At 44.5% G+C, this 144,179-nt stretch overlaps 2 protein-coding genes across 7 annotated transcripts in view; both read left to right on the forward strand.

Moving 5' to 3' along the window:
- PYGM (glycogen phosphorylase, muscle associated) overlaps positions 1-20,831 on the forward strand; it is a 35,128-nt gene extending 14,297 nt beyond the window's left edge. Inside the window, exons 8-19 of the mRNA XM_058160176.1 lie at positions 381-473; positions 1,747-1,893; positions 3,471-3,634; positions 6,384-6,498; positions 9,617-9,718; positions 10,361-10,508; positions 11,898-11,956; positions 13,063-13,204; positions 14,579-14,786; positions 16,511-16,645; positions 18,791-18,857; positions 20,240-20,831. Of these exons, the coding sequence (XP_058016159.1) occupies positions 381-473; positions 1,747-1,893; positions 3,471-3,634; positions 6,384-6,498; positions 9,617-9,718; positions 10,361-10,508; positions 11,898-11,956; positions 13,063-13,204; positions 14,579-14,786; positions 16,511-16,645; positions 18,791-18,857; positions 20,240-20,392 (1,533 nt within the window). The 3' untranslated portion in view covers positions 20,393-20,831. The remainder of the gene's footprint in view (positions 1-380; positions 474-1,746; positions 1,894-3,470; positions 3,635-6,383; positions 6,499-9,616; positions 9,719-10,360; positions 10,509-11,897; positions 11,957-13,062; positions 13,205-14,578; positions 14,787-16,510; positions 16,646-18,790; positions 18,858-20,239) is intronic.
- Positions 20,832-27,646: 6,815 nt separating this feature from the next.
- RASGRP2 (RAS guanyl releasing protein 2) lies at positions 27,647-110,002 on the forward strand. 6 transcript variants are annotated; one of them, XM_058160188.1, is made up of 17 exons: positions 27,647-27,668; positions 68,582-68,725; positions 70,236-70,338; positions 72,559-72,621; positions 73,923-74,054; positions 78,083-78,233; positions 79,993-80,166; positions 85,267-85,383; positions 87,186-87,467; positions 89,079-89,156; positions 89,662-89,784; positions 91,683-91,798; positions 98,988-99,129; positions 100,839-100,875; positions 102,421-102,579; positions 109,085-109,185; positions 109,744-110,002. In XM_058160188.1, the coding sequence occupies exons 2-16, from the start codon at positions 68,653-68,655 to the stop codon at positions 109,141-109,143; spliced, it is 1,809 nt and encodes a 602-aa protein (XP_058016171.1). In that variant the 5' UTR covers positions 27,647-27,668; positions 68,582-68,652; the 3' UTR covers positions 109,144-109,185; positions 109,744-110,002. The 6 variants fall into 6 exon arrangements, with proteins under 6 accessions (XP_058016171.1, XP_058016172.1, XP_058016168.1 ...); XM_058160189.1 differs by lacking the exon at positions 27,647-27,668 and adding an exon at positions 42,999-43,210 and having other exon boundaries at positions 109,085-109,191; XM_058160185.1 differs by lacking the exon at positions 27,647-27,668 and adding an exon at positions 42,999-43,210.
- The last annotated feature ends 34,177 nt before the right edge of the window (positions 110,003-144,179 follow it).

Here is a 144,179-nt window from a genome sequence, read left to right on the forward strand (position 1 = left end):
GGTTGGGCGGAGCCTTGCACCGCCTCCACTACTGGTTCTCTGAACAACACGACGACGACGCTACAGGTTCAGCCGAACCGGTCCGAACCGGTAGCAATCCACCCCTGGATCACACCCAGCTGGATGGAGAGATTGGTCTGCTTTGAGTTCTTTTGTTAAGAGGGAGATTGGCGGTAGAAGCTTGAGGAATTAGGATAGATTTATTGGGGAATTTGGGGCTCAATCTTCACAGCTGTCAAGTGGGCCTCAGGACAGCTGAAACAACAGTGCCGCTTGGCACAAGCCGAACTCAGAATACAGAATAACAAGAGTTGGAAGGGACCTTGAAGGTCTTCTAGTCCAACCATTCCCTCCGTTTTGTTGTGTTTTGACAATTGCAGGTCGCCATTCAGCTCAACGACACGCATCCGTCGCTGGCCATCCCAGAGTTGATGAGGATTTTGGTGGATATTGAGAAGCTGGATTGGGATAAGGTAAGAGCCTGTAATTTGGGCAAAAACACCCCCAAAAACTGAAATATGGCTCTTTGGGGAAGGAATGACATGCCAAGCCAAGGAAAAATTAAAATAGATTACTTTGGAAATGAGCATCGAAGAAGCGGCTGAGAAATAGCCGAGACATTATAAATAGAATAGAATAGAATTTTATTGGCCAAGTGTGATTGGACACACAAGGAATTTGTCTTGGTGCATATGCTCTCAGTGTACATAAAAGAAAAGATACGTTCATCAAGGTACAACATTTACAACACAATTGATGGTCAATATATCAATATAAATCATAAGGATTGCCAGCAACAAGTTATAGTCATACAGTCATAAGTGGAAAGAGATTGGTGATGGGAACTATGAAACGATTAATAGTAGTGCAGATTCAGTAAATAAATAAACAGTGCAAAAAAGAAAAAAAGAAGAAACAACACACATTGTCTCTTTTCTACCACACCACAATTGCCATGCGATTCTTTTGGGTTGTTATTGGGTTTTTTGGGGGGGTTTTTTGCACTGTTTCTTTTTTAAAATTTATTTTTATCCTGCCTTTATTATTTTTACAAATAACTCAAGACAGTGAACATATACAACATACCTTCCTTCTCCTAGTTTCTTCACCACAACAACCTGGTGAGATGGGTTGGGAAGAGAGAGGATTGGCCCAAAATCACTCAACATGCCTTTCATGCCTAAGGCGGGACTAGAACTCACCGTCTCCTGGTGATTGGCCCAAAGTCACCCAGCTGCCTTTCTTGCCTAAGGCGGGACTAGAACTCACCGTCTCCTGGTGATTGGCCCATAGTCAATCAACTGGCTTTCATGCCTAAGGCGGGACTAGAACTCACCGTCTCCTGGTGATTGGCCCAAAGTCACCCAGCTGCCTTTCATGCCTAAAGCGGGACTAGAACTCACCGTCTCCCAAGCTCCATTTTCAGCTGCGACAAGCCTCCTGCAACCCAATGCCAGCAAAAATAGAGTCGGGAGGGATGCACTCAGCCCTTGCGAGCTCCGTTTTCGTTTGCAGAGGCACCGTGGGCCGATCCTTCACTGTTTCCAGGGCCGGATCTAAGCACCCTGCGGGCCGGATCCGGCCCCCGGGCCTTGAGTTTAACACCCCAGGTCTAGTCCAACCCCCTGCCTAGAGCTGGCGTTCGCAATTCCAGCATTTGTTTTTTGTAACTTCGAAGAGTCGCTAAACAACTGTTTGTAAACGACATGCCTGTGAAGCAAGCTTTTCTCCCTCCCTGCATTGCAGGCCTGGGACATCACCGTGCGCACCTGTGCCTACACCAACCACACCGTGTTGCCAGAGGCGCTGGAGCGCTGGCCCGTCCACCTCTTCGAGACCCTCCTGCCCCGTCACTTGGAGATCATCTACGAAATCAACCAGCGTTTCCTGGACGTGAGTGCAGCCCCCACCGAAAAGATCTTTTGGGCCAAACTGCCTCATAGTTTGGGCAGTAAGGTGGATCGAGATAGACTGCTCCTGGACAAGGGGTATAGGATCGAGATCACGTGAAGGGCTAGTTCCGCTTTAGGAGGCCTTGCTGAGGCCACGCTTAGAATCGTACGTCCAGTTTTGGTCGCCACGTTATTAAAAAAAAAAAGATGTTGAGACTCTGGAAAGAGTGCAGAGAAGAGCAACCAAGATGATGAGGGGACGGGAGGCTAAAACATATAGCAATAGCACTTAGACTTATATAGCGCTTCACAGTGCTTTTACAGCCCTCTCTAAGCGGTTTACAGAGTCGGCCTCTTGCCCCCAAAAATCTGGGTCCTCATTTTACCCACCAAGGAAGGAAGGAAGGCTGAGTCAACCTTGAGCTGCTCAGGATCGAACTCCTGACTGTGGGGAGAATTAGTGGACAATACTGCATTCTAACCACTGGGAGGGAGAGAGGGAGGAAGGAAGGAAGGAAGGAAGGAAGGAAGGAAGGAAGGAAGGAAGGAAGGAAGGAAGGAAGGAAAATAGCAATAACACTTAGACTTATATAAGGAAGGAAGGAAGGAAGGAAGGAAGGAAGGAAGGAAGGAAGGAAGGAAGGAAGGAAGGAAAATAGCAATAACACTTAGACTTATATAAGGAAGGAAGGAAGGAAGGAAGGAAGGAAAATAGCAATTACACTTAGACTTATATACCGCTTCACAGTGCTTTTACAGCTCTCTCTAAGCGGTTCAGTGAGTCAGCCTCTTGCCCCCAACAATCTGGGTCCTCATTTTACCTGACCTCAGAAAGACGGAAAGATGAGTCAATCTTGAGCCTGGTGAGACTCAAACTGCTGGCAGCCGGCAGTCAGCAGAAGTAACCTGCAGTACTGCATTCTCACCACTGCCACTATGGCTCTTAAAACATACAAAGAATGGTTAGAGGAATTGGGCTTGTCCAGGGGAGATATGATAGCAGCCTTCTAATATTTGAGGGGCTGCCTCAAAGAAGAGGGTGGGTGGGGGGGTCAACCTATTTTCCAAAGCACCAGAAAGCGAGCGAAGAAAAAATGGTTGGAAACTAACGATCGAGAGAAGCAACCTAGAACTAAGGAGAAATTTCAAACAGTGAGAGGAATCAACCTTCAGAACTTGTGGGTGCTCCATCATCAGATATTTGTAAGAAGAGGTTCAGACAGCCATTTGTCTGAAATGTAGGGTCTCCTGCTTGACCAGGGGGTTGGTCTAGAAGACCTCCAAGGTCCCTTCCCACTCTGTGATTCTATATTCTAAGGGCCCAGCCAGCCAACCAAACCCATTGCCCAGCTACTCCATTCCAGCCGGTTCTCTGTTCCCTTCCTTCTCCTTCATCTCTCTGGGTCCCTTGAGGACACCTCATGTTCTCCAGCTGTTTCCAGCGATCAAGGTTGCATTCCCACATGTCTTTAACTCAACCGTTCGTGCAAAGCCTTCCTAGCCAGGGCTGCGTGTGGATCCGGTCGTTTGTGACAAGTGTCCTAACCCACATCTTTGGGGCGTCCGTATCTTCTGCAGAGAGTCTACGCCACCTTCCCGGGAGACCTCGACCGGATGCGCCGCATGTCCATGGTGGAAGAAGGCAGCGTCAAACGGATCAACATGGCGCATCTCTGCATCGTGGGCTCCCACGCGGTCAACGGAGTCGCCTGGATCCACTCCGAGATCCTGAAGGCCACCGTGTAGGTATCTGGAGCAGAGGCGGGATGGACTTATCTTCCCTACCGGTTCGCAAATGTGAGCGCGCACGCAGTAGATGCGCATTACATCTGGGTGGGTGGGCGGAGCCTCATGCAGTCACTGCCACCGGTTTGCGCGATCCGGACAGAACCGGCTGAATCCCACCACTGATCTGGCGTCTCAGAGCTGGTGGGGAGGGGGTGGAATTTCTCACACAATCAGGGACAAATCAGGGAGAGCAGATCGGCCCCTTGTCAAAATCAGGCACAACAGATGCTCTTGTGCAAAAGACGGGATGTGCAGCCCACAAAAATACAACCAAAAGGAGGAACAAAAGGGTTTGGCTATTAGCTCTCTAAAAAGAGTGGCTCAGTGGCTAAGACGCTGAGCTTGTCGATCGAAAGGTCGGCAGCTCAGCGGTTCGAATCCCTAGTGCTGCCGTGTAACGGGATGAACTCCCGTGACTTGTCCCAGCTTCTGCCAACCTAGCAGTTCGAAAGCATGTAAAAAATGCGAGTAGAAAAATAGGGACCACCTTTGGTGGGAAGGGAAGAGCGTTCCGTGCGCCTTTGGCGTTGAGTCACGCCGGCCACATGACCACGGAGACGTCTTCGGACAGCGCTGGGTCTTTGGCTTTGAAACGGAGATGAGCACCGCCCCCTAGAGTCGGGAACCACTAGCATGTATGTGCCAGGGGAACCTTCACCTTTTTATTAGCTCTCTTCTCTTGAAACTGAACAAGTGCTGGAATACACCGGGGTTCTCGACTTAGGACGAACCGAGTTCAAAATTTCCATTGTTAAGCAGGACCGTTGTTCAGCGAGTTTTGCCCTGTTTTACAACATTTGCGGTTAAGTGGATCACTGCAGTTGTTGAGTTAGTAACATGCTCATTAAGTGAATTTGGCTTCCCCATGGACTTTGCTTGTCCGGAGGTCGCAAAAGCGGATCGTATGGGGAACGTCACAAACAGAGGCTTGGTTGCCGAGCATCTAAATTTTGATCCCATGACTGTGCAGCTGCTGTAATAAAGTAGTCCTCAACTTACGACCACAACAGAGCCTAAAATATATGTTGCTAAGCCAGGACATTCGTTCAGTGATTTTTGCCCCGTTTTACAACCTTCCTTGCCACAGTTGTTAAGTGAATCACTGCAGTTGTTAGTAACACCACCGTTAAGTGAATCTGGTTTCTCCGTTGACTTGGCTTGTCAGAAGGTCGCCAAAGGGGACCACGTGACCTCAGGACGCAGCAGCCGTCATAAATATGAGTCGGTTGCCAAGCATCCGAATTTTGATCATGTGACCATAGGGATGGTGCAAAGGTCGTAAGTGTGAAAAATGGTCATAAGTTGTTAGATGGCTAACATTATAGTCAAAGACAAAAATTCTAATTAAGATTTGAATTCATACCATCGGAGGAGGAAATGGACTGTGCTGAGATGGATAATTTAACAAAGGAGATAAAAGAAAAGGAAATACGGAATATTATATAGTAAGGAATAAATCGTATAATTGGATAGAAATTAGAAACGGTAAATGACGAAAAAGGGGAAGGGGTCACATATACACATACAAAAAAGGGTAGTGCGTAAAAGAAAATGGATTGTTATAATGATAGGCAGGATGGAATATATACAGAAATAAGGGATAATGGGACAAAAAATTAAGTATAATTAAAGGAAAGGAGAAGGGAAAAAATGTAAATAATAGAGGAATACTGAAGGAGTATATGTTTTATGTTAGTGTTTGTTATGTCTTGTTGTTGTTTTATTATTAAAAAATTAAAAAAAAGATTTTAAGAAAAAGATTTTAATTAAAACTAAGATCAGGATCCTGGCTAACTCTATAGTTAAGATGAAGATTCTGATTAAAACTTTACATATTTTCATATTTGGTGGACTTGCAAGAAAATTAAGGCCTTTTGGATAAGAATTTGGTGGATTATTCAAAATGTACTGAAGAAGAAGATAAAGTTCCTGCCGCAATTTTTCCTTTTGGGAATTATAACGGATTGTACAGGGATTGAGACTAAATTGATTCTGAATTTAATAACAGCAGCAAGTCTGTTGATTGGACAATACTGGAAGAAAGAAGAGGTACCTACAGTAGAAGAATGGATATTGAAAGTCATTAATTTGGCTGAGATGGCTAAAATCTCAGCTTTTTTAAAAGACAATACGCAGGAAAGATATTTAATTGAATGGAAAAAATGGATTGATTATCTACAAAATAGATATCAGATTAAGAAATATCAGACTGCCTTTGAATAATTAGGAAGTATTATTTTATGTAATGGGGAGGGGGTTGGGAGATGAAAAGATTTGGATGAGGTTAATTGGATTAGAAGGGAAAAATTTTACTCTATGTTTGGTTTATGTATAACAATACCTTGTGATTGACCCGGGAAGCCGGGGGGGGGGGAGGGGGGGGTTTCTGGGAGGGAGGGGGGGAAATGTTTTTTTTTTTTAAAACTTTTTCAATTAAAAAAAAAAAGACTTTACTTAAGGATCAGAGGAAGGTCCTGGACTATAGATGAGACCAAAATTAAGTCAAGTTTGGGAAAACTTGACTTGCATTAAGACACTCGTAGAATCCAAATGCAGCCCCAGTAATGGATAATTCTTTGCCTTCTTCAAAAGGAAAATTTTATTTGTTCTCCTTCTTTCACCTTTGTTTGCCCTTCTGCCGGATGGAAATAGTTTTCCCTGCCCTGCCCTGAACTCTCTTCTTATTGCCACTCTCTTCCCCAGCTTTAAAGATTTCTACGAATTCGAACCGCACAAGTTCCAGAACAAAACCAACGGCATCACGCCCCGTCGGTGGCTGGTTTTATGCAACCCTGGCCTGGCTGAGATCATCGCTGAGGTGAGCCTATTGTAATTGAGACACCATCACTTAGCTCATCCCCAAAATATTCTTCGTAGGTAAATTTATGGAGGTTTTTTAGCCTGGACGTGATGGAGGGTAAAGATGGATGGATCGATAGAAATTGGTTTACGACCTGCCTTAATAGCCATTTGCTGCTCTGGTTTTTAATAGATTTCCTTTTTAAAAAAAAAAAAAAAATCTATGAAAACAGCCACTTCCTTTCCCATTGGCAGTTTACCCTAATATTGATCTGTTCATTTATAGCCTATTCGTGTCTTGAAGATACTGAAGTCTAGGCAGCAGGATGGAGAAAAAGTGATTAGCCCAACATTATCCAGAGCATCATGGGACCAAACAAGGAATTAGTCACTAAACTATTTATCTGCAAAAGATATATCCCAAATATCTGTTCTGGCCATTAATTTCCCATCCTTTTTTTTTCTTTCTTGTTTTACTTTTCTCTAAAGGGCAGGCTCTGAACGGTTAACCGCAATAAGTTTCATTAGGTTAATTTGATTTGGTTTACATCAAAACGAATGGTTAATGAAATGATTTGGTTCAAATCAAAACAAATTGAATGTATAAAATCTGTTTTAAGATGCTGAGGTGCTAAGCCAAGTTGGTTGCATTTGGAGTTAGGGTCTGGTCTGTACCAGCTGATTATAAGACTGTCGATCGTGGTTTATAGTTCAAGCAGCCCATTGTGGTTTATTTGGTGAACAGTGGTTATAAAAGCATGGCTTTGCAGACTCTATGGAGCCGGGAGTTTTCTCCCGTCAGAGAAACAACCCTTGAGTGTTGGGTGTTGAAATTTGCATCAAATAGAATAGAATAGAATAGATTTTTTTATTGGCCGGGTGTGATTGGACACACAAGGAATTTGTCTTGGTGCAGATGCTCTCAGTGTACATAAAAGAAAAGATACGTTCATCAAGGTACAACATTTACAACACAATTGATGGTCAGTATATCAATATAAATCATAAGGATTGCCAGCAACAAGTTATAGTCATACAGTCATAAGTGGAAAGAGATTGGTGATGGGAACTATGAAATGATTAATAGTAGTGCAGATTCAGTAAATAGTCTGACAGTGTTGATGGAATTATTTGTTTAATTAATGGTTCCTGCTTAGCGATTCCCAAATATTTTAACAGTATAGTTAACAGAGTAACGGAAGCAGGGGTGAAATGCTCCCGGTTCGTACCAGATCGGCAGATTTGGTAGCGATGGTGGCAGGTGGTTCGGAGAACTGGTAGCAAAAATCCCTCAAACCCCCCCCCCCGCGCGCCCATGCCCAGCTAAGCCACGCAATCATCAGAGCCTTTTTTTTTCTTTTAAAAACATTTTTTCTACAACCTCTTCAGCCAAAGAGGTTGTAAAAAAAAATGCTTTTAAAAGGCTCTGAAGATCCCAGCTGAGTTGCCTGATCGTCAGAGGCTTTTTTTTTTTTTTTTACTTTTAAAAGCATTTTTTTACTACTTCTTCGGCCGAATAGGTTGTAAAAAAAAAATGCTTTTAAAAGTAAAAAAAAAAAAAGATCGCACAACACAGCTGTTCACCCTCCTGTGCACTGTTCTACTCACCGCATGTGCAGCCAGCGAACCGGTAGTAAACCAGTTCAGGTTTCACCACTGGTTGGAAGGGACCTTGAGGTCTTCTAGTCCAGCCTCCTGTTTGAGCAGGAACCCTTATACCATTCTGTACAAATGGCTGTCCAATCTCTTTAAAAAGCCTCCCGTGATGGAGCACCCACAATTTCTGGATGCAAGCCATTCCACTGGTTTATTGTTTTCACTGAATCGATGCAGTGGGACTCCTGTTTCCTTTGAACCCGGAAGGAGAGTTTTAGTCTTGCGTGGTGGTGGTGGTGGTGGAAAAACACTCTGTCCATGCTTAAAGGCATTTTTAGTTGTTGGGTTTGATTTTTGACTGCCTTAGGTATCCAATCATGTCTGCAGGGAAAGGAATCTTATGCAAAAGCTGAGATATTCCTGCAGGAGCAATGAGGGGATTTTCATTTTTTTAAAAATGCTCATTTGTTTATTTAGGGAATTTATATTACCGCCTATTTGCACGTGGCGACTCAAGGCAGCTTACAGAATAGAAAACCTCGTATAAAAACAATAGAACTAATGAAAGAAGAGGCATGTAATAAATTAATATAATAAAATCACTCCACACCCAACCCCGCCCTGGCGACAGGACTTCACACGAGCCATTTAATCAGCTCCATCCCACTTATTTAAAAATAAGTAGATTTTTTTTTTAGGTAGAACGTGGCTAAAATTGGGGAAATTGAGGGCTGGATCCCTCAATTTTGGGAGCCAGGGACTGGTTCTGTGGAGAGAGGTTTTTCCACGGACCAAAGGGGACGTGGTTTCACGTGCTGCCTGCATCCTGCAAATGGGGCTTCGCTTATTTGAGCGGCCCAGTTTCTGGCATACCGTGGCCCGGTGCTGTTCCATGTGTTGTCGCCCGCCAGCAGAGCTGGCATCAGATTCGGACAGTGAGGAGGTTGGGGAGGAACCTTGGCCAGTCCTGGAGTCTGGGGAAGGCTCTGATGAGGGCTCTGCATCGGAGGCAGAGAGGGGGCCAGGGCCGTCTGACAGTTATCAGCTACCTTCGGAGTCGGACATCAGTGGGGCAGACGAACAGCTGGAGCCTGTTCCCAATACGCAGAGTTGCCAGACGAAGGGAACAGCTAAAGAACGAGGGTCGACTCGGGAGTAAGGCCACAGGTGGACGATGACTGGCCCCTCCCAGTGGGAATAAAAGAGGAGCGAAAGGAAAGTGGAGTTTGCAGGAGACAATTAGTTCGCTTAATTGGTTCGTGACTCTCCGAGACTCCTTGCCAAGTTTTGAAGATATCGGCCTGGCAGCTCTCCAAGCCAGATAAGGTCTGTGACTGTAAATTCTCCCTTGAAAGACTTTGCTGGATGTGAATGAGAGGAATTCACGGTAACTTAATCAAAAGGGTTTTTTGTCGGGACAAGGAGTCTGCTTCGTGCTCTTGGGAACGCCTAGGTCAGAACACCATAGACCGGGGGTTGAAGACCTGGCTGAAATCCCTCGGCCACAGCGCTAACTTTGCTTTCTGTAACTTCCTCTCTAGCGCATTGGAGAAGACTACATTTCCGATCTGGATCAGCTGAGGAAACTTCTCAATTTTGTGGACGACGAAGGTTTTATCCGGGATGTGGCCAAAGTCAAACAGGTGAGGAGGATGGGGAGGTGATTTTGGCCAGAGCTGGCCCCGAATACAGGTAGCCCTTGGCTATACAACCGCAACTGAGCCGAGAAATTTGTTAAGCGAGTTTTTGTTGCGTTTTACGACTTTCCCTGGACACATTTGTGAATCAGTGAATCGCTCCGTGGTTAAATTAGTAACACGGCTGTTAAGTGAATCTGGCTTTCCCATTGATCTTCTGCTTGTCAGAAGATCTCAAAAGGGGATCACGTGACCATGGGACATTGAAGTTGGCAAATGGGCCGTTTTCGGCCTCCGGGGGGAGTGGGGAAGGCCGTTTTCGCCCTCCCCGTGCTCCTAGAAAGGCTCTGGAGCCAGGTGAGAGAGAAAAACGGGCCTACTGGGCCATCGCGTGCCAGGAGCCCGGGGGTGGTGGTGGTGTCGTGTGTGCATGAGTGGCGGTGGGACGCATAGAATTATGGGTGTGGGCATGCGCGTGCATGATCCTCCCCTCCCCCTCCTGGCATGCGATGACAAACAGGTTAGCCATCACTGCACTAGGTCAAAGCTTTAATCAGAGCTCCTGGGGAGGGGGCGTCGGACTGCTTTGCTTTTTCACCTTAACTCTGCTTAATTCTCCCCCGTCCCCGATTCCCGGCTTGGTTTTAGGAGAACAAGTTGAAGTTTTCCGCCTACCTGGAGAAGGAATACAAGGTCAAGATCAACCCCAACTCCCTCTTCGACGTGCAGGTGAAGCGGATCCACGAGTACAAGAGGCAGCTGCTCAATTGCCTGCATGTCATCACCCTTTACAACCGTGAGTGCCGGCGGCCTCCGGCTGCGGCTACAGGGCAGCCAGGCATGGGGAGAATGAAGCCCCTTTTCTCTGGGACTCTGCCTCCCATCTTTGTTTTGGCAGTGGTGGGGTTTTGGCATTCTCCGGGTGAAATTCAGATATTTCCTTCCTTTTGTTTTTTTGCCTTCCTTTCCTCCTGCCTTCCCTCTTTCTCTCCTCCCTCCCTCCCTCCTTCCCTTTCTCTGTTCTCTCCTTCCTTCCTGCCCTTTCTCTTTTCTCTCCTTCCTTCCTTCCCTTTCTCTCCTTCCTTCCTTCCTTCTTTTCTCCTCTTTTCTCATTCCTTCCTTCCTCCTTCCTGCCCTCCCTTTCTCTCTCCTTTCTTCCTTTCTCTTTTCTCTCCATCCTTTCTTCCTTCCTCCTGCTGTCCCTCCTCTCTCTCCCGCCTCCCTCCCTCCTTTTCTTCTTTTCTCCTTTTTTCCTTCCTTCCCTTCCTCTCTCTCCTTCCTTCCTTCTTTCCTTCCTTCCATCCATCCATCATCAAATAACCAAGGGCACATTATAAGCTCAGCTCCTTTTCAGTCTTGCAAATTATTTTGTGCCTAACACATTGGGCCAGCTCAGCTAAGCCTGGTTCGTTGATTATTTATTTATTTATTTATTTATTTATTTATTTATTTATTTATTTATTTATTTATTTATTTATTTATTTATTTTGCATTTATATCCCGCCCTTCTCCAAAGACTCAGGGCGGCTTACACTGTGTCAAGCAATAGTCTTCATTCTATTTGTATATTTATATACAAAGTCAACTTATTGCCCCCAACAATCTGGGTCCTCATTTTACCTACCTTAGAAAGGATGGAAGGCTGAGTCAACCTTGGGCCTAGTGGGGCTTGAACCTGCAGTAATTGCAAGCAGCTGCTGTTAATAACAGACTGTCTTACCAGTCTGAGCCACAGAGACTTTATTATTTCATTATTGTTATTTCATTATTATTTCATTATTGTCAGATTTACATCCCATCTTGACTTTTACTTTGTCCAGTTTCAGCCTCCACCACCACTCTACCCTTCTCTTTTCCCACCACAAAACCGTGATGGAGAGAGACTGGCTTTCATGCCTAAGGGAGGACTAGAACTCACCCTTACCCAGTTTCTAGCCAGCACCCTTCCCCACTGCACCAAACCACTACTTCTCGGAAGCAGTAAAGTCACGAGTTCACGGTTCTGCGTGTTGCACGAAGCCAGAGTGCGGGAGAATGCAGGACCTCTGGCTATGTCGGTTGTGCGAATCCTGCCTTTGAGAGGAATACGCAGGGAGAGACCGGAAACCAAGAGAAGCTGGTTTTTTGTCTCCCGTCTTACCGTGGACTGTTCTTCCACCCCCCTCCTCACTTTCCCCCTCCCCAGGAATCAAGAGAGAACCTAACAAGCACTTCGTGCCACGGACGGTCATGATTGGCGGCAAGGTGAGAACGGACAGCAGGGGGCAAGGTTGGGGAAGATGGGAGTTGGGATACTCGGGGCAGAGGTGTGATGAGAGAGAATCTCTGCTTGGTCTCTTGGCATCTGTTAGCTTTCAGATCGAAGAATCATAGGGCTTGGAGCAGGGGTGGAATTTAAAACATGTTTTCCCCTACCGGTTCTATGGGTGTGGCAGGGGAAGGATATTGCAAAATCTCCATTCCCACCCCACTCCTGAGGGAAGGATACTGCAAATTCCCCATTCCCTCCCCACTCTGGGGCCAGCCAGAGGTGGTATTCGCCGGTTGTCCGAACTACTCAAAATTTCCGCTGCCGGTTCTCTGAACTGCTCAAAATTTCCGCTACCGGTTCTCCGGAACCTGCTGAATTTCACCCCTGGCATGGAGGGACCTTGAGGCCTTCTAGTCCAACCCCCTACTCAAGCAGGAGGCTCCATACCAGTGATGGGTAACCTTTTTGCCGTCACGTGCCAAAAACGGGGGGGGAGCACAGGGGTGGAGCGCGTGCCCGCGTGCCCACACCCATAATTAAAATGCCCCCCACCCCCCTGCCCCCTTTGCATGTGCACGCGACCCCCCACCACCACGCTCCTCCCCCTTTTGGCACGAGACGGCAAAAAGCTTACCGGTGGGCCCGGTAGGCCTGTTTTTCACCCTCCCTGTGCTTCAGAAACTTTCTTGGAGTCTGGGGAGGGCGCACGAGTCCCTCTGGAGGCCGGGAACGGCCTGTTTCCCGACTTCCAGTGGGCCCGTGGGAGGGTGCCAAACATTGATTTAACCCAGGGGTCTCCAACCTTAGCAACTTTTAAGACTTGTGGACTTTTGCTGGCTGAGGAACTCTGGGAGTTGAAGTCCACAAGTCTTAAAGTGGCCAAGGTTGGAGACCCCTGATTTAACCCTGCTGCAGAAGCAGAAAAAAAGAACAAAGTTTTGGCCAGAATGATCTGATCACCTGCTCCTTTTTTTACTGGAGAGGTCCTGGCATTTCCTTGCATATTCTTAGTAGGTAGGACAGGTGCTTCTCTTCCAAGCTGGATCGGGGGGGGGGTCCCCCCCAAAGGGAGGTTAAAGCCCCCTTCTTATCCCCGCAGGCGGCTCCTGGCTACCACATGGCCAAAATGGTCATCAAGCTTGTTACCTCCATCGGAGACATTGTCAACCACGATCCCGTCGTTGGTGACCGGCTGAAGATGATCTTCTTGGAAAACTACCGAGTCTCCCTGGCGGAAAAGGGTATGCTGGACCTGCCTAAACAATTTTTTAGCAAGGAGTTCTCTGCCCGGTTGCTGGGCGGGCGTGGCCATGGTGGGCGTGGCCTAGTCAGCCTCCTGCACCACGGCAGGGGAGGGTGTGTTTTTGCCCTCCCCGGGCTCCGGAGGCTTTCCTCAAGGCTCTGGGAAGGCGAAAATGGCCTCCCCAGGCTCTGGAGGCTGGAAACGGTAGGTCCTTTTTTCCCAAACTTCCGGGAGGCCCTTTTTTCGCCCTCCCCGAGCCTCCGTGCGCGCCCTGCTTTTACCTGCATCTAAAACGGGCTGCATGGGGACTCCTGGGAGGGGCATGGTGGGCGGGGCCAGCCAGGAGTGCCCTGCTCTTACCTGCATCCAAAACGGTTCACGTGGGGAGTCCTGGGAGGGGAGGGGCGGGGGGGAGCAGCCAGGAGTGGGATTTGGGGGGTTCTCCGAACTGCACAGAATCTTAGCTAGAGGTTCTCCCGAACCCCATGCGAACCCCACCCCAGCAGCCTGCCCCTGCTGCCTTTGGCTGGGATCCCCTGGCATGGATTATCAAGGAATGCTTCTTTACCAGTCACCTGGCTGTTAGTTCTGTTTCCGAGAATCATTGAGGCCACTTGGAAGGTTTATCTGTGCCCTCAAGGTCACAGTGCAAACGGGTGCGGAACCTACTGCCGAAAGGTGTTTCAGTGTTTCAGTGTATTCACAACACAATCCTCTCAGCGGTTCCAAGAAGGTTCCACACCCATTTGCATTATTAGGTGACCCTGAGGGCACAGATAAACCTCCACGTGGCCTCAACAACTCTCAGGAAGAGTACTAACGACCAGACGACTGCAAGGAATATAAATCCTTCCATCCTTCACCATTCCGTCGGAACCGAAGAAGCTTCTTGGACGAGAAGCGAAACGTCTTCAAGAAGAAACCAAGTTTGAAAAGAAGGACTAGGGGAGACATGATAGCAGTCTTCCAATATCTCAAAGAAGAGGGAGTCAGGCTGTTCTCCAAAGCACCTGAAGGCAAAACAAGAAGCAATGGGTGGAAACTCATCAAGGAGAGAAGCAACTTAGAACCAAGGAGAAATTTCCTGACAGTTAAAACAATCAGTGGAACAACTTGCCTGCAGAAGTTGTGAATGCTCCAACACTGGAAATTTTTAAGAAAATGTTGGATAGCCATCTGTCTGAAATGGTGTAGCGTTTCCTGTCTGGGCAGGGGGTTGGATTAGAAGACCTCCAAGGTCCCTTCCAACTCTATTATTATGTTGTCTTTCAGAAGAGCATCTTTGGCACGCTCTCCAGTCTAGATGTTCCAGCTAGACTCCCGAGATCGGATTGACACCGGCTCTTCTTCTTCTTCTTCTTTTCTGGCGTAGTGATCCCTGCAGCTGATCTTTCGGAGCAGATCTCGACAGCCGGCACCGAAGCTTCGGGAACTGGAAACATGAAGTTTATGCTGAACGGGGCTCTCACCATTGGAACCATGGATGGCGCCAACGTGGAGATGGCAGAGGAAGCCGGCGAAGGAAACCTGTTCATTTTTGGCATGCGCGTGGAGGATGTAGAAGAGATGGACAAGAAGGGGTACGTGCCAGAGGGGGGCTAGACTCAGCACAGGCTGAGCAGGGGGTTGGGCTAGAAGACCTCTAAGGTCCTCTGCGGCCTTAGGATTTTATGAGTCTTAACTTGCTTGGCACCAGGGTATTTTATTTATTTATTTAGTGTATGGCATCTACAGAAGTCCTGCAGTTACTGATATACAGACACTAATAAACACATTATAAACGATACAAAGGGGACGCTGTGGCTCGATGGCTAAGATGCTGAGCTTGTTGATCGAAAGGTCGGCAGTTCGGCGGTTCGAATCCCTAGTGCTGCCGTGTAATGGAGTAAGCTCCCGTGACTTGTCCCAGCTTCTGCCAGCCTAGCAGTTTTGAAAGCACGTAAAAATGCAAATAGAAAAATAGGGACCACCTTTGGTGGGAAAGGAACAGTGTTCCGTGCGCCTTTGGCGTTGAGTCATGCCGGCCACATGACCACGGAGACGTCTTTGGACAGCGCTGGCTCTTCGGCTTTGAAACGGAGATGAGCAGCGCCCCCTAGAGTCAGGAATGACTAGCACGTATGTGCGAGGGGAACCTTTACCTTTTACCTTTAAAGGATACAAGGAAATTATTAAGGCAAGAATCATAAGACAGTATTAGGACATGGACATAGGACGTACAGGTGGTCCTTGGCTTACGACCGCAATTGAGCCCCGAATTTCTGTCATTGAGCGAGACCGTTAAGTGAATTTTTCCCCGCTTTGTGACCTTTCTTGTCACCGTTGTTAAGTAAATCGCTGCGGTCGTTAAGTTAGTCACACGGTTGTTAAGAGAATCTGGCTTCCCCATTTTGGCTTGGCTTGTTGGAATAGAATAGAATAAGAAGAACAGAGTTGGAAGGGACCTTAGAGGTCTTCTAGCCCAACCCCGCTGCTTAGGGAGGAAACCCTACACCACTTCAGACAAATGGTTATCCAGCGTCTTCTTAAAAATGCACGACTGGCTGGGGAATTCTGGGACTTGAAGTCCACAAGACTTAAAGTTGCCAAGGTCGGAGACCCCCTGCCTGAAAACATGCCCAGCACATTAGCAAAGGCTGAAGGCCATTTATTCAACATTCACACCCAGCTGCCCTCCGAAGGCGAATCAGTTCCAAGAACACGTAGTCAGAATAAAATCCAGAGGCTGTTGTGAAAAAAAAAAAATACAACCAAATCCAGGTTTGCCAGCAAAAGTGATGGATTGCAGCTCCCATCATTCCCAGCAGCCATGCCTGCGAGAGGATGATGGGAGCTGCCATCCGAAACATTGAGAAGCACTGGTGGATCAGATTGGGGTTGTCCCCCACCCCAAAAGAGCTGGGGCCGGGATAGCTCAGGCTGTTAAGAAGCCTGTTATTAGAACACAGCAGCCTGCAATTACTGCAGGTTCAAGCCCGGCCCGAGGTTGACTCAGCCTTCCATCCGTTATAAGGTAGGTAAAATGAGGACCCAGATTGTTGGGGGGGCAATAAGTTGACTTTGTAAATATACAAATAGAATGAGACTATTGCCTTACACACTGTAAGCCGCCCTGAGTCTTCGGAGAAGGGCGGGATATAAATGTAAACAACAACAAAAAAAGCTTGTTTTATTTTTTAAAAAAGTTTTTTTCCCCCTCCAGTTTAATTTGTGAAGGGAGGCTAAGGAGGGGCAGCCTGCCTAAGGCTGCCCAAAAGTGTATGATAACCATTTTGGGCTAAATAAACCCTGTTTTCCCCCACAGCTACTGCGCCAAGGATTATTATGACCACATCCCCGAACTGAAGCAAGCCATGGACCAGCTGAGCAACGGCTTCTTCTCACCCAAGCAGCCGGATCTCTTTAAGGACATCGTTAACATGCTCATGTACCACGACCGGTGAGAGCGAAGCCGTGCATGTTCCTTTTCCCTTATGACTTCAAAGCGGTGTTTCTCAAAAGTTTGTTTTTAATGCATTTGTTACGGCTTTTGAAATAAGAAGCGATTGGGCTAAGCCATTTGGTCTATAGAGTTTCCTGCCTGAGCCAAGGGGTTGGACTAGAAGACCTCCAAGGTCCCTTCCAACTCTGTTGTTCTGTCTGTTTTATTCTGTTCTGTTATTCTGATAAAAAAAAACCAAAAGGAATAAAACACAGTGATCCATGCATTATTAAAAACCACGAATGCTTAAAAAAAATTAACACAAAATACAAAAAGTTAAAATATAGTACAAAAGTTACAACCAAAAAATGGTTGCCATTCTATATAGAAGTAACTAATGCATATATTATGAATATATATGTAATACCCTGTTTCCCCGAAAATAAGTCATCACCTGATAATAAAGCCCAATTGGGCTTTTGAGTGCATGCGCTAAAATAAGCCTTCCCACAAAAATAAGCCCTCCCTGAAAATATTTAAACGCAGAGCTGGAAATCAGGTAAGATGGCAAGAGGAGCCCCGTCTTGCTCCAAGCGCCCCAAAATAGTAAGATCTCCCCGAAAATAAGGCCAAGCGCTTATTTCGGGGTTCAAAAAAATATAAGACAGGGTCTTATTTTCAGGGAAACACGGTATAATAATGTAATTATATAATAAATATCTGTTTTTATATTTTGTAAATAAACATTTATTTACAATATATATATATATTGTTATATTTATATTTTGTAAATAAGTATTTATTAAATGTACAGATTTATGTTTGCATTATAGTTACATAAGTGCATTATAATACGCACACACATACATTATGTAAATATGCTTTTTTTTAACCTACTGTATTTCATATAAATGCTTCCTGCATTTTATTATGCTTATCCATACAAAGTCTACATCTATAGGCAATTTGCTTGTAAATAGCTAGTATAATCAGGCCTTTAATCGATTGAATAAATGGGGCCATATGTTTAGCGTTTCCCAACTTGGCAGCTCCGAGATGGGTGGACTTCAATTCCCAGAATTCCCCAGCCATCTTGCCTTCTGGAAGTTGAAGTCCACAAGTTCTGGCTAAGGCATTCTGGGAGTTGAAGTCCATTTGTCTCATCAGCATCTGTTTGGGGATGCAGTGTTTCGCTCAGCCTCTGTCTCCTGCTGTTGAGCTGGGTGTCCAGCAGGGGGAATCTTAAAGCGAAGTTTAAGAATCCTAACTTTTAAAAATCGTGAGGATTTCCTCCCCCCACCCACCTTTTAAAATTTTGCTGAATCAAAGGCCTTTTTTCCCATCTTCATCTATGCCAGTGGTTCTCAACCTTTATAGTGCTGCGACCCCTTTTATACAATTCCCCACGATGTGGCGACCCCAACCGAAGGGGGGAAAAAGCGTCAAACTGTTTTTTTTAATTTATCGCGCTTGAAGCCATATTGGCTAGCGATCTGAACTGCTTGCGATTGCCTTGAGGACAGAGGCATTAAAGCGGAGACTCCTCCCCTATTAAGTTTATCGCGCCTGAAGCCAGATTAGGCTAGCGATTGGGAGTGATTGCAGCTGGCTTGAGAGAGAGACCTCAGAGCAAAGATTTCTCTCTTTTTTAATTCAACCACTGGAGCGCGATTCTTCGACTCGCAAGTATATTTCCCATATTTCCGATGGTCTTAGGCGACCCCTGGCAAATCGTCATTCGACCCCCAACGGGGTCACGACCCACAGGTTGAGAACCGCTGATCTATGCAGAGGACAAAACAGCAGGCTGAAATTTTTCAGGTGCAGGTTCACCCCAAGAGTTAGAAATAAGAGCAACGAAATTGACACTGAGCAAGCTCAGCGTTTCAAATTCTCACCCGTAAACAAGTGGATTTCAACTCCCAAATTATTGCTGGCTGGGGAATTCTGGGAGTTGAAGTCGACTTTGTCTTCAGCTAAGGGTGAGAAACACTGAGTTAAAGGCTAGACAGCCGTCAGTCCTGGGTGCTTTAATCCGGATCAAGGGGGTGGATTGGATGATCTCAAGAGTCTCACTCCTGCCCCCCACCCCACCCCACCCCCCCCCCAGCATCTTAATGAGAAAACTGGGCTTTCCAGTAATCACCCTTTTTCTTGGTGCAGGTTTAAAGTTTTTGCCGACTACGAAGCTTACATTAAATGTCAGGAGAAGGTCAGCGCCCTTTACAAGGTGAGTTCGCTCCTGAGGAGACCGTATCTTTGCCGAATTGCAGGATTACTATAAGAGACAATAGAATCAGAAAGCTCCCCCACCTCCCACCCTCAAGTCGTATTAGCGACTATCAAGCTAAGCCTGGTAGAGAGAAGCGTCATTGTGTTAAATTCTGCATTGAATTAAAATTAAATTTTTGCATCCCGTTCTGGTCACCACGATACCCCCCCAAAAAAAAAAAAGATGTTGAGAAAAGATTCTGGAAAGAGTGCAGAGAAGAGCAACAAAGACGATTCGAGGGCTGGAGGTTAAAACATTTTGTTAAGAACGGTGGCAGGAACTGGGGATGCCTAACCAAGAGAAGGATCAGGGGTACGGATGCTGAAATATAAGGATAAAAAAATCTTTTTCCCACCATCTTCCTCCGTTTTTCGGTCATCTTAATCATTTTCTTTAAAACGGTGAGACCCTTTTCTAAAGAGACCGCAAGTGCAAATCTGTAATAAGTGCATCTTATTACATTTTATCCACTTTATAAGTGGATAAAGGGGCATATTTTTTAGTAAATTACGTTCTCGTCAGTGGTGATTTTTTTTAATGGTTTTAATAGTTTTGATTGTTTGTGATGTGACTTACGAATGTGATGAAGCCTGCCCATTGAGTCAGAAGTCGCAATGGTACTTATATTTGCTACAATGGAAAATTGAAAATTCCTTTCCTTTCCCTTTCCTTCCTTTTCTCTTTTTTCTCTCCTTCCTTCTCTCATCTTCTTTCTTTCCCTATTTTTTCTTTTTTTTATTCTTTCTTTCTCTCTCCCTTTCTTTTCTTTCATTTGCTTAGCTTCCCTTCCTTCCTTATTTTTTTTCTTTTCTTTCTTTCTTTCTTTCTTTTTCTTTTTCTATCTTTCATTCGTTCTTTCTTTCTTTCTTTCTTTTCTTTTTCCCTTTATTCTCCTTCATTTGCTCAGCTTCCCTTCCTTCCCTCCTTCCTTCCTTCCCCTTTCTTTCTTTCTTTCTTTCTCTCTCCCTTTATTCTCCTTCTTTCGCTCAGCTTCCCTTCCTTCCTTCCTTCCCTATTTTTTTTTTCTTTTCCATTCTTTCTTTTTTCTTTCTTTCTCTCTCTCCCCCCTTTCTTCTCCTTCATTCACCGCGCTGAGCTTCCTTTCTTCCCTCCCTTTTTTTCTTTCTCTCTCCCCCCCCTTTCTTCTCCTTCATTCACCGAGCTGAGCTTCCTTTCTTCCCTCCCTATTTTTCTTTCTTTCTCCCCCCCCCTTAGTTTGTTAGTTTTTATGCTCTTTGTAAAACTTCTAATAAAAATGTATTATTATTTTTTTTTTAAAAAAAAGAGGAAAACGATTTTCCTTCCTTTTCTCAATCCCTCTGTTTGCTGGACTTCCGCAGAACTCCAAGGAGTGGACAAAGAAGGTGATCCGGAACATTGGGACTTCCGGAAAGTTCTCGAGCGACCGCACCATCGCCCAGTACGCCCGAGAGATCTGGGGGGTTGAGCCCACCCGCCAAAAGATCCCTGCCCCCGATGAGCCTCGGGAATGAGCACCCACCTCCCTTTGTCCTCCTACCCTGTGACCCCCAGCAACTGGGGGGCTCGGCTGCAACGCGGTTCTCCATCTCGGCCAAGCCCCCAATGCGTCACCGAGGGGGATGTGTTGGGAAGGACCCCCTCACCTTCCTAGCTCCCCCTCGGTATGTATTTTTTTTAAAAATTCACCATCACCCTTTCCTTCGTATTTCTCCTGTGCTTCCTTCCCTTCCTAGTGTGAGAAAAAAAACCACTTCTTTTGCAGCTTTTGAGGGGGAGGGTCTGCAAAAGAGCCGGGCCCAGTGGGGGAAGGACAGTTGGTTGTTCAGCTCAGCAAAAAAAAAATACACCACCACCACAATCCTTCCGGTCATTGTGAAATGAGGAAAGGGATTGCAAACCGGAAGATAGAAGCAAAAGGAAAATTAAAAGAAATAAAGATTTTAAAACATTCCTGACTGCTGGAACCTCTCTATTTTCCCTGCAAGTTTGTTTTTATTTAAAGCACATCGCTTCAGTTTTGAAGGCGTCTTGCTCTGAAAACAAGGGCAGTTTTGGGGAGCCATGGGGTGGGACGTCAGCTTTAAAAAAAAAAAAAAACTAACTAAAAAGACCTGTTTTGAGTTGCATCCAATTACTCGCCCATTGAGCAGATTGCAAAGTTTGCAGCCGCCTTTAGCTGCGGTTCTGTTGCACCACAGACAGGAAAGTTTGGAGGTTGCAAATCAGGAAACCTTCAGACAAATGGTTGTCCAATCTATTCTCAAAAACCTCCAGTGATGGAGCACCTACAGCTTCCAGAGGCAAGCAGTTCCACTAGTTAATTGTTCTGTCAGGAAATTTCTCCTTAGTTCTAGGTTGCTTCTCTCCTGGATTAGTTTCCTAATTAATAGTTAATTCTTGTCCTGTCTCCAGGTATTTCAGAGAATTGGTTGCCCCACTCCTCTTTATAGGAGCCCCCCCTTCCCTCAAATATTGGACCACTGCTAGCATATCTCCCCTAGTCCTTCTTTTCGCTAGATTAAATCAAATAGAATAGAATAGAATTCTTTATTGGCCAAGTGAGATTGGACACACAAGGAATTTGTCTTAGGTGCATATGCTTTCAGTGCACATAAAAGAAAAAATACTTTCGTCAAGAATCAGAGAAGAGAAGAGAGAAGGAAGGAAGGAAGGAAGAAAAAAAGAAAAAAAAGGAAGGAAGGAAGGAAGGAGAAAAGGAAGGAAGGAGGAAGAAAAAGAAGAAAGTAGACTAGACAAGAAGAGAAGAGAAGAGAGAAGGAAGGAAGGAAGGAAGAAAAAAAGAAAAAAAAGGAAGGAAGGAAGGAAGGAGAAAAGGAAGGAAGGAGGAAGAAAAAGAAGAAAGTAGACTAGACAAGAAGAGAAGAGAAGAGAAGAAGAGAAGAGAAGAGGACCCAGATTGTTGGGGGCAATAAAAGTTGACTTTGTATATAATATACAAATGGATGAAGACTATTGCTTAACACAGTGTAAGCCGCCCTGTGTCTTCGGAGAAGGGCGGGATATAAATTCAAATTAAAAAAAATTTAAAAAAGAGAAGAGAATTCTTTATTGGCCAAGTGTGATTGGACACACAAGGAATTTGTCTTGGTGCATATGCTCTCAATGCACAAGATACATTTGTCAAGAATCATAGCAGAGAAGAGAAGAGAGAAGAAAGGAAGGAAGGAAGAAAGAAAAAAAAAGAAAGAAGAAGGAAGGAAGGAAGGAAAAGAAGAAAGTAGAATAGAATAGAATTTTTTATTGGCCAAGTGTGATTGGACACACAAGGAATTTATCTTTGGTGCATACGCTCTCAGTGTACATAAAAGAAAAGATACCTTCATCAAGGTACAACACTTACAACACTTAATGATAGTCATAGTCAACACTTAATTTAACACTTAATGATGCAACACTTAATGATAGTCATATCAACACTGTCCAAAGAATAATGAGTTGGGGTTTTTCCCCCCCAAGGAAGTCCATTAAAATAGGGAATGCACTTGGCACTACAGCACTGGGCTGGGGATGTTGGGAACTGTAGTCCTGCTTTTTCTGATCTGTGCTTTGTTGTGAGGAAGGTCAAAGAAATGCTTGCTTGCTTGCGTAATATGACTGCAAAATTTTATAAAACCGTGTTTCTTTAAAAACAACTGTATTCTTAAGTGTTAATTACAGATAGTCCTTGACTTACGACCACAGTTGAGCCCCAAATTTCTATTGTTAAATGAGGCATTTGTTAAGTGAGTGTTGCTCCATTTTATGACCTGTTGTTCAGCGAATCACTGCAATTGAGAAGTTAGTAACCCAGTTGTTAAGTGAAACTGGCTACCCAATTGACTTTGCTTGTCAGGAGGTCACAAAAGGGGATCTTGTGACCCTGGGACATTGCAACGGTCATAAATATGAGACAATGGTCAAGCATCCTGATGTAAAACAGGTGACCATGGGGGATGTTGCAACTGTCGTAAGTGTGAAAAACGAGCACAAGTCCATTTTTTCAGTGCCGTTGTAACTTCAGTCACTAAATGAAACTGTCGCAAGTGGAGGACTACCTATATTTCAACAGAGATTTTACTTTTGTTCAGTGCGGGTGATGTCGCCACAATCGACAACAACAAAAAAAGAATCTTTAAACGTCATTTCTGCCTCTAGGGGGCGGTGCTCATCTCCGTTTCAAAGAATAGAATAGAATAGAATAGAATTTTTATTGGCCAAGTGTGATTGGACACACAAGGAATTTGTCTTGGGTGTATATGCTCTCAGTGTACATAAAAGACAAGATACCTTCATCAAGGTGCAACATTTACAACACAAATGATGGTCAATATATCAATATAAATCATAATGATTGCCAGCAACAAGTTATAGTCATACAGTCATAAGTGGAAAGAGATTGGTGATGGGAACGATGAGAAGATTAATAGTAGTGCAGATTCAGTAAATAGTCTGACAGCGTTGAGGGAATTATTTGTTTAGCAGAGTGATGGCCTTCGGGGAAAAACTGTTCTTGTGTCTAGTTGTTCTGGTGTGCAGTGCTCTATAGCGTCGTTTTGAGGGTAGGAGTTGAAACAGTTTATGTCCAGGATTATGTCCGAAGAGCCAGCGCTGTCCGAAGACGACTCTGTGGTCATGTGGCCCTCAGGACTCAATGCCAAAAGCGCATGGAACGCTGTTCCCTTCCCACCAAAGGTGGTCCCTATTTTTCTACTCGCATTTTTTTATACGTGCTTTCGAACTGCTAGGTTGGCAGAAGCTGGGACAAGGAATGGGAGCTCACCCCCATTACGCGGCGCTGGGGATTCAAACCGCTGAACAGTCGACCTTTCAATCGACAAGCTCAGTGTCTAAGCCACTGAGCCACCGCGTTCCTTAAAATCTGTAGGGCTATGCTAAAAATGGCTTTTTCTTCCCCGTGGAGCCCTCATTTGCTCATCAGGCTGTGTTCCCGTTGCTTTTTTAGATTGGTATTTCAATTAGGGTTGAAAATGCGTCTCTTAACTCTCCTTTGGAAATAACGGTGAGCTCGAAGAAGCCCCAGTGCTAAAACTGCACAGAGGAGACGAGACACTAAGGGGGAAAAACAACAACAACTCTCATCGATTTTCCTTTAAATGCATCACTCAAAATTTTCTACCTGTCATTGATCCCCCAAAAAAGCAATTTTAAGTCTTTCCACACTCGAGCCAGGTGGCATTTTGTTAATATTTTCATGAGACGTATAAGCAATATAAACTAATGCTAAAATATTTATGAATATAGCGGTAAAGAGCATTTAAGTGCTAATTAAAAGATGAATTAAAAATAAATGAACTAACGCGCTAAAAAGGGAGCCAGGCTGATGCTCCGACTTTTCCCGTTCTCGAGGAATTTCGGTTTTGTGCAACATGAGCAAACGAAAAGAATGGAAGGATTGGGGCTGGGAGGGGGGCGGGCAGCAGAAGCTGCTATCATCTGGCAGGAAAAAAAATACTGGTCAAGAAACTTGAATACATCATTGGTGGAAATGGAGTCGTACCATCAGCCTCGTGCCTGAGATAAAAATTAAAAAAAAAAAATCAGAAATATGCCCTTCTGACAAGTTAACGGAGAAGCCAGGTTCAACTTTACCAATTAGGTTAACTCATTTATCCACTGCGGTAATTCAGTTAAGGAAATGCGGCAAGAAAGGTTGCGAAACGGGCCAACCTCACTTAACAAGTGTTTCGCTTAGCGACAGCAATGTTGGGCTCAATGGTGGCCGTAAGTCGAGGACTTCCTACATAACATCTGGCTAGGCATGTCCGGATGATTCCCGGGAAGGATCGAAGTGGTCGTTTGGTGCCCCCTGGTGGCCGATGCAACCATCATCCGTTTGGTGAGTTCACAGTGGGCTCAGTGGGACAAAACCCCCACAAACGGGCGTAAGGGATGAACCAGGAGAAGCAAAGGCCAGTTCACACGACACCCTAAAACCCGAGGAAGACTGGATTCCAAAGCTTGCTGGTTTATCAAATTAACCGATTGAATTTGAGCCCGGTGTAAATCCAGCTCAATCTTCTGACAGCGAGAAGCATCAACCCATGGAACAGAAGTTGCCTTCGGAAGTTGTGGGAGCTTCATCACTGGAGGCTTTTCAAGAAGAGACTGGGCTGCCATCGATCAGGAATGGTGTAGGGTCCCCTGCTTGGGAGGGTGGTGGTGGACTAGATAGCAATAGCACCAGAGGTTGGTTTCAGCAGCTTATGACCAGTTTTGGACAACCGGTAGCAGAAATTTTGAGTAGTTCGGAGAACCGGTAGTAAAAATTCTGACTGGCCCCCGTCCACATCTATTCTCTGCCTCCTGAGTCCCAGCTGATCGGGAGCAAATGGGGATTTTGCAGTAACCTTCCCCTGGAGTGGGGCGGGAATGGAGATTTTACAGTACCCTTCCCCTGCCACGGCCACCAAGCCACGGCCACCAAGCCATGCCATGCCCACTAAGCCACGCCCACAGAACCGGTAGTAAAAAAAATTGAAACCCACCACTGAATAGCACGTAGACTTATACCCCTCTTCACGGTGCTTTTACAGCCCTCTCTAAACGGTTTACAGAGTCAGCCTCTTGCCCCCAACAATCTGGGTCCTCGGATTCAGAAGGATGGAAGGATGGAAGGCTTAGTCAATCTTGAGCCGGTCAGGATTGAACTGCTGGCAGTGGGCAGAGTTAGCCTACAATCCTGCATTGTAACTGGAAGGAAGGAAGGAAAGAAGGAAGGAAGGAAGGAAGGAAGGAAGGAAGGAAGGAAGGAAGGAAGGAAGGAAGGAAGGAAGGAAGGAAAATAGCAATAGCACTTACATATTGCTTCACAGTGGTTTTTGGCCCTCTCTAAGCGGTTTACTGCGAGTCCCTTGGACTGCAAGGCGAACAAACAAGTCAGTTCTAGAGGAGATCAACCCTGACTGCTCTTTAGAAGGCCAGATCCTGAAGATGAAACTGAAATACTTTGGCCACCTAATGAGAAGGAAGGACTCCCTGGAGAAGAGCCTCATGCTGGGAACGACGGAGGGCGAAAGAAGAAGAAGGGGACGACAGAGAACGAGGTGGCTAGATGGAGTCACTGAAACAGTTGGCAGGAGCTTAAATGGACTCCAGAGGATGATAGAGGACAGGAAGGCCTGGAGGAATGTTGTCCATGGGGTCGCGATGGGTCGGACACGACTTCGCAACTAACAACAATAAGCGGTTTACAGAGTCAGCCTCTTGCCCCCAACCATCTGGGTCCCCAAATGACCCACAAGGTCCAACTCTTCCAACTCTTTTAATCTGTTCTGTTCTGTTCAGCTGTTATGGTGCCAGAGGGCAATCTCCTCAAAGGCCTGGCCCCACAGGGATACGGGGGTCTCTAAGGAGGCTATTCAAGGTTTTTTGGAGGAGATGGTGGGAGAGACACCTCAGCCTACAGCCTCTCATTTCATGGCCGGTTGTGACTGCCCTGAAAAAAAATGACTTGTTATGATCCTTTTTTCACACGACCCTTGAAGTATCCCCGCGGTCACGTGAACAAAGTTTGGACGCTTGGCCACTGGGATGTATTTATGACGGTTGCCATATCCCAGGGTCACACGGTCTCCTTTTGCAACCGTCTTACCCAGAGGTGGGCTTCAAAAATTTTAGCAAGGGGTTCTCTGCCCGGTTGCAGGGTGGGCGTGGGCGTGGCCTAATCGGCTTCCTGCACCACGGCAAGGGTGGGTGGCTATTTTTGCCCTCCCCGGGCTACGGAGGTTTTACTTGAGCCTCCGGGAGGGCAAAAACGGCCTCCCCCAGGCTCCGGAGGCTCTCTGGAACTTCTTTCCACATTTTTCGCCCTTCCGGAGGTTCCGTGCACACCTTGTATTTATCTGCATTCAAAATGGGCCGTGTGGGGACTCATGGGAGGGGAGTGGGCGGAGTGGGTGTGGCCAGCCAGGAGTGGGGTTTGGGGGTTCTCCGAACTGCACAGAATCTTAGCTAGAGGTTCTCCAGAACCCCTGCGAACCCCCAGCGGCCCACGCAAAGTCAATTCTTGGGAAGCCAGATTCACTTAACATCCCTGTTAATAATAGTTGCAGCGGTTCACTTAACAACTGCGGCAAGGAAGGTTGCAAAAAAAAGGGCGAAGCTCACTTAACAACCGTCAAAAAAAATGTTGGGCTCAATTATGGTCGTAGGTCGAGAACTACCTGCAACAGGCCTCTGGTGGCTCAGTAAGACAGTCTGTTATTAACAGCAGCTGCTTGCAATTACTGCAGGTTCAAGTCCCACCAGGCCCAAGCTTGACTCAGCCTTCCATCCTTTATAAGGTAGGTAAAATGAGGACCCAGATTGTTGGGGGCAATAAAAGTTGACTTTGTATATGATATACAAATGGATGAAGAAGACTATTGCTTGACATAGTGTAAGCCTCCCTGAGTCTTCGGAGAAGGGCGGGATATAAATGCAAATAAAAAAAAACAAAAAACAGAAGTCCCAAAGAGGAACGCAAAATAAACTCTCAGAATAAAATAAACTGGGTGTGTTGTTGTTGTTTTTTTAAAACACCCTCCAGCAAAATTTCTCGCTCTTGAGCTACGGCAAAGAGAGCCCCCCACATCCCCACCTTCTCGGAAAGCCGGTTTGCTCTTTTAATTAGGAACTGGAGATTGCATTCCAGCTGCGAGGGTTTTATTAAAAGCTCAGCAGGTTTTTCAAGTGGAACGGAGCCTCGGGAAGCCGGCGAAGAAGTCAATTGAGCGGATTCCCAAGTTAGCCCTGGATGGGGTGGTGCCGCCTGCGAATAACTGAACGGTGAGGTTTTATTAGCTTGTCCGGGGAGAGTAGGGGTTTTGTGATGGGTGAAATATATGGCCCTTGGGCACGGGTGTGTGAAGGCTTGGCCAGGAATTTTTTTTTTTTGGCAAGGTTCACAAGTCAGAATGCGTTTGCTGAAATTAAAGTGGGAAAGGAAAAAGCCTCCCAATGAAAAAACAAAACAAAACAAAAACCTTGCTTGATGCTTTAATGTTAATGGAGTATTATATTCTGATGTTTCTATTATAAATATAATGCTAAAATTTTACTATAAATACAGCGTTAAAAAACGGTTTTTTTAAAAAAATATTTTAATATTTTATCTTGCTTTTAATTGCATCTAAGCCACCTAGAGTCACGTCTAGGTGAGATGGGAGGATTATGAATTTAATAAATAAATATTTTACTATTCTGCTCAAGTGCATTGAATAGTCATTTATAACATGTAGCTTTAATTAGCAGAATATTACACTCTAATTTCCATGGAATCATGATTTGGCTTATTATCAGGGGATGTCTTATTTTGGGGGAAAGAGGGTACCTACCTACCTACCTACCCAATCTGTATCATCTCTATTATCTATCATTTATGTATCATCTATGTATCTAACATATCAATCTATCGTACGTATCTATTTTATCTTGCTTTTATATTATATCTTGCTTTTAATTGGATCTAAGCCACCTAGAGTCACGTCTAGGTGAGATGGGAGGATTATGAATTTAATAAATAAATATTTTACTATTCTGCTCAAGTGCATTGAATAGTCATTTATAACACGTAGCCTTAATTAGCAGAATATTACACTCTAATGTGCTATGGAATCATGATTTGGGTTCATAATAACTTTTGCAAAACAATACATTTATATAGCTATCCATCTATCTATCTATCTATCTATCTATCTATCTATCTATCTATCTATCTATCTATCTATCTATCTATCTACCTACCTACCTACCTACCTACCTACCGTGTTTTCCCAAAAATAAGACTCTGTCTTATATTTTTTTGAACCCTGAAATAAGTGCTTGGCCTTATTAACATGCGTTCAAAAGCCCGATTGGGCTTATTATCAGGGGATGTCTTATTTTGTGGGAAAGAGGGCACCTACCTACCTACCTACCCAATCTATTATCTGTATCATCTCTATTATCTATCATTTATGTATCATCTATGTATCTATCATATCAATCTATCGTACGTATCTATTCTCTCTATGTATTATCTATGCATCTATCTTCTATATATCTAACTTCTATCTATCTATCTATCTATCTATCTATCTATCTATCTATCTATCTATCTATCTATCTATCTATCTATCTATCTTTCTGTCATCTATCTATCTATCATACGTATCTATTCTCTATTATCTATGCATCTATCTTCTATATAACTGCCTGTCTATCTAACATCTATCTATCTATCTATCTATCTATCTATCTATCTATCTATCTATCTATCTATTTGCATCTCTCTCTCTCTCTCTCTCTCTAATCTTTCTCTCTATATAGAATAGAATAGAATAGAATAGAATTTTTATTGGCCAAGTGTGATTGGACACACAAGGAATTTGTCTTGGTGCATATGCTCTCAGTGTACATAAAAGAAAAGATATGTTCATCAAGGTACAACATTTACAACACAATTGATGGTCAATATATCAATATAAATCATAAGGATTGCCAGCAACAAAGTTAAAGTATCTACAGTATCTATCAGTATCTCTCTCTCTCTCTAATCTATCTATCTATCTATCTATCTATCTATCTATCTATCTATCTATCTATCTATCTATCTATCTATCTATCTATCTATTTGCATCTCTCTCTCTCTCTTCTCTCTCTAATCTTTCTCTATATATCTACAGTATCTACCGGTATCTCTCTCTCTCTCTCTCTTATCTATCTATCTATCTATCTATCTATCTATCTATCTATCTATCTATCTATCTATCTATCTATCTATCTATCTATCTATCTATCTATTATCTATCATCTAATAATAATAATAATAATAATAATAATAATAATAATAATAATAATAATAATAATAATAATAATAATAATAATAATAATTCAGCCTTCCATCCTTTATAAGGATGAAATGCCGGAGAAGACGCCTAGAGAGTTCTTGGAGGTCCAGCCGTTCAGAGGCTGATCGGACACTAGTTAGATCCTATACTAGGACCTACCTAGTGGCACTGAGGGAAGCGAGGCGTTGCTACGCCTCCTCCCTCATTGCGTCGGCAGATAACCGCCCAGCTGCCCTGTTTCGGGTGACCCGCTCCCTCCTTCACCAGGGGGAGCGGGATGACCCGTTGCAGGGACGTGCTGAGGAGTTTAACGGTTATCTATACGATAAAATCGTTCAGCTTCGGGACGGTCTGGACCAAAATTGTGGCGATTCGGACGGGGCGTCTGAGGGCGGTCTTGGTGATATTGTCTGGGATGAGTTTGACCCTGTGGCTCCGAGGACATGGACAGGTTGCTGGGTAGATTGAATGCCACCACGTGTTTACTGGACCCGTGCCTCCTGGCTGGTGCTGGCCACTCAGGAGGTGACACGAGGCTGGCTCCAGGGATTACGAGTGCTTCCTTGTTGGAGGAGTCTTTCCGGCCGCCTTGAAAGAGGCGGTGGTGAGGCCCCTCCTCAAGAAGCCTTCCCTGGACCCGGCTGTTTTGGGTAATTATCGTCCGGTCTCCAACCTTCGCTTCGCGGCGAAGGTTGTAGAGAGTATGGTGGCATATCAGTTTCCCCAGCACCTGGAGGAAACTGTCTATCTAGACCCGTTCCAGTCTGGCGTCCGGCCGGTTACAGCACTGAGACGGCTTTGGTCGCGTTGGTGGATGATCTCGGGGGGGCCAGGGATAGGGGTTGTTCCTCTGCCCTGGTCCTATTAGACCTCTCAGCGGCTTTCGATACCATCGACCATGGTATCCTGCTGCGCCGGTTGGAGGGATTGGGAGTGGGAGGCACCGTGTATCGGTGGTTCTCCTCCTATCTCTCTGACCGGTCGCAGACGGTGTTGACGGGGGGGCAGAGGTCGACTCCGCGGCGCCTCACTTGTGGGGGGCCGCAGGGGTCGGTTCTCTCGCCTTCTGTTCAACATCTATATGAAGCCGCTGGGTGAGATCATCAGTGGCTTCGTGTGAGGTACCAGCTGTACGCTGATGACACCCAGCTGTACTTTTCCACACCGGCCACCCCAATGAAGCTATCAGTGCTGTCCCGGTGCTTGGAAGCCGACGGGTCTGGATGGGGAGAAACAGGCTCAAGCTCAATCCCTCCAAGACGGAGTGGCTGTGGATGCCGGCATCCCGGTACAGCCAGCTGAGTCCACGGCTGACTGTTGGGAGCGAGTCATTGGCCCCGATGGAGAGGGTGCGCAACTTGGGCGTTCTCCTGGATGAACGGCTGTCTTTTGAGGACCACCTGACGGCCGTCTCCAGGAGAGCTTTCCACCAGGTTCGCCTGGTGCGCCAGTTGCGCCCCTTTCTAGACCGGGATGCCTTGTGCACAGTCACTCACGCCCTTGTGACGTCTCGTCTGGATTACTGCAATGCTCTCTACATGGGGCTCCCCTTGAGGGGCATCCGGAGGCTGCAGTTAGTCCAGAATGCAGCTGCGCGGGTGATAGAGGGAGCCCCACGTGGCTCCCGTGTGACACCTATCCTGCGCAGACTGCACTGGCTACCTGTGGCCTTCCGGGTGCGCTTCAAGGTGTTGGTGAACGTCTTCAAAGCGCTCCATGGCATAGGGCCGGGCTATTTACGGGACCGCCTGCTGCTACCGAATACCTCTCACCGACCCGTGCGCTCTCACAGAGAGGGACTCCTCAGGGTGCCGTCGGCGCGACAGTGTCGTCTGGCGACGCCCAGGGGAAGGGCCTTCTCTGTGGGGGCTCCCGCCCTCTGGAACGAACTCCCCCCAGGACTCCGTCAACTTCCGGACCTCCGAACCTTTCGTCGCGAGCTCAAAACTCACTTATTTATCTGCGCTGGACTGGGTTAGTTTTAAATTTATGGGTTTTTAATGGGTTTTTATTCTAAATTTTTAATTTTGGCCAATTTAATAAGTTTTTTAAATTGTATTTTAACTGTATTCATATTGTATCATGGTGTATTTTTACTTGGCTGTAAACCGCCCTGAGTCCTTCGGGAGAAGGGCGCTATAAAAATTTAAATAATAAATAAATAAATAAATAAGGTAGGTAAAATGAGGACCCAGATTGTTGGGGGGGCAATAAGTTGACTTTGTAAATATACAATAACATAACATAACATAACATAACATAACATCAGAGTTGGAAGGGACCTTGGAGGCCTTCTAGTCCAACCCCCTGCCCAGGCAGGAAACCCTACACCATCTCAGTCAGATGGTTATCCAACATTTTCTTAAAAATTTCCAGTGTTGGAGCATTCACAACTTCTGAAGGCAAGTTGTTCCACTTATTAATTGTTCTAACTGTCAGGAAATTTCTCCTTAGTTCTAAGTTGCTTCTTTCCTTGATCAGTTTCCACCCATTGCTTCTTGTTCTACCCTCAGGTGCTCTGGAGAACAGCCCGACTCCCACTTCTCTGTGGCAGCCCCTGAGATATTGGAACACTGCTATCATGTCTCTCCTAGTCCTTCTTTTTGTTAAACTAGACATACCCAGTTCCTGCAACCGTTCTTCATATGTTTTATCCTCCAGTCCCCTAATCATCTTTGTTGCTCTTCTCTGCACTCTTTCTAGAGTCTCAACATCTTTTTTACATCGTGGCGACCAAAACTGGATGCAATATTCCAAGTGTGGCCTTACCAAGGCATTATAAAGTGGTACTAACACTTCACGTGATCTTGATTCTATCCCTCTGTTTATGCAGCCCAGAACTGTGTTGGCTTTTTTAACAGCTGCTGCACACTGCTGGCTCATATCTAAATGGTTATCCACTAGGACTCCAAGATCCCTCTCACAGGTACTACTATTGAGCAAGGTACCACATATACGGTACTGGTGCATTTTGTTTTTTTGGCCTAAATGTAGAACCTTACTTTTTTCACTGTTGAATTTCATTTTGTTAGATAGCGCCCAATGTTCAAGTCTGTCAAGATCTTTCTGTAACTTGTAACTACAATAGAATGAGACTATTGCCTTACACACTGTAAGCCGCCCTGAGTCTTTGGAGAAGGGTGGGATATAAATGTAAACAACAACAACAACAACAACAACAACAACAACAACAATAATAATAATAATAATAATAATAATAATAATAATAATAATGAATAAAATATATTTCTTAATTAATGAAAATATCTTTTTTTAACAAAATCACCTACTCTTGACTCAGGAAACGGATGAGCAGAGACTTATTTGATAGACCTCATATGATTGCTAAGCATCTTCTCCTCATTTGGAAATCGGCAGCTCTCAACAGCAGGCTTTTTTCTGCAAAAACCAAAAAAAAAAAAAAGGCCAAAGAAAATGATTCAGCCTGGAATCATTTCCCCACCCCTCTCTAAAACTCCACTCCTAAAAATCAAAAAGAGTTTGCAAAGGAGGAAATAAATAGTAATTGCTTTGCCCTATTTTGTTTGCTACCATTTTCCGTTGCTGGGAAAGGCTGGATAAATAAACTTCAGTTTTAAAGCACCTTTTTGAAGACTTAAGTGTTCTGGCCCTGATTGGGGAATGCTGAGATTTGGAGTCAAGACACATCTGGACAGGGCCAAATAACAGCGTGGATTCAAGGCGCCCCTGGTCCTTCCCAAGAAAACAGACAGAGCAGGGCGAAGTGGGTCAAACGGGGCCCTTGAAAAGGAAAAAAAAAAATTGGCAGGGAGTGGATAATCTCGCTCTCATTAACCCCCCCTCTCAAGCAAACAGGCCGCAACAGCTGTTCTATTGCATTTGGGAAAAGGAAGCTAAAAATAGCCCCCCCTCCTCGTGAGCGCTCTCACGATTTTCCTTAGCCGATGAAAAGCTAGCCAGGTTTTGCGTTAAGTGGCAGGAGTCGAATGCAGAGGCTGGGCCTGTCCGTCCGTTAGAAGATTAGCATTTCTCAACTTCGGATACTTTTAAGATGGCTGAACTTCAATTCCCAGAATTCCCCAGCTGAGGAATTCTGGGAGTCGAAGCCCACCCGTCTTAAAAGTGGCCAAAATTGAGAAACTTTCTTCTACAAGATGGAAAGACAAGATCTAAATAACAACATGATCCAGTGAATATAGGATAATAAGATATTGTTGTTGTTATTATTGTTGTTGTTGTTGTTGTTGTTGTTGTTGTTGTTGTTATTATTATTATTATTATTATTATTATTATTATTATTATTATTATTATTCTATGCTTGCCAACTTGGGCTTGCAAAGGCAGGTTATGAATTCATGAATAAGGAAACTGAAAATATCTGAATCCTATTAAACACGTACTGAGTATAGCCTACCCAAATATTCGGGGGGGTGGGGGTGAGGAAGAGAGGAGAAGAGGCACCTTGCACATGCTCAGAGGCACCCTCTGCTTCTGATCGTTTCCAGAGTTCCTGTTCCCTAGAGGTCTAACTTGGTTCCAAGAGAAGAGAGACGCTTGTGAGGACAGTAAAATTAGTTGGATTCTCAAATTAGTACCACCGGCCACCCTTCGTGTGCCCTCCCTGGGATTTGGGCACAGTTCCACACTGAGGCTTTTTCGATGGTAATGGGATCTGTAGTTGGCAGGATTTGAAAGAGCTTAATCGGTCGGGGCTGCGGGCAGCTATGGCCACACGTGCTGCCATTTCATTATTTATTTATTTATTTATTTATTTTATTTATTTTATTTATTACATTTGTATACCGCCCTTCTCCCGAAGGACTCAGGGCGGTTCACAGCCAATAAAACCACAATACATATAATACAGATTGAAAAACAGTATAAAAAACTAATTCAACATACGGCCTAAATTTTTTTAAATACAATTAAAAAACCCATTTAAAAGCCCCAATTTAAAACCCCAATTTAAAACTACGTTTAAGCTAGTCCTGCACGTCGAAACAACGACGTCTTCAGCTCGCGGCGGAAGGTCCGGAGGTCGGGGAGTTGACGGAGCCCCCGAGGCAGCTCATTCCAGAGGGCAGGAGCCCCCACAGAGAAGGCCCTCCCCCTGGAGGTCGCCAGCCGACATTATAGGCTAGTATGACTCATAGAGAGACTTGGTTGCAGGTGTCCACCATTAATGCATCCGCTGAAATACACAAATCCTTGCTTTACACACCTTTGTCTTGCCCATCCAAAAGGAGACAACCTCTTGGGTTTTTTTTTATTTGCATTTATATTCCTCCCTTCTCCGAAGACTCAGGGCGGCTTACACTATGTCAAGCAATAGTCTTCATCCGTTTGTATATTATATACAAAGTCAACTTATTGCCCCCCCAACAATCTGGGTCCTCATTTTACCTACCTTATAAAGGATGGAAGGCTGAGTCAACCTTGGTTCACAAACAGCCCCAGCTCAATTTATACAGAATAGCAAACTTGGAAGGGAGACCTTTGGAGGTCTTCTAGTCGAACCCTCTGCTCAAGCAGAAGACCCTATGCCATTTGAGACCAATGGCCATCCAATCTCTTCTTAAAAACCTCCAGTGATGGAGCCCACATAAATTCTGAAGGCAAGTTGTTCCACTGGTTTATTGTTCTCAGTATTAGGAAAAAATTTTCTTAATTCCAGGTTGCTTCTCTCCTTGATTAGTTTCCTTCCATTGTTTCTTGTCTTGCCTTCTGGGGCTTTGGAAAATAGGTTGACACCCCACCCCCATTTCTCTGTGAGAGCCCCTCAACTGTTGGAAAACTGCTATCATGCCTCTCCCAATCCTTATCTTTGTTAGACTAGACATACAGAGTTTCAACTTAACTGCAAAATCATTGTAAGTCATGCATGTGACTTTAGAATAGAATAGAATAGAATAGAATAGAATTTTGTATTGGCTAAGTGTGATTGGACACACAAGGAATTTGTCTTTGGTGCATATGCTCTCAGTGTACATAAAAGAAGGTCTTTCTCTGTGGGGGCTCCCACACTCTGGAACGAGCTTCCCCCAGGTTTACACCAAATACCTGACCTTCGGACCTTCCGCCGCGAACTGAAGACACATCTTTTCATTCGCGCGGGGCTGGCTTAAATTTTATCGATTTTAAATTTTATCGATTTTAAATTTTTTAATATTAATTTTAATGGGGTTTTAGTTTTATATATTTTAAAGTTTTTTAGGCCAATTATAAAATAAGTTTTTTTAATTTGTATTTTAAATTGTATATTGTATTGTCTGTTTTTACTTTTGGCTGTACACCGCCCTGAGTCCTTCGGGAGAAGGGCGGTATAAAAATTGAAATAATAATAATAATAATAATAATAATAATAATAATAATAATAATAATAATAATAATAATAATAATAATAATAATAAAGAAAAGATACCTTCATCAAGGTACAACATTTACAACACAAATGATGGTCAATATATCAATATAAATTATAAGGATTGCCAGCAACAAAGTTACAGTCATACAGTCATAAGTGGAAAGAGATTGGTGATGGGAACGATGAGAAGATTAATAGTAGTGTAGATTTAGTAAATAGTTTGACTGTGTTGAGGGAATTAGTTGTTTAGCGGAGTGATGGCCTTCGGGACAAAACTGTTCTTGTGTCTAGTTGTTCTGGTGTGCAGTGCTCTATAGCATCGTTTTGAGGGTAGGAGTTGAAACAGTTTATGTCCAGGATGTGAGGGATCTGTAAATATTTTCACGGCCCTCTTCTTGATTTGTGCAGTATACAGGTCCTCAATGGAGGGCAGGTAGGTAGCAATTATTTTTTCTGCAGTTCTAATTATTCTCTGAAGTCTGTGTTTTTCTTGTTGGGTTGCAGAACCGAACCAGACAGTTATAGAGGTGCAAATTACAGACTCAATAATTCCTCTGTAGAACTGGATCAGTAGCTCCTTGGGCAGTTTGAGCTTTCTGAATTGGCGCAGAAAGAACATTCTTTTTTGTCCTTTTTGATGATATTTTTGATGTTAGCTGTCCATTTTAGATCTTGCGATGTGATAGAACCTGGAAATTTAAAGGTTTCTACTGTTGATACTGTGTTGTCTAGTATTGTGAGAGGTGGAACTATGGAAGGGTTTCTCCTAAAGTCTACCACCATTTCTATGGTTTTGAGTGTGTTCAGTTCCAGATTGTTTTGGTTGCACCACAAGGCTAGTTGTTCGAAACAGCCTTTAGCTGTTTTGCCGAATGTCTGAAGTGTGGTCACGTGACTGCGCGGGCCCTGACTGTGGGAACTGATCCAGATAACAAATCTTCTTTTTCAGGTAGATTATAAATTGAGGGCTAGCTGTATTAGAGACATCAGAAGAAGAGGGGAGGGGAGGGGAGGAGAGGAGAGGAGAGAAAGAGAGGAGAGGAGGAAAGGGGGGAGGAGACAGGAGGAGAGGAGAGGAGAGGAGAAGAGAGGAGAGGAGGAGAGGAGAAAACAGAATAAACAGAAGAATTGGAAGGGACTTTGGAGGTCTTCTAGTCCAACCCCCTACTTGAGAAGGAGACTCTATACCATTCCACACAAGTGGCTGTCCATTCTCTTCTTAAAAAACTCCAATTTTGGAGCATCCACAACTTCTGAAGGCAAGTCATTCCACTGGGTTTATTGTTCTTACTGTTAGAAAAATCCTCCTTAGTTCTAGGTTGCTTCTGTCCTCGATAAGCTTCTATCAATTGCTTCTTGTCCTGGCTTCTGATGCTTTGGAAAATAAGTTGACCGCCCCACCCCCCACTCTTCTTTGTGGCAGCCCTTCAAATACTGGAAGATTGCTATCATGTCACCCCTAGTCCTTCTTTTCACTAGACTAGTGAATTCCTACATTTCAGTTTCAATTCCTACAACCGTTCTCCATGTTTTAGCCTCCCTAATCATCTCCGTTGCTCTTCTCTGCCTTCTTTCCAAAGCCTCTACACCTTTTTTGCAACCAAAACTGGATGCAGTATTCCAGGCGCGGTCTTAGAACTGGAGAAAATGACACAACAGAAGGACCTGCAAACAGAAGAAGAAGAACTGGGGCAAAAGAAAGATAGTCCCATTAGTAATGGGCATCTTGAATGTAATCTGAAAACATCTGGAGCATCATTTGAACACCATCACCATAGACAAATGCACCATCAGGCAATTGCAAACGGCAGTTATACTTGGAAAACTTCTATCCTGTGATATATATGTGATATATATGTGGATGATAACACCATCCAACAACCACATCTGCCTCTCCCAGGTCCTTGATAGACAAAAATGCTAAATTCAGCCTGAACATCTCTGCTGACTGCGCAACCAAGCATAATAAAAATAAAAAGTATTTGATCCAGCAGGGTTTGCATTACGTTGTATATAAACCCGTTTCTAAAAGTTCCTTTAAGTTTCTTGCCCCCCCCCCCCCCCCAAAACACTTTGTTCTTCTGGCTGTAACATACTAACGCAAAATCAATGTGGGGTTAGCTTTTTTTTATTATTATTTGCTTTTTTAAAAAATAGCCTCTCAGAGGAGATTTTTGGAAGTACATTTCGCTCTTTCGGGCTGCAAATGGCAATAATTATTGAGTCTGTCATCTGCACCTCCAGAACTGTCTGGTTTGGCTCTGCAACCCAACAAGACAGACACAGACTTCAGAAGATCATTAGAACTGCAGAAAAAACAATGGCTACCAACCTGCCTTCCATTGAGGACCTGTATACTGCACGAATCAAGAAGAGGGCCGTGAAAATATCTACAGACCCCTCACATCCTGGACATAAACTGTTTCAACTCCTACCCTCAAAACGACGCTATAGAACACTGCACACCAGAACAACTAAACACAAGGACAGTTTTCCCTGAATGCCATCACTCTGCTAAACAAATAATTCCCTCAACACTGTCAAACTATTTACTAAATCTGCACTACTATTCTATTCTATTCTAGTCTAGTCTAGTCTAAATTCTAATTCTAATTCTAATTCTATTAATCTTCTCATCGTTCCCACCACCCATCTCCTTCCACTTATGACTGCATGACTGTAACTTTGTTGCTTGTATCCCTACGATTTATACTGATATTGTTTCCTGACTGCTTATTTGTACCCTATGACTATCATTTAGTGTTGTATCTTCGAATTCTTGATGAACGTATCTTTTCTTTTATGTACACTGAGAGCATATGCACCAAGACAAATTCCTTGTGTGTCCAATCACACTTGGCCAATAAAAAATTCTATTCTATTCTAGTCTAGTCTAGTCTAAATTCTAATTCTATTCTAAATTCTAATTCTAATTCTATTTCTAATGTGTCCTGGGCAATTTTAATGCTCATCTTTTTTTTTTTTTTTTACATTTATATCTCGCCCTTCTCCGAAGACTCAGGGCGGCTTACAGTGTATAAGGCAATAGTCTCATTCTATTGTATATTTACAAAGTCAACTTATTGCCCCCCCAACAATCTGGGTCCTCATTTTACCTACCTTATAAAGGATGGAAGGCTGAGTCAACCTTGGGTCTGGTGGGATTCGAGCCTGCAGTAATTGCAGGCTGTTGTGTTTTAATAACAGGCTATCTTACCGCCTGAGCCACCACGGCCCTAGGCCAAGAAAGAAGGACAGATGGATTGAGGAAGAAAATCCCAGGATCTGGGGGAAACAGGCTTGATTTGGCGCCCCAAAGATTGGCCAAACCGGAAATACATTGAATTTCATTTTTTATTTTTTTGTAGACCTCGAACGTGGAAGGCAAGGAGGATACAATTAATAAAGTTGGGTAAAAGATTGAAATGAGCTCAGAGCGGAACAATTTGGGCGGGTCCCATAAGACAATTTTATAAGGGGTGTAGCCCGTTTTCTGGAATTGCGTAATACCAGCTGACAAATATGAGAGATAGATTGGCTGACATCATTTTTACAAGGTGTTGAAACTGTTTTGCTTTTAATGCAACCGGATAAGCTTCTGAACGGCAGTCACCCCAGGCAGGCTCTGGTGCTTCCTTCTCCTCCTCCTCCTCTGGTTGTGCGAGGTTGATTTTTTTTTTGGCTTCGGACAGTGAGGAACAGGCACTCTGTATATGCTCAAGGGATCCCAGGGAATAGCCTTGGGGCTGGATGCTGGTTGTTGGAGGAACTAAGTAAATCTGTGCAAGAATTTGTTGGTGGGCAGAGAGTTTGGCGCCGACTCTTCTCCCGTTCAAATCGTTCTTCTATCGTGGCCCAAGATAGATAGATAGAAAAAGCCCTCTGTGGATGCTCAGAGGCAAGCCTGCCATTTAGCCTGGGAACGCCAGCCGTTGACAGAAGGAGGCATAGTGTGACTGGGTTTAAACCACCAAGACAAGCTAGAATTGGGAGTCTTTTGTGATTTAAGGCGATTGTGGGAGGTTTGTGTGTACCACACAAACTTAGTGGAGGTCGTGTACCACACACCTGAGCAAGCCTCAAATATTCGGCAGCTGCATTTTTCACAAGCAGCTGATCTCCGTTAGGGGATAAGCTTTGGTTTGCTGTTTGGCTTGATTTGATGCTTCCTTTGTATTTGGAGCCCAAACTGAGGCTCATCCCAGGTGGTACCAACCTGGGTCTTGTGAAGGAGACCCAAATGCAGAAGGTAAGGCAGAAAGGAGCACCGTCTCTCTCGCACACCTTCACCTGCGTCATGGCACCGTTTGGGGACTGGCAGGAAGGAAGATGCTGATGAATTAGGACCTGGCCCTCTAGACCCCCCCCTCCCCTCCCAGCTCTGAGCCAGTTGCCATGGCAACCAGAGCAGCCTGCAATGCCAAATTGTTAAGGCATGCATGGGGACGGGGGGGATCGGCATTGTGCCGGGTTGCCAACTGGGGAGGGGGCTGCAACATCCCACCAGTTCCATTCATCATACCTGAACCTCTCTTCTCTCTCTCCCCCCCCACCTTAATCTTAATTTCTTTCCTGCCCTCTTCGCCTCCTTGATGAGTTTCTATCTCCCTCTCTGATGTTTCTGTGCCGTGTGTGTGTGTGTATATGCATGCATAATGGTTATCTTGAGAGCTGAATGCAACAAAATTTTATTTTAATGTATGCTGATTAGTGTACATTTAAAGGGACAAAGTTTTTATTCTACTTGTATTGCATTGCATTGCATTCTCTTCTGTTCTATTCTCTAGTCTAGAATGTCTAGATAGATGATGGATAGATGGATTGATAGATGAATGGCTAGAGGGAGAAAGAGAGAGAGAGAGGGAGTGAGAGAAAGAGAGAGGGGGAGAAAGAGAGAGAGAGGGAGAAAGAGAGGGAGAGAGAGGGAGAGAAAGGGAGAAAGAGAGAGGGAGGGAGGAAGAGAGGAAAAGAGAGAAAGAGGGAGAGAGAGAGAGAGGGAGTGAGAGAAAGAGAGAGGGGGAGAAAGAGAGAGGGAGAGAGAGAGGGAGAGAAAGAGAGAAAGAGGGAGAAAGAGAAAGAGAAAGAGAGAGGGAGGGAGGAAGAGAGGGAAAGAGAGAAAGAGGGAGAGAAAGAGAGGGAGAGAGAAAAAGAGAAAGAGAGAGAAAGAGGGGGAGGGAGGGAGTGAGAGAAAGAGAGAGGGGGAGAAAGAGAGAGGGAGAAAGAGAGGGAGAGAAAAAGAGAAAGAGGGAGAAAGAGAAAGAAAAAGAGGGAGGGAGGAAGAGAGGGAAAGAGAAAGAGGGAGAGAAAGAGAGGGAGAGAGGGGGAAAGAGAGGGAGAGAGAGGAGTGAGAGAGAGGGAGAAGAGAGAAAGAGAGAAAGAGGGAGAAAGAGAAAGAGAAAGAGAGAGGGAGGGAGGAAGAGAGGGAAAGAGAGAAAGAGGGAGAGAAAGAGAGGGAGAGAGAAAAAGAGAAAGAGAGAGAAAGAGGGGGAGGGAGAGAAAGTCATCAAAGATGTGCAGAGGGCAGGAAAGAAATTAGAAATTAAGATTAAGTTTTCTGGGCTGAGGAGAGAGATTCAGGTATGATGAATGGAGCCGGTGGGGTGCTGCAGCCCCCTCCCCAGTTGGCAAATACGTATAACGTTTCCCCGGAACAGCAAGGATTCGAGACAGGAGGCAACCTGATTCCCTGAGAATATAAGAGCACCCAGGTGCGCAAACTCCCACCGCGGAAGAAAGGCAAGGAGGGTGCGTTTGCACACCCATTTGCTCCTGGAGAGAAAAGCCGTTGCGCCATCTGCAAAACAAGGGTAACACCACAAGGGAGTTAAGGGTCCCTCCAGCGCAGGCACCTGGTTCTGCTTTTTAAGGAAAGGGTGTGGCTCGTGTTTCCTCTTTCAGCATCAACAGGTAACGCCCAGAGCGGTTTCTAGCTTTCATCCAACGTGGGCTAACCAGGTTAGGTTTAAAACAAAAAACAAAAACTCCTTGCAGCTGCGTTCACACATGCTTGTCTGATGTTAGCTTTTCCTTGGCTATAATAAGGGTGCTTTTTGGAACTAAAGGGGTCAATTCGTCAACTCAAGGTTTCACGGGGTCGTGGGAACGCAACTCTCACGCCTTCAACTTTGGAGGAAGCAGCAGAATTAAGAGCAAGTTTTGCAGGAGGTCGTGTTCTTAGGCAAAACGAAAGTCCGGGTTGGTTTTGTTTGTGGGTTGGACATCACATGGCGTTGTTTTGGCACACCGGTGTGAAGTAGGTCACGCGCTGCCACCGCAACACGGGGACTGGATTCCAATACGTGCCAACGGGCCGGCAGGAGATCATATAATTCCGAGCAGGGGGACTTAACAACCCCATATATACGTGTATATATATGTGTGTGTATATATATGTGTGTATATACACACACACAGCCTCTGTGTTTACACACTGCGTGTGTGTATATGTGTGTATATGTGTGTGTATATACACACACACAGCCTCTGTGTTTACACACTGCGCTAAACTCCGCGCATCTCCTTTTGTAGCCTGGTTGTTGGCTTTCGTGGTGCGCGCCTAACTACCGTTCCTTAACCAGGGTTCAAGGGAATCTCCACGAAGCCCGGTGAGCAACGGCGCACGACTCGAACACGCACCCAGCTTCCCAAACTGCTGCTGGGTGGGATTTCTTCCAACCCTGGTGGGGGCGCGGAGCGGTCCCCTCCCTCTGTCCCTTGTTCTATCGCGGCGGCTGCAGCAGCCTGCTTGCTCCCTTGCGCGGACGAGAGGGAGCGCTCTGCGTACGCCCAGAGGCACTCTCCTTCCGGAGGCAGAAAGGAGGCTTGGGAGCTGGGAAGTGGGGATGGGGGGTGTCTGACGGTGCTGCTTTCCCCCTCCCCCCACCAGCGCCCCCTCCCTTCCTCCGCTAAAGGGGTCCCGCCTCCCTTCCTTGCGCACTGCGCTCCTCTCCTCCGAACCGGCTGGGCGACGGGCGGCGACTCAAGGCCAAGCCGGGGGCGGGCGAGGGAGGCGAGGCGAGGCGGGGACGCGCTTGGGATCGCCCCCTCCTCTCCCTTCCTGCCTCCGCGGGCGAGCCGAGGCTGCGCGTCCCGGGCTTCGCTGCAGCCGGGACGGAAAGGCAGCCGGGCGCTCAGGGCGATCCGCTCCGGAGCCGGTGAGTGAGCCGGCGGCGTTCGCGGAGAAAACGGGAGAAGGGCGCTGGGAGGGAGGGGAGGGCGAGGGTACTTCTGGGCGTGAACAGAGCGCCGCGCGGCGTGGCCGAGGGCGAGACGGACAGGATGGGGAGGGGAGGGGAGGGGATCGGAACCCCTCGCCGCTCCGAAGCGCAGGGGACGGGGGCGGCAAGCGAGAGGGAGTCCCATTCGGGGAAGCGAGCCTCTGAGCATGCACAGAGTGCTGCCCCTTCTTGAGCTCCCGGGTGAGCGAATGCATTGCCTCCCAGCCAAAGCGCAGCTCGCCGGGGCTTTTAGGGGAAGGTCTGGAGCCCCTGCGCTTCTTCGGACCAGCCGATCCGGTCCTTCTCCGGATCGGAGCAAGAAACTTAAGTTCGGCTTTCAGGGTGAACGCCGCGGGCTCCTCGCTTTGCCCCGCGCAACGCCCGGTAAGGATTTCGGTAAGGATCGCGACCTCCGCTTTTTTGCGGCTTTGCCGACCCAGCCCGCTTCCTCAATGGAGAAGCCGCTTTTTCGGTTCCTTCTCCACGGTTGGCCCCGCCTGAACCCGAGTTGACCCGGCTTCCCACGACCTCTGCGCGGTCAGCTAACGGGGAGCCTTTCCAGGATCGGCAGCCGCTGCTGCTGCTGTGCCGGTTGTTGGCCTTTGGCTGACCTGGGTTTGGGTGGGTGGGTGGGTGGGTGGGGGGTTTGTGCGAACGACACACCCGCCGCCGGGGTCTTTTTGCGGGCATCCTCCGCTTTGGAGCTCAAAAATGCCAGAGGCGCAGAAATCCACCCTTGCTAAATAAAAGCCCAGCTGGGCTGAGCCTGTCCTGATGTGCAAATATGGGTTTCAATAAATAAATGAATAATTCTCTTTAACCCCCTTTTTCCTCTCTTTAAACAAAAAAAACAAAATCTCAGCAGCCGCGCGTTTTTTTTTTTTTCTAGCCAGGTGGGTGTGTGAAAGGAAGCAAGGGATTTTCACGGCCTTTTGTTCAAGAGAAAACCGGTGTGTGTTTGTGTGTGTGTGTGTATTTCTTAACCATCTAACCTCCCTCCAACCTGATGGGCATCTGTCAAAAGGACCCAGATGTGCTCCTCTGCCCGAGGTTGCCAAAAAAAAAACCAACTGAAGAAAACCAAACCTGATTTTGGGTGGTTGGGATTGGGAACGTTAAAATGTGTGTGGCTTTGGGGGATGATGTGCCAGGGAGAAAACTGGGTTGCGTGCACAACCGGGGTGCCATCCTTTGGCGGGGTGTGTGCGTGTGTATGGGGAGGGCGGGTGTATGTGTGTGCAGCCAGACCCTGTGCAATGCAGCGTGGAGCCCGGTGTATAAAATGACTGCTTCTCTGCCATGCGCCTGGAGGAAGAATGCGTCTCTAGGGAGCCCCGTGTGCCCCAGTGGGAAGTGGCTCGGAGCAGAACAAACCGAGATTGCTGGTTTCTTTCTTTAAAATAAAAATTGGACAAGGAAGAGAAGAGCGTCTCTGCTGCCCTGTTTGGTGCTGCGTCCAGGCGTCCTCTTGGGGTTTTTTTTTTGGGGGGGGGGCAGGGAGCAGCTGCCTGTGTTGATAATTGTTGATGCCACACAATCTGTCCACAAACACACAACAGAGGTTGTGTGGGGAAGTCCTGCTTTGCAATGTGGCAGCTGATAAAAGGCGGCTCTTTTGCAACCAGGGAGGTCTCCGTGGGAAGGAAAAGAGGGGAGGAAAAAGGTTGACCATCGGTTGCAAGGTGGGTCTGTGCGTGTGTGTGTTTGTGTCCACGTGTGTTTGTGCAAAGGGAGGGTGCTTTTGCAGGACCTGGTGTCGGTTGGAGCAGGAGTCCTGGATGTTATCGGCTTCTCTGCTAGCGGTTGTGAGCCCCCAAAGCGACACACGCAGGCCTAAAAATAGCTCCCTGCTAACCCACCATTTCCCCGAACACAAAGGCCTGTTTTAAAAGATTAATAATAATCTTTCTCCGCCGTACAATTCTTGCGTGGGGCTGGAGTGGGACGGGAGCAAATCAGGGTTGGAACAAACCCACATTTGGCCTGGATCTCTTTCCTGCCCCTTGCCAGGGGCAGGTGGGTGGGTTCTCAGGACACCTGAAACCTTCCGAGCCCTCGGCCGAAGCGAGTGGTGTGGGGGGGTGTCTTGTAGGAGGTAGTTCCAAAGACAGCTGTTTGCTGTTGGGGATGATAAATGAATGGTACATGCGACTCCAAAATGCAAAATAGAGGTAGTCCTCTACTTACGACTAGCGGAAATAACTAGATTAATTTACGACTAACTGGGTTAAGTGAACGATGCTTCTCTCGACCTGCTTGGTCCTCACAACAACCCTGTAGAGTAGGCCAGACAGCGTAGCTCCCTGGGTAAAGGGGAGTAGGAGCTTCACAGCCCTTTCTCTAGGCTGGTGGAGTTGCAGGTTTGGATAGCGATGGTCTTGCAAGTAGTACAGGTAGTCCTCGAGTTACGACCACAGCCTGAGCCCACAATTTCGGCTGCTAAGCGAGACAAGTTATTCCTTCCCTCCCTCTCTCCTTCTTTCCTTCTCTTTTCCCCATCCTTCTTTCCTTCTTTCCTTCCATCTCTCCCTCCTTCCCTCTCCTCTCTCCCACCTTTTTCCTTCCTTCCTTCCTGCCTTCTTTCCATCCCCTTTTCCCCATTTCCTTCCTTCCTTCCCTCTCTCCCTCCTTCCCTCTCCTTCCTCCTTCCCACCTTTCTCCTTCCTTCCTTCTCTCCTTCTTTCCATCCCCTTATCCCCATCCTTCCTTCCCTCTCTCCCTCCTTCCCTCTCCTTCCTCCTTCCCACCTTTCTCCTTCCTTCCTTCTCTCCTTCTTTCCATCCCCTTTTCCCCATCCTTCCTTCCTTCTCTCCCTCCCTCCTTCCTCCTTTAAGACTACCCGTGTTTCCCCGAAAATAAGACCCTGTCTTATATTTTTTTTGAACCTCGAAATAAGCGCTTGGACATATTTTCGGGGAGGTCTTATTATTTTGGGGCCCAGGGAACAAGATGGGGCTCCTCTTGCCGTCTTACCTGATTTCTAGCTCTGTGTTTATATATTTTTTGGGGAGAGCTTATTTTTTTGGGTGGAGGAGGCTTATTTCAGTGCATGCGCTCAAAAGCCCAATTGGGCTTATTATCAGGGGATGTCTTATTTTTGGAGAAGCAAGGTATTTCTAGCTGCTGCTCAGCAAAGCTGCGTGCTAATTTATCAGCTTTTCCTGATAAACGTCTGTTGTTTGGTGAAACTTGGTGAGGATGGCTTGACTGCTTAGCTGGGGCAGAATTAACTGCAACACAGGAAACTTAATTTTGATCTTGGTTTCTCATTTTGTTTGTTACGTAAAATAAATGCAGGGAGTTTGATTCATTTAGAGTTCGGGAGAATTCTGACATTCAGTGAAGCCACTGAGTTGAACCCGGATCTCGTTGTTTGACTTTCGCAACTCGTACATCGGGGTCAGCGGAGGCCCAGATGTCTGGACTGCAACTTCCATAACAGAAGCCCTGCAGGGGATGCTTGAAGATGTAATCCAATGCGTTTGGTGTGATTTAGCAAGCAGAGTGGGCTTTCTAGAAAGACCAGAGTCAAACAAAAATTTCGGTCCAGAAAAATTTTGTAAAGTTTTGGTGGGATTTCTTAGGATTCCCCAACATACTTTTGGTGTCCTTTTTCTTGTTTTAACTTATAGCAGGACCTCTGTGACCTTACTACTACTACTACTGCTGCTGCTGCTGCTGCTAATAATAATAATAATAATAATAATAATAATAATAATAATAATAATAATAATAATAATAATAATAATAATAATAATAACAACAACAATGCAATTCGATTCTCAAATCTTGATATCTGATTGAAAAAGTCACCAGATATCAAGATTTGAGAATCGAATTGCAGAGACTCTGGCATAAACCAGTGCAGGTGGTTCCAGTGGTACTCGGCACACTGGGAGCTGGTCCTAAAGACCTAGGCAAGCACTTAAAAGCAATTGGCGCTGACAAGATCACCATTGGTCAGCTGCAGAAGGCCACCTTACTGGGATCTGCTCACATAATTCGCCGATACATCACGCAGTCCTAAACGCTTGGGAAGTGTTCGACTAGTGATCTGTGATACGAAATCCAGCATAGTTATCTCGTTTGCTGTGTATACTGTCATGTAAATAAGATAATAATAATAACAACAGAGTTGGAAGGGACCTTGGAGATCTTCTAGTCCAACCCCCTGCCCAGGCAGGAAATCCTATTCCATTTCAGCCAAATGATTAATCCCATCTCTTCTTAAAAACTTCCAGTCTTGGAGCATTCACAACTTCTGCAGACAAATTGTTCCATTCATTAATTGTTCTGACTGTCAGGAAATTCCTCCTTAGTTCTAAGTTGCTTCTCTCCTTGATCAGTTTCCATCCATTGCTTCTTGTCCTGCCTTCAGGTGCTTTGGAGAATAGTTTGACTCCCTCTTCTTTGGGGCAGCCCCTGAGATATTGGAAGAATGCTATCATGTCTCCCATAGTCCTTTTTTTCATCAAACTAGACATACAGAGTTCCTGCAACCGTTCTCCATATGTTTTAGCCTCCAGTCCCCTAATCCTCTTCGTTGCTCTTCTCTGCACTCAACATCTTTTTTATATCACGGCAACCAAAACTGGATGCAATATTCCAAGTGTGGCCTTACCAAGGCCTTATAAAGCGGTATTAACATTTCACATGATCTTGATTCTATCCCTCTGTTTATGCAGCCCAGAACTGTGTTGGCTTTTTTGGCATCTGCTGCACACGGCTGGCTCATATCTAAATGGTTGTCCACTAGGACTCCAAGATCCCTCTCACAGTTACTACTATTACAGATAGTCTTCAAGTTACAACAGTTCATCTAGTGACCGTTCGTAGTTACAATGGTACTGGAAAAAAGTGATCATTTTTCACACGTCGGTGGCAGCATCCCCATGGTCATGTGATCAAAATTCGGATGCTTGGCAGTGGGTCCATATTTATGACGGTTGCAGTGTCCCGGGGTCATGTGATCCCCTTTTGCGACCTCCTGACCAGCAAAGGTCAATGGCAAGCCAGAATTCATCTAACAACCGTGTGATTTACTGAACAACTGCAGTTATTCCCTTAACAACTGTGGTCGTAAGAAAAGTCATAAAACGGGGCAAAAAAACCTACTTGGCGACTGTCTTGCTTAGCAATGAAAATGCTGGGTTCAAGAACTATCTGTATTTGGGCTTAGAAGCTATGCAGAGTGGCCTTAATTCATCCCTTGAGTGGGAGCCACGAGCAAAACTCCTCCTTCCTCACGGAAGCCTCCAGGAGCTGAGCTGATCTCTGGGATGTTTTTACTTTTATTCCTTGGTTTCTCTTTAAAACCGTGACCGTTGGATGTTGCACTTCCAAAGTTTGATGGGTGTGAAGTGGCAAAGAAGCTGACAGGCTACGAGTGGCCCAGGTTAGTTCACAGAACTACCGGTTCTGTGGGTGTGACTTGGTGGGCATGGCAGGGGAAGGATACTGCAAAATCCCCACTCCCTCCCCACTCCAAGGGAAGGATGCTGCAAAATCCCCATTCCCTCCCCACTCCTTGGGGAAGGATGCTGCAAAATCCCCATTCCCTCCCCACTCCAGGGGAAGGATACTGCAAAATCCCCATTCCCTCCCCAACTCCTGGGAGAAGGATATTGCAAAATCTCCATTCCCACCCCACTCCAGGGGAAGGATACTGCAGAATCCACATTCCCTCCCCAACTCCTGGGAGAAGGCTATTGCAAAATCTCCATTCCTACCCCACTCTGGGGCTAGCCAGAGGTGGTATTTGCCGGTTCTCCGAACCGTTTAAAATTTCCGCTTACCGGTTCTCCAGAACCTGTCAGAACCTGCTGGATTTCACCCCTCGCCCTGGCCCTTTATAGCCTCTTAGAAAATGGACCTGGTGCCTCAAATCTGCCACTGAGAAAGCAATAGCAATGACACTTGGTCAGTGAAAAGAGGAATCAGTTTATGTAGCTACTAGCGAGCGAAGCCCAACCTCCTTTGAACTCCATGGACCCTTATCTAACTCTAAGCAATAGCACTTAGACTTATATACCGCTTCACAGTGCTTTACAGCCCTTTTTAAGTGGTTTACACAGTTGGCATATTGCCCCCCCCACCCCCAACAATCTGGGTCCTCAGGTAACGCCCTGCCATAATTCAGATACAGCCTTTCATACTCACCTGTCCTCGGCCGCCTCAGCAATGGAATGGCTAACATTCCCACAGCACGTTTAATCCACTTTCTGAATTCCCTCTGCTCTTGGATTCAGCCAGGGTGTCTGTCAATCCTGTGAAAAGGAGGACATGATATTTGAGGGGGCTGCCACAAAGAAGGGGGGGGGCTCCACCTATCCTCCCTGAAGCACCTGAAGTCAGGACGAGAAGCAACCAAGGAGAGAAGCAATCTGGAAATAAGGATAAATGTCCTAAGAGAAGGATTGATTAGTGAAACAAATCGTCCTTTGGAAGTTGTGGGAGTGCTCCATCGCTGGAAGAGATTGGACAAACCGACCGTTTGTCTCTTGCATGAGTGGAGGGCTGGACTAGAAGACCTCCAAGATCCCTTCCCTCTGTTATTCTGTTTACCCGAGTCCCCAACCACGGCGGGTGTGCGTCCCCTGTGTGCTGCAGTTTCCTCCTAGGAACCGAACTCCTTTTTGCCAAATTTCGTCCTGTGAAGAAGGAGACAGTTTGGGCCTGGAGCTCTGGCCACAGGTGTCCCTTATGCGAGCCCCCTCCCCCCTCCCCCCCCCCAGGCAGGCTGCTGGACATGTCCCATCGGCCAGTCCTGCGTCATGTGCTGGCAAAGCCCCGGATCTCGGTGCGTCTTTCAGCATTCCACAACTGCCTTCGGGGACGGGGAGAGGGTGCATGGGTGCTCAGGGAAGAGGGAGAAAACTGCCCCGGCAGGCAAAGAGGGGCGTGCACACACGCGTGTGTGAATGTGTGACTTTGCACCAGGGTTCTCCAAGGACACCGGAGCAGCCTTACGTGTGTAGGAGGAGGCGTGAGCGGGCTGGCACAAGGCCCAAAAGAAGAAGAAGAAGAAGAAAAACTGCTCTGGCTTTGCTGGTTGTAGTCCTTTGTTCCCAAAACCTGGGAATTTCAGCAAAGCTGCTGCGCGTCGGGAGGTGGGGGGTGGATTTGAAAAAGTGCAGGGGGGGCTCACGCAGCACAGTTGCCCCCTTTTAAGAAAGGGGGTCAGATGGTGGTGGTGGTGGGGGAAAGTACATTTATCTGGGGACGAATGACATCGTTCAAAGATGTTTCTCTAATCCCAGCTGTCTTGGCCTTGGCGGCAGCCTTCCATAGCAAAATCCCTGCTGGAGTTGTTTTATTTTTATTCTTTATTTATTCTTCTAAATAAAGAGGACGCCCGTTCTCTTGCAAGGCCGGCTGTATTGTGATGCTTAATCATGTTTATACCAAAGAAGGACAGGAATCTGGGGCTAGCCTAACGCTTGTAGGCAGCCCAGTTGCCAACCAGAGAGGATGCTGAGGCAGCCAGTCGCGTGACCCAAAAACACATTTTCTGGGACTTTAAAAAGGCAGGAATAATTACATTGTCTACTGCATTATTAATGCTGGAGTCTGGTCCTTCGGCGTTTCGACTTGGGAGCTGGGAGAAAACGCAGCAGTGTTAGCCCAGGCAAGTTAACAAAGCAAGACAGTCACTTCCGTTCGGCTCAACTACGAAGCCCATGGTCCCAAACTACAGGTGTGCTCGACTTAACAACAGTTTAGGGACCGTTCAAAGTTACAACAGCACTGAAAAAAGGGACTTGCGGCCGTTCTTCAGAGTTACGACCTTTGTAGCATCCCCGTCAGGGGTGGGTTCCATTTACGTTTGCTACTGGTTCGCAACGAGAGAGAGCATGCGGTACTTCTGCGCATGCGCAGAGCATCTGTGACGACGTCTGGGCAGGTGGGCGGAGCCTCCCGCCGCTGCTACTACCGGTTCGCAAGATCCGGACCGAACTGGTAGCAACCTACTACTGATCCTCATGGTCACGTGACCAAAATTCAGATGTCTGGCAACTGACTCATACTTACAACCGTTGCAGCATCCCAGGGTCACATGATCCCCTTTTGCAGCCTTCTGACACACGAAATCAATAGGGGAGCCAGATTCACTTAACAACCAGGTTACTAATTTATCAACCGCAGTGATTCACTTAACAACGGTGGCAAGAAAGGTCAGAAAATGGGGCAAAAACTCACTTAGCAAATGTCTCAACAGAAATTTCCTTAGCACTTTAACAATTTGTAAAAGCACCAGCACACTTGCAGGGCATGATGGGCATTGTAGTCCAACACCACTTTCATGAGGGCACCAGAGCTGAAAAACCAGATCTTTTAACAGGAAGGCCCAAGTTTGCTCCCAGTCCAAAACTTCTTAATGGGAAAAAAAAAAAGCTCTCTGCAAGTACTCAGAAACTGCTTGCTGGTTCCAGAACTTTATAATAATAAGAAGAACAGAGTTGGAAGGGACCTTGGAGGTCTTCTAGTCCAACCCCCTGCCCAGGCAGGAAACTCTACACCATTTCAGACAATTGGCTATCCAACATTTTCTTAAAAATTTCCAGTGTTGGTGCATTCACAACTTCTGCAGGCAAGTCGTTCCACTTATTAATTGTTCTAACTATCAGGAAATTTCTCCTTAGTTCTAAGTTGCTTCTCTCCTTGATCAGTTTCCACCCGTTGCTTCTTGTCCTGCCTTCTGGTGCTTTGGAGAATAGTTTGACTCCCTCTTCTTTGTGGCAACCCCTGAGATATTGGAAGACTGCTATCATGTCTCCCATAGTCCTTCTTTTCATTAAACTAGATATACCGAGTTCCTGCAACCGTTCTTCATATGTTTTAGCCTCCAGTCCCCTAATCATCTTTGTTGCTCTTCTCTGCACTCTTTCTAGAGTCTCAGCATCTTTTTTACATCGTGGCGACCAAAACTGAATGCAGGATTCCGAGTGTGGCCTTCCCAAGGCATTATATATCTTTAGCAAGAGGATGTTTTCAGAATGAAGGCCTGATTCCCAAAGCTTGCAAAATTGCAGATGTCATATTAGGCCAATATCCTGTAACCAACCCCCAGTTTTCTTACATCCGCTCATTAAAAAAATGTTGTGCATTTGTCCCTCGTGACCTGGGAGAGCTGCTCTTGTTTTTGAGATTTGCAGCTGGACAGATGCAAAAAGGAAACTCGCTGGGTGACTGTCCGCCCTCCGCTTCCCAGAGATTTGGGGAAGCTTGCAAAGCAGGACCTGAAACTGCAGCCATTTCGGTCAAAAAAACATATATAAATTTCAGGATCAAGGCAGTAGTTTTGCAAGATCGATAGAAAGTTTGCAAAAAATATATATATATGTGCAATTGTTAAAGGATTGGCTTCCCAGGCCAGATTGTTAGAAGTGCAAGAAAAATAGAATTGGGGAAGTGGATTTGGGGATTCAGATCAGGTTTAGACAGCGCCTGAAAGAAAACCAAAAGTGCAAATTGATCCAATTAGGAAGTGAACTACACAGAGGTGGTATTCAGCCAGTTCGGGGCGAACCGGTAGTGGAAATCACGGGGAGGGGCGCAAAACACATGCGCAGAAGGCAGGTGTGTGCATGAAGCGAGCATGTATGTGAGGCGAACCGATAGCAACATAATGTGCAACCCACCGCTGGAACTACAGGTAGTTGTTGTGACTCCAGCCCCTGAACCTGGCCCCACTCCCAAAAGTGACTCGGAGAGTGAGGGGGAAGGGCCGGTAAGGCTTACCTTGGGAGCACCGATTCCTTTGGCCCGGCTCCAGGAGCCAGAACCAGACCAGTCAGAGGACGTAATGAGGCCGTCATCCCCTGGTTCCTCCCTTCCCCAGGCTACGCCTTCAGACCCAGCTGACAACAATAATAATCAAGCTTGGATCGCGCTTCAGAAGATTAGAGAGGCGGCGTCATCAAAGGGAAGGGTGGGGCACGAGCCCCACCCCCCTGGATATATAAGGAGCTTTGGGACTGCTCTCATTCCACAGAAATTTTGGACTCAATTGTGATCGTAAGTCGAGGTCTATCTCTACAAGGTACTCCTCGATTTAAGGCCAAAATTGGGACCAAAATTTCTGTTCTTAAGCAAGGTGGTTGTTAAGTGAATCGTGTCCAATTTTAGGACCTTTTTGCCATGATTGTTAAAGCGAATCCCTGCAGATGTTAGGTAAATAATCCTGTGGTCATTATGTGAGGTCTGGTTTCCCCCACTGACCAGCTAGGAAGGTTGCGAATGGTGATCACGTGACCCCAGGATCCTGCAACCGTCGTACGTACATGCCAGTTTCCAAGCACCCAAATTTGGATCACCTGACCACAGGGATGCGGCAACCGTTGTAAGTGCGAGGACCAGTCGTAAGTGGCTTTTTTTCAGTGCCGTTGTAACTTCAAATGGTCACTAAATGAATGGTTGTAAGTTGAGGACTACCTTACAGACATCTCTTAAGACTGGTTGGCTGGTTGGTTCTAGACCTGGTACCAAATTTTAAACACGGTTTAGCAAATTCACAGCAGCCTGTGAATTGTGTGAACGTGAATGCCGGTGAAAAGGAAAAAACACACAAATTGTTTGAAAGGAACAGAAAATGACAACTTGAACACGGAAGAACAAACAAGTCCTCGACACGCGACCACAATTGAGCCCAGAAGTCCCATTGCTAATCAAGACTGTTGTTAAGTGTGTTTTATACCCCGTTTTATGACCTTTCTCGACACAGTGGTTAAGTGAACCACTCCAGTTGGTCACAGGGTTGTTAAGTGAATCTGGACTTTGCTTGTCAGAAGGTCGCAAAAGAGGATTGCGTGACCCTGGGACACTGCAACCGTTATAAGTAGGAGTCAATTGGCAAGCATTTGAACTAGGATCACATGACCATGGGGTTGCTCTAATGGTCGTAAGTGTGGAAAATGGTCATGTCACTTTTTAAAGTGCCGTCGTAACTTTGAACGGTCACTAAACAAATGGTTGTAAGTCTAGAACTACCATTTTTCAGGATACATCCCGAATCCCTGCGAATCTTTTGATGTTTTGATGCTGCAATAATTTCCTTCTTTCTTTTGAATGTTTTAAAGATTATGTCGATTCATGTCAGCAAGGAAAGAATTTAAATCTGCTAACGCTGCATAGCTTTGCTTACGGAGGCTGTCCCTAATTTTTTTTTTTTTTGCTTCAAATTAAACCAAAAAATGGTGTATAATTTATTCCTGATTTATGCAATTCTGCTCCAGGCTTTGTCCAGTAATCTGTTCTTCATGCGGTCTTTCTATAAGCAACCTGGAATATGCTTTTTTATAAATACCCAGGTGGATTGCAACTGAATTCAGAGATAACCCGAAATATGTTTCCCTCTAAAAGAAATGTTTTCTTAGCTCCCACAGAGAAATATGCATCTAAATCCATTTTTCCCCCCCAAACATGCCTATTTCATTTGCAAATGTATTTTTGGTGGGTTTTGTATGTAAGCATTTTTGGGGAAGTGCAAAATCTCCACCTTTGAGCAATCAGGGAAAAAAAATAAAAATTGAATAGCCAGGTCAGAGCTTGCAAAAACTGCCTTTTTAAAGGTATTTTTAGCTTTGGAGGAAGTAATAATTTCAGAGCCCCAGGGCAGAATTTTAGCTGAATAGTTGAGAGGTTCAGCCACCCAAATGTTCTTTGCCTTCCTAAATAACAGGTAAGAATAGAATAGAATAGAATAGAATAGAATAGAATAGAATAGAATAGAATAGAATAGAATAGAATAGAATAGAATAACAGAGTTGGAAGGGACCTTAGAGGTCTTCTAGTCTAACCCCCTTGACCTACGACAATTGAGCCCAAAAGCGAGACAGTTGTTAAGTGAATTTTGACTCGTTTTACGACCTTTCTTGTCACTGTGGTTAAGTGAATCACTGCAGTTGATCAGTTAGTATCTGAATTTTGATCACGTAACTATGGGAATGCTGCATTGGTCGTAAGTGTGAAACACGGTCGTAAGCCACTTTATTCAGTGCCGTTGTAACTTTGTACGGTCGCTAACTGTTGTAAGTCAAGGACAACCTGTATTAATAACGAAGTTTTCCATGAGCTGAGCTGGACCCTTGGCAACAGATACAGGTAGACCTTGACTTACGACCCCTTCGACTGCTCAAAGTTACAACAAACCTCCCCCCAAATCTACTTAGGAGCTGATTTCAAAGTTATGACAGCCAAACCCCATGATCATGTGGTCTCACTTTCGGTGTTTGGGCAACTGGCTCCCCTCTACAGCCATTTGCAATGTGGCATGGAAACATGACCATGTTTTACTTTCCATTTCCAGCAAAAAAAACAACCAGTGGATAAAACTGGTTCCTTTAATGACCAGTGTTCACTTACTGAGCACTGCAAAAAAATAAATAAATCATAAAATTGGATCAGATCCAGTGGTGGGTTTCAGTTACCTTGCATTTACCTTTGCTACTGGTTCACTCGCGCGAAGCAAAAGAAGCTTCTGCGCATGCACGGAGCGTATTTGATGACTTCCGGATGGCTGGGCGGAGCCTCCCGCTGCTGCTACTACCGGTTCTCCCGAACCGGTGCGAACCGGGTGCAATTCATCACTGATCAGATCATGTGTTGACCAGCTTGTGACTGGTCTAATTATGGTTGTAAGTCGAGGACTATCTGTATTGCCTTTTTCAGGGACTTTTTTTTTTTTCATTTCCCAAGTAGCTTTCCATTCCCGGGGATTTCTTAGTGGTCTCCCATCCAAGGGCTAAGCAGCTGCAAATCTGCTTAGCTAATTCCTGGCAGAAGGAATGCTGGGAATGGTAGTCCAGTTGGCTGGGGAAGGAGCACACTGGGGGAAGACCGCCTTCGATCAGAACAGGGAACGGACGCCCCAAGTGTTGTGGTTGTTTAACGTTGTGCAAGGGACGTGTGTCCTGTTGCAGCGAGTTTTTCTGCACACAGGAAATGTTTCTTCCTCCCCTCCTTTTCTTTCCTCAGCAAGTGCTGCAAGATTTGTAGGTGTGGCTGTGAAACCACTGCAATTTGTTTTTGCACGACAATTTTCCCGCACTCTTGAGGGCCTCACCCTGTAGCAGCACAGGTGCAACCAGGACAGGGGTGGTATTTGCTTTCCTAGATTACCGGTTCGCAAATGCTAGTGCGCACATGCACAGGGCCACATCCGCGTAATGCGCAGGGCCTTCCGCGCATGCGCAGACCGTCAGAAATGGGACGGGATGACATCCAGGTTGGTGGGTGGAGCCTGCCGCAGCCGCCGCAGCCAATTCGCCCGAACTGGATAGAACGGTTTGAATACCACCACTGAACCCAGGAGAGGTTTCCTTCCAGAAATGACTTCCTGAGCACGTCCCAAGAGCACCCCCCCCCAAAAAAAGATTCCAACACGCAACCCCAATTTACACCTCTCTCCTAAGGGTTCTGCATTTATCCTCTGGTATTGGCCAAAAGATCACCCATTAATGGATGGCTAATCAGGCTTTCCATAATTAATTCGGCTTCAAAGGCCCTTTTCGCAGTCGGCGGGCAGCGAGAAGTCGGGGTTTACGGAGAAAATTGACGCTGGGGGTGGGTGCTTGGCTACTTTGCTACCAAAAAGGACATTTTTAATTCAGTTTTGTCTTCTTTTCTCGGCCGAAGGTCTAAAGCACCCTCTGGCAGAGAAAGGGCGGGTGGTCGCTTTCCCCCAGCCGGCGATGGACTTCCATCTCCCATCGTCCCCAGTGCATCGTCTTAGAGAAGACAGTTCTAAGAGGGAACAGCAGGATGCTTGCAATGTAGAGTGCCCGGCATAAGAGCTGTGCCCTTTACAAAGCAGAACTATAATTAAAATCAATTCTGAAAATTTTGTGGGAAGATCATGCACTACTGGCGCTAAACCCTGCTTAGTGTAGATATATCATAATTATTCTTCCAGATCTCAGGGAGCATGGATGCCCATGCCATAATTTCATCTTATACCATTTTATAGGTTATTGCATATTTATCCAGAATGCTCAGACAAGATTTGGCATTTTTGTCCGTCTATCAAATCCTTCCTCGGGAACTGAGATAGCCAGATGTTGTTTGATGGGGGCTAGCTTAGGATCATAGAGTGATAGAATCGTAGGGCTGAAAGGGACCTTGGAGGTCTTCTATTCCAACCCACTGCCCAATGCCGGAGACCCTATACAATCTTGGTCAAATTATTGTCTAGTCCAGGGGTGTCAAACTCAAGGCCTGGGGCCCAGAACCAGCCTGCAGGGTATTGTGACCCAGGCCCAAGTAGGTAGTAGGAAAATCGGTCAGTGTAAAAACAAACAAACTTTATTCGAACAGCTGAGAATGACTTCATTCCCGGCGTAGTTCAACTAAATGAAAATCAAATTCCTCCCAACACAAATTCCTCAGTCCTATCACCAACCTTGGTCCAATTAGGCAAATTGCCAAAGGCTTTCTTTGCAAAAGTTTAGAAGACACCGATATAAAACAAATGCAATAAGATGACGCTATCAACGTTGTTTTCCGGCAAAGAGCCCAAGAGCCGTTGCTGGTCTTTTAAGCCTTATGGGAGGGGCCAATCATCTCTTGGCCCTACTCCTGAGTCGTCCTCTTTGCTTTAGCTGCTCTTGCCTTCTGGCAGCTCTTCTCAAGCGTGCATTAGGAACAGGCTCCTCCTGTTCTTCTGCCTCACTATTGTCAGCTTCTGGAGGCTCCGGAGTCTGCACCCCACTCCCCGATAGCCTTGGCCCCACCTCAGCCTCCAACACAGAGCCCTCATCCGGGCCTTCCCCAGCCTCCAGGACTGGCCCACGCTCTTCCTCAGCCTCATCGCTGTCCGACTCCATTGCCAGCTCCACAGGCTGCTGGTGAACCACAACACAGGGTGCTTAGATCCGGCCCGCAGGACCACCCTAGAAACAACAAAGGACTGGCCCGTGGTGCATCTGCCAGCGAAAACGGAGCTCGGGAGGGTCACGCGCAGGCCCCCCCAAGCTCCGTTTTCACTGGCAGAGCACTCGAGCCACCCCAGATGACACGAGTGACGTCAACCTGGCCACGCCCAGCCCATGCCCCCGAGGTCAAACACAACCCTGATGCGGCCCTCAATGAATTTGAGTTTGTTACCCCTTGTCTAGTCTGCTTTTGAAAACCTCCAGTAATGGAGCACCCACAACTTTGGGAGGCAAGCTGTTCCATTGATCAATTGCTCTTAGCGTCAGAGAATTTCTCCTTACTTCTAAATGTCCGTGGAGATTCTCAGACATCCAGGTCATGGTGTTTTTTCAAGAGGTGACTGGACTATCTGTTGTTGTTGTTTTTTTGAAGACGTTCTGCTTTAAACCCAAAAAGCTTCTTGGATGAGAAGTGAAATATCTTCAAAAACAAAACAAAACCCAGAAAGTCCAGTTGCCTCTTGGAAAAGCACCTTTGGCCCTTACTTCTAAGTTGGATCTGTCTTTAACTAACAGAATAACAGAGTTGGAAGGGACCTTCTAGTCCAGTGGTCGGCAACCTTAAACACTCAAAGAGCCATTTGGACCCGTTTCCCACAGAAAAGAAAACACCAGGAGCCACAAAAACCCTTCCCGTGCCTGACTATTTCCTGAGCAGCCACAAAACTAATATAGGTAATTGAATTAAACATTCTGTTTTTTTCTGAAACTTTCCTTTTCTTGGATTTAGATCTTATGACTGTATGACTGTAACTTTGTTGCTGGTAATCCTTGTGATTTATATTGATATTGATTGTTCCTGATTGCTTATTTGTGCCCTGTGATTATCATTAAGTGTTGCATCATTAAGTGTTAAATTGTACCCTATGACCATCATTTGTGTTGTAAATGTTGTACCTTGATGGAGGTATCTTTTCTTTTATGTACACTGAGGGCATATGCACCAAGACAAATTTCTTGTGTGTCCAATCACACTTGGCCAATAAATTCTATTCTATTCTATTCTATTCTATTCTATTCTATTCTATTCTATTCTACTCTACTCTACTCTACTCTACTCTACTCTACTCCACTCCACTCCACTCCACTCCACTCCACTCCACTCCACTCCACTCCACTCCACTCCACTCTATTCTATTCTACTCCATTCCATTCCATTCCACTCCACTCCACTCCACTCCACTCCATTCCATTCCATTCCATTCCATTCCATTCTATTCTATTCTATTTATCCATGGTTGGCCTACCGGGGGTTGAAAAGCTCAATAAATTCCGTGCCAGTGGGTGTCACACATTGGCGGTTGTGATGCTTATTTTGAGCGACAGGGAGCCGCAGCAGAGGAATGGAAGAGCCACATGCGGCTCCAGAGCCGAGAGTTGCTGACCTCTGTTGTAGTCCAACCCCCTGCTCAGGCAGGAAACCCTAGACCATTTGAGCCAAATGGCTGTCCAGTCTCTTAAAAACATTCAGTGATGGCGACCCCACAACTTCTGGAGTGAAGCCGTTACATTGATTAATTGTCCTCACTGTCAGGAAATTTCTCCTTAGTTTTAAGTGGCTTCTCTCCTTGGTTAGTTTTCATCCGTTGCTTCTTGTCCGGCCTTCAGGTGCTTTGGAGAATAAGTTGACCCCCTCTTCTTTGTGGCAGCCCCTCAGATACTGGAAGACTGCTATCATGTCTCCCCTGGTCCTTCTTTTCATCAGACTAGACCTACCCAGTTCCTGCAACCGTTCTTCATATGTTTTAGCCTCCAGTCCCCTAATCACCTTTGTTGCTCTTCTCTGCACTCTTTGCAAAAAGTCTCAACCTCTTTTTTACATCGTGGAGACCAAAGCTGGATGCAATATTCCAAGCGTGGCCTTTTCAAGGGTATTATACAGCTGCCTTTTGCAAATGACTGATAGGGATTTTGTCGATGATGTTCAAGTGATGCTTCAGTTGTTTTAGAATTGCATCCAAGAAATACAATCATTATTAGAGGTATACTCCGCCGCCTTCGACAGGACCTGTGTTTAACTCATAGAATCATCTATTGCAATGTCCTTCCTGTTAAAGACTATTTCAGCTTCAATCACAACAGTACAAGAGCAAACAATAGATTTAAACTTAAACCGCTTCAATCTTAATTGCAGAAAATATTACTTCTGTAACAGAGTTGTTAATGCTTGGAACACGCTACCTGACTCTGTGGTCTCTTCTCAAAATCCTCAAAGCTTTAACCAAAAACTATCTACTATTGACCTCACCCCATTCCTAAAAGGTCCGTAAGGGGCGTGCATAAGAGCACAAACGTGTCTACCGTTCCTGTCCTATTGTTTCCTTTCATTATATCCAATTAATATAGTTATTGCATGCTTATGCTTATATATATATGCTTATATATTATATAGTTACTTTCGTGCTTATGCTTATATATACTGTTGTGACAAAATAAATAAAATAAAAAATAAATAAACAATCCAGTCCTGTTTGAAGCAAAGATACCACCATCATGGGTGGAAGCTAACATCACTTTGGTACCAAAAGAGGACTCAGTTTTAATGCAAGATTAAAAACTACAAACCCATATCCTTACTAATGCCGATTATAAAATATTCACCTCAATAGGAGCAGAAAGACTGAAGAGTTTTCTGAAGGAGTTCATACACCCGGACCAAAATGGCTTTCTACCCAAAAGGCAGATAATAAATAATACAAGAACGATATTAGATACGCTGGAATACTACGAAATGCATCGTGAAAAACAACTGGCGCTGTTGATTTTAGACGCCCAAAAGGCATTTGATAATGAACTGGCAATTCATGTTACAAGAATTAAGACACATGGATTTTGGAGATGAATTTATAAATATGCTCAAGGCAATATATACAAAGCAGAAAGCCAAAGTGATTTTGCCGTTAGATTTCTATTTGCAGATCTTTGCATTTTATGATTTTCTCTAGTTCTTTCTCTTCTATTCTTGCTGTCTGCAGGAACTGCAACACCCACGATCTAGACTTCTTATTTGTTTGTGTGTCTTTCTTATCAACAGTTCTTAACTTATGCTTCTCTGTTGCAATCAGCCTGATGTTTAGACTGAATTTGGCATGTTTACCCACTGATCAAGTCCTTCCCGAGGACCTGTTGTTATTATTAAATTTGTTGTGGCCACCCACTCCAAAGACTTAAACCGTTCCTGGTGTAAAATTGTTCACTGAAGTAAATATTACCAAAGATTTGAACATTTCTCCTCATTTCCGTTGTCTAGGAATAACTATAAATCTGTCTGGGTCTGCTGAAGACACTCGGGAATAAAAATGAAGTTGAGCTGAGCTTTTTCTGTAATCCGATCTCCCACTGATTTTTCTAGAATAAAAGCATACAGGTAGTTGCAACTTACGGCCGCAATTGGGCCCCAAAATTCTGTTCTTAAGCGGGACGTTCGTTAAGTGAATTTTGCCCCCATTTTACGACCTTGCTGGCCTCGCTTGCTAAGTGAATCATTGCAGTTCATAACTGAGTCACCCGGTTGTTAAGTGAATCTAGCTTCCCCGTTGACTTCGCCTTGTCAGAAGGTCGCAAAAGGAGATCGCTGTGACCTTGGGACACGGCGACGGTCATAAATACGAACCAGCTGCGAAGCACCTGACTTTCAATCCCGTGAACATGGGGATTACTTGAAAGGTCGTAACTCTGAAAAACGGTCCTGACCTGAATCCCCTTTTTGAATCGCCGTAACTTTGAATGGTCACTAAATGAACTGTTGTTAAGTCAAGAACTACCCGTGTTTTTAAAAATTCAGGGGTGGCCAGGAAGCTGAGGACTCCCCTTGTTGTTTGGATGGCAATATCCTTCAGAGAAAATGTCAAGAAACTGTAGCCGGCTAGTGTTATTCCTCGTGCTGAATTGCGTTGCACAAAGTGTTGACGATGTGTGAAGCAGCTGCTGTCCTTTTAAACAGCTTCTCCGTGCAAGATAGCAAGTGAAGTTCACCGTGACTTTGAAGTCTTTTAAGCCCTGCACTCAAGGATGAAGGCTAAGGGCTCTGGAGCAGAGAAGAAAGTTACGGCAAATCTTTCCTCTTTTAAGTTTGTCACTCAGGGGCTCAATTCTTCCACGTCATAAACATAAACTGTTTCAACTCCTACCCTCAAAATGACGCTATAGAGCACTGCACACCAGAACAACTAGACACAAGAACAGTTTTTTCCCGAAGGCCATCACTCTGCTAAACAAATAATTCCCTCAACACTGTCAGACTGTTTACTGAATCTGCACTACTAATTAATCGTCTCATAGTTCCCATCAGCAATCTCTTTCCACTTATGACTGTATGACTATAACTTGTTGCTGGCAATCCTTATGATTTATATTGATATATTGACCATCAATTGTGTTGTAAATGTTGTACCTTGATGAAGGTATCTTTTCTTTTATGTACACTGAGAGCATATGCACCAAGACAAATTCCTTGTGTGTCCAATCACACTTGGCCAATAAAATTCTATTCTATTCTATTCTATTCATCAGTGTCGATTTTTGCATTCGTGCAACGGGTTGAACCTGGGTGAACAAACCTGAGGCTCAAATAAACATCATCTTCCGCTTTAAGGGGATGGGATCAGGGTGCTATTCAGCAGGTTCTGACAGGTTCTGGAGAACCGGTAGCAGAAATTTTGAGCAGTTTGGAGAACTGGCAAATACCACCTCTGGCTGGTCCCAAGAGTGGGGTGGGAATGGAGATTTTGCAATATCCTTCCCCCAGGAGTAGGGAGGAAATGGGGATTTTGCAGTATCCTTCCCCCAGGAGTAGGGAGGGAATGGGGATTTTGCAGTATCCTTCCCCCAGGAGTGGGATGGGAATGGGGATTTTGCAATATCCTTCCCCACTTCTGGGGATTGGGGCAGTGGTGAAATCCAAATTATTTTACTATGGGTTCTGTGGGTGTGGCTTGGTGGGCGTGGCAGGGGAAGGATACTGCAAAATCTCCATTCCCACCCCACTCCAGGGGGAAGGATACTGCAAAATCTCTGGCGAACCGGCAAATACCATTCTGGGGCCAGCCAGAGGTGGTATTTGCCGGTTCTCCAAACCGCTAAAAATTTTCCGCTACCGGTTCTCCAGAACCTATCAGAACCTGCTAGATTTCACCCCTGGAATGGGGATTTTGCAGTATCCTTCCTCTGCCACGCCCACCAAGCCAAGCCACCGCCACCCCAGAACCAGTAGTAAAAAAAAATTGAATTCCAGCACTGGATGGGATGGTTCACCCAATGGATTAGAGAAGAGCCAGTCCGAAGTTGCGACACCACATTCAATCCCATTCTAACTTGTCGTGCCAATCCAGCTACAAGAGATCAGAATTACAGAGTTGGAAGGGACCTTGGAGGTCTTCTAGTCCAACCCCCTGCCTAAGCAGGAGATCCTATACATTCTGGACAAGTGGCTGTCCAGGCTTTTCTTAAAAGCCTCCAGCGATGGAGCAACCACAACCTCTGGAGGCAAGCTGTTCCATTGGTTAATTGTTCTCACTGTCAGGAAATTCCTCCTTAGCTCTATGTTGCTTTTCATCTAAATTAGTTTCCATCCATTGTTTCTTGTCCTGCTTTCTAGTGCTTTGGAGAATAGCCTGACTATCTATTCTTGGTGGCAGCCCCTCAAATACTGGAAGACTGCTATCATGTCCCCTCTAGTCTTCTTTTCACTAGACAAGACAACCCCAGTTCCTGCAACCGTTCTTCCTATGTTTTAGTCTTCAGGCCTTCGATCATCCTAGTTGTTCTTCTCTGCACCTTTTCCAAAGTCTCAACATCTTTTTTTGCAATGTGGTGACCAAAACTGGATGCAGTATCACCAAGGCTTTTTTTGCATTGCATTGGCTTTTTTGACTGCTGCTGAATACTGTTGGCTCATATTTAAATGATTGTCCATTGGATTGCAAGAGCCCTCTCACGGTTTCTGGCATTAAGCCAAGTTTCACGTACCCTGTATCTACAGTATAATGTTGGTTCTTCTTGCCTATGTATGAAACTTTACTTTTCTCTACATTGAATTTCATTTTGTTGGATAGAAGGACCTAGTGAACTGAAGAACTTGAAGGCAGACAGAAATTGCCCAGAAATGGTCAAAAATTGCAAAGAATATGGCTTAGAGATGCTTTTCCAAGAAATCTCTTGTTGGCTTGCCTAATAGCCAAATGATCATCCAGCATTTAAATGCAAATAAAAATAGATGGAAGTCCTGCAGAAAAAAAAAATAAAAATAAAATGCAGCTGCAGCTTAAAATAAAAGCCCCAAAACATGGTCTTGATAGAAAAGAGTGGGAATTGTACACATTTTCGCAGACCTTTAAAAGGCGGGAATAGTAAGTCTGAATTGTTTCCAGTGGCACACAGGCTTCGGCCCATGATGGACCTCATAGTCTGATGGTGGTCCCAAAAGCTGAGTTTAAAGGGCAGAGTTAAAAATTAGGATTACATCTGCAGTTTTCGCACTAAGGGGTGAGCGACAAACTGTCAGCTAAGATTTAATTCTCTCACATCTCTCACGCAAAAGCCGTTTGCGTGGTCCATTCTTGCTTGTTTTCATTCTAGTTCACAAAAGACAATTTGATGAAATTAGTGGTAGCTTTGTTGCTGGATGTATTTTTCATTGGGGCAACGAGTTTTTAGTGGCCTGCAACTTCCATGATATTCAGTCCCAGGATAACTGCCTGTTTTTCAGAGTTACGACCTTTGCAGCATCCCTACGGCCACGGGATCAAAATTCAGATGCTTGGCAATTGGTTCATATTTGCGACCGTTTCTGGGATCACCTTCTGCGACCTTTTGACGAGTAAAGTCAGCGGGGGAGCCAGATTCACTTAACAGCCGTGCTACTGATTTATCAACTGCATTGATTCACTTAACAACGGTGGCAGGAAAGTGTGGTAAAATAGGGGCAAAGCTCCCTTAACAAATGTCTCACTTAACAACATAAACTTTGGGCTCGGTTGTGGTCGTAAGTCGAGGACTACCTGCATAGAATAGAATGCAGAATGCAATAGAATAGAATAAAATGTAGACTAGAATAGAATAAAATTCAGAATAGAATAGAATGCAGAATAGAATTGAATAAAATGCAGAATAGGATAGGATAGGATAGGATAGGATAGAATAGAATAGAATAGAATAGAATAGAATAGAATAGAATAGAATAGACATACTTGGCCTTGGATATCAGAGTGTGAGACTAAAATTGGAGAATATGCTACGGTGTCAAAACTGATGATATATATATCTCGATAATGGAAGTTTAACTCAATTCAAGCAGGAATGGCTCCCTCACATGCGATATATCGCAGGGAAAAGGGAATTTAGACATCTGGAATATCGTTTTGAGGGCTCAACTAGAAAGCAGCATCTCTTACTAAATGCACGATGCAAAGTTCAAAGATCTAAACGGTTGCCCAGCCGTTCCGGGTTACAGATGGAAGAGAAATAGAGAATCTATCATGTAAATGTAGTTTAATTTTCCTTTTTTTCACTGGGGTCTCTTAAAATGGAAACACAACAGTCTGTTTGTTGCTTGCTTTATCTTGCTCCTACTTTATTTGTATTGCAATACTTTAACAATAAATGGAAAATTTAAAAAAAAAAAAAAGGAGCCAGAGAAACATAAAAGAAATCCTCAAAACAAACTGAGAAGAAGGTGGTCCCACTGAAGCTTCTTTGATAGGAGAAATAACTGAATGAAATACAGGGAGTCCTTGACTTATGACCACAGACATTTCGGTTGCCAAGCGAGACAGTTGTTAAGTGAGTTTTGAAGGCCGTTTTACCGCCTTCTTGCCACTGTTGTTAAGTGAATCACCGCAGTCGTTAAGTTAGTAACAAGGGAACAACTGGCTTTGCTTATCAGAAGGTCGCAAAAAAGGGATGATGTGACCCCGCAACCGTCATAAATATAAATCATTTGCCAAAGTGTCTGAATTTTGATCATGTGACCATAGGGATGCTGTTGTGACCCAGGCTCCTGGACCCGGACTCCTGGACTCGGATGATTCAGAAAGTGAGGGAGAAGACCTGGCAAGCCCTGCTTCTCTTGAGCCCTCTCCCTCCCTGGCACCCACTCAAAGGGAGGAGGAGGGGCCGGCAAGGTCTGATTCCCTGGAGCCTTCTTCTGATTTGGCAACGCCCCAAGAACAGTTTTGGAGTGATGCAAGACTGCGCAGGCGTGACCGGCGCGCGCAGCAGAAGCAGAGTTGGGATAAAGCCAAGTCATAATTGTCATGCAGTGACATCTGCAGAGACTATAAATAGGAGGCGGGACTTTCTGGTTTTTTGTCTTGGACAAAGCAATGAATTTGCACGGGCAAACTCTATCAATGGAGGGAAGAATATATTCGTGAGTAATTCTGGCCTTATCTGTAATTTCCTCGTTATCTCCAGAAACTTGGCAGGCCCGTGGGTAGACGTGGCCAGGACATATATCTATGTAAATAAAAGGAGAAAAGAAGGCCTCTGACTGACTCTTTGCTGGGAGTATTGGGGGGAGGGAAACAGAACAGATGCTGCAATGGTTGTAAGTGTGAAAAATGTTCGTAAGTCACTTTTTCCAGTGCCGTTGTAACTTCAAAAGGTCACTAAATAAATGGTTGTAAATTGAGGACTACCTGTAAAGCCGATTTATTTCATGGAATTCAGAGTTGGAAGGGACTTTTGAACTTCATCTGATGCAAGCTGACCGTCAGTTCAAAATTCACACCGACATTTGGATCTCCACTTTCTGGAGTTAAACCATTTCATGTGGCAGTCTGTTCCACGGGCTGACAATGCGCACAGTCTTAAATTTTCCTCCTGCTACTGATACAGTATTTGAATCTCCTCCGTGGCAGTTTTAGCTCATCGGTTCTGGTTTATGGATGTTGAAAGGCGGCCACCATTTCCCTCTTCGTCTTCTCTTCTACAAGCTGACATACCCAGATCCTTTACAGTATTTTTCCTCCTCGACTCACCGCCTCAGTTGGGACTGGGATTTTAGCCATTAAATGATGCAGGCGTTAAGTGGATCGTCACCAGACCAGACTTGATTTTATGACCATTTTCACCATGGTCATGAAGCGAATCTGGCTTTTCCAATTGACTTTTTGGGTCAGAAGAGCACCAATCAGGATTTGTAAATTGCGTTGTAAATGTGAGTCAGTTCTCAAGCTAGGAGTGATGCAACGGTTGTAACTTTGAGGATGGTAAAAGGTCACATTTTCCAAGGCTGTTGTAATTTCAAACCTTTGTCGAATGAATCGTTATAAGTTGAAGACTACCCATACTCAATGTCTATGGAGATTCTCAAGTCTTTCGGGTCCTGGTGGTCCCAAAGGTGCTTTTTTTCAAGAGGCAACTGGACTTTCTGGTTTTTCTTCGAAGACGTTTCGCTCCTCATCCAGGAAGCTTCTTCAGCTCTTCAGAGGTTTCGCTTCTCATCCAAGAAACTTCTTCAGAGCTTTGAAGAAGCTTCCTGGATGAGAAGCGAAACGTCTTCAAAGAAAAACCAGAAAGTCCAGTTGCGTCTTGAAAAAGAACCTTTGGGGTTATACGTACTGATGATACTTTTAAGAATAAAATAAAATATAATAGAATTTTATTGGCCAAGTGTGATTGGACACACAAGGAATTTGTCTTGGTGCAGATGCTCTCAGTGTACATAAAAGAAAAGATACCTTGATCAAGGTACAACATTTACAACACAATTGATGGTCAATATATCAATATAAATCATAAGGATTGCCAGCAACAAGTTATAGTCATACAGTCATAAGTGGAAAGAGATTGGTGATGGGAACTATGAGAAGATTAATAGTAGCAAATAGTTTGACAGTGTTGAGGGAATTATTTGTTTAGCAGAGTGATGGCCTTCGGGGAAAAACTGTTCTTGTGTCTAGTTGTTCTGGTGTGCAGTGCTCTATAGCGTCGTTTTGAGGGTAGGAGTTGAAACAGTTTATGTCCAGGATGCGAGGGATCTGCAAATATTTTCACGGCCCTCTTCTTGATTCGTGCAGTATACAGGTCCTCAATGGAAGGCAGGTTGGTAGCAATTATTTTTTCTGCAGTTCTAATGATCCTCTGAAGTCTGTGTTTTTCTTGTTGGGTTGCAGAACCGAACCAGACAGTTATAGAGGTGGCAAATGACAGACTCAATAATTCCTCTGTAGAACTGGATCAGCAGCTCCTTGGGCAGTTTGAGCTTACTGAGTTGGCGCAGAAAGAACATTCTTTGCTGTCCTTTTTTAATGATTTTTATTATTCCTCTTGAAACAGATTTGACTTTCAAATGTTCCATCTCCCCCTCCCCTGCTCTTTGTGATCCCTGAAACTAACACTAACAACTTCGGATTTGTTGTTAAAATCATTTTTTTAGGTGTCGCTCGATTTGCCAACGGAAGTTGAAGCCTGGGTTTTGACTTTGAGTGACAAGATCCAAGAGCCAATATGTCTGCGACACTCGACTTGGAAAAAGGATGCACGGTGGATGAACTGCTACATGGATGCATTGAAGCCTTTGGTAAGGACGGCAGCTGTTTAATGACGTCATTGCAGATTATTTATTTATTTGTCAAGAACGTATTAGGTAATAAGTATAAACATGGATTGGATGTACAAATTGAAGAAACATTAGGACAGGGATGATAAGCACCCTAGTTCTCTTATGCCCGCCCCTTAATGATGCAATTCTCTGCCCGGTGCCTCTGTTGCAAACTTGCAAGCCGCTTAAGTTGCAATATGTGGCTTCTCTTCCCGGAGGCTGGATTGGAAAACCGTTACGCGAGTCGACGAGAATTCACATAAAGTTCTGAGAAGCAGCTTTTATTTTATTGCGGAAAAGCTGAAAAAAGTCACCATGGAGGAATTCCAGCAACTGCTGGGTCTTTTAAACGCAAACTCTCGTTTTATCATAACCATCATGCTTAATTAAGGGTTACCCGGTCAATGGGATGCAAGTGAAGTTGGAGATTGTGGAACTCATTGCCACTTTAACAGTGATCATAAGTGTGGACAGTAAGATTGGATTTATACATCATTTTTTGATATTGTGTTGTTTTATATTATTATATTTATTATTCTATTCTATTCTATTCTACTCTACTCTACTCTACTCTACTCTACTCTACTCTACTCTACTCTACTCTACTCTACTCTACTCTACTCTACTCTACTCTACTCTACTCTACTCCACTCCACTCCACTCCACTCCACTCCACTCCACTCCACTCCACTCCACTCCACTCCACTCCACTCCACTCCACTCCACTCCACTCCACTCCACTCCATTCTATTCCCTAGTCTATTCTATTCTATTCTAGTCTAGTCTAGAGATAGTCCTCGATTTACGACCACAATCGAGCCCAAAATTTTAGTTGCTAAGCAAGTCAGCTGTTAAGTGAATTTTTCCCCCCATTTTACAACCTTTCTTGCCACGGTTGTTTAGTGAATCGCTGCGGTTGTTAAGGGAATGGGACTTCCCCATTGACTTTGTTGGTCAAAAGTTCGCAAAAGGGGATCACGTGACCCCCAGGACACTGCAGCCGTCGTAAATATGAGTCGGTTGCCAAGTGTTTGAATTTTGATCCCGCGACGATGGAGTACTGCCACGGCTGTAAGTGAGAAATGATCCTAAGGTTGACTCAGCCTTCCATCCTTTATTAAGGTAGGTAAAATGAGGACCCAGATTGTTGGGGGGGCAATAAGTTGACTTTGTAAATATACAAATAGAATGAGACTATTGCCTTACACACTGTAAGCCGCCCTGAGTCTTCGGAGAAGGGCGGGGTATAAATGTAAATTAAAAAAAAAAAGTCACGTTGTATCTTCCAAAGGTCAATAAGCAAATGGTTGTAAGGTGTGAGGACTTACCTGTAACTTTGAAACCTCCTCAGAAGAAGGAGGACTGAAAGAAATGGGTGAAAGAAAGTGCAGGAGAGGCAGACTATGAAAAATTGTGTTTTTAAATCGGAGGGGCCTGCTTTCATCTGGGCTTATACTTCCCCCCCCCCCGCTTTTTTCTTTTTTTGCAGATAATGAGGGCAAGGTCCGTGACCCCCAGCTGGTCCGCATGTTTCTCATGATGCATCCGTGGTACATCCCGTCTTCCGAGCTGGCCGCGAAATTGCTTCAGATATATCCTTTGGACTGGTACCCAGTTCTGTCCCTCCAGTTTCTACTGTGGCGGGCGCTTGTTTCTTAAGTGAACTTAGCCAGGGGTGGGCTTCAAAATTTTTAGCAAGGGGTTCTCTGCCCGTTTGCTGGGTGGGCATGGTGGTGGTGGGCGTGGCCTAGTCAGCCTCCTGCACCGTGGCGGGGCGGGGGGGGGGGCGTTTTTGCCATCACTAGACTCCGGAGACTTTTTTTGAGCCTCTGGGAGGGCGAAAATGGTCTCCCCAGTCTCCGGTGGCTGGAAACGGGCCCATTTCTGGCCTTCCCGAACTTCCGGTAGGCGCCCGATTTCCTATCTGGTGGAGGTAAGATTTTCCCTCGGTACTTGTAGTCAACTTACGACCACAATTAGGATCAGAAATTCTATGTGCTGGTTGCCGAGAGCCGAATTTTGATCATGTGTCCAGTGATGCTGTGATGGTTGTAAGTGTGAGGACCCATGGTAAGTCGCTTTTTCACCGCTGTTGTAACTTTGAGCAGTCACTAAATAAATGGTTGTAAGTGGAGGGGCAATGAACTAGTCTGCATCCTCTTGCTTTGCAGCTGTCCCTTGTTTTTGCAACTGTGATTTTTTTAAAAAATGATTTTTGCATCCTGGTTTAAATTTAAATAATGATTATGATTTTTTTAAAAAAAGATATCTGTTTTTCACTGACCGTAGCAGAATGAGCTCTCCCATGCTTTAGCAAAGAAAAAAAATATGAAAATTTTAAAACGTTGGCCTGTTAAATCCCAAAGCCGTGAGCTAGCGATATTACAGTAATAGAATTTGCTGTATGAATTAAATGGAAAGAGAGACCAGCGTTCTCAAACTGGCTAGCTTGAACATCTCTGGAATACTAAAGCTCTACTCCTGGATCAGAGACTGTCCAGTTTAATTTATTACTTAAATTTTTTTAATATATATTATGACAAAACTTAAGATGTCTGAGCAATGCATGGTGGTTATGTTCGATTGAATTACCATTAAGCGAATAGAATTGGGTAGTTTGTGACTGTTGTGTTGTGACACCCCGGCCCCTCCTCTTATACATTGTGCAATACTCTTCGATTTGATTGGGCAGTGGTTATTCCTGAAAATAACAGAATAACAGACTTGGAGTTGGTAGTCCTTGACATACGACCACAACTGAGCCCAAAATTTATGTTGCTAAGTGAGACATTTGCTAAGTGAGTTTTGCCCCCATTTTATGACCTTTCTTGCCTTTCAGTTGTTAAGTGAATCATTGCAATTGTTAAGTTAGTAAGACTGAATTTAGGTTCCTTCTTGATTTTGCGTGTCAGAAGGTCACCAAAGGGGATCACGTCACCTGCAACCGTCATAAATATGAGTCACTGCAGTTAAGTTAGTAACACGGTCGTTAATTGAATCTGGCTTCCCCATTGACTTGGCTTGTCGGAAGGTCGCCGAAGGGGATCAACCGTCATAAATATGAGCCAGTTGCCAAGGATCTGAATTTTGATCGCATGATCGTATAGATGCTGCAATGGTCGTAAGGGTGAAAAATGGTCATAAGTCACTTTTCCCAGTCACATTGTTAACTTCCAACGCTTACTAAATAAACTGTTGTTAAGTTGAGGACTATCTTGTCGTGTCCCACTCCTCCGCTGACGGCCGGGTCAGGGAAATCCGAATCAGGCGTGCCTCTGCAGCTCTGCCAAAGTCCTAGCAAAGTTCTCAAGGCAGGCAGGAGACCAGAAAGTGACTTCAGCAAGATATGTTTAGACTTTGCCTGACTCAGAGAATGCCAGAAAGCAGATCCTTTATATAGGCCATGGGGTGTGGCTCCATGACTCAGCACTTATCCAGGCCTGCCCCTCCCTTCCTTCTGTCGCCGCCGCCTATCAATTCTTCTGACGCGAGGGTCACTCCAGTCGGCAGCTGTTGGTAATTGACCTTCCTCAGGCTCACATGCTGTGGAGGAGGGGGAGGGGTCTAGTTGCTCCGTTTGCCTGGGCATGGAGCCAGAGCTGGGGGCTGGAGGTATTTCCTCCTCTTCAGCCTGTCTGGGCATGGAGCCAGGGCTGGGGCCGGGAGGCATACTAGGACATTCCTCAGTGTTCAGAAGCAGATAAGAAGGCCCCGGCTGAGGTGAGATTGGACGAGACACAACATATCTGTACTGTTAAGTGATGCAGAGAAATATATATTACTTTTATTTGTTCCTTAATTCTGTCCTGAACTTATCAAGAGTCTCGTGGATCAGAAAACAGCTCCTTGCCAGTTAAGACGTGCCACCTGGTCAGGTGAGCGGCTGGGAATGGTTAAACGTGGTTGTGATATAATATAATATAATGTAATGTAATGTAATGTAATGTAATGTAATGTAATGTAATGTAATGTAATGTAATGTAATATAACATAATATAACAACAGAGTTGGAAGGGACCTTGGAGGCCTTCTAGTCCAACCCCCTGCCCAGGCAGGAAACCCTACACCATCTCAGACAGATGGTTATCCAACATTTTCTTAAAAAATGACAAGCAGGGTAGATAGGTAGGTGTACAACTTTGATGGGAGTGCTGTTTTTTTTGGCTGCTGATCCGTTCATTTGTCCAAAAGTTGCTCCCAAGGGGGCCAACTGAACGTCTTGAGGGAAGTTGTTCTAATCTAGAACAAGCGTCTCCAAACTTGGCAACCTCAAGGCTTGTCAGCTTCGACTCCCAGCATGGCTCGCTAGGGAATTCTGGGAGTTAAAGTCCACAAGTCTTAAACTTGCTAAGTTTGGGGACTCCTATTCTAGTGTGTTGGCCACCATAATGGAAAAAGATCCCTTTTTGTCCTCAGCTCCCCATTTTCTTATGGAATTGAAGTACCACCAACTGTTGTTCCAGAAAGATTGTCTTGATGGGGTTGAAATAGGAAGCGAGTCAACAATTAAAAAAAGATGTCGAGACTCTAGAAAGAGTGCAGAGAAGAGCAACAAAGATGATTAGGGGACTGGAAGCTAAAATATACAAAAAACGGTTGCAGGAACTGGGTATGTCTAGTTTAATGAAAAGAAGGACTAGAGGAGACATGATAGCAGCGTTCCAATATCTCGGGGGCTGCCCCAAAGAAGAGGGAGTCAAGCTATTCTCCAAAGCACCTGAGGGTAGAACAAGAAGCAATGGGTGGAAACTAATCAAGGAGAGAAGCAACTGAGAACTAAGGAGAAATTTCCTGACTCTGAGAACAATTAGCCAGTGGAACAGTTTGCCTCCAGAAATTGTGGCTGCTCCATTACTGGAGGTTTTCAAGAAGAGACTGGACAACCACTTGGGCCTCCTGCTCAAGCAGGGGGTTGGACTAGAAGACCTCCAAGGTCTTTTCCAATTTTATTATTCTACGTTCTAATCCTGGAAGACACTGGATGCCATGTTGGGCTTTTGTACATCAACAAATGTAGGTTTGGAAACTTTCAGCAAGGTAGAACTTGGCCAGCACCTGCAGATGTTTAAGAGAAGATCCACCCCGACTCATCTGAAGATCCAGGATGTATTTTTTTGGGTGGGGAGAGAAGACCCTCACTTTGGGGGTATTAAGTTTCCCCTGTTCATCCTGACAGGTACTGGGTCTCAGCTTTCCCTGCAGAGTTTGACCTCAACCCAGAACTGGCGGAGCAGATCAAGGAGTTGAAGGAACTTCTTGGACGGGAAGGGAGCCGACGACACAGCAACCTGATTGATATCGAGAGCGTGTAGGTAAACGGCAGGACTGGGCTTGTGTGTCCATAACTCTGCTTCCGATCCTCCCGCAACACTTCCAGTTTGTTTAGGACAACTTTTGGCTGGGGTGAATTCCTGATCCAGCAAATGTGATTCGTTGTGAGAGGAATAGGACGGATTGTTGGCGTTTGAGTGGCTCTGTATTTATTTATTTGTTAAGTTTATTTGCTGCCTATCATGGCGTGGGGATTCTAGGCGGCTTACAACAATAAAAAGGAAAGTGAACAGAAGAGAAGTGAGATAATAGAAGAATACAATAAAGGTATCCAAACTTGGCCATTTTAAGACTTGTGGACGTGAATTCCCAGAATTCCTCAGTCAGCATGAATTCTGCGAGTTGAAGTCCACAAGTCTTAAAGTGGCCAAGGTTGGAGACCCCTGTGATAAACAATGAAAAAGAACATAGCAATAACAATAGCACCTAGACTTATATACCGCTTCACAGTGTTTTTACAGCCCTCTTTAAGCAGTTAACAGAGTCAGCCTCTTGCCCACAACAATCTGGGTCCTCATTTTACTGACCTCGGAAGGAAGGTTGAATCAACCTTGAGCTGGTCAGGACTGAACTGCTGGCAGTGGGCAGGGTTAGTCTGCAATCCTGCATTCTAACCACTGGGAGGGAGGGAGGGAGGGAGGGAAGGAGGGAGGGAGGGAGGGAGGGAGGGAGGAAGGAAGGAAGGAAGGAAGGAAGGAAGGAAGGAAGGAAGGAAGGAAGGAAGGAATAGCAATAGCACCTAGACTTATATACCGCTTCACAGTGCTTACCAGCCCTCTCTAAGCAGTTTACAAAGTCAGTCTCTTGCCCCCAACAATCTGGGTCCTCATTTTACCGACCTCGGAAGGATCAAAGGCTGAGTCGCAGCTATCCACTTATGCAGGAATCCGGAAATGCCATAAGATTTTAGTTTTAGAAGTAGCTTGTCATGTACCACTGAATCGAAGGCTTTACAGAAGTCTATAGAAATTGCATTGATAGATTTACCCTGGTCGAGTTTTGAAGTCCATACGTTTTTGCAGTGTAATAGTTGCAGATTGCAGGACCATTTTTTTCTAAAGCCAAATTGCTTGTTAGAGAGTAGGTTGTTAGTCTCTAAGTAGAGGGTAGTGGATTGGGTTATGATTGATTCCATGACTTTGCAGATGACACAAATTAATGAGATTGGTCTGTAATTATCAACTAGGCTGGGGTCACCCTTTTTGAAGATAGGGATGACCGTGGCTAGTGACCATAAGTTAGGTAAGGAGCTGGTTCTGAAAGATATTTCGTAGATTATGCTAAGTGGTTCTGCTATGGTGGTTGAGAGCTTCTTTAGGAAGTAGGCACGTAATCCATCAGGGCCAATAGATAGAGATGGTTTTAGGTTGCGTAGTGCCTTTTCAACGGCAACTTCTGTGAAATCGACATGTAGTAGATCATTGTGAGTAGTTGTGGTACAATTGGGAAATGAAGGTCATGAGCCATTGCTGTTTACAAAGACTGAACCGAAGAATGTGTTGAAGAGGTTGGTCTTAACGCAGCGGTTCTCAACCTGTGGGTCGGGACCCCATTGGGGATCGAATGACGATTTGCCAGGGGTCGCCTAAGACCATTGGAAATATGGGAAGTATACTTGCGAGTTGAAGAATCACGCTCCAATGGTTGACTCCACAAGCCAGCTGCAGGCTCTTCAAATCGCTAGCCAAATTCGGCTTCAGGCGCGATGAATTAAAAAAGAGAGAAATCTTTGCTCTGAGGTCTCTCTCTCAAGCCAGCTGCAATCACTCCCCATTGCTAGCCTAATCTGGCTTCAGGCGCGATAAACTTAATAGGGGAGGAGTCTCCGCTTTAATGCCTCCGTCCTCAAGGCAATCGCAAGCAGTTCAGATCGCTAGCTAATACGGCTTCAGGCGCGATAAATTCAAAACTAAAATAATTTTATGGTTGGGGTCGCCACATCGTGGGGAATTGTATTAAAGGGGTCACAGCACTATAAAGGTTGAGAACCACTGCCTTAACAGTTTCATCATTACAGTCTTTCCCGCTGGGTCCTTTTAGTAGTGGGATGGATCTTGAGTCTTTAAGTTTGTTGTTTACGAAATTGTAGAAGGTCCGGGTGGATTTAGTGCGTATTAGGTTTTCCTCTTGTTTGCTGTGATAACTGATGCATTCTGATTTTATCTGTCAGCATATGGTTTTGTAGCGACTTTTGAAGTTAGCTAAGTAGCCAGTTTCGTTTTTGCACCAAAGAGGTTTGGTTTTTTTTGGTCTGAAGCTTCCTTATTGTTATGGATAATTTATTTTTCCTGGTTTGGGGGGTTATTAGTGGTACGTATAGTTTGATGATTCTTTTGACTTCTTGCAAAAAAATGTTATAATGGTCTTCGGCAGTGACGCAGCCAGTGAATAGAGTTTGCCAATCAAGAGATGAAAGGTCATCGATTATGAGATCTTAGTTGGCTTTTCTAAAGTTATACTTTGGGATTCCGTCATTATGATTGTCTATGTGAGGACGTAAGTTGAGATAAAAGTCTATCATGTTATGGTCACTGTTGGAAAAGGGTTCTTTTATTTGTAGTCCATAAATTGAATTCAAACTGTTGCAGAAGATGAGATCAAGGCAGTTGTTGAGTCTAGCGCAGGGGTGAAATCCAGCAGGTTCTGACCGGTTCTGGAGAACCGGTAGCGGAGATTTTGAGCAGTTCGGAGAACCGGTAGTGGAAATTTTGAGTAGTTCAGAGAATCAGCAAATACCAGCTCTGGCTGGCCCCAGAGTGGGGTGGGAATGGAGATTTTGCAATATCCTTACCCCAGGAGTGGGGAGGGAATAAGGATTTTGCAGTATCCTTCCCCTGGAGAGGGGTGGGAATGGAGATTTTGCAGCAGGGCCTCTGGTGGCTCAGCAGACTAAGTCTGTCTGTTATTAACACAGCTGCTTGCAATTACTGCAAGTTCAAGTCCCACCAGGCCCAAGGTTGACTCAGCCTTCCATCCTTTATAAGGTAGATAAAATGAGGACCCAGATTGTTGGGGGCAATAAAAGTTGACTTTGTATATAATATACAAATGGATGAAGACTATTGCTTAACACAATGTAAGCCACCCTGAGTCTTCGGAGAAGGGCGGGATATAAATGCAAATTAAAAAAAAAAGTATCCTTCCCCTGCCACGCCCACCAAGCCACGCCCACAAAACTGGTAATTTAAAAAAATGGATTTCACCACTGGTCTAATAGAATAGAATAGAATAGAATTTTATTGGCCAAGTGTGATTGGACACACAAGGAATTTGTCTTGGTGCATATGCTCTCAGTGTACATAAAAGAAAAGATACCTTCATCAAGGTACAACATTTACAACACAATTGATGATCAATATATCAATATAAATCATAAGGATTGCCAGCAACAAGTTATAGTCATACAGTCATAAGTGGAAGGAGATTGGTGATGGGAACTATGAAACGATTAATAGTAGTGCAGATTCAGTAAATAGTCTGACAGTGTTGAGGGAATTATTTGTTTAGCAGAGTGATGGCCTTCGGGAAAAAACTGTTCTGGTGTCTAGTTGTTCTGGTGTGCAGTGCTCTATAGCGTCGTTTTGAGGGTAGGAGTTGAAACAGTTTATGTCCAGGATGCGAGGGATCTGCAAATATTTTCACATATAATATATATGTGAAAATTTCAAATATAATATATGTTATTAGTTACTAGTTGATCTACTCCCAGATTAGTTACAGCATTATGCAGGGAAGAAGGGGGAGGTAGATAGTTGTGGGGAAACAAACCCAGTCAGAACATTGTACAAACTCAGGAAGTAGGTTAATTCAGTAACTAAGTTAAGCAGATTGGGCAGAAACCTAGTCAGTTGGCTTGGACTCTGCAGATATTAAGGTAAGGGATGCTTCAGGTAAGCTAATATGGCTGACGTTTTTGGTTATTATTCTGGTTGATTGGTTTCCCCCCCCCCTTTTTGAGTTGTTGAATTCAGGGTGGTTTTCTCTTTTGGGGGTTCCTCTATCCAGCCCGACTTACAAGTGGAAGAGACAAGTGACCCAGCGTCACCCCGTTGCACAGAAGAAGCGCAAGATGTCCCTACTTTTTGACCACCTGGAGTCAGGAGAGCTGGCAGAACATCTCACCCACCTTGAATACCGCTCCTTCAGCAAAATCCTGGTGAGTGCATGGGTGGGTGGGAGAAGAGGACCCCAGCTCCCATCATCCTTAGCCAGAAAGGCTCTGATTGCGATTCCCTAAAGGCCAAGTAGAGCAGTGGCCTCAGAAAATACAGGTAGTCCTTGACTTATGACTACAGTTGAGCTCAACATTTATGTTGCTAAGTGAGACATTTGTTGTTGTTTTTTTTCATAAAAAAGTTTTATTTTTACAATCATGTCAAACAACTCATCCAATGTACAGTTATATACAATTAGTCGGGCTTGCCCAGTCACCACCCCCCTTTTTAACACTCTTCCCTCTTCTACCTTCTTTTACTTTCCTAACCTTCCTCTCCTTCTCTTATCTACATCCTCTCCTCCCTCCACCCTACACCTTCCTTCTCCCTCTTCTACCCCTCTTCCTTCCTCTTCTCCTCTTTCCTACCTCCTACTCTCTCCTCTTTTCTCCCTCCCCACCGTTCTAAAATGGTAACTGGGCAGACCCGACCCTACATTAATTATATTTATACATCTTCAATAATCCCTGTACATTAACCATCACTCCATCTCTAGCCTCAACCCCCCAATTCCCTCCCCTTACCCCCACCCCCACCCGACTTCCCAGAACAAAATGCAGGGTATCAAAACTAACAATCATAATCTAAAATAATTCCTAAATTATAATCTCTAGTCACTCCACACTTAATCACACTCTCAATTCCCCTCTCCTTCAGAAATATATCTAATACATAAGTGAGACATTTGTTAAGTGAGTTTTGCCCCGTGTCACGTTCTTTCTTGCTACCGTTGTTAATTCAGTCACACGGTTGTTAAGTGAATCTGGCTTCCCAAGTGGCTTTGCTTGTCAGAAGGTCGCAAAAGCGGGATCACGTGACCCTGTTGGGACAGCGCAACCGTCATAAATAGGAAACAGTCGCCAAGCATCCGGATTTTCATGATGTGAGCATTGGGGATGCTGCCACGGCTGTAAGTGTGAAAAACCTTACGTTCATAAGCCACTTTTTTAAAAAAGAGATCATAAGTCACTTTTTTTCCATCCCGTTGTAACTTTGGAACGGGTACTAAATGAACTGTTGTAAGTCCAGGACTACTGTACTTGTTCTGATCTAGGCTCCCTTAAAAAGCAGGAAGCAGAATCTTGGTCCCGCACGACTGTGAATTCCTTTCATTCACAGTCAGCAAGGCCCGTCCAAACAGTCTTTCAAAGGAATATTTATCAACACAGACCTTATCTCGCTTGGAAAGCTGCCATGTCAATAGTTTCCAAACTCAGGGCTAGACAAAACTTGGCACAGAGTCTCTTAGAGTCACAAACAGAACTTTCCACTCTTGAAACGACCGAACAAACCAATTGTTTCCTGCAAAAGCCCCCTCCCCATTTGCTCCTCTTTTGTTTCCTCTGGGAGGGGCCAATCACCTCCAAGGTGTGGCTTTACTCCCAGGTCGACCCTGCTTTCTTAGTTGTGCTTGTCTTCTGGCAGCTCTGTGCATGCGCACACTGGGAACAGGCTCCAGCTGCTTCTCTGCCTCACTGTTGTCTATCTCCCGCTCTGCCTCCGACGCAGAGCCCTCGTCCGAGCTTTCCCCAGCCCCCAGGACTGGCCCAAGTTCCTCCCCAACCTCCTCACTGTCCGACTCTGCTGCCACTTTGAGAATAGCACAAGCCTTGGAGACATCTCCAGAACTTCTCCTTCCTCCAGCGGTGATCCCCCCTCTCTCTTCCTGAGCCCTGAAAGCTCCTCTCCTTATTTTCCCAGTTCCAGGATTACCACAGTTTTGTGATGCACGGATGCACAGTGGACAACCCGGTCCTGGAGAGGTTCATCACTCTCTTCAACAGCGTCTCCCAGTGGATTCAGCTGATGGTGCTTAGCAAGCCCACCGCTCAGCAGCGGGCCCAAGTCATCACCCGCTTCGTCATGGTGGCCCAGGTGAGATTTCCAGCCCTTGCACCATCATTTCCGCCGCCATCTTTTTTTTCCTTGGGTTGCCTTTGCAGGGAGTCACTGGACTTAAAGAACTCCAGCTGAGGCCAAAGTTTCTGTTGCTTCACGAGCTAGTTGTTAAGTGAGTCACAGCCGCTTTTACGACCTGTCTTGTCACGGTGGTTAAGTGAATCACCGCAGTTTTTAAGCGCATGGCACCGTCAGTAAGCGAATCTGGCTTCCCCCAATGACTTTTTGCTTGTTGGAAAACCGGTTGGGAAGGTTGCAAATGATGATCACGGGATCCTAAGCCACTGCGATGTTAACACTTCCCAGGTTGCCAAGCCACCCAAATTTTGATCGTGTGATCATGGGGATGCTGCAAACTATCCTAAGGGCTAATCGCTTTTTTCAATGGGGCGTTCTGGGAGTTGAAGTCCACACACCTATCGTAAAATTGCTGAGAAACGCTATTCTCTGCTGTTAGGTTGTATTCCAGCACCCCCAGAGTTATAATCAATCAATCAATCAATCCAAATAGAGCTGGAAAGGACCTTGGAGGCCTTCTAGTCCAGCCCACTACTCAAGCAGGAGACCCTATACCTATGGTGGCAAACCTCTGGCACGTAGCACCCTCTCTGTGGGCACGCAAGCCGTTGCTCCGCTGCGCATGTGTGCGCACCTCCCGCCAGCCAGCTGGTCTTCAGGTCTCTGCCACACATGGACCGGGGGGGTGCACAAACATGCGAGGGGACACGTGCAGGGGGGCATGCATGCACGGGGGGATGGGATGCATGCATGGGAGCCGCATGCGCATTGTATTTTGGGGGTTCGGGCGTGCACGCATTTGCGCACACATGCAGTTTGGGCATTTGGTCAGGAAAAGGTTAGATATCACTACCCTATAGCATTTCAGACAGGTGGCTGTCAAGTCTCTTCTTTAAAACCTCCAGTGATGAAGCACCCACAACTTCTGGTGGCAAGCTGTTCCACTGGTCTCTTGGATTGCAAAGCCCAGAACTCCACTTTTGGACTGGGTTGGCTGGGAATGATGGAGGCTTAGTAGGATTCAATTACCGAAATTAACAAACAACATCTTTTCGAACCACGTTTCCTGTCTCATCTCACCTTTTTTAACAGAAGGTCCTGAGCTGAGCCAGAAACCAGTTGGGTCCACCCAAGACCCTTGATCAGGCCGAGATAAGTTTGAGTCTGTAGCGTGATCCTCTTCCATGATCTTAGCATGTAGTATGAAGCAAGGCTCCTGGAGCTGCAACGTTTGTGTCCTTTTGAGTTCTTGATAAAAACAGGATTAGCAGCAGGTTTTTTTGGCAGGGGTAAGAAATTTTCCTGTCATCTGAGATGGCACCGGTTGGAATAAAAATAGTATAAACCTAATAAATACCAAATCACTAAATTAAGTGACCAGGAACAAGTGCCCAGATTTCATATTTTGGGCTGTGCTCCTCTAGCTCTTTCAAAGCAGAAAGGGGTGACGGGGGGAACGGACATTTATTTTTAGCTGGGGACTTTGTGTTATTGTTGTTATTATTTTTATTAGGTTCTCAAGATGTGCAGTGAGGACAGCCCAGTTGCTAACCCCATTTCAAGGCAGCTGAAAGGAATAATTTTAACATTAATAATTTTAAAGGAGATTATTAGTTTTAAAGGAATAATTAGTTAACTGGACCGAAGCTTAACCCACTTCATTTTTTAGGCATACAAACACACACACACACAGACACACAAACTCCAATTTGTTAAGTTAAAAGATCTCCTGCTGCAATCTCTTCATGTTTTGCTACCAACATTTGGCAGGGTAGTTTGCTGCAAAAATAGGCTGGGGACCATACATGGTTTGTGTTGTGTTTGTGTGTGTGTGTTTGATGATTATGGGTTGCTCACGCTGCTTCTGAACCCAGCAGGATCTGTTGCTGCAAGCTTGCAAGCCCTTCTTTCATTTTTCCTGGCAAACACAAATTAAAGTATTTGCTTTCCAAGTTTGTTATAATTTTAGCAGTGACGTCTTTCTCTCTGCCTCTCTCTTTCCTAATCCCCTAATGGCTCTCCGCTCTTTCTGGCCAAGTGTTTTTCAACCTTAACCACTTATAAAACCGGTATGCTGGCTGGGGAATTCTGGGAATTAAAGACCACGTATTTTAGTGTTGCTAAGCTTGAGAAAAACTGCATTAAGTTGTCTGTTATTTTAAGATCAGACTCAGACTGCTAATTCAGTCTGTTATTAACAGCAGCTGCCTGCAATTACTGCAGGTTCTAGTCCCACCAGGCCCAAGGTTGACTCAGCCTTCCATCCTTTATAAGATAGGTAAAATGAGGACCCAGATTGTTGGGGGCAATAAAAGTTGACTTTGTATATAATATACAAATAGAATGAAGACTTGCTAACGTAGTGTAAGCCGCCCTGAGTCTTCGGAGAAGGGCGGAATATAAATGCAAATAATAATTAAAAAAAAAGATCAGGGAAAAGCATGCAAGGGCCCCGCACACAGGTGAATGTGTGTGGCTGGCTGGCTGGATAGATGGATGGAAAGATAGACAGCAAATATATAGCGAGATAGAGAGATGATAGATACATAGATGATAGATAAATGATAGCTGTATAATATGATTTCTGTAATAGAGTTGTTAAAGTTTGGAATGCCCTACAAGATTTTTGTCTCAGCTACAAATTTTCATAGTTTCGGTCACAAATTGACTTCTGTGGACGTCATACGTAAGCGGACAGTAGAGGGGGCATGCGTAAGTGCACTAATGCAGGGGTCACCAACCTTTCGGACCTCAGGGACCACTAAATTCATAATTTTAAATCCCACGGACCACTAATAAGAATTTTTTAAAAAGATAAATAGTATTTAGTGCAATATTAAAAAATTGCAAATAATTTTTCTGCGGACCACCAAAATTTTCTCGTGGACCGCCAGTGGTCCACGGACCGCTGGTTGGTGACCACTGCACTATTGTGCCTATCGTCCCTGTCACTGTATTTTTATTTTCTTATTCTTGTTCTCGTTTTTGTTTGACAATAAATAAATAAGTAAATAAGTAAAGTAAAGTAAACAAATAAATAAATAAATAATAGGATAGCTAGCTAGATAATAGATATATTGTTGTTGGTCGTGACCCCATGGACAACATTCCTCTAGGCCTTCCTATCCTCTACCATCCTCTGGAGTCCACTGAAGCTCCCGCCGACTGCTTCAGTGACTCCATCCAGCCACCTCGTTCTCTGTCGTCCTCTTCTTCTTCTTTTGTCCTCCATCGTTCCCAGCATGAGGCTCTTCTCCAGGGAGTCCTTCCTTCTCATTAGGTGGCCAAAGGATTTGAGTTTCTTCTTCAGGATCTGGCCTTCGAAAGAGCAGTCAGGGTTGATCTCCTCTAGGACTGACCGGTTAGATCGCCTTGCAGTCCAAGGGACTCGCAGGAGTCTTCTCTAGCACCAGAGTTCAAAGACCTCCATTCTTTGGCGCTCAGCCTTCCTTATGGTCCAATAGATACATAGATGATAGAAAAAGGATGGATGGATGGATGGATGGATGGATAGCTCTTTCTGACCCAGAGTTTCTCAATCTTAACCATTTTAAGACTGGTGGACATCAACTCCCCTGGGAGTTGAAGTCCACAGCTCTTAAAGTAGCTATCGTTGAGAAACGCTGCAAATTTGGTTTAGAGCTATTTCGACGGCCCAGAATAACTCAGAACTTGAGTTCAACAGGGCTGCAAGTTGTGTTATTTTCTAAAAAGCTCTGTGGCCCTTAGTAAGATTTACTGGTGTATTTAAAAAAAACAATAACAAAACCCAGCATGTTCGGCTGGTCTCTGTGCACTGAATGGTGTAAAGTTTGCAGCATCCATTTTTGGCAAAATGATTTTCTTTGAACAGCAAGAGAGAAGGGAAGGTAACAAACATTAATTCTATGATTATAGATTTTTTTTTTAAAAAAAGTACAGGTAGTCCTCGATTTATAACCATTAATTTAGAGACCGTTACAGAGTTACAACAGGACTGAAAAAAGTGACCTAGGATCAATTTTTTTCACACTTACGGCTGTTGTAACATCCCCGTGATCCACTTAACAACCGCATTGCTAACTTAACAACTGCAGTGATTCACCTAACAACAGGTCATAAAATGGGTCAAAACTCGCTTAACAACGGTCTCACTCACTCAATATAAAATTTGGGCTCAGTTGTGGTTGTGTGTTTCCTGCGAGAGCTCCGTTCAGGGGCAGCTGTTAGCTGATCGCGGGTGACTGAAGCAAACCCAAAGCAGGAGCCGAGCGGAAGGGAGACCACAGGGAAGGCTGAAGGAGGGAGTGGGGTGTGATGGTGGTACCCACGTTGATTGCATCAGCTCCCCTTGCCTTCCCCTCCTACCTCTGCCCCCTTCGGCTCAGTGGCTAAGACACTTAAGCTTGTCAATCAGAAAGGTTGGCAATTCGGCGGTTCGAATCCCTAGTATGGTTCTTCTCCTGCGTGAGAAGGGTGGTTGGACTAGATGACCTCCAAGGTCCTGTCGTGTCCCACTCCTCCGCTGATGGCCGGGTCAGGGAAATCCGAATCAGGCGTGCCTCTGCAGCTCTGTCAAAGTCCTAGCAAAGTCCTCAGGGCAGGCAGGAGACCAGAAAGTGACTTCAGCAAGATATGTTTAGACTTTGCCTGACTCAGAGAATGCCAGAAAGCAGATCCTTTATATAGGCCATGGGGTGTGGCTCCATGACTCAGCACTTATCCCGGCCTGCCCCTTCCTTCCTTCTTTTGACGCCGCCTATCAATTCTCCTGACGCGAGGGTCACTCCAGTCTGCAGCTGTTGGTAATTGACTTTCCTCAGGCTCACATGCTGTGGAGGAGGGGGAGGGGTCTAGTTGCTCCGTTTGCCTGGGCATGGAGCCAGAGCTGGGGGCTGGAGATAATTCCTCCTCTTCAGCCTGTCTGGGCATGGAGCCAGGGCTGGGGCTGGGAGGCATACTAGGAAATTCCTCCGTGTTCGGAAGCAGATAAGAAGGCCCTGGCTGTGGTGAGATCGGACGAGACACAACAGGTCCCTTCCAACTCTGTTGCTGTTTACCTCCCCTCCCCCTTTGCAGAGGCTTCTCCATCTGCAAAATTTCAACACCCTGATGGCCGTGATCGGCGGGCTGGGCCACAGTTCCATCTCTCGCCTAAAGGAGACCCACAGCTTTGTGAGTCCAGAGACAACAAAGGTAAAGGAACAAAGCAGGGGTGAAATGTAAAATTTGTTACTACCGGTTCTGTGGGCGTGGCTTGGTGGGTGGGTGGGGTAATGTGACTGGGTGGGCGTGGCCAACTTTTTTTTTTTTTTACTTTGGAAAGCATTTTTTCTACAACCTCTTCGGCCGAAGAGGTTGTAGAAAAAATGCTTTTCAAAGGCTCTGACGATCCCAGCTGAGTTGCCTGATCATCAGAGGCTTTTTTTTGTTTGTTTTACTTTTAAAAGCATTTTTTCGGCCGAAGAAAAAATTGCTTTTAAAAGTAAAACAAAAAAAAAGCCTCTGATGATCGCACGGCTCAGCTGGGCATGGAGGGGGGGTTGTCAGGGATTTTTGCTACCGGTTCTCCAAACTACCTGCCGCCATCGCTACCGGATCGGGAGATCCGGTCCGAACCTGGAGCATTTCACCCCTGGAACAAAGATGTGTATATTTATTTATTTATTTTATTAATTTTTTTTTTTATACCGCCCTTCTCCCGAAGGACTCAGGGCGGTGTACAGCCAAAGATAAAACACGAAATATATACAATTAAAACATTTAAAACATAGCAAATTACAAAAAGGCTGATAATTAAAAAAATTAGTTTTAAAATTTTAGAAATATTAATAAAACCCCGAATTAAAATTTAACACTATTATGCCAGTCCCGCTTGAATGAATAAGTGTGTTTTTAGCTCACGACGGAAGGTCCGAAGATCAGGCACTTGACGTAGGCCAGGGGGAAGTTCGTTCCAGAGCGTCGATGCTCCCACAGAGAAGGCCCTACTCCTGGGGGCTGCCAGCCGACACTGTTTGGCAGACGGCACCCTGAGGAGACCCTCTCTATGAGAGCGTACGGGTCGGTGGGAGGCATACGGTAACAGCAGGCGGTCTCGTAAGTACCCGGGTCCTAAGCCATGGAGCGCTTGGGGGGGGCAGAGGGAGAACCAGGTGCTGAGACCAACAAGTAGGACCTAGACCAGAGGACCAAGGGGTTTGGCATAGGATGTCAGAAAGGGTGACTGGGTGAGACAGGGAGAAACCTGGAGCCTTTCCTTGCTCCAGTTTTTGGAAAAATATTCCTCACAACCAAAATAGCGGTACCTATGACTTAAGGCGGGCCTGGAGGCATTCGAGAGGAAATGCGTGGGCTACCTGCCAGACTGTCCGAGGGCTGGACTAGATGACTTCGGGGGTCGCTTTCCAGCTCAGCTCTGATAACAGGAATGAATGCCGGCCAAGAGGAATAATTGGATTATTTGGGTGGGGAGCTGACTCTGGGCGGCTCCCAACTGTTGAAACAAACAGCAATCCGGTTTTTTTTTTTTAAAAGCAGTTTTAAAAAACGATATACAAAGATATATCAAGAACTATCCATCACTGCTTTGAAAGAAATAGCAAGGAAGGGGAGAGAAAACCCCACCCCTTTGTAAAGACGACGGCTACTTGTTTTATCCTCTCTCTTGCGAGAATAATTCATTCGTGAGTTTTAAGGAGGGTATTGCCCATGAGGTCTAGTCACTTGATTCTATTTGTGGGATTTCTGTTTGTTATAATGAATATTATAAGGGTGGGATGAAAATAAATAAATAAAATGAAATTTTAAAAAAAGGACCTGCTGTGGTGTTCTATGCCTCGTTTCTTCGCCAGAGTTTTCCATCCAAGGCTGTGTTTTTCCCCCAGCCGTGCTGAGTTTTCTCCCGCAAACAGAATCAAGTGACTAGTCCTCATGGGCAATGCCCTCCTCAAAGCTTCGTTAGCAGAGACTCAACTTCTCCCCTCGCTCGGTTGCAGGTCTGGGAGTCGCTGTTAGAGTTGCTGTCCTCGGCAGGGAATTACAGCCGCTACCGGCGGTGTTTTGCGGAGTGTGTGGGCTTCAAGTTCCCCATCTTAGGAGTCCATCTCAAGGACCTGGTGGCCGTCCACGTGGCCCTTCCCGACTGGCTGGACCGGATGCACTCCCGCCTGAATGGCAATAAGATGCAGCAGCTGTTTAGCATCCTCAGCGACCTGGCCATGGTTCAAAGCATCCGCCCGCCGTTCGAGGCGAACCCCGACCTTCTCAACCTGCTCATGGTAAGATCCTCCAGCCCAGGGGTCTCCAACCTGATGTCGTGTCCCACTCCTCCGCTGACGGCCGGGTCAGGGAAATCCGAATCAGGCGTGCCTCTGCAGTTCTGCCAAAGTCCTAGCAAAGTCCTCAGGGCAGGCAGGAGACCAGAAAGTGACTTCAGCAAGATATGTTTAGACTTTGCCTGACTCAGAGAATGCCAGAAAGCAGATCCTTTATATAGGCCATGGGGTGTGGCTCCATGACTCAGCACTTATCCAGGCCTGCCCCTCCCTTCCTTCTGTTGCCTCCGCCTATCAAGTCTTCTGACGCGAGGGTCACTCCAGTCGGCAGCTGTTGGCAATTGACCTCCCTCAGGCTCACATGCTGTGGAGGAGGGGGAGGGGTCTAGTTGCTCTGTTTGCCTGGGCATGGAGCCAGAGCTGGGGGCTGGAGGTATTTCCTCCTCTTCAGCCTGTCTGGGCATGGAGCCAGGGCTGGGGCCGGGAGGCATACTAGGAAATTCCTCCGTGTTTGGAAGCAGATAAGAAGGCCCCGGCTGTGGTGAGATCGGACGAGACACAACACCTTGGTCCCTTTAAGACTTGTGGACTTCAAGTCCCAGAGTCCCTCAGCCAGCAAAGCTCCCAGGGTTCCTCAGCCAGCAAAGCAAAGCTGGCTGAGGGACTCTGGGAGTTGAAGTCCACAAGTCTTAAAGGGACCAAGGTTCGAGACCCCTGCTCCAGCCAGTTTCTCCTGGAGCTCCTCGGTAAATATTCTCTTTGTATATGTATAGGTAGTCCTCGACTTACAATGGTTCATATAGTAACCATTCAAAGTTACAACGGCACCGAAACCGTTTCTATGACCGTTGTCTGTGACTTATGACCGTTTCTCGCACTTAACAACCGTTGCAGCATAGTCCCCATAGTCACCTGATCAAAATGCGAATGCTTCGCCGCTGGCTCATATTTATGACGGTTGCAGTGTCCCCTGGGGTGGGGGCGGGGTCACGTGATTCCCCCTTTGTGACTTTCTGGCAAGGAAAGTCAACGCGGGAGTCAGATTCACTTAAGAACCGTGTTGCTAACTTACTAACTTGCAGGGATTTACTTAACGCCTGTGACAAGAGAACCCCGGTTGCGTTTTATTAATTTAACAGCCGCGGGGATTCACTTAGCAACTTGTCAAGAAAGGACGTAAAATGGGGCAAAACCAGGGGTGAAATTCACTCACCTCCCCTAACCAGTTCACCAGTGTGCATGCGCTCTGTGCGTGAGCAAAGCCTTCTGCGCATCCGCAGAGGCGTAAAATGTCGCAAAAAAAGTGACGTCATGATGTCCATACCGGTGGGCGGAGCCTCCCACAGTTCGCCCGAGCCGGATAGAACCGGCTAAATTTCACCACTGGACAAAACTCACTTAACAAATCTCTTGCTTGGCCACGGAAATTAGGGGGTCAATTATGATCGTAACTTGAAAAGACTACTTTTAAATATAATTTGAAAAATACTCACTTTTGGAGAGTAGGAAGGGATCTGTTGATAGCTCCTTATTCTGACTTCGGTGTGTTTCTATGCTTGTTTGTGGCCATAATGAAGTTTTGATTGATTGATCGATCGATTCTCTTTCCTGTAGGTCTCCCTGGATCAATACCAAACAGAAGAGGAGATTTATCAACTTTCTTTGCAACGCGAACCCCGAAACAAGTCTACGGTACGTGCGTGTATTTCAAGTCCCATCATGTGGATACAGGTAGTCCTCGACTTATGACCGTAACTGAGCCCCAAATTTCAAGTGCTAAGGGAGACAGCTGTTAAGTGAGCTTCGAATCATTTTACAACCTTTCTTGCCACAGTTGTTAAGTGAATCACTGCAGTTGTTAAATTAGTAACAGGATTGTTAAGTGAATCTGGCTTCCCTCATTGACTTTGCTTGTCAGAAGATAATAAAAGTGACCGCCGGACGCAGCAACGGTCATAAGTATGAGCGAGTTGCCAAGCGTCTGAATTTTGACCACATAACCATGGAGATACTGCAACGGACATAAACTGGAAAAACTTAAGTCATAACTTAAGTCACTTTTTTTCAGTGCCGTTGTAACTTCGAACGGTCACTAAACGAATGGTCGTAGGTTGCTTTGAGTCGCTCCATGATGTCTCTTTCCAATTCTGGAAAAACTGATTCCGTTCTTCCGTTTTCTTCCTCTTCTCCTCTCCAGCCTTCCAGCCCCACATTCTCTAGCCCACCGCCCCAGCCCGTTATGATCGAGGAGTGGGCCTCCGTGCCCAAACCGAAGCCGGACCAAGCAGTTGTGCGCAAACACATCGAGAAGATGGTGGAGGTAGGAAACCCAACCAGGATACCTGGAATACGGAGTGGGTGTTTCTGTGGGGTGGTATCTGCAGATGTATTTCATGCATAATTCATTCAAGATCTTCCCTGCCCATTAGCACATCGGTAAGATTCTTGGAAAATATGAGTCAGTTCTGCAGAATAATTGTCTGTTGGATAATTCTATGTTAAATCATTCTGCACAGCTGAGCCTTCCCCAGCTGGATACCTTCCATATATGAAGATGCTGAGTCCCAAAATTCCATAGATAGGACCCCTCTGATTTTGAGTATTCAGCCGTAGGGAAGGAAAGGAAATTGAAAAAAGCCACGATCCTTAAATTTGTGTCCAAGAGCCACCACAGTGGGTTCTATGCAGTGGTGGGATTCAGCCAGTTCGCACCACTTCGCGAGAACCGGTTGTTAACTTTCTGAGCAGTTTGGCAAACTGGTTGTTGGAAGAAATTATTAGGGCAGAGAACTGGTTGTTAAATTACTTGAATCCCACCACTGGTTCTATGGTGGTTCATGTCTTAACAGAATAACATTTGGAAGAGACCTTGGAGGTCTTCTAGTCCAGTGGTCACCAACCGGTGGTCTGTGGACCACTGGTGGTCCGCGAGAAAATTTTGGTGGTCCACAGAAAAATTATTTGCATTTTTTTATATTGCATTAAATACTATTTATCTTTTCAAAAAATTCGTATTAGTGGTCCGTGGGATTTAAAATTATGAAAATTATGAATTTAGTGGTTGGTGACTCCTGTTGTAGTCCAACCCACTGCTCAAGCAGGAGACCCCATAACATTTCTGACAAATGGATGTCCAATCTCTATTTAAAAGCCTCCAGCGATGGCGCACCCCCAATTCCTGGGGGCAAGCCGTTCCACTAGTTAATTGGAAATTTCTCCTTAATTCTAGGTTGCTTCTTTCCGTGATAATTTTCAGTCACAATAGAGCTGGAAGGGAGCTTGGAGGTCATCCAGTCCAACCCCCTTCTCAAGCAGGAGACCCTATATCATTTCAGCACCCACAACTTCTGGAGAGAAGTCATTCGATTAATTAATTGTTCTGACTGCCAGAAAGTTTTTTTCTTAATTCAAAGTTGCTTGATTAGTTTCCATCGTTTCTTGTTTTGCCCTCTGATGCTTTGGAATGTTGGAAGAAATATCCATCTGGGTTCAGTTCCAAGTGGGGACAAAGACACTGGAAACATGGAGGCTGCTTGGAAAGATGGTTTAATGGTGGTCAGGATCACATGGCTTGAGTTCCTGAACAGAAAAGGGCTGAGATCCTGTGTGCTCCCTGGCTTTATGCTTTTTCTGAGCTTTGAACTTTCTGGGGCACAGGAAGAGTACCCTGATTGGCTGTCAAACTCCCAGGTGGTCTAGGGGTCTTAGCTAACATTGTAGGTTGTCCCTCAAGCTAGCCTGAGCCTTGCCATGTGGTGAGTTTCTGTTCTAGATGGGTTCTATTATGATGCAGATGATGGTTGACAAAGGGGGGGGGGAAATGAGTGAGCTTAGCTGAGGCTTTAATGGCCCATTGACAAAGGTGGGGGGCGGGAGTCAGGAAGCTGCTTTGTCTTTAAAACATGTTTCTCCATTTCTCATCCAGGGAAATATATTCTGCCTTTTAAGTATTTTCTAAAACATTTCATTCTTCTAGGAGTGGGGTGGGTGCTAAATTCCTACAGGAAAATAAGTTGACCCCCTCCCCCCTCTACTTTGTGGTACTCCTCAAATACTGGAAGACTGCTATCACGTCTCCCCTAGTCCTTCTTTTCTCTAGACTGGCCGAACCCAAATCCTGCAACTGCTCAGCATAGGTGTTAATCCACAAGTCTATAAAGTCTGGAGATCCTGAGCTATAGATTTCCGGCTTCATCCCAAAACATTCTTTTCTTTTAGTCAGTTTTCCGGAACTTTGATGTCGACGGAGACGGGAATATTTCCCAAGAAGAATTCCAGATCATCCGGAATAATTTTCCATATCTCTGCAAATTTGGAGACCTGGATGAAAATCAGTAAGTGCTAAAACTCCCACAGTCTCGCCACATTTAACCCCTTTCCTTGTACATTATATTATTTCTGTGGTGATTTAATTCTAGCAACTCCTAGTGGTTTTAGTGACTTAAAGAGACAAGTCTTTTTTTAAAAAAAAAAAAAAAGTTTTTTATTAGGTAAACATTAAAAACATTGGCTGCAGTGTGACCATCCTGCCCTTTTCATATCCATCCATATTTTTTTAATATAACAACGAATATAATTACTATTTAACATACATTGCTACTTTGTTCTTCTAAACATATCCCTTGTCCTCATTTATGTATTTGACTAAATATTGTCCAATATCAATTCTTCGAAACCTAAATCTTTTAAGTTCCAACTCCTTTTCTCCTTTCCAACCATGGGTACGCTTTGCTCCAAATTTTATAGTATTCTGTCTCATCCTTGTTTTTGAGTTCTAGTGTCGGCCTGTCCATTTCTGCACAGGTCAAGATTTTCTTTATTATTTTTTCTTCCAGCGTGTGTGTGTGGGGTTTTTTTTTTTTTCCTTTTTCCAGTATTGTGCATAAACCAATCTTGCTGCTGTTATAACATGCAGCATTAAGTATGTTAATCCTTTGCTATGTTTCTCTTTTGTGATTCCTAATAGGAATCACTCTGGTTTCAGATCTATGTTTTCGTCTAGTATCTAAAGCAGTGGTTCCCAACCTTTTCTTGTTTGAGGCACAACCTTTTCTTGTTTGAGGCACCCTTGGAAAGCCTTTCAAAAGTTCCCGGCACCCTTATAAGGAAATAGATATTTAAAATCTCCGTAGCTCAAAAGTTCCCGGCACCCTCAAAAGATCTCACGGCACCCCTTAGTGCCGCGGCACACTGGTTGGGAACCACTGATCTAAAGAGAAAAAGTCTTGAAGCTGCCAATTTGGAGAGACCCCCCCCCCGGTTGAGTTTTGCCCCATTTCCCCCTTTCTAGCCACAGTTGTTAAGTGAATTTATTTTTATTTATTTATTTATTTATTTATTTTTCATATTTTTATACCGCCCTATCTCCCTAGCGACTCAGGGCGGTTCACAACCAGATAAAAACATACATACAAATACAATTAAAACATCCATTAAAAAACTTATTATAATTGGCCGAATAATTAAAATGATAATAAAAATAATAAAATCCCCATTAAAACCAATTTGAATTTAAAATCTAGTCCAGTCCTGCGCAAATAAAGAGATGTGTCTTAAGCTCGCGGCGAAAGGTTCGGAGGTCGGGAAGTTGGCGAAGTCCTGGGGGAAGCTCGTTCCAGAGGGTGGGAGCCCCCACAGAGAAGGCCTTTCCCCTGGGTATCGCCAGCCGGCACTGTCTGGCCGACGGCACCCTGAGGAGTCTCCTCTGTGAGAGCGCACGGGTCGGTGAGAGGTATACGGTAGCAGCAGACGGTCCCGTAAGTATCCCGGCCCTATGCCATGGAGCGCTTTGAAGAAAGTCACCAAAACCTTGAAGCGCACCCGGAAGGCCACAGGTAGCCAGTGCAGTCTGCGCAGGAGAGGTGTCACATGGGAGCCACGAGGGGCTCCCTCTATCACCCGCGCAGCCGCATTCTGAACTAACTGGAGCCTCCGGGTGCACCTCAAGGGGAGCCCCATGTAGAGAGCATTGCAGTAATCCAGAATCACTGCAATTGTTCAGTTAATAACGGTTATTAAAGGAATCTGGCTTCCCCATTGACTTTGTTTGTTAGAAGGTTGCAAAAAAGTTATCACATGACCCCGGGACATTGCAACTGTCATAAATATGAGTCAGTTTTTAAGCATCTGAAATTTAATCACGTGACTGTGGAGCGGCTGCATTCATTAATGTGAAAAAGGGTCATAAGTCGCCTTTTTCACTGCCGTTGTAACTTCAAACAGTCAGTAGATACAAAACTGTTGTAAGTCAAGGACTACCTGCATTTACAATGGTTATAGCAGTTCAGGGTCATGTGACCAGCATTTGCAACCTTCCCAGCCAGCTTCCGACAAGCAAAATCGATAGGGAAGGCCAGATTTGCTTAACGGCCACCTGATTCACTTTACAACTGTATTGGTTCACTTTTACCACCATGGCAAAAAAAAAATTGTAAAATTGGGTGCAACTCACTTAACAATGGAAGCTCTGGTCCCAGTTCTGGTCATAAGTCAAGGAGTACCTGTAAGTAGTACATTATATTATTTCGCTGCAGTGGTATTTATACAGCATTCATTAGATATGACTAAGACATTGATTATTTAGATAACATAATCTTTCTTTAAAGAGAAAGAAGAACATTTATATTAATATTAATGATAACTCTGGTCTGAGGCCATAATAAAAATTCTATTCTATTCTATTCTATTCTATTCTATTCTATTCTATTCTATTCTATTCTATTCCTGTTCTTGTTCTTGTTCCTGTTCCTGTTCCTGTTCCTGTTCCTGTTCCTATTCTTATTTTATTCTCTGATTTCTAAAGTGTCATTAAATAATAAGGTTATTTAAATTTTAAATCCAAAGCTAAAGGTGGCATTAATAAGCAACATGCAAATTATATTATTTATGGTACAATACTGTAAAGGTTTCTGTCTTAAGCTAAATACTTAATATCAAGATATCCACTGTATTATCAATTATTGTTTGTCCATGTTAAAGAAAAAAATAGAATAAACAACAACAAAAAGAAAAAAAAGGGATTTTTTTCCAAAAAAAAAAGTTGGTTTCTAACTTCTTCCTTTTTTGTTTCTCAACCAGTTTGCAGTATTTAAGTATAAGTATAAACGTTTAAGCCCCCTTCAAAGCATTTAATTTGGCCATGCTGTATAATGTGTTGCAGATATGGGAAACATTTGCGCTTGAATAAAAATACAATTTTAAATAGTAATTTAACCTATTTTTAACTCTGCCAGCCCATGTTCATCTTATCAGATGCACCAAGTGGACGGCTGAGATTTATCACTGATTGCAATTGATAAAGGGCACATTTGTCCACAAAACACTGCCATTATATGAGCTGTGGTGATGATTAGATTGGGGAGGGGAGGCAGAAATAGAGGTTTTAAAATGCTCCAAGTTTGATTCCAAAAAATGTGAATTTAAGAGGTTAAAGTGGTCCAAGTTTTTATTCAAAAGAAAGATGAGCTTAAGAGGGTTTAAAGTGCTCCAAGTTCGATTCCAAAGAGAGGTGCGTTTAAGATACAGGTAGTCCTCCTCTAACGACCACAACTGAACCCAAAATTCATGTCGTTAAGCGAGAATTTGTCGAGTGAGTTTCGCCCCTTTTTACGACGTCTCTTGCCGCAGTCGTTAAGCGAATCACTGCCTTGGTAAGTCAGTGACTCGGTGGTTAAGTGAATTTGGCTTCCCCATTGACTTTGATCGTCAGGAGGCTGTAAAAAATGACACTGCAACCATCATGAATACTAATCATTTGCCAATTATATAGATTTTGATCACATGATCATGGGGATGCTGCAAAGGTCACGTGACTGTGAAAAACAGAACTCGCTTTTATGCAGTGCTGTTGTAACTTTGAATGGTCACTAAATGAACTATCGTAAGTCGAGGATTTTAAAATGCTCCAAGTTTGCTTCCCAAAAAAGAGGGCATTTAAGACATTTTAGGACGCTCCTAGTCTGATTCCCAAAAAGGGCGAATTTAAGAGGTTTTTAAACGCTCCTAATTTGATTCGTTGCGTTGGCACCTTTGGCATCGAACTAGGAGCATTTTAAAGTCCTTTTTTATCTGCATCTGCGTCGGCAAACAACGTGTCCCAGAGATTTGCTGCGTGCCTGAGGAAGGGAGGGAGAAAAAGGGCAGGGATGAAGGTTGTGTCCCATTTAAAGGCTTGGATGCCGGAGCCAAAATATGTCCTGGCAATGCTCTCCATCTCTTGGGAAGGCGCTGCCTTTGAATTCGGATCTCAACGGGGAGACGGGGAACAAGCGAGGCGAGTTTTGCTTCTCAGACAGATGCATCGCGCCTTATTTGGTGCTCTTCAGCTGTGGCTGGGCTACCGCGCCCTGTCATTCTCTCAGTTGGTCTTTGTGGGTTTCCGGGAGGAGCGTTTACACCACCGCCCTCGCCCCCCCTCCCCCAGCACAGAAGGGTGTGGGGGAAAAATAGGTGGGGCTTTTGACAACATCTGTTCACTACCTGTATGGTTACTGGGGTTTGGGACCCTCCTTTTTCTCAATTGGTACCTTGTAAAAAGGGAAAATACCATACCCTGATATTTATTATAGGATATTCATAACATAACATAACATCAGAGTTGGAAGGGACCTTGGAGGCCTTCTAGTCCAACCCCCTGCCTAGGCAGGAAACCCTACACCATCTCAGTCAGATGGTTATCCAACATTTTCTTAAAAATTTCCAGTGTTGGAGCATTCACAACTTCTGAAGGCAAGTCGTTCCACTTATTAATTGTTCTAACTGTCAGGAAATTTCTCCTTAGTTCTAAGTTGCTTCTTTCTTTGATCAGTTTCCACCCGTTGCTTCTCGTTCTACCCTCAGGTGCTTTGGAGAACAGCCCGACTCCCTCTTCTTTGTGGCAGCCCCTGACTCCCTCTTCTTTGTGGCAGCCCCTGACTCCCTCTTCTTTGTGGCAGCCCCTATTCCTAAGGGCTCAGTGGCTAAGACGCTGAGCTCATCGATCGAAAGATCAGCAGTTCAGCAGTTCGAATCCCTAGTGCTGCCATGTAACGGGGTGAGCTCCCGTGACTTGTCCCAGCTTCTGCCAACCTAGCAGTTTCGAAAGCACGTAAAAATGCAAGTAGAAAAAATAGGGACCACCTTTGGTGGGAAGGGAAGAGCGTTCCGTGCGCCTTTGGCATTGAGTCATGCCGGCCACATGACCACGGAGACGTCTTCGGACAGCGCTGGCTCTTCGGCTTTGAAACGGAGATGAGCACCGCCCCCTAGAGTCGGGAACGGCTAGCACATATGTGCGAGGGGAACTTTGACCTTTATTCCTAAGGATTTCTTTTCCATACATTTGCTTTAAACAAGGCCTTCTCTTAACACATCATAATTTCTTCCAAAAATTAGCTTAAAGCCAATGTATGGGGAGGGGGGAATCTTTTTTTTTTTTTAAATGCAAAATCCAGTGGGCTGTAGGCCTCTTTCAGAAAAGCCTCCATCTCAGGACAAAAACGTGCACTGGTTTTCCAAAAGTTGAGCAGACTTTAGAGCCCTGTAGGGTTCTTCAACAGTCAAAAAAGGGAAGGGCGCCAAGAGTGGGGTTTTTTTTCTTCTTTTTTTTTAATATTTCCTTTGCCTGACCTTGGTTTCATCTACTAAAAATATTTGTCGGCAGGCCCTGCGGTTTCTGCAAAGAAAAAAAAAAGCTTTTTAGAAAAAAAAAAAGTACCGCCTGCAAGCTACCCAAAAAGATAAAAAATAAACAGGAAAAGAGCGAAAACAAAACCTCACACAGGATCCTGAGGAAGGATAGTGGGAGAAGGGCGCAGGCAGGGGGGGGGTTGTCGTGTCTGTTTTATGTTAACAGGATGTTTGTGGTGATGGGAGGCAAGCGGCAGGAAAGAGGGCATGGCTGGACCGAGATATAATGATCCAGAGGTTGGACGTCTTGCATTGTAGCTAGCATAAGACATAGAATAAGAGTAACCTTGGAGATCATCTAATCCAACACCATCACCACCCGTTCGAGCAGGAGACCCTATCTATACCTGCGATAGCGAACCTGTGGTACGTGTGCCACCTGTGGCAGGCGTAGCCATATTGGTGGGCACACGAGTTCAGCTCTGACGCGCATGTGGGTGCTGGCCAGCTGATTTTCGGGCCTTCTGGGCCCACCGGCAGTAGGGAAATAGGCTGTATCCTATCTCTGGAGGGCCTGGGGAGGTGGAGAAGGCCCGTTTTTTGCTCTCCCTAGGCTCCAGAGCCTTTCTAGGAGCCTTGGGAGGGCCAAAGCAGCCTCCCTCCCCCCCGGAAGCCTCCGGAGAAACGGCCCATTTGCTGATTTCCAGAAGTCGGCAAATGGGCTATTTCTGGCCTCCGGACAGCCTCCAGAAATGCCAAGAAGAGGCATGGGGTAAGTAGAACAGTGCGCGGGGGGGTGTGATCAGCTGTGGCATGCGATCTTTTTTTTTTTACTTTTAAAAGCATTTTTTTTGCAACCTATTCGGTTTTTAAAAGTAAAAAAAAAAGGCTCTGACAATCGCGTGGCTCAGCTGTGATTGTTGTCAGAGGCTTTTTTTTAACCTTTTAAAAGCATTTTTTAAAAGAAGCGGTAAGCGGGGAAGCGGGTGACCGGGCATTGAGTGGGCATGTACGGGGGTGGTCCAGGGATTTTTGCTACCGGTTCTCCAAACCACCCGCCACCATCGCTACCGGATTGGTTGATCTGGTCCAAACCAGGAGCATTTCACCCCTGATATGGAATCTTTTTAAAGGCACACCTGGAGGCAGGAGTTCTTATACTGCTCAGATCTGGGGGTCTTTTAGGTTAAAAATGAGTTTTAAAAATGAATTCTTTTAACGGAGTAATGAAGTCTTGGGATTTGAATGGCTGTCCTTCAAAGGTGGTCATATCCTGGGACAACAGGGTTTCCTCCAGAGAGTCTAGAGAGTCTCCACCGACTGCGACAAGACCTGTGTTTAACACACAGAATCATCTACTGCAATGTCCTTCCTGTTAAAAGACTTCTTCAGCTTCAATCGCAATAATACAAGAGCAAACAACAGATTCAAACTTAATGTTAACCGCTTCAATCTTGATTGCAGAAAATATGATTTTTGTAACAGAGTTGTTAACACTTGGAACACACTACCTGACTCTGTGGTCTCTTCTCAAACTCCCAAAAGCTTTAACCAAAAACTGTCTTACTATTGACCTCACCCCATTCCTAAGAGGACTATAAGGGGCGTGCATAAGAGCACAAAAGTGCCTACCGTTCCTGTCCCAATGTTTCCTTCCATCATATCAAATTAATGCAATGATTACATACTTTTGCTCATATATATGCTAATATGATATTTTGTTGATTTATGTTGATGCTTGTGTATACTGTTGTGACAAAATAAAATTAAATCAAAAATTGGCCTTCAGCACCCATGTTTGGGAACGTTGGGAGTTGTAGTCCAACACAGCTAAAGGCTCCTCTTTGGGACCCTTTGGGAGGTGGGTGGTTTTTCCCCCCAAATGACCGCTTGTTAATGGCCTTCCCTGCCCAACAGAGATGGCTGCATCAGTCGAGAAGAGATGGTCTCCTACTTCATGAAGTCCAGCTTGGAGCTGAATGGGAAGATGGGCTTCATCCACAACTTCAACGAGACCACCTTCCTGCGCCCGGTTGCTTGCCGACATTGCAAGGGCTTGGTGAGCTGATGTCCTACACCTGTCCACTGGTTGCAAGAGTGCCTGGGACTAGCTAGATTGGAGCAAGGAACCCATCAGGCTTTCTCTAGCTTGGCTACTGTTGAGATCTGTGGACTTCAACTCCCTGAATGCTCCAGCCAGCGTCTTATCTTTTCTTTTATGTACACTGAGAGCGTCTGCACCAAGACAAATTCCTTGTGTGTCCAATCACACTTGGCCAATAAAATTCTATTCTATTCTATTCTATTCTATTCTATTCTATTCTATTCTATTCTATTCTATTCTATTCTATTCTATTCTATTCTATTCTATTCTATTCTATTCTTTAAAGCAGCGGTTCCCAACTTGGCAGCTCAAAGACGGGTAGACATCAACTCCTAGAATTCACCCAGCCAGTTTTTTGGGAACTGTAATCCATGCATGTTCAAGCCTGCTGGCTAGGGAATTCTAGGAGTTAAAATCCTCTTCAAACATGCTGGCAAGAGAATTCTGGGAGTTAAAGTTCACCCATATTCAAGGATGCTAGTGCGGGAATTCTGAGAGCTGAAATCCATCCTTGTTAAAGTGGCCAAGTCTGAAAAACATATTTGGTCTTCCTTTCAGCTCCATGGTTATGTGATGGCCACCAAGAAAATTGTACTGTACAGACAAGTCCATTAGTTACTGTGAGTTAACTCATCTCATAGTAGATTCTACCTTAATCATTAACCTTCTTGATTTAATTCTTTAACATATAAGATTAAGAGTTACGTTTCAAACTGGTCAGCTGCCTCTTCCCAGGACAGCTAACTCTGTTTACAATCAACTAATCCTAATAGCTTTAACCAAAAACTTTCTACTATTGACCTCACCCCATTCCTAAGAGGACCATAAGGGGCGTGCATAAGCGCACAAACGTGCCTACCGTTCCTGTCCTATTGTTTTTCTTTTCTTCTTCCTATATATGTTTATATGTGTATATACTATATAATCTTTTTGTATGATGTTGTGACAAAATAAATAAATAAATAAATAAATGTTTATTTATGGGTTAAGACCAATAACAAGAAAAAGTAGGTGGAACGAAACTGACATGTAAAAAGAAAACACATATCATGTGTTTATGTTATGTATGTTTGTGTTGTGTTGTTGTAATAAAATCAATAAAAACTTTAAAAAAAAAACCAGCAATATAATAAAATAATTTTTAGAATTGCAAGAAAATCCTAAAGCAATTAGTAGCTCCTTAAATCTCAGATCCTCTGGTTAAATTCAAATCAAAATTTTATCAAGGCCCAACTAGTAAAGAAAGACCAAATCCTCATTAATTCAGGGTTTGTTTTTTTTTAGGATGGAGGAGAACCTGTCTAGCAAAGTGAATGAAGTGGGCCAAAGATCTTCCCCAATAGATTTGCTTCAGCCAAAATCACAGATGGCAGAGCTTTAATCAGTCACCAAGGGAAATTTAACTTAACTTCAATAGTATTCAAGGATAAGAGCGGTGGCCTTCAACTCTGGGGAATTCTGGGAGTTGAAGTCCACACATCTTAAAGTTGCCACAGTTGAGAAATTCTGAATTAAGAGACTGAATAAGGGACGTTGACTCAGTATGCAAATATTTAGGAAAACTGATTGTTCTGCATTCGAAGCCAAGCTCTTGCACCATTAAAAAAAAACACAACTCCACAATTCGTTGCATCCACAGTTAATCTCTCTCTTTCTCTTTCCAGATCATTGGACTCTACAAGCAAGGATTAAAATGTCGAGGTAATTTGAAGACATTTTCACTTGTCTCCGTATCATTTTAGCAGCAACTCTCTGGATGATGTCTTTCAACTGTGCGAATTTCAACTCTCAGAATTCCTAGCTAAATAACATGGCCTTTGCTGCCCTCTTTCCCCCAAAATAAGACATCCCCTGATAATAAACCCAATTGGGCTTTTGAGCACATGACAATAAGGCTAAGCGCTTATTTCAGAGTTTAAACAAATATAAGACAGGGTCTTATTTCTGGGGAAACACGGTTAGAATTCTGGGAGTTGAAATGTATTCATTTTTTAGGTATTAAATTTACATGCTAACAGTCTCGCTGTTAAAGCGAATCTACAATTTTGTGCTATACAGGTAGTTTTAGACTTATAACAGTTTGTTTAGTGACTGTTCAAAGTTACAACAGCTACAGGAACTGGGCATGGCTAGTCCAGTGAAGAAAAGGACCAGGGGAGAAATAATAGAAGTATTCCAATGTTTGAGGGGCTGCCCCAGAGAGGAGGAAGGGGGTCAAGCTATTTTCCAAGGCACCTGAAGGCCAGACAAGGAATAATGGATGGAAACTGACCAAGGAGAGAGATTCAACCTGGAAATAAGGAGGAATTTTCTGACAGTGAGAGCAATCAACCCATGGAACAGAAGTTGCCTTCGGAAGTTGTGGGAGCTTCATCACTGGAGGCTTTCAAGAAGAGACTGGACTGCCATTTGTGGGAGATGATGTAGGGTCTCCTGCTTGGGCTGGGGGTTGGTCTGGATGACCTACAAGATCCCTTCCAACTCTGTTAATCGTTAAAATACAACAGTCACTGAAAAAAGTGACTTATGGCTGTTTTTCACACTTTTTTGTTTTTGTTTACATTTATATCCCGCCCTTCTCCGAAGACTCAGGGCGGCTTACAGTGTGTAAGGCAATAGTCTCATTCTATTTGTATATTTACAAAGTCAACTTATTGCCCCCCCCCCAACAATCTGGGTCCTCATTTTACCTACCTTATAAAGGATGGAAGGCTGAGTCAACCTTGGGCCTGGTGGGACTCGAGCCTGCAGTAATTGCAGGCAGCTGTGTTTTAATAACAGGCTTCTTACAGCCTGAGCCGCACCGCGGCCCTTACGACTGTTGCAACATCCCCATTGGTCACGTGATCACAATTAAACCGCAGGGTCCCGGAATCACGTGATTACCTTTTGCGCCCTTCCGACAAGCAAAAACAGTGGAGAAACCAGGTTTATTTAACAACCGCGTTACTAACTTAAGAACTGCAGTAATTCACTTAACAGCTGTGCCAAGAAAGGTCATAAAATGGAGCCAACAACTAACAAGTAGCAAGCCTCTCATTTTAACAGCAGAAATTTCGGGCACAGTTGGGGTCGTAAGTCGAGGACGCCTTGGCCTCAGTTCCTAGAATTCCCCAGGCACCATGCCCATTGCCAAGAATTCTGGGAGTTGAGGTCTATCCATTGGGAATTTTCCAGGATTGGAACTGCTGGGCTGTAGGTTTGATGCTGGTTCTCTTCCAACTCTTTTTTTCTCCTTCCTCCCAGCCTGCGGGGTGAACTGCCACAAACAGTGCCGGGATCTGCTTTCGGTCGAGTGCCGCAAACGGGCCAAAAGCGTCAGTCTTGATGGATCAGTACCCTTACCAGCCCGGTCCTTTAGTTTCTCGCTGCCTCGTCCTGGCCGGACTTCCCTGCGACATACAGGTATGATCAGCCAATAGAAGAGAATATTTGTAGCTCAGGGTTGAAATGTGGGGAACTTCGATGCTCTCTGAGCTTGGCTGTTTTCTTGCAGACGTTTCATGACCCAACTATGTAACAACATCAGTGCTAGAAGGGAGTGGGATTGGAAGAGGAGAAGGAGGGTTGTGGTATCCTTGGTGCTCTCTGAGTTGTTGTTTTTTTCAGATGTTTCGTTACCCAACTAGGTAACATCATCAGTGCTAGAAATTAGCAAAAGAACCCTTCCTCGTAGTAGTCTGCAAGAAAACAACCAAACTCAGAGAGCACCAACATATGATTGATTAGGTTGACTTAAAGAGATTCAAAGGGGATGCACGGGGGATCCCTCAGGGCCACCCGTTGGGTCCTGACAGCAGCTACACCCAAACCCTATTTTAAAGCAACAAGATTCCATGCCAAATTAAAGGCAAATTAACATGGATAGCCCTCCTCCCTAATTACCCATCCTTCCCTGATCCATGCCAGCTGACGGGAGTCAGTGCCGTTTTTTTGAGATGGCCAGAGGAGAGGGGAAGCTCAGTTTTAGCCAAGATTTCACAATTGCCTGCTTCGTTTTCTTTTTTTGCCCAACAGGGGTAAGTGTCAGAAACGAAGTGGTTAAAGTGATACGAACTCCCCCCCCCCCCCCCGGTTTACGCCAATTGCCTGACCTTCGGACCTTTCGCCGGGAACTGAAAACTTATTTATTTACTCAAGCGGGATTGGCCTGATTTTTAAATTCTAAATTTAAATTCTTAAATTTTAATTGTAATTTTATTGGATATTTTATATGGTCTATTAGACGGTTTTAATTTCGGCCTTGCATTGAATAAGCTTTTTAATTGTTATTTTAGTATGTATATTAATTGTTTTAAATGAAGGCTGTACACCGCCCTGAGTCCTTCGGGAGAAGGGCAGTATAAAAGTTTAATTAAATAAATAAATAAAAAATAAAAAATAAGATCAGAAGAGAATGGAATAACAGAGTTGGAAGGGACCTTAGAGGTCTTGTAGTCCAACCCTCTGCCAAAGCAGGAGACACTATACCATTCCGGGCAAAAGGCTGTCCAATCTCTTAAAAACTTCCAGTGATGGAGCACTCAAAACTTCCGGAGGGAAGCTATCCCACTGGTTAATTGTTCTCACTGTCAGAAAATGTCTCCTTAATTCTAGATTGGAACTCTCTTTGATAAATTTCCAACCTACATTTGCACAAGGTCCTAAGCTTAATCATTCTTCCTTCCTGAGTTAGTCTGTTGTTTAAGTTCTGGATTCACGCAACGTGTTCAACCTCAAACAAATCAAACCAGCCTGCAAAGCAATAAAACAATCAAGTCGGCAGTGTGAAAATAACACCCCCCCTTCCCCCCCCTCTTCCTTTTCACCCAGTTCTGCAATTTATGCAGGATTCTCAATCTTTTTCTGAGGCGAAGAGTTGTATGACCCAGCAGCTAGGAGGGAGAGAGATGGCATCAGAAGTAAAAATTGGGAGTTTCGCACGAGTGGCATTTATTGTTTGTCATACTTGAGCCGAGCAGATAAAAATTCCACCCGGAGCGAAGAGGCCGGTGACCTTAATAAGGAACGAACCAAATTGAATCGGGGCGCTAGAGAGAAAAATCGCTCTTTGCAAAATCGCTCTCTCTTCCCGGGCTGAATAAAATTGCTGCCTGCCTCTAATTTTCTAGCTTTCCTGGATTATTTTATATTTTCCGCCACTGATGACGGTCTCCTCCTTTGCAATTTTAGACTGGACTGTTTGCTTTTGGCAAGCAACTGCTGCCTTTTCCGGTATCTATCCTGCGGCAGACTCCTTTTTATTTTTTAACACTTGTCCTTTGGACAAACGGAGACCACAAGTGTTGTTGTGGCCTCACCCTGTGAGTCAAATTGACTTCCTTCCTTGATAACGTAGCATCAGGTTTCCTGACAGCTGTTTCCTTCAGACCAGTGGTTTCTCAACCTCATTAACTTTAAGAGGTATGGACCTCAACTCCCAGAATTCTCCAGCCAGCCAGCTGGGGACTTCTGGGAGTTGAAGTCCATACCTCTTAAAGTTCCTGAGGTTGATTAATTTATTTATTTATTTAATCGTATTTATATACCGCCGTATCTCCCAAGGGACTCAGGGCGGTTAATACTGCTGTAGACAAAGCCAACCTAGCAGTTTGAAAGCACGTTAAAAAAAATGCAAGTAGAAAAATAGGGACCACCTTTGGTGGGAAGGGAAGAGCGTTCCGTGCGCCTTTGGCGTTGAGTCATGCCGGCCACATGACCACCAAGACGTCTTCGGACAGCGCTGGCTCTTCAGCTTTGAAACGGAGATGAGCACCGCCCCCTAGAGTCGGGAACGACTAGCACATATGTGCGAGAGGAACCTTTACCTTTAGACAAAGTGATGTGTTCACTGAGTAGAAATTGTCACCGGAAAAAAATGACCCTTCGATTTGTAACGAGAGACCTTGCGTTCCTCACTATGGCCACAAAAATACAGGTAGTTCTCCACTTACAGCAGTTCATTTAGTGACCGTTCAAAGTTACAAGTGATCTGAAAAAAGCTATTTACGAGCATTTTTCACACGACCATTGCAACATCTCCATGGTCAAAGTTCGGATACTTGGAAACTGACTCACATTTATAACCGTGTCCTGGGGTCATGTGATCCTCTTTTGTGACCTTCTGACAAGCAAAGTCAAATAGGATAGCCAGATTCACTTAACCACCATGTTCCTAAGCTAACAACTGCGGCGATTCATTTAACAATGGTGGCAAGAAAGGTTGCAAAATGGGGCAAAGTTCATTTAACAAATGTCTCGCTTAGCAACAGAGGTTTGGGGGCTCAATTGTGGTCGTAAGTTGAGGACTACCTGTATCGTAGTTTCACACAACCAAGCAGTTCATGCGGTAGTGAGTTAAGCTGTTCGCTCATTTTGGGAGTTCACACAACCAGGTCAGCTGAAGTCTGCATTGCAGCACATTCAAGCTTGGCTAATTTGAACCTGGCGACGCTTGTGTCTATGAGTTTTAGAAAGTTGTGAAAACTCATCTAGGCCTGGTTAATGTGTGTTTCGGCGAATTGAGCAAACATAGACAAATGGGTTAGCTCAGGATCCAGATAATGGTAATTGAATCAAGTCAAATCAAACTATTTATTTTAGCCGTTGAGCAATACAACATTACAATCAGCTTAACAATTTGATTAGAACAAAAGAGTCAAAGAGCAGAGTAAAAGAACATATTCATTTACGCGAGTACCATAACTCTTAAGACTAAAAGAACACTTGTTAGTACCGATGCAATCACCCTGCAATTCCCATTTGCATCTATTTTTCTGGCTGCAAATTGGTGGTTGGATAAAAGCCACAAACCCCCAGAAAAGACACTTTAATTTAAACTGTCTCTGTTTGTGAAGCTGAAGTTGCTTATGTCTATTGTGATTGCCATTGCTTGACAAATGGGCAGCCATAAAAATCAAACCGATGCATAACCAAACAGGGTGGTGGGCTCCTGCAAGGCACCAAGCCATTGTGCCACTAATCCAGATAAAACTAACCATGATTAGTTGTGCTAGGGCTGGTAACCTGCCAACCTGCCTTCCATTGAGGACCTGTATACTGCACGAATCAAGAAGAGGGCCATGAAAATATTTACAGACCCCTCGCATCCTGGACATAAACTGTTTCAACCACTACCCTCAAAACGACGCTATAGAGCACTGCACACCAGAACAACTAGACACAAGAACAGTTTTTTCCCGAAGGTGATCACTCTGCTAAACAAATAATTCCATCAACACTGTCAAACTATTTACTGAATCTGCACTACTATTAATCTTCTCATAGTTCCCATCACCAATCTCTTTCCACTTATGACTGTATGACTATAACTTGTTGCTGGCAATCCTTATGATTTATATTGATATATTGACCATCAGTTGTGTTGTAAATGTTGTACCTTGATGAACGTATCTTTTCTTTTATGTACACTGAGAGCATATGCACCAAGACAAATTCCTTGTGTGTCCAATCACACTTGGCCAATAAAATTCTATTCTATTCTATTCTATTCATAATCAAGAAGCAGGATTTCCAGGTGACTAGCAATAGCCTTTGGTGCTTCAATTGTAGTAAAACACCGCCCTCTGCTGTTCAAACAGAGGTGGGGCAGAGAAAACCCCCAGTTCTGCTTTGTATTTCTCTACACAAGTGTTTCTCAGATATGTGGACTTCAACTCCCAGAATTCCCCAGCAAGCATACACATAGTCCTCTAGTTACAGCAGTTCCTTTAATGACCATTCGAAATTACAACATCACTGGAAAAAGTGACCTATGAACATTTTGCAACTGATAACATTTTTATGATGGTTGCAGTGTCCCAGAGTGATGTGTGACCCCGTTTTGAGACCTTCTGACAGGCCAATGGGGGAAGCCAGGTTTGCTTAACAGCCGGGTTACTAACTTATCAACTGCAGCGATTCACTTAACCGTGGCTAAAAAAGGTCGTAAAATGGGGCAAAACTCACTTAACGGCCATCTCACTTAGTAACGCAAGCGTTGGGTGCAATTGCGGTCATAAGTTGAGGACTACCTGGTACTTTTAAGATGTCTGGACTTCAAGTCCTAGAATTCCCCAGCCAGCGGTCACCAACCAGTGGTCCGTGAGAAAATTTTGGTGGTCCGTAAAAGAATTATTTGCAGTTTTTATATTGCCCTAAATACTATTTATCTTTTTTTTAAAAAATCATATTAGTGGTCCACGGGATTTAAAATTAGGAATTTAGTGGTCCCTGAGGTCCGAAAGGTTGGTGACTTCTGCTTTTAAGTTGCATGGACTTCACCACCCATGCCCTTTGGTAAATTTTGGGACTTATACAGGGATGGGCTGCTAAGGGTTCAGGAGAGCCTCTAGCTAAGATTCTGTGCAGTTCGGAGAACCCCCAAATCCCACTCCTGGCTGGCCCCGCCCACCCCTCCCCTCCCCACCCAAGAGTCACCATGTGGCCCGTTTTGGATGCAGGTAAGTGCAGGGAGGCTCAGGGAGGGTGAAAAATAGGCCTACTGGATGTGTCTGGCCTCCAGAGAGCCTCCAGAGCCTGGGGAGGCTGTTTTTGCCCTCCCAAAGGCTCAAGGAAAGCCTCGGGAGCCAAGGGAGGGCTAAAACTCCCCCACCACCCAAGTGCTGCAGGAGGCCGACTAGGTCATGCCCACCATGGCCACGCCCACTCCAGCAACTGGGAAGAGAACCACTTGTTAAAATTTTTGAAGCCTACCCCTGGAGTTATAGTCCACCCATCTTACCAAGGTTGGGAAACCCTGCCCTCCCCTTTCTCATTCGATCCAGTGAAGTTGCTTTTCTTTGCACATAAGGGAAGACAATTGGGGAGAATTCTCACAGGTGGATCGTGGTGCCAATCCCCATCCCAGGCTATGCTTACCTCATCTACAGATCAAGCCAGAGTGTTCTCTCAACACAGTCAACTAAGTCAAAGTTATCTGAGGCATTTGCATGGCAGGCCAACCTGGCTAGAGTTAATCTTGGTTTATCGTTCTACGGCTTGGCCAGTTTCTGGCTTCATTTGAGGCCAGCAAATGGGTTATAACCAGTGGTGGGATTCAGCCAGTTCGCACCACTTCGGGAGAACCGGTTGCTAACTTTCTGAGCAGTTTGGCAAACTGGTTGTTGGAAGAAATCTTTAGGGCAGAGAACCGGTTGTTAAATTACTTGAATCCCACCACTGGTTATAACTGTTGTGGTCCGCCAGCAGCCTGCGGAGCTGGCAGCGGAGTCGGATAGCGATGAGGCTGAGGAAGAATATGGGCCAGTCCTGGAGGCTGGGGAAGGCCCGAGGATGAGGGTTCTTCATCGAGGATAAGAGTTCCGCGTCAGAGGCAGAGATGGGGCCAGGGCCATCTGGGAGTGATGTGCGGACTCCGGAGTCTCCAGAGGCTGACAGTAGAAAGGCAGAGGAACAGGAGGAGCCTGTTCCTAATGCACGCATGAGAAGAGCTGCCAGAAGGCAAGAGCAACTCAAGCAAAGAGGACAACTCAGGAGTAGGGCCAAGAGATGATTGGCCCCTCTGATAAGGCTTAAAAGACCAGCAACGGCATTTGGGCTCTTTGCCGGAAAACAACACTGATAGCTTTGTCTTGTTGCATTTATTTTGTATTGGTGTCTTCTGAACTTTTGCCAAGAAAGGGTTTTGGCAGTTTGCCTAATTGGACCAAGGTTGGCAATAGGACTGAAGAGTTGTGTTAGGAAGAATTTGCTTTGCTTTAGTTTGGATGACGCTGAGAATGAGTTAATTCTCAGCTGTTCTAATAAAGCCTGTTTGTTTTCGAACTGATTGCGTCTACTACTACCTACTTGGGCCTGGGTCACAACAATAACTGGAAATCAGGTGCCGTGTGAATGCTGTGTTGGAGGAGGGAGCAAAAGTCTCTTTCCATTTGCATTTTGACTTACCCCAGATCTGTTTTTATTTCAGAAATCCAGGAGGAAGACGTACAGGCTGCGGAAGATGGAGTTTTTGATGAGAAGCTATGAGACCGGATTCGCTCAGCAGACGGCCTGGAATTCAAGCATGAGGTTAAGGTTGCCGACAATTCCTGAGTTCTCTCGCCTCTCCTGCCTGAGATATTTTTTCAAGTTACAGGTCACAATTGAGCCCAACATTTCCGTTGCTAAGCGAGACAGCTGTTAAGTGAATTTTCTCCCCTTTCACCACCTTTCTTGCCGCAGTTGCTAAGTGAATCCCTGCGGTTGTGAAGTTAGTAATCCGGTTGTTAAGTGAATCTTGCTTCCCCCCATGGACTTTGCTTCTCAGAAGGTCACAAAAGCGACCGTCGTAAACATGAGTCAGTTGCCAAGGGTCTTGAGTTTTGATCACGTGACCGTGGGGATGGTGCAACGGTCGTAAATGAGAACAACGATTGTAAGTCGCTTCTTTCAAGTCCCCCTTGTAACTTTGAATGGTCGTTAACTGGCAAAAAGGTTGTAAAATTGGGCATGATTTACTTAAAGAACTGAATCGCTTAGCAACAGAAGTTGCGGTCCCAATTTGTGGTCATAAGTCAAGGATACCCGTAATTGGAGATATCTGAATCTCATACTTTCAACTTAACTTCTTGTGGTTTGTCTTCACAGAAACACCTCGTCCTTCTCAGTGACCACAGCTGGTCTGCCAGTGAATCCTCGGCTCTTCTGCGTCGTTCCCCCCCCCACCCGAATTAAGTGGGGCGTGTCCTTTGGGGGATGGGGCCTCTCCATTTTGAAAGCACTTTGGCAAGGAAAATCAGGAGAGGTTTCTGCCCCACTCCCAAGGCCTTTTAGTGTGTATATTTGTACCAAGAACTGGATTCTAAGATGTAATAATAATTAGAATAAATTTGACACCTGCTCCATACCTCCGTTCCTTCTTAAATTGGGGGATTTTCTGCTTTGTGTTCCCCCATTCTAGTGGGTTTTTTGGCAAGAGGAAGTTTTCGCTCCTGAAAATAAAATAAAATAAAATAAAAACGCATTAGGTGTCATAGATTCATACAGTAGGAAAGGACAACAGAGATCATCTATTCCAACCCCCACTCAGTGCAGAAACCACTACAAACAGGGGTGGGCTGCTGGTGGTTCACAGGAGTTCGGGAGAACCTCTAGCTAAGATTCTGTGCAGTTCGGAGAACCCCCAAATCCCACTCCTGGCTGGGGCCTCCTCCCCCCTCAGGAGTCCCCACGCGGCCCGTTTTGGATGCAGGTTAAGTGCAGGGCGTGTGAGGGCGAAAAACAGGCTAACCGGAAGTTCAGAAAGGCCGGAAACGGGTCCGTTTGCCTCCTCCAGAGGGCCTCCGGAGCCTGGGGAGGCTGTTTTTGCCCTTGAGAAAAGCCTCCGGAGCCTGGGGAGGGCAAAAATGTCCCGTTTCCGGCCTCTAGTGGGCCTCCGGAGCCTGGGGAGGCAAAGACCACACCCACCATGGCCATGCCCACCCAGCAACCGGGCAGAGAACCCCTTGCTAAAACTTTTGAATTTTTAAACCCCTCACTACAAGTAACATATTTTGCAAAAGAAGGGTTGAATTAGGGAAGGGGTTGTCTTGATTACTTGATTGATCGTGAGCCTTGATTACTGAAAAATAAGTCTGAAAATTCTACTTTTGTTCCACGGTGTTTTAAAAATGTCCGTTGTTGTTCCCGAGGTCAGAGAATGGCATTATGCTATCCTAGACAAATCTTTACCAGTGATTCTGCCAGCACGGGGTCATCATTTAATCTCCCATTCCCCATCCTGTAATGAATATGGAAAATTAATTTAGGAATTACCTGACTCCCACTATAATAAACTCAGCCAGTCACTTAGCTGAGTTCAGTCTCCAGATCACACAGACTCTGTTAACTGGGTCAAGGATTTTGGGAATCGCAGGCTCCCTGCATTACTTAGTTCCTGAAGCAAGATGACACGGGTTAACACTAGCATTTCTCAACCTTAGCCATTTTTAAGATGGATGGACTTCAACACCCAGAATTCCGCAGCCAGCATTGCCAGGGTAGAGATTTTTGGGGAATTGAAGTCCACACATCTGGAATTGAGGCAATTCACTCAAAACACCCTCCTTGATTTAGAACAAGTGTTTCTTACCTTGGCAACTTTTAAGAGGGATGGACTTTAATTCCCAGAATTCCGGGAGTTGAAGTCCATCCAGCTTAAAGTTGGTTAAGTTTGAGAAAAGCTGCTGTAATATGTCACTCAAAACCCAAAGCAGGGGTGAAATCCAGCAGGTTCTGACAGGTTCTGGAGAACCGGTTGCAGGAATTTTGAGTAGTTCGGGGAACTGGCAAATATCACCTCTGGCTGGCCCCAGAGTGGGGAGGGAAGTGAATCTGGCTACCCCGTTGAGTTCGTTTGTCAGAAGGTTACAAAAGTGTTCACGCGTGACTCTGGGACATGGCAACCGTCATAAATATGAGTCAGTTGCCAAGGGTCTGAATTTGGATGACGAGGTTAAAAAATGGGGAGGTTGCAGCAATCATAAGTGTGAAAAAACGGCCGTAAGTTATTTTTTGCAGTGTCGTCGTAAATTTGAGAGGTCCGTAAACAAATGGTTGTAAGTCGAGAACCTCCTGTAGACAGGGGTGGGCTTTAAAACTTTTAGCAAGGGGTTTTCTGCCTGGTTGCTGGGTGGGCGTGGCCATGGTGGGTGTGGTCTAGTCAGCCTCCTGCACCACGGTGGATTTTTGCCTCCCCAGGCTCCGGAGGCCCACTAGGTCCATTTCCGGCCTTGCCGAACTTCCAATAGGCCCGTTTTTCGCCCTCCCCAAGCCTCCGTGCGTGCCCTGCACTTAACCTGCATCCAAAACGGGCCAAGTGGGGACTCCTGGAAGGGGTGGGATGGGCGGGGCCAGCCAGGAGTGGGATTTCGGGGGGGTTCTCCAAACTGCACAGAATCTTAGCTAGAGATTCTCCCGAACCCCTGCAAACCTCCAGCGGTCCACCCCTGCCTGCCCCCAACGCCTCACTCTCCCCTCATCCCGTAATTTTGCTCAGGTTTAGCCGAGGCGGCCGAAACGGGAGGATGGAATAGAAAATTAAGCCGCCATTGATTTTCCTTCTGCAAATTGACAGATATGCTTCCTAATCGCTATTCCTCATGTCAATGCTGGTGTCACACCGTCCTCTGCTCCTGGCAACGCTCTTCAGACCAAATTTTTCCCTTTCGCGCCTTCTTCAATCTTGCCGCAGCCAAGAGACAGCAGAAAGTTCTCTTTTTATGCTCAGAAGACGCAAACACACGCACACACACCCCGCTTCCCCTCAGCATTCCTGGGTTGCTTTGAAAAGAGAAGGATGCCCTTTTGAGTCTGTCTCTTTTCAAAAAGGAAGAATTTGGGGGGGTGGGTAGAGAAGAAAGGCTATAAGAGTCAATGAAGAGTGATGGAACTTCCACAGTGAGGAGCAGTCTACCACCAAAGACTGAGGACCTCGGAGTAAGGAATCATGGAGGCTTTTGAGCCCAGATGTAGTTCTGCTGAACGTGCAGCTGTTGGGGGGGGAGTAATGATCATAGGTCACATCTGGATTTGCACTGCAGGTGGTCCTTGACTTACAACAGTTCATTTAGTGACCATTCAAAGGCACTGAAAAAAGGGACTTTTTCACACTTACAACCACTGCAGCATCCCTACAGTTACATGATCAAAATTCAGAGGCTTGGCCACCGGCTCATATTTACGACGATTGCAGTGTCCTGGGGTCATGTGACCCGCGAAGTCAAGGGGGGGGGGAAACCAGATACACTGAACAACCATGTTACTAACTTAACGACAGCAATGATTCACTTAACAACCGTGGCCAGAAAGGTCACGAAATGGGGAAAACTCACTTTAAACATGCCTCACTTAGCAACATAAATTTTAGGCTCAGTTGAGGTCATACTTTGAGGATTACCTATATATCCAAAATTTGCTTCCCCACCCCGGTGTCTTAGATGCTATATTTCAATTTTAGAGGTTATCTCCATCAGAATGGACTTTCAGTAATAACGCAATGAATTTACTCGCTTTTATAATAACTTGCTGCTGTATTGACTGTGGGTTCTTGTGATTAATATTCTCCGTAGAGCTTAAAACCAATTTTCGGCCTTTTAAAGATAATATATTCAGTTCATCATAATTAACTAAGGTTATACTGGGCAGTTCTAATCCCTGTGACCTTTCAAAATCCCCTGTCTATTCCCGGGCTTTTTATTTTTGATTCTTGTTTCTTCTTTAATAGTTATCTACCTTCTTGAAAAACGTTTTCATGAAAATATGAAAGAAGGCAAGAAGGCAAAAGCTCTGCTTAAAAAAAAATATGGAAAGCTCGGGAAAGAGAATTATGAAAAATATTGACTAGTGCTGGATGGCTCCGGCGATAAGAGGAAGGCAGCCATCAGCTTTGCTGTTGCCGTCTTTATAAGTTAAGTGGATGAAGGAAATATGAAATATGACATTTTTTTTCTAAGGGTGTCATTGATGCTTGGGAGGCAGAGGTCTCTGAGCAAATCCATCTCCCCCAAGATGATCCTTTGCCCCAACCTTCTGGCTCAAGCCCCAGAGAAAACCCAGTGAGATCCATTCTCTATCCTAGGCTGAGTGAACAGAGAATCACAATCATGTGAAATGTTTCATGATAGCAGCCTTCCAATATTCGAGGGGCTGTCACAGAGAGGAGGGGGAACAACTTATTCTCCAAAGCACCCAAAAGGCAGGACAAGAAAGTCATGGATGGAAACTAACCGAGGAGAGAAGCAACCTGGAACTAAGGAGAAATTTCCTGACAGCAAGGACAATTTAACCAGTGGAACAGCTTGCCACCAGAAGTGGTGGGTGCTGGAGGCTTTTAAGAAGAGACTGGACAGCCGCTTGTCCAGAATGGTCTACTTGAACGGGGAGTTTTTATTTATGTTATTTATTTCGTCAAGCATGTGTTTTTTGGCAGATACAAGTGTAAACATAATTATAAATACATGTAAAGGATACGAATAAAAGAAAACATTAGGACAGGGACGGTAGGCACGCTGGTGCGCTTATGCAGACCCCTTACAGACCTCTTAGGAATGGGTTGAGGTCTACAGTAGACAGTCTAAGGTTAAAGCTTTGGGGGTTTTGGGAAAGAAACCACAGAGTCAAGTAGTGCATTCCAGGCATTGAAAACTCTGTTACTGAAGTCGTATTTTCTGCAGTCTAGTTTGGATCGGTTAACCATGAGTTTGTATCTATTGTGTGCTCTTGTATTGTTTTGGTTGAAGCTGAAGCATTCATTGGCTGGTAGGACATAATAGCAGATTATTTTATGTACTATGCTTAGTTCAGACCAAAGACAGCGAAGTTCTAAGTTGTCTAAGCCCAAAATTTGGAGTCTGGTGGCATAAGGTATTTTGTTGCGAGCAGAGGAGTGGAGGATTCTTCTTGTGAAATATCTCTGGACTCATTCAATTGCATTAATGTCCAATATGCAGTGTGGGTTCCAGACAGATGAGCTGTATTCAAGAATTGGTCTGGCAAAAGTTTTGTATGCCCTAGTTTGCAGTTCAATATTACCGGAGAAGAAGCTACACAAGATTAGATTAGATAATCGAATATAATTATATAATATAATTAATAATATAATATAACGTAATTAAGATAAGATTAGTTGGACTAGAAGACCTCCAAGGTCCCTTCCAACTCTCTTATTCTATGTTCACTCGAGTCCAGATTTTTAACCATTCATTCAGTGGCCGTTAAAAATTACAATGGCATTGAAAAAGGTGATTTACACTAAGTCCTCGCACTTACGGCCATCATAGGATCACTGGTCAGGTGATCAAAATTTGCATACTGGATCATGTGATTGCCATTTGCAACCTTACCCACCAGCTTCCAACAAGCAAAGTCAATGAGGGAAGCTGGATTTGTTTAATGACCACGTGATTCACTTAACAACTGCAGTGCCAAGTGCCCAGATTGTGTTCACCTCACTGCAGGAATAGGATGACAGTTGTAAGTTTGAATTTAGGTCATAATTGAGTCTTTCAGAGGCCATCATTAATTGAACGGATATAAGTTAAGGACTCCCTGTTGCAAAAACTGGTTTAGTTTGGCGGGTTCCTCTGCTGTCTCCAACCTGACACCTATGAATGGTGGGACTACAAATCCCAGCACCCCCAGCCATGAGCAAAAAAGAAAATGCAGGATGCAGTTTATCTGGGCTCTCTTTGACCAACAGTTCTTCCTTCCATTAAGAGTTAAACCTAAATCAGGACAGTAACGATACACAAGTAGTACTCGACTTGGAACAATTCATTTAGTGACCATTTGAAGTTACATCGGCACTGAAAAAAATGACTTATGGGTAATGACCATTTTTCACACTTGCGACCACTGCCGCATCCTCAAGGTCACGTGATCAAAATTCAACTAACTCATATTTATGATGGTTGCAGTGTCCCGGGGTCATGTGATCCGCCTTTGCGACCTTCTGACAAGCAAAATCAATGGGGAAGCCAGATTCACTTAATAACTTAATAAAATGTTAATAACTTGACACCTGCAATGATTCACTTAACAGCGGTGGCAAGAAAGGTCCTAAAACGGGGCAAAATTCACTTAACAAGTTTCTCGCTTGGCAACAGAAATTTTGGGCTCACATATCGTCGTAAATTGAGGACTACCTATAATCAATAAAAAGCAATAAACCCCTCACTGGGTGATCCAAGATCACAGTAGTTATCAATCATTTTGAAAGCCCTCCTGAAATTCATAATTTAACCAATCGTGGTTTATTAGGTTATTTTAATTGCCTGGATTGCACAGTTGACTAAACCCAAAATCTAATTAAATGTGGCTGTGCTCAGAAAACAAACAGGCCACAAATTAGTCAGCTTCTGGTTTAATGTGCGAGTTTGGTTCATGCAGGGGTCAGGTTTGGGCCTAGCTTAGCATGCCATGTGAACGGAGCCACTGAGACAATAAACTGGGTTTCTATCACATGATGAACGAGCAATTTGCTTGTTCCATTTTCTGCATCTTGCAGGAATATTTCAACCTAAGGGAGGCTTCGAGACCTTTTTCATTTCCTTGCAGCTTCAAATTTTATGGCACAAATGCAGAAGAGGGGTGGGGAGAGAAAAATCGGGAATCGGAGAGAAAAAAGGCCATAGTCGTATAGAATAATTTATTTGTGGGCAAATACTTACTCATTGATAACTAATGCATAAAACTCAACTCGTGCGTTTTATAAATTTGAATCACCTCAGTGTAATTTCGGCTTGGTTGCATTTTTAATAAAAGGGCATAAAACACCCATTAAACTATCCACCACCCCTATCCCAACAGCCTTTTATTATGCCGAGAACAATAATTGCGACCATTAAAGGCTAAATATTTAAATGCACTTTGAATGCGTTTTTTGAAAAGGGATGTGTCGTTGTTGTTTTTAAAAAAGGGCGCTTTGGATAGCCATTTGTCTGAAATGGTGTAGGGTTTCCTGCCTCGGCAGGGGGTTGGACTAGAAGACCTCCAAGGTCCCTTCCAACTCTGTTATTATATTATATTATAATCGGTATGTGACACCCTGGATAAGCTCTACCTATAAAAACCTGCTGCCGTACCCCATTTCTCCGCAGCCTGTCCTTCAAGGCAAACTATTTTGCTTTTAGGAATAAATATTTCTTCTTTCCTCACAGCTGTCTGGGTCTCATTTTTATTTATTCTTGTGCAACTCCGGCTCAAGTTGGAACCCCAAATTATTCTGCTGACATTACAAAGAACAGCACTTGGCTACAGTGAAATCAATGACCAAATAATATCAATTAAACTTCATGGACCCCTCTTTAATATGACAACCGTCCAAGTTTATGCTTCAACCACTGAAGCAAAGGAAGAGGCAGTCAATGAGTTTTACGATGAGCTTAAATCCGAAATCCACAGATTGTGCGAGCAAGAACGTGGCGCTTGTGATTTGAGGCCAAAATGCCAAAGTTGAAAACGTGAAGGAGGGAAGTGTAATTGGATCATATGGATTACGAAACTGAAATGAAGCAGGGGGACGACTTCTTTCTGCTAACCCCAATAATTTATTCATAGCAGACACTGTCTTCAAACAACTAAAAGGACACCGGTATACAAAGACGTCGCCAGATGGAGTACCTAGAAATTAAATTGAGTCCATGATTGTTCAAAGGAGGTGGAGAAGTTCAATTATAGGATCAAAGACCCGGCCAGGTGCTGAGTCTGGATCAGAGAATAACAGAATAACAGAATTGGAATGGACCTTGGAGGTCTTCTAGTCGAACCCCCTGCTCGGGTCTAGGATTATTCGTCTCCTACCCTTGGCCATGCTTACGTCTCCTCCAGCCTTCCTCCTCAGACAATTCACCTCTAACCTTTCTCCTCGGCTGACACTCCCCCACCGATTTGCCCTGGGCAATGGGCTACGGCCCTTCGGTCCTAAGTTCTTTGTCGTCCTGGGTTTTTCACTGCCTGGGATAGTTAGCCAACCAATCCCAGCATGTTTACTTCTCCTAATGCCATGCTGAAGCGTGTGGGACACACGCGGGGACAGTCAGCCAAGGAGAAAGGTTAGAGGAGCATCGCCCAAGGAGGAAAGCTGGAGGAAAAGTAGGCACGGCCAAGGGTAGGAGACGAATAGTCTCATTCCGCCCTGCAGGCAGGAAACCCAATACCATTCCAGACAAATGGCTGTCCAATCTCTTCTTAAAAACTTCCAGTGTTGGAGCATTCACAACTTCTGGAGGCAGATGGAACGAAGCAAACTGGATGTCCAAAAAACTATAGAAATTGCCAAGAAGAGAGGTCAGACTCAAGAAAGACTACCATCGCCGCAGAAAGGAACAGTTTCAAAGAAGTGTTAGAAGAGCCAAGATGCTGTATTACAGCAACATCTGTAAAGGCACTGAGGATGGGGGGGGGAAAACCTCATTCAGAAGATTTCTGAACTCAGAAATACATGCCACTTGCCAGTCACTTGCCAATCACCTTGACCTATTAGGATGCCGCAATGACCATAAGTGTGAAAAATGACCATAAGTCAATTGTTTCTGTGCTGCTGTAACTTTGAACTGTCATTAAACGAAAGGTTACAACTAGAGGACTACTTTATAGAAAGGCCTTTGATTGGGTCAACCACATCCAGCTCTGGAGTGCGCTCAGAAAAATGAGAATCTCTGAACATAGCTATAGAAATTGAAGGAACGAATGAATGAACGAATGAACGAATGAATGAAGTCTTATTGTCTTCATGCAGGAAAACCATAGTCTGGAAAGAACATGGTGAAACAGAGAGGCTCCAAGCTGGCAAAAGAGGGTGACAGGGCTGTATTTTCTCCCCTTATTTATTCAACCTTTATGCTGAATAGATATTAAAAGAAGCAGGATGGGAAGGAGATAAGCAGGATGTTAGGACTGGAGGAAAGGACATCAATAACCTGCAAGATGCTGATAACACTACCCTGATAGCCAAAAAATGCAAAGGACCTCCAAGCTGTCGTAATAAAGGGAGCCCAGTGGGGGAAAAAAAATAGGACTAAAATTAAATTTAAAGAAGCGCAAACTAAGGGCAAAAGATAGAAATTCCAGAATTGGCAGTGAAGATCTCTAAGTGGTGAGTAGCTTTGTCTTTTACACTCCTTAGCATTGAAGGAACAAGGAGTCAAGGAATACACCACGGATTAGAATTGAGCAGTGGAAAAGATGTTCTATGGCAAAATGTGTCTATATAGGTAGTTCTCGACTTACAACCATTCATTTAATGAGTGCTTGACGTTACAACAGCACTGAGAAAAGTGACTTACCATTGGTCCTCGCACTTATGACCGTCACAGCATTCCCCACCGTCATGTGATCAAAATTCAGGGGCTTGGCAACCAGCATGTATGTAGGACAGTGGCATTCTCCCAGGATCATTTGATCACCATTTGTGACCTTCCCACCTGTGTTGTGACAAGCAAAATCAGCAAGGAAGGGAAGCTGGATGGGCTGAACGCATGCGTGGTTCACTTAACAACTGCAGTGACTCACTTAACAAGCACAACAAAAAACGGTTATCAATTCAAGATTACGTGAAGTGTTAATACCACTTTATAATGCCTTGGTAAGTCCACACTTGGAATCCTGCTTTCAGTTTTGGTCGTCATGATGTAAAAAAGATGTTGAGACTCTAGAAAGAGTGCAGAGAAGAGCAACCAAGATGATTAGGGGACTGGAGGCTGAAACTTATGAAGAACGGTTGCAGGAACTGGGTAGGTCTAGTTTAATGAAAAGAAGGATTAGGGGAGACATGATAGCAGTGTTCCAATATCTCAGGGGTTGCCACAAAGAAGAAGGAGTCGGGCTGTTCTCCAAAGCACCTGAGGGTAGAACAAGAAGCAATGGATGGAAACTAATCAAGGAGAGAAACAACTTTAGAACTAAGGAGAAATTTCCTGACAGTTAAAACAATTAATCAGTGGAACAATTTGCCTCCAGAAGTTGTGAATGCTCCAAGACTGGAAATTTTAAAGAAGATTTTGGATAACCATCTGTCTGAAGTGGTGTAGGGTTTCCTGCCTGGGCAGGGGGTTGGACTAGAAGGCCTCCAAGGTCCCTTCCAACTCTGTTATTCTATTCTATTCAATTCAAATGGGACTCATTTAACAACTGCCTTGTTTAGCAATGGAAATTCTTCTCCCAATTGTCATTGTTACCTGTATCTCTAAAGATCAGAACTGTGCAAAGGATGTAGATGGCTGGGGAACTCTGGGAGTGGAAGTCTACCTATCTTAAAGTGTGCTGACTGGGGGATTCTGGGATTTGAATCCACCTATCTTAAAAGCATGCTATTAGGGGAATTCTCGGAGTTGAAGTCCACCCATTTGAAAACCTGCTACCTGGGAAATTCTGGAAGTGGACATCCACCTATCTTAAAGCATGCTGGCTGGTGAATTCTGGGAATTGAAGCCCACCCATCTTTAAGGATTCTGGCTGGGGAATTCTGGGAGTTGAAGTCCATCTATCTTAAAAGATGTTGGCTGGGGAATTCTGGGAGTTGAAGTCCACCCATCTTAAAACATAGTGGCTGGGGGATTCTGGGGACTGAAGCCCACCCATCTTAAAGCTACCAATTTTGAGAAATACCATCTTAATGAATATTTGATATATTACCTTACCTGGATTTCTTATTTAGCAACCCAAGGGGTGGGGAGGGGTGGGGATGGCCAGTACAGTTGGGAAGGGGGCACACTTTCAGCCTGATAATCAGAGCGGAAGCCCAATTTCCGTATTTTCCTCCCGTAACTTTACTCCAATGAATATTGATGGCTTGCTTATCACCGTGCCTCGTTCCCCACCTCAAATAAGCTTTTTATTTGTCAGAGTCAAAGGATCAAACCAGCTTTATGCAAACAGCTCTTGAAGGAAGAGAGAACCAGAGGTCTGTTCGAAAAGCAGGAGCTGCATAATGTTTGCTTAGTCACTATCCTTGTTAGGTTAAGAAGAAAGAGGGGAGAAAATCAGAACGGTCCACAAGAAAGATCTTACGGGTTGTGTTTGGTTTGATCAAAACACACACACGTCAATAAACACAGAAAAAGATTGATTTTTTAAAAAAAAATAACACTGAAGTTTTCCTGGCAGGCCAGCTTTCCCAGGATATCATTCCTGGGAGGATTTTTTCTCCGGCATTCCTCTCCCTTTGGGACTGAATGGAAATAGATGTAGGTGGAAGAAACAAAGAAAGAGGGCATCTATATATCAGACACACACCCCACACACCCCAAACACACAGAGTTGTGCAAATATTTTTCCGTCTGATCAACTCGCAAGATTTTTTTCTCTCGCCATGTACGTGTATCCATCTGAACTAGATTGTTGTTCCTCCGGGTCATATAATATATGCAGGTATATAGGAGTGGTGCAGTGGCCTAGAGGTGGAGCTCTCACCTCAGAATCAGGAGGCTGTGAGTTCGATCCTAGGTAGAGGCAGATATTTTCTGTCTCTGGGCACCATGAGAATATATCTGCTGAACAAAACTCCGCACCAGCAACAGGAAAGGCATCCGGCCAGTAAACAGTCAGCTCCATTCAGTTGCCCAGACGCCACCCCACAAGGGATTATGGGGTCGTTAAAAGATGACGATGCATAATTTTGTATTGATTTATTTATTTTGTCGTGCTTGTGTAGTGTATATCGGAAGTAGGGACCCTTTGAGAGCTGTATGCCATGAAATTTCATTTTAATGTATGCCGATTAGTGTACATTCAAAGGGATGATAAAGTTAGTCTTTTCTGTTGTTTTTGTAGCCTCCCTGGCCATTTAAAAGGAAGTACTAGTAGTATTTATTCTATTCTAGTATCTATTCTATTCTATTTATTTATAGCCATTTATTCGGTGACCATTTGCAGTTACAATGGCCCGAAATAAAGTGACTTATGACCGTTTTTCACACTTACGACCATGGCAGCATTCCAGTGGTCACATGGTCAAAATTCGAACGCTTGGCAACTGGCATGTACTTATGACGGTTGCATTGTCCCGGTGTGTGCGTGTGTGTCCTTGCCAGATTCACTTAACAACCATATCATTAATGTAGTGAATCACATAATAACCATAAGAAAGGTCCTAAAATGAGGCAAAACTCGCTTAACCAAGGAAATTGTTGCTCAATTGTGGCTTGTAAGTCAAGGACTGTCAGGGAATTGAGCAGCCGGTATCCAAATGGAGTCGGAGACGCTGAGACGGACTGGTAGTTTAAAATAAATAAATATATTTTACATCAAAACTAGATAGTCAGGCCCACAGGAGCATTCGTGAGGTAAATCCACACAGCAGGAACCTCCTGAGGTAAATTACAGAGCACACAGGGCGCAAAACGGGGGGGGGGGAGGGAAAGGCGGGAAAAAAGGAACCTCCCCCTTTACGCTCACAGCAACCAATCACAGTTCAGATTGCCAGATGGACAGCTCTCCTCCACCAATTAGCTACAATGGTGAGTTCTTACTCATTGTCCAACCCTTCATTGCTCTCCAGGTGTTAAATTAAACACAGGTGGGCCTTCACTTGCGACCACAATTAGAATAGAATAGAATATGGAAATAATTAGAATAGAATAGAATAGAATAGAATAGAATAGAATAGAATAGAATATGAAATAATTAGAATAGAATAGAATAGAATAGAATAGAATAGAATAGAATAGAATAGAATAGAAAATATGGAATGGAATGGAATGGAATGGAATAGAATAGAAAATATGGAATAGAATAGAATAGAATAAAATAGAATAGAAAATACAGAATGGAATGGAATGGAATGGAATAGAATAGAATAGAATATGGAAATAATTAGAATAGAATAGAATAGAATATGAAATAATTAGAATAGAATAGAATAGAATAGAATAGAATAGAATAGAATAGAAAATATGGAATGGAATGGAATGGAATAGAATAGAAAATATGGAATAGAATAGAATAGAATAGAATAGAATAGAATAGAATAGAATAGAAAATATGGAATGGAATGGAATGGAATGGAATGGAATGGAATATGGAAATAATTAGAATAGAATAGAATAGAATAGAATAGAATAGAATAGAATAGAATAGAATAGAATAGAATAACCGAGTTGGAAGGGACCTTGGAGGTCTTCTAGTCCAACCCCCTGCTTAGGCGGGAAATCCTACGCCACTTCAATTGAGCCCAGCCTTTCTGTTGCTAAGCGAGACATTGGTTAATGGAGTTAGTGCAGTTAGTCCTTGACTTACAACCACAATTCAGAATGGTTGTACATCGAGGACTACCTTTATGGGAGCTAATTTTTTTTATTTATTTTGTTCGTTTTTGCTCTCTCCCATCTCAACACGAGGTGATTCTAGGCAGCTTGCAATTGTTAAATGTGTAGTTTTAAAATTACAATATTAAAAAGGATCAAACAACAGAAAAAACATGCATACAGGTACTCCTCAATGTACGACCGCAATGGAGCCCAAAATTTCTGCTGCTAAGCGAGACCGTTGTTGTGAGTCTTTTGCACCACTTTATGACCTTTCTTGCCACCGTTGTTAAGTGAATCACTGCAGCTTTTAAGTTAGTCACACGGTGGTTAAGTGAATCGAGCTTCCCACTGACTTTGCTTGTCAGGAGGTCGCAAAGGGGGATGACATGACCCACCTAACCCGCGAGACACTGTGACCGTCATAAATGTGAGGCGGTTGCCAAGCGTCTGAATTTTGATCCTATGACTGTCGGGAAGCCGCACGGTGGTTGTATGCATGAAAAAACAGCCACAATTCATTTTTTCCTAATACCATTGTAACTTTAAACGGTCACTAAATGAATGGTTCTAAGTTGAGGACTAGCCGTAGGAGGTTGGACTAGAAAACCTCCACGGTCCCTTCCTATTCCAAAGCTGTGAAAAATGGTCCTAAGTCACTTTTTTTAGTGCCGCTGTAACTTTGAATGGTCACTTAAATGCACGGTTGTAAGTTGAGGTCCACCTGTACCTTAATAAGGACCACCTCTCCTTTCTCTACTGGGATTTCACGGCAGGAAGCCAAGGAGGCTGGAAAACACCGGAGAGAAGATGATGCAATGAAAGGATGCCAGCCCTTCAAGGTAGGCCAGTTCAGGAAACAGACCCAGATTCGCTACTGGAATTCTCAGCATTGCAGGGGTCTGGATTGGGATCCTGGGTGGTTTAATGCAACCCCCCAGACCACATTTAAATTAGAAAAAAAAAGTGCTTTCTTTTTGTCCTTACTTCTGATTCTCCTTGCAGGGTCTCTTCTTGAGCTTCCGGGCAAAGCAATTCATGACTTTTAAAATGATAAATGATTCTGGCTCCCTCAAGGCTCCAGATGGTTGGGAGCCGAATCCATCACTTGACCCTTGCTTGCTTGGGTCTCCTCGTTCCTTCGTGGCAAGTCCAGGAAGCTGGCTTATGAAATTTGCAGGGCCTCTCCAAGCCATCCGCAGCTATTGCACCATTCCCCCTGGGGTTGATCTGCTGCATTCTCTAGCAGGTAAGAAAGGAAGAAGAAGAAACTGGAAAATTTGTTGTGTGTGGTAAGAAGAAGGAAAGATGTTAAAGTTGTTTCGTGTTTGTGGTTGTTACTGTTGTTAGTTGCGAAGTCGTGTCTGCCCCATCGCGACGCCATGGACCACTTTCCTCCAGGCCTTCCTGTCCTCTACCATCCTTATGACCATTGCAGCAGCCCGGGGTCATGTGATCACCATTTGCGATCTTTTTCCCCATCGGCTTCTGACCAGCAAAGTCAATGGGAGAAGCTGGGCTTGCTTAATGACCATGTGATTCACTTAACAGCTGCAGGGATTTGCTTGATCGTGACAAAAAGGGTCATAAAATCAGGCGCAACTCGCTTAATAACCGCCTCGCTTAGCAGCAGAAATCCTGGTCCCAGTTGCGGTCGCAAGTCAAGAACTACCCGTAGTACTTTCACTGTTTGCTAAATTATCTGCTTGTTGCTATTCCCCACCTTGCCATTTTAATGTGGGGGCGCTGTTTAACTTGCATCTGGGATGAAAGGCAAGCAGTGGCCCAAAACAGAAATTATCTCTTTGGATTCAAACCATCGGAAGGACATTTGTGGGCAAGAATTGGCATCACTCAAAAATTTAGTTTTGCTCCCTGGAAGTAGAGCAGACTGTGCATCTTCAGCCTGGCGTGATTTAGACGAAAACTGTGGAAAAAGAATAAGAAAAGAAGGATTAGGGCAGTGGTAGTTTACTGAGTATGTGCTTCGCATGCTTCACGTGCACACATGTTATCCACGCAAATGCGCAGATCCTCCCCCATGCACTGCATGCACAACCACACTCTCTGTGCATGCACATGGCTTTTGTGCGTGCCCCTGTGTGCTGTGTGTGTAACTGCACCATCTGCGCATGCGCGTGGTTTTTGCACGCAATGCATGCGCGTGAACGCCATCTATGCACATGCGCAAATGCACGAACATGCGCAGGAAAGCTCCGAAGACCAGCTGGGTCCCTTGAATTGCACGCATGCACACTGGAGGCCCGAACACCAGCTGGGGCGCGCATGCATGCACAGCTGCAAGTGAGTTGGGTGACAGCTCGCGTGCCTGGAAAGATGGCTCTGCGTGCCGCCTTGGGCACGCGTGCCATAGGTTCGCCATCACAGGACTAGGGTGACATGATAGCAGTATTCCAATATTTGAGGGGCTGCCCCAAAGAAGAGGGGGTTCACTTATTCTCCAAAGCACCAGAAGACAGGATAAGGAACCAAGGATGGAAACTAATCAAGGAGAGAAGCAACCTGGAACGAAGGAGAAATTTCCTGACAGTGAGGACAATGAATCAGTGGAACAGCTTCCCTAACCACTCTGGATGTGGACCTGCCCCACAAAAGGCGTTCACCCAGAAAAACGGCATCTGTTTTTCTACCATATTCTGAAGATGCTTGAGAATTTTTCCTGAATTTCTCACCTTGGTGTTTTTTAACCTGAGATGATTAAGAACCCAGGATCGGGTTTTTTTTAATGTCACATCTGTCTATCAAACTTCGCCGGCTGCAAACGCTTTCCATGCTGGAGCAAAGTCCTTTGGGAAATATTTCTTCCTCATTAATTGGAAGTGTGGGAAGCCAGGAACGGTGCAGAATATCGGAGACAAGATTTCTACTTGCATACTCACTCGCTCACTCACAGCGGCTGCTGTGCCGTTGAACAAATGCAAGACCCCCATCTTTTTTGCTCTGGAAATCCCCCTCCCCGATAATCTTGCAAGATGTTTTAGAAGCCAATTCTCAAAATACGTTTTTTGGCACAATACTAGCTTGTTCAGAAAACCATAGTTAACTAAATACCGGTAATGCTTTCACAAGGGTAAAATCTGCCCACCCACCTAACCATCCATTCGTGGCTGGCCTGAATCAAAAACCTCCCCACCCCCACCCCCGATATTCAGGTCCTCGCTCCCCCTTCCTCGCTTTCTTCCAACACCCACCCCCCTCAGTGCACCGCTGCTGTGCATCGCTGACTTAACAGGCACTGAGGCTCCTCCTTTTGACCCTCCAAAGTTGTCTTTGATCCTAATTGCTTTTGCCAGTCAAGGGCACAACATGTCATTTGTGATTCCAGTGGATCTTCCCTAGCGACCCCCCAGCTCAGAATCCTGGGGGCTGAGCAGCACTGACTGAGCTTCAACCCACTCAAACCAGATGTCCAGGCATAGCTGTGCCCCATGGTTATTCTAAGGCAGTCGGGAGTTGGGAGGAACTCAGAATAACACAGTTGGAAGGGACCTTGGAGGTCTTCTAGTCCAACCCCCTGCTCAAGCAGGAAACCCTGTAGCATTATGGACAAATGCCTGTCCAATCTCTTGTTGAAAACTTTCTGTAATGAAGCACCCACAACTTCTGGAGGCAAGCCGTTCCACTGGTTTATTGTTCTCGCTGTGATCACTTTTTGTAAGCTTCTGACAAACAAAGCCAGATTCACTTAACAACTGTGGCAAGAAAGTTAGGAAAATGGGACAAAACCGGGGGTGAAATCCAGCAGGTTCTGACAGGTTCTGGAGAACCGATAGCGGAAATTTTGAGTAATTCAGAGAACTGGCAAATACCACCTCTGGCTGGCTCCAGAATGGGGTGGGAATGGAGATTTTCCAATATTCTTCCCCTGGAGTGGGGTGGGAATGGAGATTTTGCAGTATCCTTCCCCTGCCACGCCCACCAAGCCACGCCCACAGAACTGGTAGTAAAAAAAAATGAATTTCATCACCGGACAAAACTGACAGCTAATTGTCAATTTACCAACGTTCTTGATTAGCAATGGAGATTTCTGCCTCAGTTGTGGTTGTAGGTCGAGGACTACCTGTATTAGAAAGGATCCATTTTTGGTTCAATTGGGTTAGATTTCTCTTATGGATATTTATTATTAATTTTTGCCATGGCTGAATATTTGCTAATTTTGGCCTTGCAATGTGATTGCATCGACTGGCTCATCTCTCCAACGTCACGCCAAATTTTTGTTTTGCTACTCTCAGCACCTCTCTTAGGAAATTGTGATATTTTTGTGTATGTTTTTCTGGGATGATCTGAACAAAAACACTTGTGGTTTCAGTTCTGATTTTATTTTTAGGGTTTTCGGAACATTTTAGGGTATTTCTTTCTAGTTCCTTTTGAGTTGCTTTTTACACAATCACGGCATATGTTAACATGGGCCTTTTTCCAAAGATTGTCAGATACTTCTGTCATTTTTTGAAAGCTATCCTTGCATCAAACTCCGCTCCTGGTGATTTGGTGGATGTGACTGTGTGGTTTTATTTATTTATCCAATTTACATAGCTGCCTATCTCACCCTTTGTAACTCTAGGCAGCTTACAATGAAAAACTTTTCTTTGGCAACAATATTTTGTTTATTTATTTAATTTTGAGAATGCCTGACTCCAAAAAGGCTCTGAGTGGCTTGCAAAAAAACCAACAACAAATAAAATAATAATAATAATAACAACAACAACAATAATAATAATTTGTGATGCATTTTTGAATGTTCATTTGACTGAATTTCATGTTTAATGAATAAAGTATAATAATAAAAAATCACCATACCATGAGTTGCCAGAGTCGAAGAAAAAGAACTGGAAAAAATAATGAAATATCACGACCTGGCCATCCAAACTACATGGCTATGTATGAAACCTGTCACAGTGATACCCATGGTCATCGGGGCACTTGGTACCATGTCCAAGAACTTTATAAGATACATCAACAAATTGCAGTTTCCTGCAATAACACCAGCAGAACTGCAAAAAAGTGCGCTACTCAGAACATAGTACATCTTAAGAAGGTACTTGGTTGATACCTAGGTCGCTGGCAGCAACCTGTATCAACCATTAGCACCAGTCAATGGTATTTGTGATGCATTTTTGAATGTTTAGTTGATTGAGTTTCATATTTAATGAATAAAGTAAATAATAATAATAATAGGGTTTGAAGTCCAACCAAACTGGGGAACATCATGTTAGAGGGTGAAAAATACTTGACAACCTTGTTATCCCTGCTCTTAAGTGATGAGCCACCTTCTATCGTGTTTCCTTGAAAATAAGCCCTCCTCCGAAAATAAGCCCTTCCTTAAAATATTTAACCGCATGCACAGCTGGTCCCTGCCATTTCCTCTGGTTAGGGTTAGGGAGACAGAGCTGGAAATCAGGTAGGAAGGCAAGAGGAGCCCTGTTCTTGCTCCACACGCCCCAAAATAATAAGACCTCCTCGAAACTAAGGCCAAGCGCTTATTTCGAGGTTCAAAAAAATATAAGACAGGGTCTTATTTTCGGGGAAACACGGTAGAGAGCAGAGAGAGAGAATCAGCTGGCTGCAACCAGCAAGAGGTAGTCAGGAAAAGAATAACAGAGTTGGAAGGGATTTTGGAGGTCATCTAGTCCAGCCCCCCCTGCTCAAGCAGGAGATCCTATACCATTCGGAACAAATGGCTGCCATTTCTCTCCTTAAAAGCCTCCAGTGATGGAGCACCCACAACTTCTGAAGGCAAACTGTTCCACTGATTAATTGTTTTCACTGGCTTTACCTGGAATTGAATACATGGACCTTACACCTTAGGTGAGTATATACAGGTAGTTTTCGAGCACTGTGTTGGCCTAGTGGTGAAGACGCTTGCCTCCCACCTGCCAATACATCTGCCAATATCTAGGAGGTTGAGAGCTCAATCCTAGATATTGGCAGATGTTTCTCTGTCAGGGTACAAAGAAAAAATATCTGCTGTGAACTTCATGTAGGCATCAGGAAGGGCATCCAGCCAGTAAATGCTCAGCTCCATTCAGTCGCCCCGACTCCACCCCGAATTAAGGGATAATGGGGTCATAAAAGGGATTTTATGGGGAAGAGGCCTTTGTTCTACACTGGATAGACAATGGCTAAAATGATGATGGTGATATATGATATATGCACGGTCACTCACGCACTCGTGACGTCTCGCCTGGATTACTGCAATGCTCTCTACATGGGGCTCCCCTTGAAGGGCATCCGGAGGCTACAGTTAGTCCAGAATGCGGCTGCGCGGGTGATAGATGGAGCCCCGTGGCTCCCGTGATAACACCCATCCTGCGCAGACTGCACTGGCTACCTGTGGCCTTCCGGTGCGCTTCAAGGTTTTGGTGACCACCTTTAAAGCGCTCCATGGCATAGGGCCGGGTTATTTACGGGACCGCCTACTGCTACCGAATACCTCTCACCGACCCGTGCGCTCTCATAGAGAGGGACTCCTCAGGGTGCCGTCAGCGAGGCAATGTCGTCTGGCGACGCCCAGGGGGAGGGCCTTCTCTGTGGGGGCTCCCACCCTCTGGAACGAACTACCCCCCGGACTTCGTCAGCTTCCGGACCTTCGGACCTTCCGCCGCGGGCTTAAAACATACTTATTTAATTGCGCAGGACTGAGTTAGATTTTAAATTTATGGGTTTTAAATTGGGTTTTATTTCTGTATTTTTAATTATTGGGCTTTTAGAATAAGTTTTTTAATTGTTTTACATTGTATTTATGTGTTTTTAAGTGCCTGTAAACCGCCCTGAGTCCTTCGGGAGATAGGGCGGTATATAAATATGATCAAATAAATAAATAAATAATAATGATGATAAAAAGGGATTTATACAGGTAGTTCTCACTGAGTGACAATTGGCAGTTATGATGATAAGTAACAACAACAACAACAGAGTTGGAAGGGATCTTGGAGGCCTTCTAGTCCAACCCGCTGCCCAGGCAGGAAACCCTACACCACTTCAGACAAATGGTTATCCAACATCTTAAAAACTTCCAGTGTTAGAGCATTCACAACTTCTGCAGGCAAGTTGTTCCACTCATTAATTGTTCTGACTGTTAGGAAATTTCTCCTTAGTTCTAAGTTGCTTCTCTCCTTGGTTAGTTTCCACCCATTGCTTCTTGTCCTGCCTTCAGGTTGCTTTGGAGAATAGTTTGACTCCCTCTTCTTTGGGGCAGCCCCTGAGATATTGGAAGACTGCTATCATGTCTTCCCTAGTCCTTCTTTTCATTAAACTAGACATACCTAATTTCTGCAACCGTTCTTAATTTGTTTTAGCCTCCAGTCCCCTAATCATCTTTGTTGCTCTTTTCTGCACTCTTTCTAGAATCTCAACATCTTTTTTACGTGATGCTGATGCTGATGATGATACTTTTCAACCAATCCTCACATTGTGGGATCTTTGAAGGTCTGTAAAGCAAATGAAAGCAGAAGTCAAATCATAAGCATAGTGAGTGCTTCGCTTAATGAACGTTGCTGGTTCCAATTGTGGGTGCTAAATGAAGACCACCTGTTGGATATCTTAACATTAGGAACTATCCTGGCTGTGATGCTTAATGGTTGCAGGAAGAGATAGACAGCTGGCCAGACCTGTTGCCTGAGGAATTCTGGGAGCTGAAGTCCACACTTCTCAAATTCTCAAGGTTGAGAAACATTGCTATAAGACCACTGAAATAGATTTGCACAAATTGAATCCAAAGCCAGCCAATTTCTACGTAGCTGAGACATTTATTTATTGATTTATTTATTGCTCCTGTGAGGTCTGTTTTCCACAGTTATTTTAATTCTTAGGCTCCCGTTGCACGGTGCATTTACTTATAGTCCTCGACTTACGACAAAGCCCAAAATGTTCGTTGCTGAGCAAGGTAGTTGTTAAGTGAGTTTTGCCCCCATCTTACAACCTTTCTTGCCGCAGTTGTTAACCGAATCACTGTCGCTGTTAAGTTGGTAACACGGTTGCAAAGTGAATCTGGCTTCCCCATTGGCTTTGCTCATCTGAAGGCGGCAAAAAGGAGATCACGGGAGCCCAGCACACTGCAACCGTCGTGAGTACATGCCAGTTGCCAAGCGTCTGAATTTTAATCGCAGAACCATGGAGATGCTGTAACAGTCGTTAAGTGTGGAAAAACAACTGTAAGTCACTTTTCTCAGTGCTGTTATAACTTCAAACTGTCACTAAATGAGCAGTTGTAAGATAAGGAGTGCCTGTATTGGAATTTGCACTGTTTCTTTTGCTCAAGATTGATTTATGTGCTTTTTACATGTTGCTTTCGGTTTGTCTGATTCACTTTTTATGTTGCTAAGAGGGACTTTTTTTTTTTTTCCTTTGCAAAAAATGGGATATAAATTGCCCAAGCAAACAGGGTTATCGTCCACTCCTAATTGTACCCAGGAGCTTCTGCCCTCTTGCAGAGAAGCAAAGTTTAACATGTTGGTTTAGAAAAGGGCAGATTTCAGGAACAGAGAGATAAAAAAAGGCACAGAATGGGGCGTTCCTTAAAAACTGAAACAATTATTCTGGTGGAAGTAAGGAGAGGCACCGGTGCTCGGGATCATAAATCAAAGCGGGTCTCAGAATCATGTGGGAAAATGCCCTCTGCTTTTAGGCTGGGAATCTGGTTCTGTGCTAAACGTAAAATATGGTGTCGGTTTAAATGGGGTCTCTTAAAACATTTGGAATACTGCATCCACTTTTGGTCAGCATATATATATAAAAGTTGTTGAGACTCTAGAAAGAATGCAGAGAAGAGCAACAATTAGGGGGCTGGAGGCTAAAACATACGAAGAACGGTTGCAGGAATTGGGTATATCTAGTCAAGAGAAGGAGTAGGGGTGACATGATCGCAGTCTTCCAATATTTGAGGGGCTGCCACAAAGAAGAGGGGGGTTCAAATGATTCTCCAAAGCACCTGAAGGCAGGTCAAGAAACAACGGATGGAAACTAATGAAGGAGAGAAGCAGCCTGGAATTGAGGAGAAACTTGTGAGGACAATTAACCAGTGGAACAATTTGCCACAAGAAGTTGTGGGTGCTTCAACACTGGAGGTTTCTAAGAAGAGATTGGACAACATTTGTCTGAAATGGTGTAGGGTCTCCCAGTTGGAGGATTTGGAGAATGAATGAGCTCTGGTGCTCTTCTCTGTAATGCTCCAACACTGGAAGTTTTTAAGAAGATGTTGGATAACCATTTGTCTGAAGTGGTGTAGGGATTCCTGCCTAAGCAGGAGGTTGGACTAGAAGACCTCCAAGGTCCCTTCCAATTCTGTTATTCTGTTCTATTCTGTCCTGGAAAGAGCGCAGAGAAGAGCAACCAAGAGGATCAGGCGGCTGGAGGATAAAGCATACGAAGAATGGTTGCAGGAATTGGGTATGTCTAGTTTAAAGAAAAGAAGGACTAGGGGTGATATGATGGCCTCCTTCCAATATTTGAGGGGCTGCCACAGAGAAGGGGGCATCAAACTATTCTCCAAAGTACCTGAAGGCAGGACAAGAAGCAACAGATGGAAGCTGCTCAGAGAGAAGCAACCTAGAAGAGGTTTCCTGACAGGGAGAACAATTGATCAGTGGAATGGCTTCACTCCAGACTTTGTAGATGCTCCATCACTGGAGGTTTTAAAAAAGAGATTGGACAAACATTTGCCTGAATGGTATGGGGTCTCCTGCTTGAGCAGGAGGTCCTTTCCAACTCAATGATGATGGTTAACCAAGATGTTGGAGATCAGGTAGAATTCCATTCTTTAGTGAAAATAAGTCAAGTACCGCAGATGGGGACTGCAGCCAAGAAATTAAAAGACACTTGCTCCTGGGGAGGAAAGCTATGGCAAACCTAGACAGCATACTAAAAAAGCAGAGACCTCACCCTGCCAACAAAAGTGTATATAGTCAAGGCAATGGTTTTCCCAGTTGGCTGTGAAAGTTGGACCATAGGGAAGGCTGAGCACCAAAGAATTGAGGCCTTTGAACTCCAGTGCTGGAGAAGACTCCTGCGAGTCCCTTGGACTGCAAGGCCATCCAACCAGTCAGTCCTAGAAGAGATCAACCCTGACTGCTCTTTAGAAGGCCAGATCCTGAAGAAGAAACTCAAATACTTTGGCCACCTAACGAGAAGGAAGGACTCCCTGGATTAAGATTAACAGAGTTGGAAGGGACCTTGTAGGTCATCTAGTCCAACCCCCCCCAGAAGAGCCTAATGCTGGGAACAATGGAGGGCAAAAGAAGAAGAAGGGGACGACAGAGAACGAGGTGGCTGGATGGAGTCACTGAAGCAGTCAACGAGAGCTTCAATGGACTCCGGAGGATGGTAGAGGACAGGAAGGCCTGGAGGAACATGGTCCATGGAGTCGCGATGGGTCGGACACGACTTCGTGACTAACAACAACAAAGTCCTTGACTTTATATCTATTCATTCGGCAAATCATTCAAAATTACAGTAGCACCGGAAAAAAGTGACTTACAACCAGTGCTGGTGGAGGAATAGCCAACTTCTCTTTCTTGGCAGGGTTGATGCAGGAAACAAGATCTGCTTCTGGCCAATCGCGTCCTGCTCAGAGCGCCGGGCGGGGCTAGATGACCTCCAGGGCCCCCTTCCGACTCATTGACGCAAGACGGTGTGCCCAGAAACAGTGCATCAATGTGGGAAGCACCAGCACTAGCAACAGAAGTGGGGCGGCGGCGGCGGGGGGGGGGGGGAAAGGCAGGCATTTCCCAACCCGTGACACCCTCCCCATCTGTTCTTCGCCATCTGCCCGACAAAAAGACTATCTTGTGAATGGGAACCTTCCTTTCCGGAGGAAAGAGCTGCTATATATACACACGTAGCCTTTGGGGGAGCTGAGACAGAAATGTGGGGGAAGGCAGCCTTCTGCCATCAGGCAGTCTCCAGAAGCCAGGGGCAGGGCCCGTGCGAGAAATATTCTGAATTTTGATGAGCAAATGCACTCGGATAATTGGGATGCAGGAATCTGCCGCTTATTTTTCATGGCGCCTGGTTGTTTATGACTTGGCATTTGTGACTTGCCGACTCATGTGCTGCTTTCTCTGGCGGAGGAGTGGGTGGGTGGGGGGAGACGGGACTTGAACCCCCCACCTCGATTTGAAGCAAGGGGACACAGCGGGCTGAGGCGGCGGGGTGGGGGGGGAGGAGAAGAGTTGCTCCCAGGATGAGGGAGTGGGCTTGGCTCCGATAGAAACCAAGCTGGCGTTTCCTTGGTTGCTCTTTTTCCCCAAGAAGGCATCGGCAGGAGGAGGAGGAGGGGGGGCGGAAATCTGCATTTCCACATTTAAACTCTCCTTTCAGTCAGCCAGTTTGCAGTTTGTTTTTTTCAGAGGAGAAGAAAAACGTTGGTGAGATCCGGTTGGTTTGAAAGGAGTGAGGTTAGCAGTGGCTAGGGGGCCAGGGGTTGAGGCTGTGGGGCAGAGGAGGTAGAACACAGAACAACGCAGCTGGAAGGGACCTTGGAGGTCATCTAGTCCAACCCCCCTGCTCAAGCAGGAGACCCTATACCTGGGATGGCGAACCTATGGCACGCATGCCGCAGGTGGCATGCGGAGCCACGTCTGCGGGCATGCAAGCTGACGCCCAAGACAGCTCCACCGTGCATGCCCGCTCACCTCCTGCCGGTGTGAGAGGTGGGGGGGGTGTTGCATGATATGCGAGAGGGGGGGTCGCATGCGCATGCACGGGGAGGGGGTAAGGGGATGCGCCCCTCCATTTTTGGTTCCTGGAAGCTTTAGGGAGGCCTGCTAGCACCAAAATGGGTGTCAGACACGTATGTGCACGGTGTGGGGGGATCACAGGAGGGTCGCATGCACATGTGCAGGGGGTGGGGCCTGCGGGGGAGGGAGCACCCACAATTTCTGGTGGCAAGTTGTTCCGTTTGTTAATTGTTCTCAATGTTAGGAAGTTTATCCTTAGTTCAAGGTTGCTTCTCTCCTCGGTTAGTAAGCCCCCACCATACTTTGGCCAAAATCAGGAATCTGATAGCATTTTCCCGACTAATGTATTTTATTAAAAGACAGCTGTTCTATCCGATGCATGGACTAGCTCAACTGATGTAGGATGTTCGTTTCCTTGCACACTCATCTCTCAGAGGGTCTGTAGCCTGCTGGCTTGGGGGGACACACACACAAACACATACACACAGAGCCAACAATCTTTTCCAAGGGAAACAATTTGTGCCCTGCATGTAAATTGCAGGCAGAAAATTTGAAATTGGGAAGCGAACTGAAGATGGGCTGCAGAAAACCAAATCTCAGGCCCTTGCTTTCCCTCCAACAGGTCCAGGGGTTCGCTGCTGGGGGTTCGCAGGGGTTCGGGAGAACCTCTAGCTAAGATTCTGTGCAGTTTGGATTCTAGAGAGGCTCCAGTGACGTCACCCTCCTGCTGGGTGCTCAAACAGAGCACTCCGTGTTAGAAGATTGTAAAAGTCAGTGAAACAGAAAATAAATCACTGTTCACTGAGCTTAGCATAATCTCTGGGTGAAAGAGATTATCAGAATTGTGGAAGAGTGGCAGGTCTGACAGGGGGTTTGCTCTTAAGAGCGAATTTTCCTGGATTTATGACCCCACCGAATTCCACTCCTTCCAACTTCAGCACGCCCCTGTTTTTATCAGGGAAAAGGAGAGGAATGTTGCTTCTGCTCTAGAGAACTTATTAAATTGATTGATATTCCAAGCAGACGGGAATTTCACAAGCGTTCGAACTTTGATGTAGAATCAGTACGGCAAGTACCGACTCCCTTTTTGAAATTTGAAACCTTTCTTTGTCTTTGATTAATTGACTTTTAAAATGGCGTCTAAAAGTGAAAGTAAAATTTTTTAGTACGATGAAGCAGCGTTACTTGTGGATTGTTACAAACGGAGTTTTTATACTGAAAGGAGGAAGGAGAGTTATTAAGTTTGAATTCCTGATTCTTTTGAAGACAGAATGGCAGCTAAACCTTTAAAGCCTTCTGGAAGAAGGGGATCTGAACCAAGTCTTGAGGAAATATTGAAAGAACAATTAAAACTTTCTGAAGATAGGCAAAAAGAGATGATGGAGAATTTTAATGCAAAAATAAGAGAAGATATTCTTATGGCAGTTCAAGGACTGAGTAAAAAAATTGAAGGATTGGAAGTGGAAATGCAACAGATCTCTCAGTCAAATAAGTATTTAGAAGATGAAATGAAAGGTGTTCAGAAAAAGTGGATCAAAATGAAGATCAGGTTGTGATATTACAATATAAACTTATGGAAGGAGCTCTTAGAATTCGTGGTATGCGAGAAGAGCGTGGAGAAGACTTAAGAAAAATTATATCAGTAGCATTGGCTGAATTTATTGAAGCGGACCCCCAAGAGGTAGCTTACCAAATTGATAAAATATATAGAGTTAATTCTTGGATTGCAAGACAGAGAAAGCTTCCTCGGGACATTGTGGTTTATTTTGTGAAAAGGACTATGAGAAATCAAATTCTGCAAGTTTCATATCAGACAACTTTAAAAATTGGAGAACAGGAGTTGAAGGTGTTGAAAGAGATTCCTTCAAAGATGTTAAGAGACAGGAAGCAATTTGCTTTTTTTACACAAGAACTTAAAAAACATCAGATTCAATTCAGATGGGAGGTGCCAGTTGGACTGACACTATTTTATCAAGGAAGGAGATATAGAATTGACACGGTTTTAAAGGCAAAGGATTTTCTTTCTACAGTTTTGAAAGTCGAAATAGAAGTGATAGAAAAACTTCAAGAGACTCAAGAAGGCGTGGTGACCCAAGAGCCTTTATTGCTGCCAGTATTAGAGGAACCACAAGAGCAAAGGGTGACAAGAGGAGCCCTTAAGCGTAAAGAAGAGCAACAGTCTCAAAGTAAAAGTCAGGATCCCATTATGGAAGCTGTGGAGGAGCTAGACGGAAGATACCGGAGGAGGAGCTTCCGTTGTCTGCTTCAAAGCTTCAGGAGGCCAGTAATGGCAAATAGAATCTTGTCATGGAATGTTAATGGCTTGAATTCAGCTCAGAAAAGAAGGAAAATATTTCACTACTTGAAACAATTTAAAAATGATGTGATTTGTTTGCAAGAGACACATATAAAATTATCAGACCAAAAATATTTAATTAATTCAAAATTGGGTAACCATTTTGTTGCATCAGCTTTGGAAAAGAAGCATGGAATTGTTGTATATATCAGGAAGGATATACCAGCTAAGCTAATTGAGGCAGATATTCAAGGAAGATTTATTGCTATTGAACTGGTGATAGATGCAAAAGACTTTGTTGATAGGTATTTATGCACCTAATCAGCAACAAGAAAAGTTTTACAAAATGTTACATGAGAGGTTGACCCTCTGGGATTATAGTTCGTTTATTTTATTAGGAGACTGGAATGGAGTAATTGATACAAGAAGGGATAAGAGAACTTCCTCCAAGAAGATACCTATACATGCAAAATTACCAAAATCTTTTTTTGAAATGATGGAAGACTTTGAGTTTAGAGATATATGGAGGTTACGGAATCCAGATGAGAGAGATTTTACTTTTTTCTGATAGGCATCAATCTTTTTCACGCATTGATTTTATTTTAATTTCTAATGACTTGCTTTCTAGGGTGAAGAAAACGAAGATATTTTCGAGGTGTTTAACTGACCATAGCCCAGTATGGATGGAATTATTACAAGGGAAAAAAGGTGGTAGAACATGGAGGTTGAATGAAAATCTGTTTAGATATGAGGATAATGTAACTTATTGTAAGAAACAGTTAAAAGAATTTTTTGATTTTAATATGTACAAAGGGACACCTATAGGAACTGTGTGGGAAGCGAGCAAAGCGTTTATTAGAGGATATTGATTTATTTGGACAACAGGCAAAGGAATAATAAACAAAAGCAGCGTAGATATTTGGAAGAAGAAATTCAAAGGAAGCAACAGTTATTAATTCAAAACCCACAAGATCATAAACTTAAAGAGGCTATAAAAATATTACAGAGTCAATTTAATATGTTAATGGCAGACCAGGTGGCAACGAATATACAATATGCTAAACATTGTAATGCAAATAAACCTGGGAGATGGTTGGCATATAATTTAAGGAAGAAACAGAAAGCACGTGTCATACAAAAAATAGAATATAAAGGTAAAGAGACATATCAACAGGATAAAATTAAAAGGCATTCTCAGAATTTTATACTGCACTATATGCAAAAGACAAAATATTGGATAGGGACATTTATGATTATTTGAAAGATTATAAGGTGAATATTCTAACATTAGAACAGAGGAGGAGCTGAACCGGCCGATAGCTACTGGAGAAATAGTGGAGGCAATTAAACAATTAAAATGGGAAAACCCTGGTACAGATGGTCTTACAGCAACTTATTATAAAAACACAGGATGAAATATTAGGCCCACTTAAAGAATTATTTAATCAGATACAATTAGGGTGGAATACCCCGTCATGGAAAACATCTTTTATTTCACTGATACCAAAGAGGAGCAAGACTGCTCTAAACCTGGTAACTATAGGCCGATTTCACTTTTAAATAATGATTATAAGATTTTTGTAAAAATAATAGCAAATAGATTAATGTTAGTTTTACAACAAAGAATTCATACTGATCAATCTGGTTTTATAAAAGGGAGGCAGATGAGGAATAATGTTAGACAGATTATTAATATATTGGAATATTTGGAAAAGAAGAATACTTCAGCGGCACTTATTTTTTTGGATGCAGAGAAAGCCTTTGATCGATTGCATTGGGATTTTTTATTTAAATTAATAGAAAATGCAATTTGGAGACTGTTTTATTAGAATAATTAAAGCGATTTATGGAGAGCAAACAGCACAGATTATAGTAAATGGTAGTTTGACAGAAGTTATTAAGATTGCGAAAGGAACAAGACAGGGATGTCCCTTATCACCATTATTGTTTGTTTTGACTCTGGAACCATTATTAGATAAAATACGAGAATTAATGAAAATAGAGGGAATTAAGATTAGACAATATGAGTACAAAGTTAGAGCTTTTGCAGATGATGTAGTGGTTACGTTAATGAATCCTATAAATTCAAGTAGATTTTTGTTGGAAGTAATTGATAAATATGGAAAGGTATCAGGATTTAAAATAAATCAGAAAAAAACAAAAGTGATAATTAAAAATATGTCTATACAACAGAAACAAAAACTAGAGGAAATGACAGGATTTGAGGTAGTAAAAAAGGTTAAATATTTAAGGGTCTATATTAGCTCATCGAACAAGAAACTTTATAAGAATAATTATGACTTGCTATGGCAAAAAGTTCAGAATGATATGAATGGCTGGAAGAAATTGCAGTTATCCCTATTGGGAAGGATTGCGGCTATTAAAATGAATGTGTTACCTAGATTTTTGTTTCTGTTCCAGATGATACCTATAATTAAAAAGGATAAAAATTTGGAAGATTGGCAGAGTGGGATTAATAAATTTATATGGCAGGGTAATAAGGCGAGGGTTAAAATGAAAATAATACAGGATTCACGGGAAAGAGGTGGTTTAAGAATGCCTAATTTTAAACTATATTATGAAGCAGTAACCCTCTCAGTAATAAGTGACTGGTTTAACTTAACAGAGGAAAGAATTTTGAATATAGAAGGTTATGACTTGTTATATGGATGGCATGCGTACTTATTTTATGGAAAAAAAGTGGATAGGGCTTTTAAGAATCATGTGTTGAGAAGTGCTCTTTTGGTCTGGAATAAATATTCCTATAAATTAGATTATAAGATTCCTATATGGGCGAGCCCTAGACATGCAATAGAGAATATAAATATAGAACAGAAACAGGAAATGATTACATATAAAGAACTTTTGTATGCTGAAGGAGGTAGATTGCAATTAAAATCATTACAGGTATTAAAATGAAGAAGGAGGAATTATACTTGGTTTCAATATGGGCAAATAAGTGCTAGATGGAAAGAAGATCAAAAATTGGTATAATGCAAAGGAGGAAAATTTAATAAAGCAAATTAGAAATCAGACCCAGGAGCATATAAAGAGATTGTATAATGTGTTGCTTGAAATAGATTCGAAAAGGATTTGGTAAAGGATTGTATGATAAAATGGGCACAGAATATTCAGGAACCAATAATGTTGGAAACATGGGAGAAAATTTGGGTTAGAAATGTTAAGTTTACACAAGCACAGAATTTAAGGAAAATTTTTATAAGATGTTTTATAGATGGCATTTAGATCCCAAAAAATTATCATGTATGTATCCTAATATCCAAGCGAAATGTTGGAGGTGTGATTGTGATGATGCTACATATTTTCATATTTGGTGGACTTGCAAGAAAATTAAGGTCTTTTGGATAAGAATTTGGTGGATTATTCAAAATGTACTGAAGAAGAAGATAAAGTTCCTGCCACAATTTTTCCTTTTGGGAATTATAATGGATTGTACAGGGATTGAGACTAAATTGATTTTGAACTTAATAACAGCAGCAAGACTGTTGATTGGACAATACTGGAAGAAAGAAGAGATACCTACAATAGAAGAATGGATATTGAAAGTTATTAGTTTGGCTGAGATGGCTAAAATCTCAGCATTTTTAAAAGACAATACGCAGGAAAGATATTTAATTGAATGGAAAAAATGGATTGATTATCTACAAAACAGATATCAGATTAAGAAATATCAGATTGCCTTTGAATAATTAGAAAGTTATTTTATGTAATGGGAGGGGGGTTGGGAGACGAAAAGCTTTGGATGTGGTTATTTGGATTGGACTTTACCTTGTGATTGACCCGGGAAGCCGGGGTGGGGAGGGGGATGTTTTGTTTTTTTTTTTTTTTTGGGAGGGAGGGGGAAAAAAGGGGGAAAATGTTTTTGTTTTTTTTAAAACTCTTTCAATAAAAAAAAAAAAAAGATTCTGTGCAGTTTGGAAAACCCCCAAATCCCACTCCTGGCTCCCCCCACCCACCCTGCCCCTCCCCTCCCAGGAGTCCCCACGCAGCCCGTTTTGGATGCAGGTAAGGACAGGGCACACCCGGAGGGCGAAAAACGCGCCTACTGGAAGTTCAAGAAGTACGAGGCCCGTTTCCTGCCTCCAGAAAGCCTCCGGAGTTTGGGGAGGGCAAAAACGCCCCCCCCCGGCATGGTAAAGGAAGCCAACTAGGCCACGCCCACCTTGGCCACGCCCACCCACCCACCGGACAGAGAACCCCCCTTGCTAAAATTTTTGAAGCCCACCCCTGAACAGGTCAGTTGGTGCCCAAGTGCAGCTAGTCTTCAACTTACAACCATTCATTTAGTGACCGTTGAAAGTTACAATGGCGCTGAAAAAAAATGAACCGTTCTTCACGCGCATAACCACTGCGACTTTCCCACGGTCACGTGATCAAAATTCAGATCACTGACTCCTATTTATGACAGTTGCATTGTCCCGGGGGAGTCACGTGATCCCCTTTTGTGACCTTCTGAGGATCAAAGTCCATAGGGGAGCCAGATTCACTTAACCAACCGTGTGACTAACTTAACGACTGCAGTGATTCACTTAACAACCGGGGCAGGAAAGGTTGTAAAATGTGACAAAGCTCACTGAACAACTGCCTTGATTAGCAATGGGAATTTTGGGCTCAGTCCAGGATTACCTGTATAGAAAATTCAAAGATGCTTGTTCTCAACTATCCAAAGAATGAAAAGCAAAAAAAACAGAAACCATTTGCATGCAAATATCTGTGGGTAAATGGCATGGCATTTTGTAATGTAGAAGAGAAAGAGACAAAAGGGATTTTCCCCCTAAAAATTGAGATCTGTTTGGATTGAGTGATCAGACTTTAGTTTAACAGAATAGAATAGAATAGGATTCTGAATAGAATAGAGTAGAGTAGAGTAGAATAGAATAGAATAGAATAGAATAGAATAGAATAGAATAGAATAGGATTTTGAATAGAATAGGATTCTGAATAGAATAGAACAGAACAGAACAGAGCTGGAAGGGACCTTGGAGGTCTTCTAGTCCAGCCCCCTGCTCAAGCAGGAGATCCTATACCATTTCAGACAAGTGACTGTCCGGTCTTTTCTTAAAAGACTCCAGTAATGGAGGAGCGCCAGTGGTGGGATTCGAACATTTTTACTACTAGTTCTGTGGGCGTGGCTTGGTGGGCGTGGCAGGGAAAGGATACTGCAAAATCCCCATTTCCTCCCGATCAGCTGGGACTCGAGAGGCAGAGAATAGATGGGGGCGGGGACAGTCAGAGACGGTATTTACCGGTTCTCCCAACTACTCAAAATTTCTGCTACCGGTTCTCCAGAACTGGTCAGAACCTCTGAGGAGCGCCCACAACATCTGGTGGCAAGCTGTTCCACCGATCAATTGTCCTCACCATTAGGAAGTTTCTCCTTAATTCCAGGTTGCTTCTCTCCTTGACCAGTTTCCATCCGCTGGCTTCTTCTCCTGCTCTCTGATGCTTTGGAGAATAAACCTGATTTCTTTTTCAGTGCTAGGCTATTTCTTCAAAAACCAGATGGCATCCACACAGTAGAGATGGCCCTCAACTTACAGACATTCATTTAGCGTCCATGTGGCGGATAGATACAGATAGTCTTCAACTTACAACCATTCAGTTAACGAGCATTCAAAGTCACAACAGCGCTGAAAAAAGTGACGTGCCCAGTCCTCACAGCTATGACCACTGCAGCGTCCCTATGGTCGTGTGATCATGAGGCAGTAGGCAATTGGCATGTATGTACCATACCAGTGTCATGTGATCACCATTTGTGACCTTTCCAGCTGGCTTCCCATGACAAAGTCGATGGGGAAATCTGGATTCCCTTAACAACCACATGGTTCACTTAACAACTGCAGTTATTTCAGTTAACCATGGCAAAAAAAAATGTGGGGGGGGGTCACAACTGCCTTGCTTAGCAACACAAATTCTTGCCCCAATTTTGGTGTAATTGCATCTGTAATTTAAATCTGAAAGGTAAACGTAATTCCCCAGCCGTCGCCGAACTGATACCTTTCCATTTGGTTAGACTACAATTACCATCCTCCCCACCCACACAAGTGTACGGAAGAGTCAGAAAATTTATTTCACTGAGACAAAGAAATAAAAGGTTTGATTGTGTTTACCACTATGCTAAAGTATGTTTTTTTTTTAAAAAAATCCATTTTATCACATTTTACAATAAGATGACAAAAAATAATAATAAACAGATTGCAGAAATACAAAGAGGTAAACAGCGAAGCCAGGAATGAAATATTAAAAACAGTTAATGAACCACCAAAACAACAAGCCCTAAACAGAACAAAGAATTGGGGGGGCGGGGGAAGAAAGCCCTCAAAATAAAAGAATAAAAACAGTACACTAAAAAACCCTGAGCAGCTTTAAAAGGGGGCTTTATTTATTTTTTTAATGAATGAGGAGGAGGATTAAACTGGGACTGCTTTTAAAAATATTTAAGACAGGCTTCAAATCTGGATTAAAACGAATCCTAACCCTAAATTACGATGGCTTCACACGACATGTTTAATTAAGCCGGTTACTGGATTAAACATTTTCCTCTGTCGAGACTCTGGAAAGTGTGCAGAGAAGTTCACTTTAACTGTTAACTGATGAACAGAGTTGGAAGGGACCTTGTAGGTTATCTAGTCTGACCCCCTACTCAAGCAGACCTTATTCCATTTCTGAGAGATAGCGGTCCAGTCTCTTCTTGAAAGTCTCCGGTGATGAAGCTCCCACAACTTCTGGTGGCAACTTCGAGCAACAAGGATGATTAGGGGACTGGAGGCTGAAGAATGGTTCTACGAATTGAAACCCTTTCCCACAATCTGGCATGAAGCCTTCAACGTCCCAGCAGAGTGGGGGCCATTTGGATCTCGACCGGAGGGGGGTGGGTTGGACACCTCGTTCCAGATGGTAGACCCTGCAACTCACTTAACAAATATCTCAGGTAGCAACATATATTTTGGACTCGGTTGTAGTTATAAGTCTGTTATTATCTGGGATGAGTTTGATCCTGTGACTCCTGAGGACATGGACAGGTTAATGGGGAGATTGAATGCGACCACATGTTTATTGGACCCGTGTCCCTCCTGGTTAGTTTTGGCCACCCGGGAGGTGACACGAGGCTGGCTCCAGAAAATTGTGAACGCTTCTTTGATGGAGGGTGTTTTCCCTGCCGCCTTGAAAGAGGCGGTGGTGAGGCCCCTCCTCAAGAAGCCTTCCCTTGACCCAGCTAGTTTATCAAATTATCGTCCGGTCTCCAACCTTCGCTTTGTGGCAAAGGTTGTCGAGAGTGTGGTTGCACGACAG

Source organism: Ahaetulla prasina, chromosome 17, assembly GCF_028640845.1.
Source record: "Ahaetulla prasina isolate Xishuangbanna chromosome 17, ASM2864084v1, whole genome shotgun sequence".
Taxonomy (NCBI): Eukaryota; Metazoa; Chordata; class Lepidosauria; order Squamata; family Colubridae; genus Ahaetulla; species Ahaetulla prasina.

Bases quoted from the DNA above. Each gene is read 5' to 3' on its own strand.
- RASGRP2 (XM_058160188.1), top strand. From the start codon at position 68,653: ATGTCTGCGACACTCGACTTGGAAAAAGGATGCACGGTGGATGAACTG. The intron at 72,622-73,922 runs GTGAGCGGCTGG...TCATCCTGACAG, and splicing joins AAGACGTGCCACCTGGTCAG to GTACTGGGTCTCAGCTTTCC. The intron at 99,130-100,838 runs GTGAGCTGATGT...TTCTCTTTCCAG, and splicing joins GCCGACATTGCAAGGGCTTG to ATCATTGGACTCTACAAGCA.